This window comes from Megalops cyprinoides, chromosome 7 (assembly GCF_013368585.1).
Source record: "Megalops cyprinoides isolate fMegCyp1 chromosome 7, fMegCyp1.pri, whole genome shotgun sequence".
Lineage (NCBI taxonomy): Eukaryota > Metazoa > Chordata > Actinopteri > Elopiformes > Megalopidae > Megalops > Megalops cyprinoides.
Window position 1 is genome coordinate 33,506,690 of NC_050589.1, and position 144,179 is coordinate 33,650,868.

The window sequence follows — 144,179 nt, forward strand, 5'->3', positions numbered from 1 at the left end:
TGGCTGTTCAGGAGATTCTGGAAAATGCAAACAAATGTTCAGAAGTCTTTTGAATTGTCATGTCCTAAAAATCATACAGAAATTTTGAAGAACACTTACACTGCAGTCAAAATTAAAGTTGGACTCACCTGACATAATTAACAGGTCTAACTTGTTTATCCTGTCTGAGTTAGGTTGTAACTGCCTTGGTTAGCTGTCAGGTTGTGTGCTATATTGCTTAAAAACACACACACAAATGTTGTTCTAAACCACATGGCTTGTGTATGACATAGGCTACTGTGTCTGTTTAGGCATTTGTGAGAAAAGGTCAGAATGTTCACTCAAGGATAAATTCCTGCTCTGATGAACAACTGAAAAAAAACATCTGAATCTGAAGCTCTGTACCTTGACATACTGTGACTCCTCTGTTCACAATGCATACAAAGTTTGTGAATCACTCTTGGAAAAAAGAATTTTCAAAATATAAAGCAAAAAGTTTGTATCAAAAAGAATGTGTGGCCAAAGATCTGAAAAGGCAATATGGAGCTGCATAAAAAATATACACAGATATGCAAAATGAATATTCATGCATGTATAAGTAGCCTTTCACTGACAATATTTTTTGTGGATGCGTTTATTTTTCATCTTAATGTTTATCATCCAAATAAGCCAGGTTGATAATGATTCTAGTTTATTACCCAGACACATTCTGGCGTTAAAAAAGAGGTACCATTTTATGTTTCCATTATTCATCTTTAATATTCCCTTTTTTCCAAACCAGCTGCGGCTTTTATTGTAGCAATAAAAAGGAAAGTGTTTTTGTTCTGCTAATTGCCAAAGAGGTTCCGTAATTAAAGGCTAATAAAGCTTTAGCAGTAATTAGTTTCTGTTGTGTGGTGGTAGTCCATCAATTGTTCTTTGATAATACAGATCATTAGCATTCAGTGGGCCTTGTTTTTCAGCACTCGGGGATGCTGGGACGGGAGCACTACACAAGCACTACAACATTCCATTCCCATGAAGCCATGGAGCCCGGCCACCAGTTAACCCTACGCTGCTTCACTGCACCATCGCCGCCATCCTAGCCCATCTCCGCAGGCCTGGGGAGAGGCCCATCTGTGGCTTTTATTTAACAAGTTGACACTCCGGCACGATGCCTCCATGCTGGATAATAAGCACCTCGATAGAAGCCAGGTCCTGGGGGGGGGGGGACACACGCCGCACACTGTGATGACAATTCACTCCTGTGCACGTCCCCAGGATTTTATTTTTCCCTCCCAGCAAGTGAGATAAACAGCACACTGCTTAGTGGCAGAACAGCTCTCTCTCTCTCTCTCTCTCTCTCTCTCTGCACTGCTACACTGCCTATTCCAAGGACAAGGCTAGGATACTCTTTTTTTCTTCTCCTCCTGTTTTGTTCTGTTCACCAGCAGGGTCTGTTAGGGCAAGAAAATAAGAGAAAAGCAGTGCCGGGAAGAACAATGTCAGTGCATCACTGTTACGCAAGAGGTCACGAGCCACAACTCAAAAAACTCAAAAAATGAAGGAAGGAATATTCTCCTCATCCCTATGGAATGAAAGGATCTACATGTGTTTAAAAGTCTTGTAAATTAGTGGGGGTTTTTTATTAGAGTGTGGGAAGATGGGGGGACTATACAAGACTCCACAGTACATTTTTATTTTAATGTTCCTTGCTTTGTTTTATACAAGCATGCAAGATAAAACATGTTTTGTGCTGGGTCCTGGCTTAAAGACTTCGGGCTTTAGGATAAATCCTTTAACCCTCAGATGTAATGATAAGTTATGGTACTGCTGCTCAAATGAATTTGTTGCACAAATGTGCACCTTTTGAAGATGATGGAGAAGGGGAGGGCAGCCTTTTATCCAATTGTGTGTGACAGAATGCTTACAGTACTTTACTGGAACTCTCTTAAAGTCTTAAAGCCTTCATAACACTGTGGCAGCATACCATAACCATCCATGACAATTTGGGGCAAATGACTTAATGGGTGTTGTGACACAAGTCGATATAAAAGCTTATATCACGTAACATATGTGACGTGAGGCCAACACAACACCTACGCACGTGTGGCCCGCTTTGTCGTCATGTATATTAACACACGTCATGCTTTTGCTGTTGTACGGGATTCATGATGGAGGGTTCAGCCAAAGTATTACCAAATATATATCACAGTGGAAGTGTGTGTTTGGGGCCAGACTAGGCTGATCACAGATAATGGATGGTGATTTTGTTCTCTGAAAGATCTTGCAGGTTAATCTCTAGTGGATCCCTAGAGGGGCCACAGCTGGTAGAGGGAGAGCTTCTAGTGCTGTTCCATTCTTCTCCCCAGCAATACGTGGCAAATCCACCACACAGTTACTGCTGCTGTGCTTGCTCTGTGGATGTAGCTTCAGCATGGTAGGAACTCCTAACTGGAAGGTTACAGGATGGAGTCCCAGCTGGGACTCTGCTGCTGTGCCTTTGGGTAGGGTGGTTGACCTGAACTGCTTCCGTAAATATCCAGCTGTGTAACATAATTCACAGATATTGATTATAGTTAAGGCAGATACTTGACCCTGGCCAAGGGAACCTGCTAACCAAGTTATGCATGTGATATAAAAATTGTAAAGTTTCTCACAGTTTCTCCTGTCACCTGTTTTAAGGTTTGCCAAATGCCATGACTCATAAATTCTACTTTGGCATGTTCGGTCCCGTCACAGAATGGATTAAAAAAGCTTTGCTGGATGTTTTATATGTTCCTATTCCACCGAGGCATCAGGCAAATGAGAGAGAGATATGCCTCCAGACTACATTATTTGCCATGATGTGGTTTGGCTTGGGGAGGGTGGGGGTGGGGTGAGGGGGTAAAACATCTGATGAGGGGACTATTGGATTATCACTCAAAGATGGCTACATAGGAGCCAAATGCTCCCCTCCCTTAGTCTGTTAATGCACCCGTTTAATTCATTGCACCTGCATTCAGGTTTTTTTACACATGCATGTGCAAACATATGCAGTGCGTTCACCTTCAATTACAGTAAACATCCATTTTGTCTGCCTGAATAGGAGATGATTAAGTGCTGTAATGAGTTGATTTGGTATAAAGTTTGGCATTATGTTTCACCTCCATTTTATGCAAAAAAAAAAAAAAAACCTAGATAAATAAAATAAAAATCACACAAATCACAGGTATTTCTTTGTGTGACATTGTATACTATGGTCACATGATACATCACATAATGCTGTGACATAGGCACACTATTCATCCTGCAAAATACACAATCAGTGAAGCATAGTGAATGCTTGGACAGGACATCAGTTCAGAGCATGCAAATGAAGATATGCTAAATTATTTTGCTTTTGAAACAAACTAGGAGTCCAACAAAGCAAACATCAGCAGACGTTTAATTTTGCATTCAGAGCACCAGTATTGAAGCCATCACTGAGGTACGTGCAATTTAGTAGAAGTACCTATTCAACACACAGACACCTTTGAGGCATATCTCTATTTTTTATCCTATTCAAATCTTACAGGCCCATGTTGGCAGAGCTATCATATAAACACCCTCCCCTACATAACAGCCAAGCTATTTCTGCCAGGCTCTTGGATGTGTAGGCCGCTGTTTTAGATTATGCATTTAGGGATTGCTGATGTAAATTATGACTCTCCCTGATTTGAAAACTCACTTGCCTCAATTAATTTCCGCTGTCTGCACTTGGTTTTCCAAACTGGAAAATATGCATGCTGAATGCCCCCAGCATTCATTTCTTCTACTGTGCTGCAGAAATGAGAGCTACCTGACTTAAGTCTCCAGAGGGAAAATGTTGGAGTGGTATTTGCAGAATTTCTATGTTATGGAAATATAACCATGAAATAAAAACTGACTAAATGTTTTGGTACAAAGCAAATATCTTGTTTTTCATTGTCTAAATCACATTCCCTTTAAAAATAAAATTAAGAATGGAGTTTTTTTTTTTTTTTTTTTTTTTACATCTCAATAAATCAGCCCTTCTCGTCATAAATTAGCCTACTTTTTTGCTTTACGAAAAAGCACCTTTGATTCCATAATAAATCTCGAAATGCATATGCTACTTTCTTATGTACTCACATTCGGGCCGAGCCTATAATGCACTTGCATATAGATGTGCATCTGTACTGCGCTGTATGCATGGATTTGAAATTCCCATATGAATAAATAATACCGTTTATTGACGGAAAAATTTGGCAAACAACGACAGCTTCCCGTTTTTTTCCTATCCTAATAGCCCCAATAAATCCCACTGACTGAGGCTTGCACAGAACACAGCTGTATATACTACTACTGTGCCTGGGCTAATCTGAACCGCACAATAACAGAAACTGGAACAGTTGCCAAGGCAGCTACCTAGCTCCCCTCCCCCCTCGTTTCTCTGTTCCCTCTATTATCAGCAGAGGTCGCATGGCATTTAGCATGAATAGGAACAGTCGAACTATACTCTCCCCTCAACTGAATTCATGGATAAACACTCCTACATGAAAAAGCGAAGGGGGAGAGTGAACACAGCGGAGGAAAATCAGGAACGAAAGGACTAGTTTTCCGAGAGCCAAGAAAATTTATTCTTGTTAAGGAAAAGCGTAAAGTTAGTGTTTCGTTGTTGCAAGAAGGAAGTCGATACTTTGACCAATTTGCAAGCTGCGGTCATTTTCATCGTTTTAACGATTAATATATTTTTTTCCTATTTAAATGCACATCTTGTTGCATTTGAAGACAAATCACAAGGCTGACGAGCATCACTCAAGCTAGTTGGTGCTGAAGTTAGACCGCGAACGGATGTGAGGAAAGGGTGCACTGAGACTCAACCCCCTTTTTCTTTCTCTCCCTGTTTCTTTTTTGTTCGGTTAAACAATAGGGAGAGCGAGTCAGAGACAGTGAACCTGCTTTCATGCCGTCAGTCTTGCAGACTCTGAGATGGACGTGAGATTTTATCCAGCACCGCCTTCAAGCGTGGGTTCATGTTCTTTACCAACTGATCCAAGTTGCCTGAGCTCGTTGGACTATTACCACTGCAATAAGGTAATTAGCTAGGACACACCGTTTTCGTGTTGTAAATGTGCAGTCTCCATATAGTTCACTTGTTTCTCTCGTCACGTTCAGTCGCATGCCATGTTTTTCTGCGCTCGTGTAATGAAAAAAGCGGTTTCAACAAAGTGAAGTAATACTGCTAGCTATGTGCATTATGTAGCATATTATTTGTTCCACGATAGAGCAAAAGAGCATTTTCCTAGTTTGCGCCTGAACCCCGTTTAGATCGCGCGTGTTGAGCGTGCGGCAGGGCAAGCCCCGAATGTGACGGACTAAAATTCCGAAACTTTGTGGGATCCTATCGAACGAATCTAAACCTGATTGGGCACAACCAATTGATTCATAGTCATCTTGATTAAGTTTTTCCCACCTCCAAATTAAGGTGATTTTAAGGGTGCAATATCGCAACAGAAAAAATAGGCTACTTTGCAATGAAAAGTAAGCGTCCCTGAAACACGAAGATGGGACCTAGGACGATTTAGAATTTACAGCATTCAAGTACTGACGTGATTGAATATCACGAGAGTTTTTAATAAGTCCCAAATTTTAATAGCAGGTCACACACGTTGTGCATTATATCGTAATGATATATTGATATTCACATCTTTCTTTATGATACACGTGAATCGTTTAACTTCTGTATTTTCCATTATAAAACAAAGTGCAAAACTCTGAGAATCCAGTGCAGTAATTTAAAGAATTTGCCAAGTCAGGGAAACATCCATTTCGATTGACTTTCGTGGCAAAATCTAATCTCAAAATAGAAATCCAGTTTGGCGCACCGCGGTTTCAATTCGGCCACCTTTTAACTAGCAGCGTTTGCATGTTATTCTTCACGAATTTTAAGTTTGTGGAAGCGGTACACTATTGCTCTGTAGAGGAATGATCCCTGTACCACCAGAGACTGTTTTCCATATATAGTATCTATTGTTTAGCTTACGTTGATTGTTTTGATAGTTAAATAATTCACAAAGGATGGGATAGTCGATTTTTTATAATTACATTTTTTGTAGGTATGTATATAGTACTATATTTATGACCACAGGGAGTATGCTACGTGCTGTCAAATGCGTACAGGAGACAAAAAGACAGATTATGCTACTCACAAATTTTATGAGTTTTTTTTTTTTTCTAGTATCAAATCAGCAGTCACGGGTTACATTATTCAGTAGGATAAGATACGCGTTATTTCCTTGCCTGCTCCTGATAAACGGACTGGCTTTGAGATGCTGTGTCTTAACTCTTGTGAAATTCATATACTCATCTATTTATTCGTGTTGTTCAGTGACGGTCAACAAATTCTCGGGATAAAGCAATAATTTACATTTAAACACAACGCGGGGCATGGCAACTTTTTCAGCGAAACTCTTAATATTTTAACAGTGGAAAATGTTTTACTCGAGTGGTTTTTTTGCGATACTTACAGATTGATCGAGTGTTAGTTCTGAAAGTAGTGGGCATCAACTTAATGTACTTTTCCTCCAACTTAATTCTTGGGGAAATTTGCTAAGTGCATCAGACACAGTGGAATCCAGCTCGCCTGTTTGGTTTTACGGCAGTGATAGCGCACTGCTGTGAACATATGTAATGTCAAGCTAGTTCCCCTTTTCGTTCCAGTATTGAACGAAAGCTTCATTGAATAATGACATTTTTCTGTGATTGCTTTTCGAGATGAGTACGCTCGTATTTTCTCAGAGAATATTACTGTTACAGGACTCTTTGGTGACTGTACAGTCTGGCATTGTTGAGAAAACATTTAGAATACATTTTCAAATACATATGCAAATCACATATAGCTACGTGATTAAGCATAGACGGCGCTCTATCTACAAAGAGCTGATAGCGCCTGTGCTATCTGTTCAAAATATTTATATAAAGGGATCCCAAGCTATTTTGAGTAGTCTCTCTTTTACTCCCAGTGAATGACAATCATGGTAACATGGGATTTCAAGAGCTAAATAAAAAGAGGGAACATTTATATGTTTTGACTCATGTGTTCCTGAAATATCATTGGCTAAGTGCTGTCAATGTCCATAATGTTTACCATGTCCACAGTTATCAATACTGTGCTCCATTTAGAGTCCACTGGAACAGCTGGTGTGTTGGAACCTGGAGGTGCCACAGGCCTATGAGTTAACATGGTTTTGGGGTGTGCATGTGACGTGCCATTATGTCCACATTCTTCAAATGTTTCACAGGAGACATATCTCGATAAATCACGTGAGTGCTGTGTGCTGTAAAAAAACGTTGGGTATCTCAAACCAAAATTTGTGGAACAGGGCCAGAATACTTGCTTGTCAATGCTTTTGTTGTTATATGTCCAACCTTATGTTTGAAAAAAGATCCCAAAATAGACTGAATGTCAAGCTGTTGCCTGGCAAGTCTGAAACATCGGTGTGGTCTTAATTTGGAATATGCATATTTCCCTCATGCATAATTAGGGTGACATGACAATACAAGTTTTGCACAAGGGCATCTTCACAGGTAATTACAAACTAGTTATCATTTAAAAGAGGATACTTGCCAACAACTGTCCTTTTTACATGAAATTTAAAAAGATGTTTCTGTAAATGCTTTGCTTATATTCTCCTTTTCTTGCCTGCAAGGTTATGTATGCTTATCCATATGCAGAAAAATACAGCTTTATTTGAAATTTTGCTTGTTATGTGCCTAGTTAGATGGCTGTATTTGCAAACGTGACAAATGACATACTTTACAACAACAACAAAAAAAAACCCACAAGCATAAGTGATACATGTTTTGCGGAACACCCTTGCTTTCATTTCACTAGCATATACACTTATACTAGCAGCAACATTCTAATGTTGTTGATGAAACAAATGTGCAGAATAATAAGTTCTATTGAGTAAATATGAAATGGCATTGTCCATTATGGCTTTTTGCCGCTGTGAAACCTGTACACCGCAAATTAAATTAATCGCATTGCAGATGTAGAACAAGATGTTTACAATATGTGAGAAGGCTTGCAGGCCATTGTTTTGAATACCACTTGGTCATTCCAGTATTTGTCACAGTTCATTTATCAGATTTATATTAATGAATTCTAAATGATAGTAAGTCAAAGAAAGGTGATCTCTTGTACCATATTTGTAATTAAGTATTTTCATAGCTGCTATTCACTAAAAGTCTGCTTTTGCCTGAAAATCCTCCTTATACAACGCTGGTGTATAGGTGAGAGGGGACTAAAATGGGGGTTGATGTATCTGCAGTGCTGGTTGCCTGTATTGTATGAAAGAGAATGGATGGTGTTTTCAGGTGCACTTTCCATTAGTCAGAGTGGATATGCAGTGACAGGCTTTTGATTTAATCTGCGGTGCTTCCCAAAGTCTTGGGTGAAAAAATGTGACAAGATTCAGCCCCAGTCCTTTGGAGGGGGGGTGGGGGGGCATTTGATTACGCACTTTAATGGTGTTAAGAGCACTGCGTTTCACTCAAGCGCACGGCCGATCCCTCACGATAAGGCCGTGGACATCCATTGGGTGCCACCGGCTTTTCGGGGAGGCACCTCCCGGTTAAGGTGACACTCGCGCCACAATTGTGGCAGGTCAGTGGCCACAGGCGCGAGGATGCGAAGCATGAACGGAACAGCAAACTGACTGTGAAGACGAGATTAGTCAAACCCCAACTACCATTTACAGGAAATTAATCAGACTGTGAAATTGCAACGTTATCGTCCGGGAGCCTCCTTCATGATCCCCGCACGCGGGCGTTTACAGTTAATTAGGATGACTTCAGGGGCCTAAGCGAATGGACTTGCCCGACCCGTCAAACGGAACGTTTTCCAGGAAAAGACCTGACGGCACGTGCTTCGAGAAGTCGGGGGCGCATTTTAATGAGACCTTCCCCGCTAAGCCCTGGGAATCCTTCTTGTTTATTAAAATATTAAGACATTAGAGAATAATTCATCAGATGATGGTGGAGCTTTCAGCACAGGACTCGAGAATAGTCATTAAATCCAATCGAAAGCCTTCACAGATGCAAATGAGAGAAAAAGGGTATCAGGATCATTAGGGTTCATGTTAACAAGGTGTGCTAAGATCACTTTTTTTTATCTTCAAACATCTTCGAATCGCTGTCGCATTAGGAATGCAACTGAAGTTTAATTAAATGTAATCATTCAGCTGGGAATCAGCTGCTAAGTTCCTAAGAATTAAGGCTGGTGGTTCACACTCTCTTTTCAAAGCGAGGGTGGATGTGGTCTGGGTTAAAATAAACCCACCATGGTAGCTGTTGCTTTCATTTCATTTCACATGCGGTAATTGCTCTCAAAGTCAATGCCAGACCAGCACATGGCATCACACATTATCATTACATTAGTGAACACAATAGTCGAGAGTTCTCTGCACATGGGTTGCATTGCCTGTGGAGTCTATGCACAGCATGTTGCTGCACTGAGATCTGAGTCATTTTCACGCACAAGTTGAATTCGCCTAATCTCTGTGAAGCCGTCCCCTCTCTCCCGTTGATGAACGAGTGCAGTGTTTGCTAAGCACAGAGTACTCGTGCAACTGTGCCGAAGGCCGTTTCTCCATGAATGTGCATTTTTTGGCAAGAGAGTGTTTGCTGAATGCATTATGGCTGGTGTGCATCCCTGCGCTGAATCGGTAAGGATAAACAATGTGAGAGAGGCTTCCCGCAATCTTCAGTTACATTTAAAAACATGAAGTCACAGCCTGGGAAAATCAATTGCATTTCACTCAATTAGTGAGAATGTAAGGTGTCTGACACCTTTCATCTCATTTTAATTTCAGAGCCCAGGAGAAAAGTAAATGTGTATCTTTTCATTTCATTTAATCACAAAGCTATTCTAATTTGGACTGTACTTTCTACTGACTTAAAATAACACAGGTAGTACCAAAGTCCCATAAGGTGTAGTGATGGCAGGTAAGAAAGGGTGGCATGACTGTTTTAGACGCATGTTGAATATAGACACGTCTGATTCCACACTGCTTTGGGTCCCATCAACACTGCTTGTTTTCTCTCTGTTTGCACGTTTTCCATCGTTGCCACGTGGTCTGTTTGACTGGAGTTGATGACAGACACCTGCGTTACAAATGCTCTCTCCCTCTACCGCATGTCCTGCAAATATTGTGGCTGCTGGCAGCTTGCAGTGGATTTCTACCCCAGCCGCCCCCTCCCCCCACTCGGATGCATTATTTGTGCACTCACATTTATGCCATTCAGGGGCCTAGGCAGACAGAGTGACCATAGCCAATCTGCGATGGTGTTGGAACCCCTGCACGAGAGGCCCAGGCATTTTTAGCCCTATTTTGACAGGTTATAGCAATCCACGGGTGGAACGTGGCGGGACAGAGGGCACTTGGGCCCGTTTTAGACTGCTGCTGTGTCCCCTCCCTTGGGAACGAATCAGATCGCCTAAGTTAAAGGCAGCGTAACGACGCAATTCTCAGCATCACCAAGTGCTTTGGTTTTTTGGTCAGTGCTGACAGACTTCCCCCTCCCTCGGCCCACCGTACAGATGTGGTTAGCTGTCTGCTCAAGGCCTGCCCTCTCAGAGCATCTTAACCAAATTCCGTGGTAGTTTCAGCAAGTTGTTTGCCATTGCTGCTTACACATGTGACGTCAGCAGGACCTGAATGTGTGCTAGTGGAGCAAGGGTGCCATGCAAGATTCCCATTGGGGACCAGAGTAGAGGGGTAGGCTTGTCACTGTAAGGCTGCAGGTTCAAATCTTGCTGTCATACCCTTGAGCAAGTCAGCTGACTGACCTGATTACTTCAGTATGCTTCAGTAAAATAGACAAGCAAGTCAGCAGGATCAGGACTTCTGCTAAGCAAGCAAACGTGTAAAAGTCTTTTCTAATGATCTTGTGAAACTACAGGCCTGAATCAGGGATTACCTTGTTCTAACAAGCCACACGAGAGGAGAGTGAAAGTGGCCAGCATCAGTAAGAATGAGAGCAGGTTCTTTTTGTGGAAGGGTGGCCTACGTGCTCATATGGTGAAAATGATTCAGCTTTATATGGCGAGAGGAGGGCTCTCCATATGATTCATACAGTTTGTGAAGAACTCAGGATGTGTTATTTTCAGTTTACACAGCGATGGGTAAACCAGATAAAAAAAAAAAAACAGCCACAACAGTAATTACTGTAAAAGCTGTTCTTTTCAGAATACCTGAAAGCACAATGCCACATTATTTAGGAGGCTCTGTGGTTGTTCATCTCAACTCAAAATGAATGACATCTCCCAGCTTTACAGTGGTTTAGCTGTACAAAATAGCTGGATGTAACTGATATATTTTTCTATAGAATGAGTCATAGAAAGACAATGGCAGAAACACAGGCAGAAACACAGCCTGACTGCAGTGTGACCTTACCTTTGAGTAACAAATTGGTGTTGGTTTGTTTTCATTTCTCAAATTAATTAAATTGAAACTGGCTATGATGTGATTGCCAGTTTTAGTGTCTTTCATCAAAGCCCATTTGGGTAGGTTTCATACATAAATTATGCCGAGATATGAGTAAAAGTGGTACACGTTTGAAGAAAACAGCTAATTTTGTAAGTGAAGAAAAATGGTATTTATTGCAGTGAAGTACCATGCTGTAATTAACTAATTTGCCCAGATAACCATTAAAAATGCAGTGATAAAGGCTGAAGGTTACTGGAGTGAACAAAGCCCCTCTTACTGGAAGGAACATGGCAGATTTTCTTATTAAGATAAGACTTGTAGAATTACTGATGGCAAGATGAGCAAGTAAGTGAGAGATTTTTAATACTACATAAGTGAAAGGGTGGCCATGGCTTCTGGCAGTAGAGGACAAAATTAAAATAGGAATACACATATTTTCATTTTAATGGATTTTTTCTAATTTCACTGTGGTATTTTAAATGAGGTAACTTAATGACAAAATGCCAACTGGGTTCATGTGCTGAGCCTCTGACAGGAGTCTGCGTGGTTGATGATTACCAATCCTCTGTGAACACAGGATAATCATCTGCTCCTTCATTTGCATGAAGTTTTCCCTTTCATTTCCATGGCTGGGTTACTAACCCCCACACAACAATAATCCAGCAATGTTCTGCAGAGCAGGAAGTGATGGTGATGTATGCAGAAGTGACATTGCGCATGACTGCAATTTGTGCACTCACTGCAATTTGCGCATCAGAATGCCAAAAGAAAATAACCGGGCTGGTTTGAGATGCATTTGCAGTTTGAAAATGAGTACTCCACAAGCATCAAGCTAAGCACAAAAACATAGTAAACTTGTGTTATTGCTGTTTAGTTGTCATTACCTGAACTTCTCCCTCAGAGCATGTGGCAAAAAAGCGAAGTAACTTGATCACACTGAAATTAAGTGGCATCAGAGTTGTGAAGTAAAGTGCTGCTGAAACTGAAGTCCAGAAATAACTTTGCTGAAAGCTGTAACCGCATTTTTTTTTTTTTTGAGGTGGAGCTTGACACACGCATACAGTACAGCTGATAACACTCAGAGTGATCTATGTCTGGTGCCCCAGTAATTTAGCTGTATTGCTTGAGGCCAGATCTGTAAAACATGGTTGAATGTGATGGAGAGTCAGGTGTACAATTTCCATCATCGATTTCGCGGAATCGGTCTGTGTAGCAGAGGGACACTCGGCAGGCCGATATCTCCTCCCGTATCGTAACCTTGATATATCGTAACCTAAATATTTCCCTGGGTGAATGCTGCACTGAAAACAAGAGATCATGTTTACTTACTCTTTTAGCAACTGTTCTGAAGTGATGCAGCTTATGCAGTGTTTTATCCAGACAGAAGTGGGTTATGATACAGGAGAAACTGAAAGCTACATTGCAGCATTGTTGTACTGTACATACCTCACATGTAGTTGATTTTTCACTTTTAGAGAAAATGAAACACGTGAAATTTACCTTAAAGTTTATAATGGTTATAGCTCTATTCATGGCCCTCAGTTCTCAGGCCTCCTTGTTTTGCTGCAAGTGGTTAAAGAAAAAAATGAATGGTGCTGATTTTGGTTAATTAAGAAGAATGCAGTGCAATGGTGAGGTCGCGGGGCTAATGCTGGCTGCAAATTTGACAGGTGAATGAATCCTCTCGGCTGTTCTGCTGCTTATTGTTTTGTTTAGCACACGTGATCAACTGCTCTCAATCAGGAAAAAACTGCCCTCGACTGGCGGGGGGGAGAGGGGAACGGCATTGACTGCCCGCACGGTAGTTTTGTCGTCGTGTGACCCCAGGCCTTTAGAATACAGATTGCCTCTCCAACACGGCTGTGGTGTGTGTGTGTGCATAAAACGCTAATTAAGTGGAAATAATCGGCCCAGCAAGCGTGCCACCGCCATGGCCGCGGCCCCTCGTTCTGCTGACTGTAGCAGCTGAGCGTGGTCACCTCACTCGCTGGAAAAGGGTGAGCACATGCGTGCGCTCCAGGAAGGATTTCTGTGTTTGGGAAAAGGGGAAGAAGCAGGCCCACGCGGTTAATCTCTTTTTTTGCTCTTCGAGTTTTAATGGGACACACTGCGTTTGATGCCATTTCAAAAGCCGGGGTGCATCGCTCAAATGTTTATTTTAAAAACAGGAATGTGCTTAAGTCAGATTTACTTCTCTGTAGAGATCAGACTCCATGGACTTAGTGAAATAGTTCTTTTATGCAGGTGTGCCAGTTTTTAGTCAAGCTACACTATATAAGCAACACTCCATTATTTTTCTCTGAATGAGTTAGCAACACCGAGAGGTCAGAGGGTTGAACTTTTAGTTTTGTGCAAAGGTTTTGATCCTTAATTAAATGAATCAAATTTTCTCTTCTTCGGGTTGATTTAGATGAAACTGCACACTGCATATTGACAATTACCGTCAACAAAGAATGCTTTTATGAGGACATAACAGCAACCTGACCAAAATGGGAAGTCCTCAAATAACTCATTAGATTTATATTCGAAATCTTATGGTCGGTTGTTTTAAAACTGAAATGTGGAACTGAGATGCACAACTGAGCCGAGACCTCAAGATCATTTCAGAGGAAAACCAATGCCACATAAAGGACTGAAATCCAGGGTGTGGTTGCATTAGTGAAGTGTGAGTTCAGTCCTTTTCTTGTTACTGCAAAATGCCCTTTGCACACAACATGATTTTTGGATACTGTAACTAGGCTGCGATGGAATATGCACATACCATAGCTGCAGCAACAGCACAAAGAGTAACAGTTGTCCCTTAACCTTTCAGACTGCAGATTTCACGTTACTGTGCAAAGTGCAGACATGACGTGTAGAAAATTATCACACCCCCGAGCAGTTTATCGGAAATAAATGTCTGGGTGTCATCGTATTGGAAAATGGAAAGTATAGCCTATTCCATGGTTATAACCCAAATCCAACTACCATATTTGATTTTTGCAATTTTTGACAAAATGGTCCCCTTCCAAAAAGTTTATTACATATGCAGGTGGGCATATCATTTGGTCATATAGTATTTTAAAGTAATGTATTCGTTCATAGTACAAGCCTGTAACATGTCATGCTCAGGTGAATTTTGATGTGGCACATTAGTTGATTATATGGGCTGGCAGCCACATTTGATTTTAATATCAAAAAGCTATTTTTTTCCACTCACCTCAGCTTTGAAATGCTTAAAGGATTCCCTGGTCTCTACCAGTTGCATCAAAATGTTAAAACAAAGTGGACACTGTTGTCCAGTCAATTAACAGCCTTCTCCAAAAAGCGCATGTTAGCAGAGTTTTCCTGTTCTGTCTGGTTTCTGCCAGGTTTACTCTGATTTGCCCCCCCATTAGTTGCCACTTTTAACTTAATAACAACAACATGGTTGCATTAAATGGCTGCTGATCAGTTCATTTAAAGCCAAACTTCCAATGTGCACATAGATGACCTAGAATGTCTAGTAGTAGTCCTTAATAAATTAATTACTAATTAATATCAAAATGAGTAAAATAGGCTATAAAAACAAATCAGAATAAATGGGATTTGCACGATCAGCATTGTGGTCAGTGAAGAGAAAGCCCTTCAGAGACATACTCACATTGAGCGTATATTGTGGTGATTGGGGATTATAAATGGATGGGATGTGGCATTTCTCTGTGGGAAATTTGCCACCAGTCTGGCTCCTCTGACAGGGCTGTAGCTACAGCTCCACATTTACAGGGAAATACCAGCTGGCTTACTAATGTGTCTGCGCTTCTCTGATTGCTGACTTCTCAGATTCTGTCGTGTGATGGAATGCATACCAAGACCAGAGCACAAATCCATTGTTTTTAACATACAAACTAGCGCTGTGCAGATGGTTTATGTCTGGGATAGGTCTGTTTAAATTTAGTACTTCTCCTCCATATGCCACATATCCTTTGTGTGGACATTTTGTTAGTTTTACCCAGCATGCTTTTGGAGCTGCATTGTGTCACACTCCACTCCTTGCTGCAGGCTATCAGTTGGCATGATACTACATGGCTGCAAGTGTTTCGACTATGCCAGCAACATATTCTGGTGTGGTGAGGTTAGGAACTCGAACTCATCGGCACTCGAAACAAAAACCCACATTCTGTATTTTCTTGACCTGTCACCGTCAGGTGCATTTCTGTCACATTTTGGCTTTTGGAACCTTGGCCTTTTTGCTCATCAACACTCCCAGCATTGCGCTGTATTCCAGAACCTAGCGTACGACATCACTTCTAATGTGGTGTGTTGGGGCAGGCAGTCAGGGGGTGGCGTGGTTGGGGAGAATGGAATCGTGCCTGTGAACCAGCTTCATCCACTCAGTCAAAGTGCAGGAATTGCTATTGTGCAGAGGGAAAAAAAATATAATTGGCTCTTTTCGGAGCTGTGCGTTAGTCAGTCATAAGAGAGAGAGCGAGAAAGAGAGAGGAAAACTACTAGAAATGGACAATCGCGTAACGTGAGGAACTGCATCTACTTTTCCAGTCCGACATCAATGGCAGGGAGAGAGATGGCCATGTGCTAATTAGTGTGACTGGCAAGACGGGGACCGGCGCAAGCCTGTTGCTGCGAGTGGGATGGTGCTTTGAATGGGTGCCGGCATAATTAGGAACAGGAGGCTGTTCCAGGAAGGCTTGCGGTAAATAGAAATGGGATTCCTCGGGGGTATTGCTTGGACTCTGATATAACCCACAGCAAAAAAAAAAGAGGAAATAAAAATGAAAACGCATCAGAGATTCAGCCAACACCTGCTGTGGAAGTCGCCCATGGGTATTGCGCTAAGTGTTGATTGTATTTGTTAATAGTTTCAAGCACTGAGAAGTTAAAAACTTCAATTGCCGAAATTAGCATATTATTAACCATCTGCCTCTGTTGAGATGAAAATGCTTTACCTTCCCGACACCATGCATACCAACGAGAGGAAAAAAACAATCTTGCTCCCAGAATTTTTGCTGTGATGTCTGAAATCCTTTATAAGTATTTTTTAAATACATTCACTAAACATTTGTCTCAGACATTACATTTAACAGTAAATATACCAACATACTTCATCTGTATTTAAATCATTTTGTCGCCTTGTTACTGCAGTGCCACTATATATTACAGTCAACTATATAACTAGTGTAATTGTGTCATTACATAAAATATGAAGGTTAGGTATGGGTTTGAGTCCAATTTAGTGGTTAGAATAAGGTTGTAAAAGGACTGAGGCTGTAGCTAAGGGAATATTGATACATAAAAGTGTAGATAGTGTATGTAATTAAATAACATGCTGTCTCATGTTCCACATTTATGGCAGTGTATATGGTTTATTGACATAGTAATTAAACATTCTTTATTATAACAGTAAATATAATACAGTTATCCATATCCTGTCAAGTAATAGTGTATTTCCAAATACTTCTGTTTGGTTGTTGTTTTTAGTTTAGGATTGGGCTGTAAAAAGCACTGATACCACACATGGACACTTTGATGACAGTAGTTTCAAAAGGATTGCTCCAAGGTCTGCTTACAAGTGATCGCAGTCGCCTGAAGCATTTTGGACGTCGGAGTTATCAAGTCAAGGACCTGTTAAATGCACGCTGATGGACTGTTTTTCCGTGATGTTTCGCCAATTCCATGTCAAATGGCTTCGGCCACGAGTCAAAAGCGGTGTGTAAACATGTCCTGAAGTTGCTGTGTTTACAGCTCTCGGAAGCCATTGCCATGTCAGCTGAGATAACTGCTCCCCTGACTCTGCAATTCTAGTCTGCTTTCCTTATTTAAGGAGAAGAGCAAATGTTTTTATTGAATTGGTAAAGGTTGTTGAGCTAGTCCCACAGACTTATTAAAGGGTTACCATTCCAGAAATACAATGAAGTGCCACCAAGTCTGTGTGGGGTTATGTATTAGGTCTATGTTATATTGGGCTAAAGCATCTGCATTTGCTCAGGCTTCCGCCTCTGTTTTAACTTGAGTTTATGCACACTGGGCGTGGTGAAACTGCAGCTCGAACTCAGGAACTGTGTAACTTGTACTGGAACCTATAAGTATCGTAGGTAGAGCTGGTTAGTTAATACGAGTGAATATCAGATGTCGGCATCAGCCCAGGAAATCTCAATGTGTGAATCCTCAACGTATGTGATTGGCACAAATTTAACGTCTTATCCAGGGACGATTGCGGAAATTTTTTTTGTGCCCTCCCCTAGCGGAACATCTTTCCAGGGAGACCCCAAAGTGCGATAACCTCTGCTCCCCTTAGGCATCCCAGCAGAGACGCTGGCATAACAAAGGTGTGTCGTCTCGGCTGTTTCGTTTTGGTGTGCTTTGTGAGGTTCAAAAGCAACATGCGCATGTCAGAGGATTTATTTTCTGCTCAGTCACTCGGTGCTGTTTTAACTGTTCACCTACTCCTCTGCACCTAGGAACTGGGGAATGGCACACCACCGCACAACGGGACCATTGTTTGATAAGCTGCTCGTGCTCGCGAAACCGGATCCCTCCAACTCTGACGAGGCAGTGGGGCTGGGTCGCTTTGCATCGACGGCAAATCAATCCATATACTCGCGTGAGGTCGAGCTGTCCTTTCAACTACGCGAGTCTGTTTGAGAGTGCTGCGTTGCTTCAAAAATGACTCTGTTGCAGCCTAGCAAGTTGTAGTACCAGAGCTGGCTACACAAAAGTCTCAGTAGAAACAAGATGGCTCAATAAAAATAGCCTTACCATCAGTCTGTCTTTATTTTTTTTCACTTTAGTTAGAAGTGGTTACCCGCTCAGCTTAAAATAGAATAGTCAATGATTTGGCCATGCAAGTTAAACTCTGTGGCTACAAAATGAGGTTACAGCTCTTGTCTGCAGTGCTGTGGAGCAGACTTTCATAACAGCCAGACTCACTTGTCTGAAAGTCTTTGGATATTCCACTTCCAATGTCTAACAAAAATATCATTTCTTAAACAAAGCACACTTTGCTAAGTGGTCTCTGATTGCTCACTGCTAACAGGATATGAAACAGGGAAGAGAAGCTTACAGAAAAATGATTTTGGTCATAGATGTATTTTTGTTCATCCACTGTATAGCCAGAAAGTGGAAATTTGGACTTGTTCTTTATGTCTCTGTTACTCATTATTGTCAGTTTTGCAAGCAGAGACTGCCGGATCACTTTGTTTTCAGTCTGACAGTAGTGCATAAGACACTGCCTGTGTAAGTGCAGGAGGACAAGAAATACTTTGGGTTGCAAGTTTTATAATGTGGGGTTGGCTGCAGTTGAGAAAGTCAATTTGTAGTCCCAGATTCAATCCCACTTAACCTCGTCCTTAATAAAGAATTCAATTCCTTGTTCCTTCTCTGCTGCTCGCACAACAACACCTCTACCTTCTGTTTATTTCAGATTATTTCAGCGATCAGTAACGCTCCTGAAGTGTTGTGCTAGATTTGAAAAAGGTAGGCATAACAATTGCTAAAATGTGTTGCTCAACAAGCACATCACTGTTCAGGCTGAATCTGGGCCAGAGTTGAATCAGTTTAGTGAGTTAAATCTACATGCATCAAGGCCCGTCTTCTCTTGATCTCTGACAGATTAATAGGAAACGGCAGAAACACCTTTTTTTCACCAGTTTTAATTTTGATGCAGCGCTTAGTCCCTGGCGAGCGGGGGTGGGGGTGGGGTCAAACTGAACGCGAGGGCTCTGGCCTACTCTGGATTCCACTGGATCTTTTTTTCGAAAGGTGATAAGCAAACAGTGGAGAAAGAAAGAGCACGAGAATGAATGGGGGATTGCAGCTGGTGGGAGTATTGGGAGAGGCGGCGAGCTAGGGCAAACAGTTGTCTTAGCTTCCTGAGGTATGCACTGTCCAAACAAATGGGGCAGCAGCCTCGCGGTCCGACTTTGGACCCGACCCTCCAGCGCAGCGCGAGCTTTCAGAACTCCAGGCACCGGTGAGCACCACCGGCTCTGCGTGTACGAGGCGATGAGGGGCGTAAAACATGTGTGAGATTAATGATATCTGCCCACAGAGCGCAATAAAGGCCCCAAATGACTGGAACCACGTTGTAGGCCAAACTCCTCTACTCTCTGCTGGCACTGTTGTTACACAAAGAGAAGCAAGTGCTCTGGTACATAGAATACACAGCTCGCCTTCCCCGAACACCCTTCAAAGTTCTGCCCACGTTCGGGTTCTGGGAATCCTGCCAGCAATCAACGGGAACGATCTTTAGTAATGAGAATAAAAACATGAAAGAAAGAAAAATCCCCATATCAGGTGTGAAAGGAAGAGTATTCCACAGCACTGTATCACATTTCTGTGTAAAATGTCGGCAGTGCGTTTTTGTCTTTTTTTTTTTTTTTTTTTGCATGTGCACGCATGCCTGCGTTTGTGCGCATGCATGTGCGTGTGTCTGTGGGGATGTGTAATTTTGTTTCTGAAATTGTTTTTAATCTTACAGAGGTAGTCAGATGAGCCCCGGTGTCGCGGGTCTGCGGTATGTCTAATCTCTCTGTGAGCTTTATCTCATGCCTTGTCAGTCAGGAATGCATATTTATTGCGTGTGACATAACATACCCAAAGATAATCGCCTCAATGAGGTGACGATAACCCATAGCCAACGGAGTCTCTGTAGATTGGAGCCTGCAGCTCAACAGATGGAATGCCTGCTTAGCCCTCGGTTTGTGCAGAGCTTATTATAAGACACATAGTAAGGGGGAAGAAATGTGGAGATATCAGTGTTCCACAGTGTGTGTGTGTGTGTGTGTGTGTGTGTGTGTGTGTGTGAGAGAGAGAGAAAGAGAGAGAGAGAGAGCGTTTCTTTTATAGAAGCCTGGGTGAATGATAGCAGGCCTGAATTTTTGCATGTGTCTGTCTGCTTCATTAGTATTGTTTGGCCAGCAGCCATTCTATATTGACACTAAAAAGGAGCTGCACACCTGACATTTCACCTAATTAGGCTCGCTAAAAATGTCCACACTTCACAGACAGTTATTCTTTGAATACTGTCTCTGGTAGCTAAGAGAATTCCAGCTAATCTTTTCATAGAATTGTGAATATCAAAACAGGCAACAGTGGAAAAACACTTGCTCTGCCTCAGGCTGCACTTGCTGGCATAAGCCATGTGACCAGAGCTGGTTGAGAGAGAGAGAGAAAGAGAGAGAGAGTGAGAGCGAATGAGAGAGGGAGGGAGGGAGGAGAGAGTTAGTGTGTGCAGGGGTTAAAAGCTTGAAAAAGACAAGAGCACTAGGTGTGAAAGTGAGTGAGGAAAACAGCAAGAAAAGACTGACCAAGAAAAAAAATCAAAAGAGCGAGAGAAAGACAGAGTGACAGACAGAAAGAGATCCTTTTTTGTTTAACATCACATTATCATGCATGTAGTTCTATCTGCAGTTTCAGCTTTATGAGCTTTGGCAAAATATACAGAATTGTAATTAACTCAAGAGAGAGATACTGAGACAGAGAAAAGCAGAGGGTGAGAGAGAAACTGAGTGGGAGAGATTGAGGGAGAGAGTGTGATGGAGAGAGTGGGGGGAGGGCAAAGGAAAATGTTGGACAATGGTTTCTTTCAGCCTCACTCTGAGCTACTTTCAGGAGCTCTCAGTGTTAGACCATAGATGCTCTAGATTGGGTCATCTTGTCAGTGACATTTCATATTGTCAGGAACCATAGGTGAGATTTAAACAGTATAATGCCACTAGTGGCTGTTTGCTGCCATTGCATCCAGTGTGTTTGGCAAGGTTGCGAGTTTGTGACTTGTACATCAGCTCACCCTGGCTTCAGTCACAGTGTTTTAACTGTGATTTCTTTGGCCTTCTTCTCTATGAGCATGAAAGTAGCTGTGCTCAGAATGCAAGCATCTGATGCAAACAGTGATGTCACACTCTGGAGTCACAGAGCTTGACCAATCCCCCTGTGGGTCACACCCTGGGACCTGGGTGTGTTTAATGTCAGGAGTTGTGCCAAATGGTTACGGTGGCCACAGGTTCAAACCCTGCTCGGAACTTGACCCCTGCACAGTGGGACTTCTACAGCTTCGTACATGAGTGATGGTCAAGAGAAAATACACACACTGTCTTAACCACTGTGAATCTTTCTAATGTGAATTCAAAATACATTGGTTTTAGTGGTGAAAAGTGTTCTCTGTCTGCGGGGCTGTAACAATAGCTTTGGGTTCTGCTCTGTAACAAGGGGTTGTTTGACAGACAGAAGAATAATGGACAGGAGTTCACGTATGGGTCGTGGAAGGGCCTGAAGGAATCTCTAACCTGTCTTACACTTGAATGGTGACAATAACCACAGTATCAGCACCGGGATTTTTTACTGGAGGCCAGAAAATGAAGTGGTGCTTCTCATGAAGAAATTGCAAATTCGATGCGTTTCGGATACGGCTTTATTGCCTGTTATTTTTTGCCCCCTATTTTCAAGCATTTTATGTGTCTAAGAGTCCCTCACCGCTTTCATTTGTGTTTTTCATTTTGAATAAAAGAGCCTCTTTGATGCTTTTCTCAGGTTCCTTGGTGAGTGATAGGAAATGCATGAGTGAGCAAGCCAGATAAATGCAGACTACTTTGTCAGGCATCTTCTGATGTAAAAAAAAAAAAATCTCAATACTGCATGTTGGCTTACACCCGACGACCCTGGAGAAATCCAGAAAAAAAAAATAAATAAGGGAAAACATTGAGGGAATATGCAAGAAATCCACAAAAAAGCTAAAAAGGAGATTTGGATTGAAAGCCTGGGGTATCTGTTTTTTTCTCCCTCAAATAACTTGATAGTTTTTCATTTCAAGGAACAACAACATCACTCTATTTCAACTGCAAAAATGTAAAAAAGCACTTGAGGGACACAGGCTTTTCAAGACACTGAAATCGCCCCACCCTGTTTCTGTGTTGTAAAGTGCATAGTCCTCCACTCAGTAGATAATAGGAGAGTGCAGTGCCAACTTTGCAGTGTCTCTTTGTAGGGGGAAAGCTTGAGTGGTGGAGAAGGTTGGGAGTCATTTATATTTGGAATCTCAGTTAAAAATAGTTTTAGAGAGTATTATCACTGCCCTGTGTTACAGTTTGGAGATAAAATTGATGACCCACCCACCCCAGTGGAGCACAGATCAGTTGAGAGAACTTGTCAGAGCATTGGACAGCGGTGCTTCATCAGAGTAATGCAACACAGCAGTAACTATTAGATTTTCTGTTAAAGTAGCCCCAACGCTATTGCTGGGCCAAAGTGCATGTCATATTCGACTCCATAGTTACAGCCGTGTAATGGAAAGTGCTACTCCCAGTGACCTTGGAAAAGATCAGCTGTAAACAAGGCAAATGTTTGCTCTAATACAGGTCATGTAAAATTGAGTGAAACTCAACATCGACATTAGAACGAGATTGTAATGTTTTATTAAGGGAGAGACCGTAATCTCTTTCTAGGGTTACCCAGAGCTTTGCAGGTAATTAGAGATACTGTCATATGGCCGGCTTGTTACAGAATAACATTTTATTCATCCCTTTCATCTGAGGCTAGCATTGTGCAGCTTGCCTTACATCAGCTGGAAATACTGACCTCAGTGAAAAGATGAGGAAATGATTTCAGAGCTTTTAGGAGATGCTGTCTTGCAACATTTTTTTTCCTAAATTAAATTAGCCGTACAGTAACTGCAGACTGCGACCGACTTTTGCTGATGAAAGTCTTAATTAAAGACTCATTGGCAAGCGGTTGTGCAACAAAGTTGCACTTAAATGCTTTTTTAATTTGATTTTGAGAAAAACTAATTGACAAACGCATTTTAATTTTTTTTGCCTAAACATCTGCTTTTTTGTTTAGCTGTTTTGTCCTCTTTTGGTTTTGTTAATGGTATGCTGACAGACTTTGTGTCTAGTTATGTGCCAGGCAGAATAATTCATAATAATTTTCAGGAGCCTGGCACTTTGGAAAGACTCTTCAAGCCTCTGGAATGCCTGTACTGTCATCAGAGGTGCTATAAAAAATCGAGATGGCTGACACCATGTCTGATATAGAAGGTTCTGGCTCTGCCGAACGTCCATCACTGAAAGAACACAGTTTCAGCTGGGACAGAATCACCTTTATCATACCAAACAAGGAATGCATATTGTTTGGTCTCCCTGGTTATGAAAGTCTCTGTTGTTGTTTTCCAGAATGTGTACAACTGATACATTGCACCAGTGTTGGAATTCTTGGTTCTTTTCTGTGTTGAAAACCCACGGAAATGTGTGTAACATTAAATTAGACCCACTAGTCAAAGGTTTTTTTTTTTTCTTCTTGGGGAGCTGAAAGGTGGTGTCACCACTTGGGACATGTTAGGAGTGAAAGGCGCTCTTCCCAGCAGAGATCAAAGTCTGTCGTGATGGGTTAGTTACAGCACTCTGGAAATATCTGACATACTTTACCTTTGAACCTTTGAGGACAGTTGCCCCGAAGCAGCTTGAGTAGTGATAATGCATGCGCCATGTTGATGCTGTGCGGGTTGGTCTCTTCCTGCTCTCCATTCTGAACAGGACCGAACAGAGGGAAGGTGGAACAGTAAAACAGTCAACCAGATATGGTCAGTGATACAGGCTTCTGGGCCCTTTGGTAATGAGTTTTAAGTGCTAAAAATGTGCAGTTTGGTGATTTGTAAAATGTTTAATCATTCCATGCATGCCAGGAAGAATGTTTGATGACGCCACTATATAGCAGCACTCTGCACAATGCTCCAGCTAAATCACTCTTTCTCTTCTGTCTGAAATCTGAATGACTCCTCCATTTCCTGTGCAAAGGCTTCTGATCCCATTTGTAAGAATATGCTGTATAAATGCAGCTTTTCATGAGGGGCATTGTGCAATAGAGGTTAGGTTACTGGACTTGCAGTCAAGGTGGCACAGTATGGTCGAACCCTTGAGCAAGCTTCTTGATACTAAGTGCCTCAGTAAATAAGGCTATCTAAATGGTAGCTAACCAACAAATGAATACTTAAATTTGACTGAGTAGGAGTATACTAAATTTCACTGCATTAAGTCATCATGCTAAAATGTTTTTTTTACAAATCTGCAAAACTGCAATAATTTTCCTTTTGTTTCTGTCACATAATAAAATGCAATTAGAACAGCTTCCCTGGTGACTGAGCAAAGTTATAAATGGACTCATGATGATGTGGCTTTGTCTCGCTTGTTTGAAAGACAAGTCAGGCACTCTGTTTGAAAGACAACTCTGGCGCAGAACCGTTTTGTAAACCTCCCAACAGAACTGAACAGTAAAGAGTAATTAAGAAATTTCAAACCCTTGAGTGTTTGAGTCAACAGAGCTGAGACCAATCAAACACTAATTGCCTCGCATTTTTATTTCTCTCGGAGGGCCAAAGGGAATATCCGTCTAATGATGCTCGGTCACCGCGGTGTCTCAGGAATGTGCGAAACAGCGCTGCTTCTCCGCAGATATGATAACTCAAACTGCACGGCTTAACAGTAACCCTGTGTCACCCTCTAATCCTTCTGTCAAATTGCTCCTAAACAGATCAGAAGATTGAGATGGTGTGGTCGCCCTTAATTATGATATCGGTAGAGTCACAATTCACCCTGCTGCGTATAACTGTAGTTTATTGTCCCAAATGTCCTTTGAAAATAAAAGCTGCAGCTAAATTGTACCCAACGTGATTCATAGATATTTTCGGGAGGCACCTGTGAACTGATGTCATTGGTTGGCACTGCTGCCGAGATGGGAGGCTTCTTTGAAGATCTCAATCAATAAAAAGAACGCAGAAGTTGGAATTGGCACATAGTGTCCACACAGAGGGCATGTTGCTCGTGTAAATAGTGTTTATCTGCAAAATTACCAAACTTGACACTGCCGGATAGCATTGCAAAGGCGGGACACTGTCTGGTGTTTTCTCTCTGTTCTGTTTCTTTGTGGACAGGGTGTCAAACCACTGATGCACTTTGCTTGCATAAAGGAACTTCTGTGCTGTCAACACAACCCCCATCCCTTTGCGATCGCGTGTGGCATAGCCTCGAGGAGCTTTAGAAATCACACCATAAGCCTGATAAACAGTGAAAGGACACTGGCAATGCCTTCCACGCAGGCTGTTGCACACAAGTTCAGTCAAAGGGCCCTCATTTGTCTTGGCAATTTGGAGCTGGCGCAGTTATTAATTGCCTGCTACAGCAGTTATGAAAACACATTGATAAGACATTAAATCGCTGTTGCAAAACAAAGAGTCAGCCCCAGCAGCAATCGCAATCAGCGCACTGCGTGTCGCTGCCAACGCAGCGCCGCAAAAGGCAACAACTGCCAAACTCCTGTGCCCAGTCCTCTTTTCATGCAAAGGGCTTCTGACAAGGAGCTATCACAGTAAGTGCTCAGAAGAAGGAAACTCGGACTTATAACCTTTATACCGACGGCGGGACAATGGTGTTTACCTGGCCACAAAGTGTCTGATGATGATTTAAATCCAAAGTGCTCATGCGTCGGGCCTAGTTAGTTTTAAAGCGCAGAGTGGAAAAACCCACAATGAGACAGGTGCACAGAACAAACAAGACAACCTTTCATACTAACTACAAAGCCCATCAAGTAATGTAGTTCTGTTGCAGAGAAAAAAAGTATTATACAAAGTGTATGAGCTGCCTGCCTGTGTGGCCAATTATGTTGCCACACCTATTGTTTAGAGAGACTTGTGAACATGTTTTCATCTGAAAGGATACATTGTTTAAGCATCAGTCATGACATACATGTAAAAATAGTAAGAACACATAGTATGATCATACATAGTAGAACACAATGTATGCTTTGGGATTTGGTTTAACATAATCCAAGCTTAAATACATGATTGTAGAGACTTTGACTTTCTCTCAGCGTCTTGCCGAATCTCCATCCCTTTCTTATTATTTCGATTTGTCAGAGCAGTGTTTGAATAAGGGTAGTCAATGAGGGCAGTCATTACTGTGAGGGAGCACTATATGTGCTAGCCTATATAACTGAAATCTCTAACAACCATAGCTTGCTTGCTCGTTACATCTTGCATAATCTACTGTACGGTTTCAGAATGAGTTATTGTGATTTTCCCCTTGGGTCTCTAGAGGGAGTGTCCCTTTTTGACCAAAGATGAACTGTAATTTGTCATTTGTGTTTGTTGTGCATGTTTGAAACAAGCTCAACGGCACCTTGGTGTGCCATACTACAACATACATGCTTTGCAGAATTCTTTCACTGACATTTCCTGAAACCATTCCGGTCACTTTCCTTGCTCAAGGGTACAACAGCAGTGCCCCTCCAGGGAATCGACATGGAACCTTTTGGTTACAGCTCGGTGCCTTAACCACCCCGCACCAGCGCCACCACAGATACCATCAAATTGGTTTTGACTCACTGGAAAATGTGGCATTTAAAACTCTGGAGCAGGGGAGGACTGTGCGACGGCGAGGGGAGATATGTGCGTGTTTGCTCAGGGCTTGGTATCGGACACCAAAACAAACAGGGCCGCCCTTAATGACGCTGTTTGCCTGCGCAAAGCAAAGACAGCTGCCACATTGCTGTGATGAAGGCAGATTGTGGACACGGGCACTGGGACTGTAACACTCTGCTTCCCCTCAACGGTAGCAGGTAGCCCGTCGGGGCAGCGGGTGGAATTCCACCATGTTCTAAGAGACCAGCGAATCAAAGAGTTATTTTAAAGCACCGTCAACAGCCAGGTGAACGCTGTGTATTTTCCTCCATTGTTTTCCTCCCCAGATATTTGTTCCTGTGTAGATGATGGCTTCCCAACCTGGAACTGACGGAGTGCCACCGGGGACTTTTCCTGGTGCCATTAGGCAGGAAGGGAGAAAGTCATGTGCGTTCACAGAAGTGATGAAAGTACAGTTCACAATTATAGTAACAAAAATGAATGCCTTCAAAAGGCTTTCTTAAAGCTGTAAGAATAGAATTGAAGTGGGGAATATTTAAACCTTACAAGCCATTTCCACTTTCTCTAAAGCCAGTCTTAAGCATTGTTCTGTAATGATACACTTTCTCTGTATCTGTCAGCCTTGACATCTGCTCTCAGGGCCTATGTTAAGTGGCATTAGTAGTTTTCTTGGCACACTTAACTCCACACTAAAGATGAAACTGAGAATGAGGGCACATTTTGAAGGGTGTGCAGCAAGGGCACTAAGACATGCCATTGCCCCTCAGACTCCATTCGGATTAAATTATGTTGTATATACGAAAACTGACCAAGACAGACTTATGAGACAGTCAGAATATAGAGAGAGAAAGAGGGAGGGAGGAGGAGAGAGAAAGCCTATAATTTCCTTACTTGAACATGTTAAACATATCATCTTTGCAGTTGTGCTTCTTGTTGTTGGGATGGTAACCAAAATGGGTTTGATGTGAATTGCCAAGTTCTTGTGATTGCCCAAACCAAAGATTTTGTTATTGTTTGCTATTATAATTAGAATAAGATGGAATTAGGGGGCAACCTTTACCGTAAAGCCTCTTTAAAGTGTTTAGGCTGTATTCAAAGACCATAATCCAGCATCTGCCTGCCAAACCATGACAGAGAGGGCATTTTTTCTAACTTAAACACTTTATTATAGTAGTTCCTCATCACTGCTGTAACCATACACATCTGCCAAGCCTTCTTTTCCAGTAAGCAGGGCACATTTGTATCACGTGTTTGACATATTTAAAACAGCATACAGTGTACACACAATTTGCCAAATATCAACTTCCCTACCATTAGCATGCACACATGTACGTGTACAGAATTTTCAGTGCAGTGCAGTGTGTGGCAGAGTTTGCATCTCCATGATAGGAGCCTTGTGAGTAAATGCATGCATGTAAATGCAAATTTTCACATTGTGTGTTAATGATCTCATTCCTAATCTCAAATTCATTAGCTAGGTCCAGAAACAAGAGTCCAGAAGAAGTATGATCCTGTGCTGTGGGCTTTAAGTGAAATGTTTCACTGGAACTTAATGTTACTGGGCCTCTCACTTGATTTGGCGGCTGGTGTTCATTGCACATTTCCCAAAAGCAGAAGTTAAAAATTGAAATAATTATTTTGAACAGGGGGTGTAATATGAAACACTTTTACTGCTGCTACATTAACAGAAAAATTAACTGACAGGGAAGTTTGTTTGCTGTTTGCTAGTTATTTGTTCCTTTTTTCTTTTTTGGAATATTACACATTTTCAGGGCCAAATTAAAAGTATTAGATGATTGGTCCGTACTCTTTGGAGGAATTTCAAGAACACTGAAAATATCTAAACTGTGAAAAATTGGGTCTTTATCAGTTTGGCAGTATCTGTTACACTTTATTTCAGTATTTTGATGATTGAACTAAATGACAAGCACCCGTCACGCATTAAGGTTTGCGCGTTTTACAGTACACACAGTGGGATTACATACAGAGCACTGGTATATCTGTTTGTCTTTGTGTCCTAGTTGTTCATGTTACCCATAACGGTGACACACATACCAAGTGGAGTTTCACATAAGAATAGGTTTCTGTTTTTATATCTGTTGATGCAGCAAAATTTGCATGCAGTCCGTTTTTTGTAGTTTGCCTTGATTTATTGAATTTGGCCAACGGAATCTAGCCTGAGCCAAAGGAATAGGTGCTGTATTTCAGTGGCAATAAAGAATGTTGACACAGATAATGAAGACATTTTAAATGGGCAATTAAATTCCAGGCCATGCTTAATTAATTGAAGTGAACTGCGAACCGCGCCAGTGAGGTGTGCATCGATTATCCTCGATTGGCAGGAAATCATAATTCACACCGGCGAATGTTCTCAGAAATAAATAAATGGGGTGATGTCACAGTTTCAGGTCTGGACTTTGCTGTGTGCCATATGCAGGAAACTTGTTTATGTTGGTACGTGCAGAACCACACTGTTCACTCATTATCCAATACACCATCCTCTTACAGTATGTCCGAGATACCAGTGTTCCCAAATCAAGAGGCGAAGATTTATGCCGTTTTTTCAAAACCTGTAGGTAATATTCCCAATGTTGTAGATGCCTCATTTTTGTCCAAACCATTTATTTTGTTTTGCAAGTTAGAAATATGGACATTTTTTTTCTTTTTTCCTGGAATTAATTTACACAATGGCATTCTTTTGGAAGACGTTGTAATGAGTCTGCAGGGACCAGATTGTGGAAGCAGCTTCTGCTACCAGTGCATATCTTCAAATCGCTTTTGATTGTTTGCTGTGATTGACTTGTCAGTTCAGACCTGTCATGGTTTAAACACTGTTTTGTTCAGTTTTGAAATCTAGTTTATGGATTGTTTCCTTCTTTCTTTCTGCAAAACTCTGTAGTATACTGTACAGGCCCTTAGGTGTAGACATTAACCTAACATGAGTCCAGATTCAGTCTAACCGCCATTTACTTTGCCCTTAAAATTGAGTTACAACTTAGCAAGTATAATGTTATACTAAGCCAGTATAATGTATTTTTTAATCTTTACACATTTTTCATCAATTTAATTATTCAGATTACATGATACTGTGAAGTAAAAAGAATATATTTGCTGCTCAGAGTTAAGTAGAAAGGGCATTGCAGTTACTTTGAATTCAGGCCATAATACTTCGACTGTACTTCTGCTTCTACTGATTTCTACTGTATGTTGACTGCTTTGTAGATTTCAGATGAATTTTTGCCTTAGTTTGAAGGAACTAGGTTTACTTTCACAAATGTCATACAGTGTTTGGGAACTTGTAACCACAGGGTTGCGGGTATATGTCCTGGGTGGAGCAGTCCAGGGTGGAGCACTTATCTTCTCAGGATATAGCAGAGTATATAAAAGTATAAGTTCTGTAATATATAATCTATATAAATCACCCTGGGTATCAGCTAAGCGACTCACCAGTTTAAAACAAAGTGCATTTCTCTTTGTTGAATGAGTGGAAAGTGGCACCTGGAACAGATGTGGGGGTGATGACCTGGGAGAACACTGCATGTGTTTGATCAGAGGCAGTTTGTCTTGCTGGAGTGGTGTGCTTATGTTGGTTGAGGTTTTTCCACTAGGGCAAGCTTTGGGCAGAGATTCTAGCTGCCTCTGTTGGGAGAGACTTTCAGTAGATAGTATCTCTGCCTGATATAAAGGCAAGAGTGGAGGCCTCCCAGATACTCTATGGCTGCCATTAACTGCACTGATGTTTGTGGGTAAACGAGACAAAAATCGCAAACACGCCAGAGGCGTTTTAAGGTGAATGGTGTGCTAATTGGGGATTATCAGTTAATAGCCTTGGCTGGTGGTTGATTGAGGAATAAACCCCTATATGTGTCTATCCCGAGCTGATTTGCATAATAGGATATGGGCTGAAATGGCAGAACTAAGCGGCCGTGACAACGTGCGGCAGGCCCCTCTCTCTCTGACTGTCACAGATTGATTGAGTTATTAAACTAATCTGCTGTGATTAAAAATGCAAATGTCTCCAAATCACCGGTGAGTTTACATGTTTTTTCATTTGAACTGATTTAATTACACGGAAAAAGAAACAAGAACGTGTGATTGAATTTTTCTGCCGATTGCCACACTTTAATGAATATTAATTCGTTCTAGCCGGCGAGTGAATGTAATTAGATTACTCTATTCAAAAAAAAATCCCAGAGCGGAATTTACAGAGGTTAAAAAAAAAGATGATGGAAATTTTGAAAAGTTGCTTTGAATTCACAGAAATTCCCCTCAGATTTTTTAAAATAATAGAGCATGCTTTCAGCCACAGAAATATTTTAACACTAACAATTAATTAATTACTCCTGTAACAGGCAGACTGCTGGCTCCATTATGACTCTCTCTATGTCTTCATCAATCTTCCTCCATGTTTTTTTCCTGCCATTCAAAGCTTTATTTATAAAGGAACAATCACAGGGTCCCCCAGAAAAACAGGAAGTAAAATGTATTGTCATAATTGCTGCTTTGGATTTTCCGTGTCCCAAGGGAGCGATATTATTGCAAGTTCAAATGGACACATTAAATCTGTAACATTGTTCACATTAAAATGAATCACCAGGTTTATAACCATGGTTCTGGCCCAGATTCAAAGTAAACACAAGGGACTCTGTCATAGCTTTAAACAAGTGCTGAGTTCTTGGTTTCTGACAAACCGTTTGTAAAACTATTGAAAGCAATGGAGAAACAGAAGAATTGCTTTGAATTGTTTCTAAAATTTATTGACAAAGCACATTTCAGTAAGATTGACTCTTGATATCTGTCAGATACTTCAGGCATTTGCTTCCCATACAAAAATATATTTTGATAAATTAGGATTAAATAGGATTAAATATATGATTAAATAAGGAAATATATAGTTTAATCACAATCAGTATATTCACAAAACGTAAATTTGCCATTTTGTTATATTGCAGTATGTTTCTGCTTTGCATTACTATTTTAAATTTATTTACAATGTATTCCTGGGGCAAACAGCATATTTCTCAATATATTTCATTTTCATCTGGGCTTCTACAGAATACATTGTTCTCATTGTGAAATGTAAATTTGTCTCAAGGGCATTTAAATCTTTATATTCATTTTCTGTAAGTTTTAGTGTGTGTCTCATGATGTGTAATTTGGTCAATCCCCCCAATCAATACATAGTGTGGTACACTAGTAAAAGTGAAAGCTTAAAGGAAATATCTGTGTATGATTTATTGTATGTTTGTTCAAGGTTTTTTTTATTTGTAGCACTTTAGCACTCCCTTTTCGGTGTTTTCAGCTTTGCAGGCCTGGAAACAACTGGTTAAGCACAGCTGCACCTAGCCGCTAACCTAACACTCAGATCTTCCTTTTGACACAGTGGCATTGCAGAGCTGATGTCTCGGCGTGGCAGATAAAAAGTGGCCCACTATGATTTTATGCAAAATCCAGCAGGCTTTGCATTGAGGTGGACTGAAACCCCCCTCCCTCTTTCTCCCACAATTCCACAGGAATCAGCTCTTTCCCACCAACTGCCCACCACTCCAGCTGAAAGTCTGTCAGTCAGCTAAATATATTTTTCTTTGTATCAAATGGAGGCAGCGCCACTTTGGGGCCTTGGGCCTTCCCAGCCATCCCAGACATAACAGACCCTTGTCAGCTCTGTGCGCCTGTCTTAAATGGGTCACTGACAGTATCTCACAGTGCAGACAATGACCCCACTGTTCACAAGATATTAAATCACGCCAGGTGGTTCCTTCCTAAAATAAATGAAAGCCATCCATGAGGACCAATTTTAAAGTGAGGTTCTTAGATATTTTCTTAGTGTTTGACTCACCCCAGAATGGTTGAGGAATGTTGAAACGTGGCCAAAGTTGCACGTGTAGAGTGTAGTTGCCAAAGTTGCACGTGTAAAGTGTAGCCTGTAAAAATTCAAAAGCACCATGCAAAGTTGTGCATGTGTGGTGTTGCACATGTAACATGTTCTGTTCTGGGTGTAGCATGCACTGTTGCATTTGTTCTGTACAGATTTGCACAAGTGCAGTGTTGTTTATGTAGCGTGTAAGGTTGGACACATGCAGCACATAGGCAGTAGTATTGCTGCTTAGGCCCTGCTGCTGCACCTTTGGGCATTTTCCTCAGGAAATATCCATCTGTATAAATGGACAACATGTAAAAATTGCAAGTGATATAAGTCACTCTGGATAAGATTGTCTGCAATGCAAAGGTAATGTAATGTAGTGCTGTGTTGCTCATATAGGATGCACATGGTTCTGCTCCAGGGTTGCAGGGTCAAGCCAAGGAGAACTCACTCTGCCTGCCTCTTTGTCCTGGGCGGCTGCATTCGCCACTTCATTAACATGGAAAACAGGTGCAATCAGAGATAGCAGACCCTCGCCCCTTTCATTTAACCCCCTGACCTCTAGTGGTAAAACGTTGTTACTGCATCGCCTTTGATGTGGATAGACAGACAGACAAACTTGTAGCTGACTGCAGTACCCTCAGGGCAAGAGGAAAAAGCACTGATGGAGATGTAAGATAGCAGCTTTTCAGAGTAAACCAGGCACAGCTACTGCAGTAGTGTGGGTGGGGGTGGACAAAGTTGCCGGCTAACAGATACGAGAGAGCTAATATGAGGACAGAGTTATAAGGAGATAAGATGAGGGGGAAAAAGGCATATTGTGATGGAGGTCTCTGTTGATACAGGTTTTCTAATTCGGCACAATTACTCATTTGGAACACGCTAACAGCGGCTAACGAGGCTCCGATGTATTTTGCATTAAGCAGCGCCTACCACGTATCTCTGTCATTAGCAGTAATCATGCGGTAACTGTCAAATGGCTGAGTAATTAATGTAATTTAATTAACATTCATTGAAAATGCCAAACGCTGTGAGGGAAAAACAAAATGATTGCCTTTTCCCAACATCTTGTGTTATGAGTTGATGTTTTTGGATATGCTGAAAGGAGAAGCATTGTCACTCGGGCTGCTTTAGTTCTATCAGAAAGAACAGTGATTCGCTTTTTTCTGTCCTACTGATAACACTCAGTAAATGTCTATATAATATAATCATTTGTAAAAGGTACCACAAGTCCCTTCCGAGTTTGTTTTTTTAGATAAAGTGGCCTTACTGATCCTATGTTTATTTATTCAGATAATTTTCAGTACGGTCAACTAGGCTGAGGCAGCATTAGCTGTTTTCCATTATGTTTCAGTTGTGTAAGTCCATTATGCTATTTGAATGATTTTGTTTTTTATCATGAACTGTTTCCTGTCTTACGCAATGGCGGGTGTTTTGATTGTAGCATTTGAACATGTCTCATTGTTTGGAGACCGACAGGTGGCTTTTGAAAGAGCTGCTCTCACGTCACATTTTCCTTAATACTTTGACTCTTTGTGCACCACGCTTATTGCGCCAGGCATGGAAAGATGAACCAACTCTGACGAATGAACACTGCCTCGCTGCTGATGTCAGCTGGCTTTGAATCAGTAGATTCTGACAGTTAATTCTTTGAGTATTCATCATCCGCTGAGAGCCAGCACAATTGGTCTTATAGCATCGGTGGTCAGCGTTACAGCATAAGATACAGTCAAGTTCATTTCATTCAATCCATTTCTATGCAGTTGGTATTGCTAATGGTGGAGGTGGAATCAACTCTGAGTGTATTTCAGTTATATCTGAGATTATTGCATCATTATTTTATATCATTGTGGTATACTGTGCATTTCCCTTTTTTCCTCTCTCATATCTGCAAGAATCACTGAGCCTATTTTTAATGAACACAGTAGCTAACATCATATGTGATTTTTTGGGGGTGTGTTTTGTGTTTTTGTGTCACCAAGATCTCACTTTTTGAACATTATGATCCTTTTTTGCTTTTCAAATCAAATTCTATGAACTTATCAAACAAAATATTCATGCAGGCAACTAGGGGCAGCTCAGTGACATTGTTTTTCCTGCATTGTGATAACCTTGACATTCTGTGTGGAACAGTCAGAGGGAAACAGTTTGATGCAAATCACATTTCTGTCACCTCTTAGCCTTCTGAGTGTGGTTTGATGATTTGGGTTTAGAGTGATGTAATCTGGCCCTTGTCAGTGAATGCTCCCACATGGACAACTTCCATTCAAATTGCCTTGGCAAAGCGTTAAATTTTTATCATGAGTCCCTGAAAAAGATACAGTAAATGGAGCAGTTTCCAAAGAAGTTGTATAGCCTGTCACTCAGAGCTGTTTTTCTCCAGTTTTACCTGTAGGGGTAAAAAAAAACTGAAGAATTACTCTCCTCTGCTCTGTATCACTTTACAAATGATATAGAAACTGAAAAGAGCATTGATGTTTGTGACGTGCCAGAAGGTGAAATACAGTGTCTAGGAAATTCATTGGGAGGCAAAGGAACACGCGATATCAGTAACAGATGGGGCACAATAAAGAAGGGAAGCCATAATGCAATGATTTATTGAACTCGTGCTATAAAACAAAGAGTTAATTCCAGTGCCTCCCAGGCTTATGTGGCCAAAGGGGGTTGGTACAGAAATAAGAAAAATTTAAATAATTAAATATCTTTCCTTTTCAGGAGATGAAAAAGCATAAGTGTTTTGCAGCGATGTGCAAACGTAAAACGCGAGTCTCCCCTCTGAGGTGTCAAGTGCTTTTCTCTGCCGCCATATACCATTATAGGAGCCTCTGTGCTTTTCCGTTCTTCAAGCCACTGTGTTGCTGTGTATTAAACTGACATGAAAGCTGTGTTGGTTCTGAGAGCCCCTCAGTGTTCTGGGAAGCACGTGACCTCGTGTTAGCCTGCCTCAAACTGGGAAAATAGAGCCCATTGATGATGGCGCGATGCGTCGCCGGATGCGGAGTCGCGCGCCGCGGCCGCCGCTGAGGTCAGAAACATCGTCAAGCGCCGGCTTTGTCCGTCCTCCTCCTCCTCCTTCTTGTCCTCCTCCTTCTCCGCCTCCTCGCTGTGAATAGCGCTCAGTCGAGCTGCACGGTTGATCGAGGCTGAACTCTGTACCCATAGTGGCCTTGCCGCTGTTGCCTTTAAGCCTCGGCGCCTGACCTTCAGTCGTGTGCATATACAGTGCTTTGCCCTCTGCACAGAAAAGGGCACCCACAGACGGGGCACAGCTCAGTCTGCCTTATTGCCAAGACCCTATTAAAGAGATCGCATTCGCTGATTGGTTTATTTAGGGTGATGGTATTACGTCCATGGAGCAGCTGGCGAAAAGGCATTTTGGCACACTGAAATGTCTCCCTTGAAACTCGAAATGAAGAAGCGGCAAGGGGAAATGTCTCTGTGTTTTTTGAGCTAGGCCGCAAGCCTACCACATCGAGCTCCTATAGGCACCCCTGTTTAGCATGTGTCATTTTTGTGTGGTATTGTCCATTGTAGTTCTTAAAATTATTCAAGACTGTCAATTTTATGTCTTGTGGTTACAGGCAGGGATATTTTATATAATGAACAGATGTTCAGATCCTGTATTCCTTCCATCCTCCCTTCTCTCATGTCTAGGAGGTTGCTGTTGGTAAAAGATTACAGTTCTGTCCACATGGCTGTATAAAATATGGATAGTCTGTTTTTAATTGAGCCCCTTCATGAATATTAGTTACAAACCCCCAAATGACAACACTGTAATCTTCACCTTCACCTTCAGTAATGACAGACAAATGAATATCCGGTCAGTGTGTAGAATATCTGTGGTGCAGGTGAGGGCCACAGGGAAGGAGATTGTTGTTACACAATGTTTCACAAAGAATATCTAAAGAGCACGTCTCTGCTACATTGGTTCCCCCCATTTGTGCTTATCAATACGCTCAATTGGTGCTGCCTGTACAAGTTTTCAGATTCCATATACAAAAATGTGACAATATTTTGAGCAGGATTTTTTTTGGTTGAAAACAACCTCTCGGAACACCAAGCCGAAATGAGCCGCATGGGACAATTGGAGAATTTGGAGAGGGTGGGACTGGACTGGGGGAGGGATACAGTAAAAGAGAAACATATTTTAATCTGATGAGTTCAGCAAAGGTTGTCGTAGAGACAAGGGGCTGTGTGGAAGGCTGCCAGACAAACTCAGAAACCAAAATGTCAAAGCCAGAATGGCAGGAAATGTGTCAGTGACAAGGAAAGAGCTGTCAGTGGTATTCTAGAGCAGAGAGTATAAATAGGGCATTGGGCAAGAAAGCAGGAAATCAGTGGACTGTGGCTTCTAGTAGGAATTTCTCCTGGAGACCCGAGATAAGAGACTTAACCCTTTCCTGTCTGAAATTTCAACTGGTCCTTTTCTTCTTGGTGTCCGTCCACCAAGAGCAGAGGCTGCCAGTACTGTTGAGAAAACAGGGGTGGTTATCTTGTAGACTAAAGGTATCTGTCAGTCAGTTAGCTCCCCCTTCCCCTCCCCCCTTTCCCACTTCTGTCCTGGACTGAGAGTTGCACTCAAGAACATCTAATGAAGAGTTTGATTTATTTTGCTTTCTCTCGATTCTGGTTGGATGAGGCTAGGCGATCATGTCCGTCCATGAAGAGACAGAGGTTTGCGGTTTGGCATCGGACAGTAAACACCCCTTTATCATTTGAGTTTCCAAGTAGCAGATGTGATCACAGCCGGGTGGTAGCAAAGTCCTTAGAAAACGTTCAACAGTCAGCCAACCTCAAGCGACTGGTGTGGTCATATTGGTTTTTAAAGCAAAGCGTGACACGATGTAAGGACTTACATTTTTGCTTGTAGGAGGTATGCAATCATGTGACCACCTTTTCAGATACGCTGGCACCAGTGAAATCCCTATAAGACTGCCTAACTATATGATGTGTTTTTTTATGAGTACACGCGCACTGAAAATAAACCTGAGGTCTTCCTTACAAAACCGGGTCCAGTGGCTTTTGGATTAATGCAGTACACCAGTGCTTGTAATATGAAGGCAGCTTAATAGCAACCAATGAATGAAATTATCAGCTCTGATTGGAACTAAGGTATGTTTTGTTTTGTTCATTTGGGGTGAAATAATCACATCATTTTAATGAAGATGCCAGGAGCTTCTGGGTGAAATCGTGCAGATGTTTAGCAATGGCCGTGAAGAGCGAATCTTGTTGTGACACATTGAGTAACAGGCGTAGGAGGCAAGAGCGTGCCGCATCCACACAGGAAACACAAGGGTAAACTGTGGAGAAAAAAACTATGCTCCTCTCACAGCTTTGCTGTAGCCAAATAAGATTCCCAGCCCTGATGGGTGAGGGAGGCTTCCTGAACTCTGTGATGCGTGGAGCCCCCAGGAGCTGCCAGTCAGTGGCTTGTCTGAACAAATCAAAAGACTTGGCTCTCCGCTGCATAACGCTATGATTTGTTCGAATGAATGAGTTATTGCTAACATATGATAGCCACTCACGTTTGCGGCTCTTGAAGCCTAGCTTTCCTGTCGCTAGTTTGGAGTAATTATTCACTGTGAAAGTAGTTCTCTTAGGAAAAAAATATCATACTACCATGGCTACTTTCTACTGTGTTTCACCTTTTATGGCAAAAGACAGCCTTTCCAAAACAAGTGTGCTGCTACAACCATGTGATCACAGAATTGTGGACAGTGTAAAGCCATAAAACCACACCCGTGTCTTTTTGACTGGCGTGTGTACAGTTGAGGAGCTGAGACGTTATCTCAGGAGATAAGGAGCGTTATTGTCTCTGGATTGTTTCTCGGCTCGGCACCCGGCACTCGTTTGGCAGGTAGCCCTCCCTCGGAGAGGGAGGGATGGACCCCTGGATCTAAACCGTACCCCCCGTGTTAATTTCATTTACCTCGTCCGCCCCCGATGTTATCGCCGGCACCAGCTCCGAGGGAAGCGCCCTTTATTACATCAAAGCCGATAAATGAAAAGATGACAGGAGATTTTTTTTCCAGCCACGCGGGCTTAATCTGCCCCTGTGGCATGCCATTACCAGGCTAATAAGAGCTGTCCGCAGGCCACTGTCAGGGAACGTGGGGCCTGCCTCTAACGGGGCCTGACAGATTCATTAGGGAGCCAGCGCAGAGCCGCGAGACCCTGACACTCGCACTCCTTGACGGCCGCCGAACAAGGCGACCGCTGACCCCGACCCGGGGTCACCCTCGGGAACGCGGCTCAGGAAAAAAAAAAAAGAAAAAAAAAACGGGGAGCAGAGAAAAAAAGGCAGATACGCTCAATCACAGAATTCCTGAAATACGAAAGCAGCTTCCTGTAAGCATGCAGCGTTCTGTATGTCACACGTAAACACGCCCTTTTTTTAAATGCTGGACTCTTCCTGTTGAAATTACCGGCAGCAGAAGATTACTCAATTGGAGACATTTACATTCCAGTCACATCTTAGCTGTATGTTTGATCACATGTTTGTTTAAGGGTACATTAGGAATGTACATTGTGTTCAGGGTTACGTAATGTGTGGAGCCACGTACAAGGTTATGATCTATTCATGAATGTTAATGTTTGCTGAATGTCTTGAGCCATGTACTGTCCTCTCTGCATACGGTGGCACACATTGACAATTGCAGCTATTTCGTGCACCTTTCAGTCCAGAAAATGTGTGGTTTCTGGCCACTGGAATTTGCATTATGTTTGTGAAGATGATATCAGCAGAAGGTCAGGAGACCAGTGGATGCTGTGCTGGTGGTCTCTTTCTCCCACCCCCTGGGCAGATCTCTGTGTTCTGTCCTCAAGAACAGAGGACAGAAAATCATATTGGAGGCTCCAGGATGCAAAGTGAAAAGAAAAAGTGGTGGAGGGTGGGCAGATGGAGGGGGCGTGGCTATGTAATAAAAGGCTTCATTGCCATTTTCTTGTGATTGGCTAGAATATGTCCGTGGTAGAAGTGGATTTAAGGTCAGCCAACACAAAGCATCCGTTACCTTAATTTCTCTTTTAAAAACCCTGCATGCTCTTCCCAGTGAGTTCTTTTCATATCAGCGCATTTACATATTCGATCTTAGAGCTGCTGGCACGTCTCATCATAGATAATGTAATGAAAGCTCCTCTGCTTGGCTCCCTGGATATTATGTCGCCTGTGTTGTGAGCCATTAGGGCGCCAGGATTTATAAGGCATTTCTTGAGGCCCTACATTAACCACACATATCTGGACTTCTAACACGTGTTTGTATCTGCACAGCATGTTGAGCTGAACAGAAAGAGCAGTTGAGTATTTGGATTGGACTGAAAGATTCCATAAACGTGAAACTATAACGGGGCCCTCAACAGAGAGTGATGTTTATTTGGTTATCGGACGATTTGGGCGACCAGAATCCCTGTACATATGACTACTTTTAGCAGGTGAATGTATACGGAAACTGTTACAATGAAGTACCATGTACAGGGGCACAGCAGCGGCGCCGTGCATAGGATTTGAACTTGCAGCCCCACATTTCCACCCATTTATTGAACAGCGTTCCTCTTTTCCTCCTTCAGGCTCTTAAAGCTGCGAGGGGTGATGTTTCTGCGCCTCGCTGGGTCCCTAGGAGAAAAATGGCGACCCAGAGCCGCCGCACACTGCACCCTTGCAGTGCACGTTGCCAGCGGGGCCGGTTGCCAACAACTGTGAAACACATGAATCACTCCACAGCGGTTTAACAAGTGCGCCGGCGAGCACTCTCGCTGCTTCCTGTTGATTTGGTTAACGGGAGGCTGTCTGCTGGGGCCGTGCAGTCTCCCAGCCCGGGTCTGCGGGTTACGCAGCGCTCCTGAAGGCTGGACCGGCTGGATGGTCCTTCGGGCGACAGACCCGGGCCGTGGGGCCTACGTGTAGAGGTGATGAAAGCCTTGCTTTAAGGAGATGCCTCCCAGGAAAAGAGCCACGTGTCTCATTCAGGCTGCTCGCATGCTGTAAATTGCTGAAAACAAAGAGCGTCCAAAGGGAACCCGGCGGCGTTCTGAGCTGCAGGGTGCGTTCTCGACCAGGTTTGCCAACGGTCAACACCCGCGCACAATGGCCTACTGCCCCTGTTCCAACCCTGCTTCACAATGTGGTTTTCAGAGTGCGCGCTGAGCAAACTCTGAGCCGGCTTTAACCCCTGTAACAAGCATCTAAATATAACACCTTTTTCATAATACCAAATGCGGTGTGACACCACTCAGAAGGGGAGGACTGAAAACTCACAGTCCTGATGGATTTATACGTTCCATTTCCAACATACCATCCCACGCTGCATTTTATTTAGATGTGAAGGATAAAGAGGGCAAGCGTGTCAGTTAGTATGGGAGTAATCCCTTGGTATCATTTTCTCTCTCAGTTTCACCGTTATCCCAGCTCGTTTAACGAGGCGCCGTCTCACTAATGAACAAAAGTAAGCGAAGGCCGTACCATTCGGTTGAAAAGTTGTATTAATTTAACCAATGCAGAGGGGGGTTTCCTTTTGATCTCTCTTGCCTTTCTCCAAACTTCAGGAAAGTTAAAACAAATGATTATGGTACTTTGGCTCCTTTAACAAGGAATACTCTCTCATCTGTTTTGTTCTTTGAGCTGCTGGCTGTAGGTTGATATGAAGTGACACAGCACCCCTGTTGATCTTCACTCGGTTGTCCCAGACTCGTTTTTTATTGGGTGGAAACTGAGGCTTTGTCCAGTGTCCACTCCCATCATGTTTCTTATCACCCCATAACCCAGATGACAGTTACATGTCAGTGGCAGTCAAGGACGTGTGTGAAGGCCTGTCTGGTCGTTGGCCAAATACACCACAAGGAGGGGGGGGGGGTTTCTCCTCAGCTATAAGTTTATCAGATATACTTTGCACAAGCACACAATATTATTTCAATCTTGAAAATCTAAATTTTTACAGGACAACCTCAACCAGATCACTTTTCTTTCCTTTTTCTTCATTTATGACCCTGACTTCGCAAATGACACAGTTAGACTCAAACATAGGTTTGGGCAGTAGGTCCCAGAACAAGTGCATTTACCAACTGAGCCACTTGGGAACTAAACCGAATCTCATTCCATATATTGTACACTTAAGAGAAGCCAGCATGAATGAACAGAAGTCCAGCTACAATAGATAGCTAGCCCTGCTCATCAGGCCAATGCTGTCATCTAAAACAGTGTACCGATATAGATGCTTAAAAAGGGCCTTCTGCGAATATTGTACTGCCTGTTATCACCAGGGCCCTGTGCAGTCTTGATACAGGGCAGAAAGCTCATTGAAGACACTCAGTTTTTCCTCTCCGGGCCGGCCTTTGAATAGCTCTTCCTGTTTCAGACGGGAATCTTTAAGAACCCTGTCCGCCACCTTTCCTAAAAGCTGTTTGGCAGCCTCACCAACAGTGGCATTTTCAGGAGGTTGCATGGCGGCTTCCTCGCGCTATCGCTGCGCAACCAAAGAAGCAGAGCCCATCCCCTTGGGCTCCTCCCACACTCTCTGTGTTTCGCTTCAAACAATCTGATCTGCTCTTCCGCTGGCATGTCGGTCCGCAGCGAGAACAGATTGCGGTGTTGTGTGACACGAGCCACCTGCGGTGGAAATCCCGCAACGGGCACGAGCAGTCAGACCTGCAGCGGGAGCACAGAATGTGCCACCCCGCAGACGCCACGGCCCGTGGGCTAGGATCTCAGTTTCAGCTTCATATGCCCGTCACACCAGTGGGTGATTTTTTGCTGGGTTTATGAAAAACATAGTTACGTTTCACTGTAGCTTGCGGTGTATTCTACACTGCCTGGCTTTTTCTTCTGCGTAATTGCCCAGATTGATGCAATTTTTTGTTTGTTGCTTGATGGTTTCTCCCAGACCACAGTGTGATCATGTGCACTATGCAGTTCTGCTACTGAAAAGCTGTGCGACAATTGCGGCTATCATGAGCAGGTCATCCTAGCCCAACTTTGCCATTGGATATGTGATAGGATGTGTTCTTTAAAAAAAGATGTATAAGATAAGATAGCACACTTCTTACGTCAGAAGCACCTTTTAGTTTTTGCCCTCAAAATCTTTAGCATTGCACTCTCCTCAGAGCTAATGGCTAGTCATCGCTCCATAAAGAATACTGAAAAACACAGTGAAGCGCTGTGAGCTGTTTGATGTGTCTGGGAAATCTGTGGTTATTTTTGGAGAGATTTAGATTTTAGATTTAGATGTTAGTTTAACGGGTGGACACCCATCTGATGCTACCGGTGACAAACTTGAGAGATTTCCACAGAGAGGAAGCCGTCTCCTTCAGCACAGGGAGTTGGAAACTTTTGCAGATGAGCTTTTTCTATAGTCATAATCATGCAAAGAACACAGAAGTGGAGATAGGATTCATCTCTCCATTTCTGCACATGCAAAGACTTAAATCATTTGTATGTGCTTGCACTGTACAGGAAGTGTAATATAGATGTTCCACATCCCATGTCTGTGTGCCAGCTCATAGACTCAGGCATATGCAAATACTCACACAGGCACCATCACTGACACACAGGCTCACACACACACACAGAGTCCCTCTCATGGCCCGTTTACCTGCTGTCATTGCATTGACTAAATGGAGGAACTACCTCAGCATGACCTTGCATTGTTTGCCCCTCTCGCCAAATAATGTGAAACATTTTCCGTTAGCCACAGTCAAACCGAAACGGAATGCATATCTTTTCAGCTACAGTTAAACAATAACTGTAACAGTAGCTGCTCACAACAAGGCCATGCTGTGTACTGAGGTCCCTGGGACCAGGCACTGACATTGAGGAACTGTGATGGGTTCTCAATTGTGCATTCTGCTAGGATTCACAGGAAGAACAGATGGCAGTAAGTAGATTGAGGGAAGGGGGTTGTCCGTTTTCAAAGATAAACCATGCAAATGGTGGATTATTTTAATGCAGTTTTATTGCAGTAGCTGGAGAAGTAATCCCTAAATCAGTTTGAAAATGAAAATGGCTTTTTTTTTTTTTTTGCTTCAAACGATAAAACCTCACTAGATCAGAATTTCCAGCAACCAGCTGTCTAGGAATGAAATCCGATGCACTCTACTGGAACTTTCCTGCATTTTAACCTGAAAATGAAAAGCGAAAGATCTTCTGTAATGTTCTAGCTGAGAAGTAGCATCCTGAGATGCTGAGCTGAGCCAGTGTTTGCGAACAGTCCTGCTGTTCTACGCAGATTCAAAATCTGGTAAAAACAAAGATTCTAAAGAATACTGTTTCATATATCGCAATATGCACTGAAGAGAATGAACATCCTGCAGCTGTAATTATACTTGGTTACTCTGTGTCCATCTCAGCTAGGCCAGTGTGTGATTAATGATATGTCCATTTTAAATGGTTATCTCAATGGCGATTAATGTACATTGGCATAGTCAGGTAAAAATAAAAGCAAGAGTGCTGCTGAATGGTGTATGAACAGTAGGATCAGGTTTGTTCAGCTGATATATGTTGTTCTTTTGGCGGAAAGCTGGACCTTTGAAAAAGACTTTTTTTGCTTCATTGACAGTGTTTCAAACAGACCTCTCCAGCGTCAGTCGCTGATGTCAGCTGTATTCTCTGTGTTGTATGATTCCAGCTGACAGCCAGCACCACGGGCTGCGCATAGCCAGGGCCCCAGCACACCGCAGCAGCACTCCACTACTGCAAAAGGCAATGCAAAGCACATGCAAATGTATCCAGGGACACATCTCTGAAACGCAGAAGTGTTTAAGTTTGCTTCATGTGTATACGCGTGCACACACAGATGCACACAGATGCACACACATGCGTGCACACACACACACACGCGCGCGCACAGTCATGCACGCAGACGCACATGCATGTACACACATTCATACACACTTTGATACGTACAGACGCACACGCATTCACACGCGCAAGCACACAAATACTGACACACTCTCACACACAAAGCTGATGTCTGCAAATGAATTCAAACTGCCATGACAGTGTTCTCTCCATGAGATATCCTTACAGTGCCGTGCACGGGTCAGCTAATCCCTCCCAAAAAAAAAAAAAACAAAAAAAAAACAGCTTTGACATCATTTGCGACATCACTGGACAGGAAACGCTGGGATACGACCGGCTGAGAATTGCCAGAGCACACTGACAAGTTTCATTGTGCCATAAAAGGCGAGTGTATCAGATTCCTGCACTTTATAAGCCTGCGCCTTGTCAAGAAGTTATCCTCCGTAGAAGAAACAGATGGTATGAAGCTGTCACGGTCACGCTTTCATTCCTAATCAGTGATGACTTCATACGGATTCCGCTTTTCAGAAAGAGTCATATTTGGGACCGTGAGCTGCCACAATAGCAGCTTCCTTCATTTGTACATAATCCCTGCTTTTTGATCTGAATTCTACATTCACGGATGACGCTGCCTGTACGTTAGACGTTGCATTGTATGCAGTAGACGTATTCATACCATCATACCACTTTTATCGTATATATGTGAGTGTGTATGTATACATACGTATACATACTTGCATGTATATCTTTGTGTGCATTTTTCTCCTTTAATGAACTCATATTCAGATGAAAACATGGTGTCTGGATCAACACTAAGTTTCTCTTTGATAAATTCCTGGGAGTGTCTCAATTGGTGTTGACTGGAGAGTGTGTGCTGTCGCGCTGGTGACAACAGGCAGGGACCCGTGCCCTCAAACCAGTTACAAATTCAGTTACGAATTCCTCTCCGACTGGCCCAAATTGAATTCCTGTAATTAGTGCAGTCATACCTTGGAGGGCCCTGGTGGGGGCAGCGTGGAAACAAAACGGCCTGATCGTTTGGGCTGAGAAGGAGGATTCTCTTCCCGTCGTGGTGGTACCACCCCATTGGGGGGAGTTACAAAGGTGTCAGAACACAAATGGAGATTTTTTTCCCCCGTAAAAGGAGACTTCATTGTTTTTCGAACCCTTGTATGCCTGCATGCATTAAGGGTAATATCGGGTATTTCAGCTGTCTATCAAGGTATTTACAGGCAAAAAATTCTGAGTAGGAGGATTTTAGGAAATGAATGTTGACAGTGTCAGTTTTTTTAACTTGATTTAAGAGAGAAAAGCTAATAGTACAAATGTAACCAAGCCTTTTTCATGGATAATTTGTGTAGTTCCTGTGATCTCTGAAATGAAAAAATGTTGCTTGAGGCAGTTCGTTAGTGGTAAATAATTAAGTTGTTATTAGAATTAAAGAGTTGGCATTAGGGTGACAGTGCTATTATTATTGTATAAGGTTTGTGTCCTTAAGGGCTTCCCACTTAGGAAAATGAGGAAATGTACAGTGCTTCATGAGTTACTAACTGGTCACAGCGATAAGGATTTTTCACTTAAAACCGCATTCATTCTTCTCTGAGCATGAAAATGTCTCAATTTTAATTACCTATGGACTTTGTGCATTTGCTTGCTCTTTGTGATATGTACTTTGAGACATTTGAAGCCCTAATGGAGCATAACATATGTGCAATATAACGTAATGGTATTATATTACTGTTTAAATGTTAAAAATGCAAAATTATAAAGATTTCAAATTGAGTTGCTTTTTAATTGTTTTGTTTTAATTCTTTTATATCTTCACAATCTGTAAGCCTTTAGTCTGTTCATAGCCTTGTCATGTTTCAAATCGATCTTTTAAAAACCAAAACAGGATATATTGAAAGGTAGTCTTGGCTTGCTAGGTTCCACAATTTCAAGACTGAAATTTCATAATAAGGCTTTACACATCCATGCATAATCCCTCATTATCAGTTGCAGCTACCAATAAATCTATTCCCCAGAATTCCCAAGGAGTGCACTGTTTCCGTGTTAGCATTAGGTAGAAACCGGGAAGTTTAATAAATTCGGTAATCCTCCTTTTAGGAGATAATGGGGTCGTTTCACTGCAGCCAAGAAAGGAACGATATGCCAGTGACAAGACTGGTGGTAAATAACTAGCCAGCTCCTAGGCTGCCAGTATCCCAGGGGAGTCTCGCTGGCAAACACATCTGCTCCATGCCAGCGTTAAGTGCATGGGCCCATTAAATACAGTACCGGGGAGAGCTTGTTTACACTCCCTAGTGCTAGGCTAATTCATCACGGGCCTCATACGCTATTTGCATTGCTGGGCGCAGTCTGGAGATTGAGCCAGTGACAGCCGCCCTCTCACCAGATTATTAATCTGAAATTAAGTTTATGTGGAACCTGGCCAAATCCAGCTGATTGTAATCTGAATGTGAGAGCAGCAGAGAATCACGTAAGCCTGAGCAGTACCTGGGCAGAAAACGAATGCTGTGGTGACACGTCAACCGACCAGACGTTTATGCATGCATGCATCTTTGCAGTTTGCAGTTAATGTGAAGTGTTCTATCGTAAATTATTCTGTGGTGTCTTATATAATACCCCTTTCCCAGTGCAAGCTTACCTAACCTCTTACTGAAAAAGCTCATTGTAAGGTTTGGAATGCAGTGTAGCAAATGTACTGCAGTATCTGCAGTTGGAGCATCACCCTATCTGTGCCTGCGTTGCCTTGGTGGGCGTGTATGCTGCACATAGGGGCTTTCATTGTACAGTCGCTTTGCATTTAAGACGCATGGCTTCTACCTGCTCAGGAGACAGCAGCAGTGGGCGGCTTTGCAAATGTGTTTCCGGTAGGATCTAAACATATCACAGGGGCTTAATTTAACACCAATTTACCGGCACGCATGTGACTGACAAGAACAGAGTGAGTGGTGAGAGAAGGAATTGGCCTGGGCTGCTTTTCTCACCCTGTTGTTAAGCTCGTCTCAGTCTGAGACTCTCTGGTGTGAGTGGGCACGCGGCTGCAGTGTGCAGGCTTATGGCTCTGCACCAGCACGTTCCCCATGACGCAGCGTATCGTTGTAGATATCGTGATATCCGGAATATCGTGATGCACATACTCAGTACTCTATATTTATCATGCAGTCAATCTAGGTTCCTCCATTGGTTTGTTCTTATTATAGGACATTAAAAATGGAAAGTGGAGAAACTAGAGATGAGCTCCCTATACTGAATATTTGACATGGATATAATAAAAGAATATTACTTTAATACAGTGAGGTCAGGCAAAAGCTGCTATGGCAGCCCAAAGGATGCTGGGATTGTGTGTTCTGTGCAGCTGCTCAGAAATCAGAACAGCCATTGTACACGTTCCTCAGTTTGTCTGCCCATGTGTCACTATCCTACATTTCCTGAACAAATGCGCAAATGACAGGTATGTTTGTGCGCAATATGGGCGTGGCAAAGTACCTGTACACCATTCATACCGCTCTCAGGGAATCCACAGGAATTCTCTATCCCTTTTGCGTAAGTTCAGACCTTTCCAGATTCCTCAGCTGCCATCAGGGCAGGTTTTGTTTCCGTGCCCGTGAAGTTCAGAATTCCGCATATGCCATCGAGAGTTTCGCTCTACGCTCCATGAGTTTTTTTTTTTTTTTTGTACCCCGTGCCGGGTTGACCCTCTGAGCGGGCCGGGAGAAATATGTCGCATGAAATTCCCTGTGCCATAGACATCGAAGCCCCGCGCACCCCCCCACCCCTGTTTTATCTTCTCTCTCTCTCCACAGAGCAGATACAGCGCAGGCGAGCGCGGTGTTAGGCTCCTGCAGGGCGCGCTGCCGATGGGCCCCAACCCTGACGGGAAACGACTGCTTTCTGCTGGGGTGAGACACACAGTAGCCGAGTTCCCCTCTGCTCCAAGGCCCCAGGGCTCCGGGGCCCTGCCACACCAGCTGCATTTTCCCAGTTTGGGGACTCTTGTGGTTGTGGGCTCACACCCGCATTCAATCAAAAGCCAGGCCTCAGGGGGAAAACGCTATTCAATCAAAACGAAAAGTAAAACCACCCAGATTCATTTTGCGCTGTCATACCGAGAAAAGTGACCCTTGGAGTCAATCAAAACCACCAAGCAATTTTGTTGTGTAATATGGCACCAGGTTGATCGCAAAAGGATTGTGGGGCTTTTAATTAAAAAAAAATTGAATAGCCTTTCATGCTTTGGATGAATTGGTGGTTTAGATTGAATCCAAGGTTAGGACTTGGTGCATAAACGACAGACTGTTCCATAGGTGATATACACCCCCACCCCCAAATTCTGGCCCTGCAGATCACCTCTCCAAAGTAGCCTGAATTTGACTTTTAGACAGGAAGCCTAGCACTACGGTGCTAGATTGATCTGCTGCTCTTACCCACATTAACCACTGACCGAACATTATAATTATAACTATAATTATAACTCATTATAATTTTCATTTGCATTATGTTTTTATCTTGTACTGTATGTGTAGACACACAACCATTTTAACAATCAGTGTGGCTCTTTTAGCACCAATTTTAAACAAATATTACTCTTTTTTATCAGCACTTGCAAATTTGTGCCTGGTCCTTTCCCATCAGCATTATGCACTCATTTAATGTGACAACCTTCCTTACCTAAATTTGTTTTTCATAAAAATGCGATGGTGGTTATAGTCAGTGAACCCTCCCCCCTTCTCCTCATGTTTATTTTAACTGAACTTCCATCACATAGAGCAGAGGAGTAGCAGGTTTCACTGACACTGTCTGACGCATTGTCTAACCACAAATGCACATCCTGGTTCTGCGTGTCTTGTACAGTGAGCAGGTGGAGTGGAGGAGCTTCCTGTTCTGCTGTCAGATTGGCTCGTTTTGTATTTATGTACAGGTACAAATGCAAGGACAACAACAACAAAAAAAAACTGTTAGCAGGATTTTATATTGCAAAGGCTTGTTATCCTCATTATTTTTATTTGCTCCTGGTCACATGTGAGCGGGTTCTTGAAACTTGTTAACCACTGACTCTAGTCTAAATTGTGCAGTATCGTTGGTAGGTTCCTTTTTTTAAATTACAATAGAGATTGTATTGATGTTTTGAGACCACACGCCCCAAGTCGTTTATCAAGCGGTGGCTTGCAAACAAAGCACTTCCATGGGGCCCATCTTGTTTCCGGAGCCAAGATTCATCCGTTATCTGAAGTGAATATTGTAAAGCTTTTCCGTGCAGAGGGTCCATACAAATCATCAAAATGAGCTGGGCTGGAGCCAGGAATTCTGGGTAGGAAATAAATTCTCCTTCACATTCACTTGGTCTTCTGCTCCATACATGGGACAGGGATGCTGCTAATTTGAGTCTGTTCTCTGTATTCTTGGTTTTGTGTTTGTAATGGTACTGGCACGCGAGCGAAGAGATTAAACATGTGGTTTAATATAAAAAGAATGTAAATCTATCAAACCCTCAGCTCAACCCTCTAAATCTCTAAAATGTTTCCCTAATATAGTCAATGTGCAGGAAATTTTTCATTTGAACTGTTTTTCTGCTTTCAAATTCTCTCAGTGCCATTTAAGAAGGGGGCGGTGTCTTGACAATCTGCATACAAAAAAAAAAACAAGGAATCCATAAAAACTAATAAGAGGAAAGAGGAGATGAAACTAAACAGACCAGTTCTGTTGCCATAGTGATTTATGTGTGACAGTCTTGGACTAACTGAACTTTGCTGCACGCGCCCTTTTTTAAACTCTGTAAAGAAAGTCAACAGAACTGTAGGGTGCATTACGCTAAACCAATTATATGCTAGAGGAAACCAGAACTTTTTCCATTGCTGTTATCAGATGCTGCGGTGAGCAGAGGCAAGACTTAGTAAGTTGCAGGTCTGTGACAGTCAACCTTTCCTTTATCGGCCCATCTCTGCTCGCCATATTCAGTTAAAAGTGGGTTCCTCTCAGCATCCGGTCCCTCTGCCAAACTAACCTCACTGTCGTTGTGCAGTCTCTTTTGTTGTCTTGTGCAGCACTTGCAAAGGTGCTTGCAGTCACACTTTGAATTTGAGGAGGCTTTTGAATTTGCACACACTTTTGTTACACTTTGGGAGCTTTTCAGCACCATTTCCCCAAAAAGACGAGACCACGGAGAGATACGTTGTTGTGGAGAAAGGTATTCTGGGTGCCCAGGATAGAGTGCAGAGAGAAATCAACTGCTGACTTTGGTTAGAAGAACGTTCTCAAGCGTTTGCAAGCAGAGTGAGCAATCATCGGCACCGACCTGGTGTAACACATTTTCCAAGTTAGAAAAGAGAGAAACATTTCACAATTGGCTGTTTCATGACCCTGCTATTTATAGTCACATAGTTAACTACCATTCCAGAGTTTGTACTTTACAGTGCTTATGAAAGAGTTAAAAGCCCTTCTTTATATTATTTATTTTCTGGGCAGAAAACCTTATGCAGGATGAAAATCATGGATTACATTTTACATTTATACAGCTGAATATTTGCTAATACGGTTTGGTTTTACCCGGGATCTGAAACCAACCACCCTCTGGTTAGAAGCCCAGGTTTTAAACCACCAGACCACACTGTTGCCCTCTGCACTTCCACATTGAGTCAATGGACTGTGGGAATTTAGACAAACTGATTGAAATGAATAATTCATCTTCCAGAAAATAGATTCTTTCTGAGTTTAAACTAATCTTTCTCTTGTGGGTTGGATCATTATCTGTCAGCTTTTAACCTTTTGCTCCCTAAAGCGTACATTTACTTTGTGCAGTGTTTTGCTGTACAGTGTATGTTGTAGGTGTGCTTGCCATGTTTTTTCTTGATATCAAAGAAGAGATGATTTAAGGATGGGGGTCGACTGCATTATCTGAACAAACACAAACCCCCAGTCCAAATGGACACCGAGTTTTCCACCAGCAGTATCCATTAGACTTTAACTTGATGGCGCAATGGGTTTCATCCTGACATCTCAATCTCCGTGGAAACAAAGCTTAAATTTTCCTCGCACCGCCCCTTCCCCCTTTCTGCTTTTCAATCTCAGTGTGAACCTGCCTCTTCAGTTGCTCTTTTTTAGTTGCCGACGCCAAAAATGTTGGCACGTGAAAATACCAATCTCGTATATTACACAGACTTATTTTTACTCTCTCTGACTTTCACACCTTGTTAGAAGACTCCAGGTGGCGGAGGCTTCTCTCCGAAGTTTTGGGGAACTTTCCGTAAGCTCCTCGCCGGAGCTCGCGTCAATTAAATCCTCGCCCTCTTGGGGATCGCCTGATAAGTTTCGCTGCTCCACTTTGTGGGGTTGCCGAGACGACTTAGCGCGGCAAGAACGAGGGAGGCAACGCGGCTGGTGTCGGCTTTGTGGGTTTGCATAAGTAACGCCGCCATTGCTCAATCTCGTATGCAACAACGGGGTGAAGGGGAGGGATTTCGGTTTGGGGGGAAAAAGCACCCATTAACCCTACTGGAAAATTTCGGGGAGATTTTCCCCTCTTGCAGGAATCTGGGAGTGTTTGCAGGAACGTGCCCAGTTTCTGGGCATCACGTTACATTGGGTGCCTCACTGGGTGGGTGAATTGCTGGGAGGGAGGACAGTATTGACAGTAGTTACTGCAATGTATCATGCCAAAAATTTCACAAACTAAGTTCAGTGGCAGGGGAGAAACCAGTGTGTCTCAGTTGCTCTCAGTTCTAGCTAAATGTACGTTTGGCATGACCTGACCAGCCATGTCCTGGATGTGGCTAGTATTCCTTATCTAATGACAGTGGATCCTCAGCTGTTGTGAGGATTTTTGGTGGGGGCTGTGTGGTGCAAACATGGATGCAGTAAAACACTGGAAACCATCATGAAATGTCACTACAGTTTGCTTTGAAATTGATGCACACTCTGTGTGCAAAACTGTAGACCACATCGTTTACTGATATCTCACAAGTGTGGGCAAAGGCAGAGCATTCAGATCCAAAATCTGGCCGATGCAAGTTGGCATACCATGCTCTGCAGCATACCATGCGTCATGTGATGACATCACCACACGTCATTGGCGTGAAATTCACAAGCACAAATCGGGGTTTGAGCATGGTAACGTGACAACTGTCAGGCTTCTGGTTCCTATTTCTTTCTCAGGAAGGAGATCCTGAAAGGTTTGGTAGCTTCTCAGGATTGAGCAGAGGTTTTTATTGTTTCAGGTCAAAGTTGGAACCCAGCACAGTTAATTATATAAAAACTGAGAAAAGGTTGGTTGAGGAGTGGGGGGGGAGGACTCAAACAGGCATGAATATTGCATGAATCCGATTCTGCACAGAATAACGGGAGTGCCTATTAATTCCGCTCTGTGAGAATATTATTTTTAGAGGGTTAGTGTACCAGCAGAGGCTTTTAAAGTTGCAAGGAATTCATATTCTCCAGATATATTCCCTTATACTGACTGACAAAAATCTCAGCCTCTCATGAAAGGGATTGTTTTTTGCTCTAACTTGACACTGCTCTTACATTTGATTCTGCCAGCACCAGAAATGCTAATGGCCCAGAATCCTTTTCCGTGAAGCCCCTGTTTGCATGCCCCTAATGTGATCCAAGCTTAAAGCAGGAAGGTCAATGCATAGCACAAAAAAGGACCAGTTGGATTTTACTGAAGAGTATTAGATGGCATGCAGACACTCCCAAACACAATAGCAGAGCCAGCGGCACATGCCCAGGCCATGGCATTTTGGCATTGGTAACTCAAAATATATTTGATCCGAACGCATTTTAGTCTTTGCGACGTTGGTTTAGTAATTCATGAGCTGAGCATTTTGAAGTGAGGGGATTAACGGTCACCTGTCGGGTGGCATAAAGAAGGGCTGGGATCTCATTTACGCTGGATGTAATTTGCCTTGAAGTGGCAGAAAGGATCCGTTTCTGTACGTCAGAAAGGGACGTGCCAGAAAGGAGCTGATCTGTGCCCCGCGGGACCTGGCACGGCTAGACGCCCTGTGCCTCCTCGAGAATATTTACCTTTGGAAGAACAGGATCGCCCACCTCATTTTAATGAGTCATAAAAGGTTAGCTATTAATGGCAGCAAAAGACTGTAAGTGCGAATGACTAGACCTCTGCGATCAGAAGTGAGGATATTTCAAAGTGTTAGTGGGAAAAATTGTGCTCACGAGCTTTATCGCTGCTTAGTTTTAATTTGGAAGTCAGCGTCAACCAGCATGATTCCATGTCCAACTGATCGGACCCAGAAACGTTACTGGCATTGAATAATTTTTTGAATATGAATATTGGTTTGTGCTGTTCAGTTGAGTAGACTGCCAATGTAACATCTGCCAATATAAATGACTAAAACAGTAATAACACCAGTAATGATAATCTTCCTCTTTTTGTTCTTATTATTAGGGAGAGACTTTAGATGAACCAATGAAACGCAACTGGAAGAACATAGGGAGTGTATTCCCAGCAGTATTTTTAGTCGAACCCTCAGTGATGGTTTCATTAAAAGGCAATCCAGACTGCTGTCTTCCACCCTGACCCCTGCAGCACTTGAATTTAAAGAGCCCTGTAGGTGAAATGAAACAATAATATCACGCCTCCTCACATTTGAATATAATGGGTATTAAGGTATTAGCATTTCCTTGCAGCTAGACCTGAATTTTTTATTGTAAGTAAACAAACTGTCAGAAAGCCGCTGAAATGGCTTTCACAAAGCATTTCATAAGGGTAATTCCTTTCTAATGAGACAAGATTGTGTCAATGGATGAATACGGCATTAAGAGGGTTTTAATTAATCTGTTTCCAAATTATTCAAATCCAGCCAATGAAGGCCTCATTAATATTAGCAGGGATTTGTTCCAGTGAAAAAGGCTGCAACTGAGTCGTTCTCTTTGACTGACCCCTTTCAAGGGATCTCACAGTTGTTTTCTGAAAAATAAAAGAACCCTAAGGCAAGTGTTTTGTTGGATATGCCAGTCAGTCAATCACATAAAGGTCATATACTTTTCATTTGCTTGGTATATCCAATCAGCCACTTTCCCTGCTTTTAATTTTCAAGTAGACCTACCTTTTCCTCCTCAGTCTTTATAACAAATTGTGTGTTTTAACCACTATTGTTACTGGAAACTGCCGGCTGTTTCTTTCAATTTTGTTGCCGGCTATTTGGGAAGTATCTTACCATCGTTCCCAAATGTTGTGAAGACCCTGCGGTGTGGTCGTGTTTTAAACAGCTTTTAACTAAGCCTTGGGAACAGACAATGCATGACTGCTGGCCTCAGAGAGGCTGTCAGTGTTAAAAGCATATCAGAGTCTCAGGAAACAATCAAGCTGAAACCAGCTAGCTAGTGCATATAGCTAGCGATTCTATCACAGTATCACTGTCTGATTAGGCCACCTTCTGGAATTGAAGGGGCCTACATTTACGCAGACTTCTTGTTTTTGTCACTCTTTAACTATATTTTATTTACCGTAACAAATAGTGGGTGTGTGGATATATATACATATATAAAATATAGTCAGTATTTCACAATGTTCAATTTTACAATTATTCATATTTCCAGCATTTCTAAAAATGTCACAGTAGTAGTTATTTTAGGACACCAATCCTGATTTACAACATATATTACACCAGAACTCCAAACAAATTTGCAGTAATTAGTGGTAGTTACAGCTTGTACTTGCCATCTTGTAGGCTTATTGGCTATATAGGGTTATTTAGGGTAGGCTATTTTTCATCAAGCAAACCCAGTAAGATGACAAATAAAAGTAGCAATACATCATTTTTTTGTGTTGTCTTTTGTATTTTAGCTGTCCCCATGGGACAACAACAAATTTAATTTAGCATGCTGATAGCAAACGCATTTGGACAACATGGGAATACTTAAACGACAACAACTGCAAGAGGATGTTGTGAGGGGAACTGTAGAAAATTTTTTTGTGTGTGTGCCATCTTGTGCCTACGGTGAATAAATTCTGTTGTGAATATTTGCTGTATTTTGTGTCCCATCATTCCTAAACCACAATGGAGCACATGTCACAATACACCATATTCATATGCACTGCATGTGTATACTAGGTATAATAAAGGACATGAAGTATACAGGTATTTGTACAGTATCAGTATATAATGAATATTTTACCATATTTATTTGTCCCTTCTCTGAAATATTCAGTTTACAGTCTGTATTCAGGAATGTAATCTCCGATCATAATTTTCCATCTATGAGAACAGTGGATTCAGTTCAGATCAGTGATTTATGAAGAGGTTCCCTTGCAGTGTATCATAAAAATGGTGACCACTTTTCTCTGTATGTTAATATATCAATGTATGCCTACCTATCCATTAGTCAATGGATGGATAGATAAATGGTTAAACAATGCCTGATGTTAGTGTAAAATACAACAAAAACTGTAAGACAAAAGGGTTTGTGTCTCTTTAAATTTCTCAGTGCAGTATTTTTCTACTCTGAAATCTACAAATGAAAACCCTGTAAGGAAGTAGCTCAGAGAGGAAAAAAACATGGCATCTATCTATTAGTGCGCTGTAAATATTACATGAGCTCCAGCTTCACTTAGTAGTTAGCATTACTTCCACTGTATGGGTATATTATTTTTGAACCGTGTCTTGTTTATAGCAAGGCATGACCTAGTTCCAGTAGGTTTCTTCCATCACTGGCAATCTGGGAAATCTCGGAACTGCGGTCCCCGCTGAACAATTACAATGCAAAGCAATCCAAATGGAGATGTTTGTAGAAAACAACATGTGTGTAATTAAGGCTTAATGAGCCCTTGTCTGTGGTGGAATGCGCAATTAGATTTGTAATAGAAAACGCTGCCTGAATGCCAGGCCTGCTTAAAAAGCAGTGAGGATGAAAGATCATTTTTGCAGTGAGAATGGAATAATGGTGGGGCTGATAGCATGCAGCCAGGGATAAGCTGGCATTTAAATGGGGGTGCCTGCATGGCCAGCAAATGAAAATGGTGCGGAGGGTTTAGGTGGAGAATGTAGGCCTCTGCAAAAGCACAAAAATGGCTAATGAGTGCTGTGGGTTTTAGACTCTTGGTGTGCCGAGGGAGAAGGGGAACTTGATTTTAATGCACAGTGTCTATTCGCCTGCCCCTGTTCCTGCTGGGTAACGTGCGAAGCTGCAACTCCCATACAAGCCAGCTTTGTTTGACGCCGAACTGCGAGTGTGTGACGTGATTGTGGCCGAACAACAAGTTGTTCGAGCTGCGTTCTCTCCCCCCCGATGGCTTGAGCTGCAACCAGTTTGAATAAACGGACACGGATGCAACGCAGCCGTTGCGTTGGTGTTGAGAGTTAGCCGAAGCCACATGAATAAACAAGGCTGGTATCTTGGTCGTGCTTCCCCTTCCGCAGAACACTGCCTTCGCACCTCTCAAACCTCAAGTGACAGATACGCTACCTGTGGAAGCAAGTGGCTTTGAAGGCTGCCGGTGCACCATGACGCCCTTCCTGTCACAGGGACACTGTGTGTGTTTCTTCTAAACCTGAAGCAAACAAAGAAAAGTGCTGACGTGAAGGCGAAGGAGAGGCAAAAATACACAGAGGACAGTGAGAGAGAAAGAAGGAGGGACAGATAGGGGGAGCGAAGAGAGAGAAAAAGAGGGGGGTAGCAAGTGAGGGAGAGAGAGAGACAGTGAGAGAGAAAGAGAATGAAGTGAGGACAAAGAGAAAGAGAGACAGGGACAGAAACAGAGGGAAAATGAAAAGGGGGGGGGGGTTGAAAAAGATAAGAGAGGGGAATGAGAGAGTGCGAGAGCACAAATTCTTTCACTATTTGTGAATTGCAAGACAGGTCACTGAAAAGTGGGAGCTTGGTGAGCTCATTCCAGAGAGATTGCCCTTGGAATCCAGCCATTGTGTGACACCTCATATAATGTAAGAGGTTTTAATAGATCTAATGGAACACTGGACAAGGTTTAGAGGCCTTTATATCAGGAGCCCACTTTATGACAGGCAAACTGTGAGGGACAGTGCTTGAATAAATGAAAAACCTCGTGTGTTCTGAAGGCAGAGGTCACGCTGGGCAGCACAAAAGGCAGAACGCTTTGGAAAAGAGGTGCCCTGTCGCTACGGGAACCGTGTCCTTCTATTTCGCAGCCTCAATGGACTGAGAGATTTGTTTATCTTTGACATCGTGTCTCAACAAAAGGGAGCATGTTCGATCTAGATTGGCCCCATTGTTTGTGGGGAATGCGAGAGAAAGGCAGCTTGGATGATTTGCTGTGTTCGTAAATGTATGTTAATGAAATGGCTTCAAATGGAACGTATTAAGCTCCCTTGAAAATCAAGGTTTACCTTGTAGCAATTTTCTGCATATTTCCTCTATCCATGTATATTGCCAACCTGTAATAGCTTGCCAAGTGCAGGGATTTCCAATGTGCATGTTAGTTTTTTTTTTATTCAAAGAGAAAAAAGGTATTCATTCACCTGAATTCATTTATTATCAATACATTCATATTTATTATCAGTGTTGATTAATTATCATCAAAAGCTTATCATCAGTGTATTTATTTTGTACTTTTTAAAGCAGGATGTATTTTATTCTGTGTTTGAGAAAGGTGGCTATTGAGATATCATATTTCATGTTGGTTATAATGCTTCTCTGTGGTAATTCTATGGGTGCAATTATGATACCATTAGAATAAGCAAGTGGGTTCTCCCTTCTCACTGCTGCATCATTAACCACAGCCTCTGGTAGCTGCTGATCTCTTCCTATTCATTACAGTAATAATCTTGTGGAATTTGTGAATGTTTTTCTCCCTCTTGGTTGAATATATTTGCATTTTAAGTGTCGTAGAGCCTCGGCCATACTGATCCATTCCTTCCTCATCCTCTTTCGACAAAGAAATTATTCCGTGCAACCATCCTTGAATTTCAGCCTTGGATTATCGATGGTAGATTGAGTCCAAATGGCACGAGGAGAGATGTGATTATACGGTTTTCAGGAACCATCCACAGCTCGCGTGTGTGCGCGTGCTCGCTCCTCGAAGCCCTCCACGTTTCCTCACACGGAATCACGACCCTGCTTCTTTCATTTGGAGGAGGCCGGCACGCGTGAACGTCCGACCTGTAAAAAATTAGCGGAAGTCTGAAAGCGCGATCCCTAGCTTCAAGTGCTCTGACGGCCGCCTTTTATAGAGAGAGGCGATGAGGAGGCTCGGGGGGGCGGCACAGAGATTCGGTGTACGTCACGCTGTTTGCGTGTGACGGGAGAAATTCGGTTTCCTCTGCGACTGTTCGTACCAGAGCGGCCGTGTTTACGCTCGCGCGAATTCCGGAACACGATGGAGTGCGGTCGGCGTCCCCTCAGCGCTGTTGTCCCGTCATGGTGCCCCTTCTGCGCGCATTCGGAAGGTGGCATTTAAGGACCGTGGGACTGGGCTGAGGTGTTGCGTGAGAATCTCGTCAAACTTTGCCCCTGACACTGCCACACTCACAGAACGCTCTACAAAGTCCCATGCTATTTATAACCAGTGCGGTGTGCTTTTATGCTGTGCAAAATGAAGTGGTGGGTGTCAAATGTGCACTAGGTGTTGCAACCGGTAGGCTTTTATAAAGCCCTCGCTTTGAAGTTGTTTTTTTTCCCTTCTGTTTCACCTCTGTTTCATTGTGCAATGTGCATATGGATGAAACGCTGGGCATATGCTTGCACTTTTGGTGTAGACTCCAGAGCAGAAACACCAGAGCAGGAAAGGCTTAGTTAAAAACATTTTTTATGTTGCCCATGTCCTCAATTTAGAGTGAGAGAGTGAGAGTTCACAAAGGGATGCTGTTGTGTTGAGCTTGTAACATGTGGCCTTGCTGCGGCTCCACCCCTAGCATGGTGCCGTTCTGAAACCATTTCAGGTCGGCAGGCGAGAAAAAAAAAGTCATGAATCATTTCGTGAGTTTTACCCAGTGTTTTTCCACACAGTATCACAACTCTTACAACTGCAAGGTCTGTTTTGTTTACTGTCTTTTGTGATAGAAAGATGAGGAGCTGGTTATGCAAAAACTGAGAATCAAAAGAGCTGTTCCACTGATGAGCCAGTGTGCACGGGCCAGCTATGGGATTTGGACCCAGTCTTAGATTCCACTTGTGAGGCTGTCATTTTGGACGCCTATGGCTTGAGCAAGACACCACAGGAAAGAGATCCTGCTTAATGACTTGGACGGGTGACAGTTGGACCTTGTGATCAGAGTGGGGGGGGGGAGCCAATCAGAGTAGCAGGCTGAAATATGTTTACATAAATAGTCATGATTTAATTTAGCGTTACACATTATACTAATCACTCTCTGAGTGTTTATGTCAAACAGACTCCAGAGTGCTGATCTCTGCTGCTGTAATTCTTGATCATCCTTTTTTTTTAAACCTCATTTATTTCTAGATTGTTTTACAATGCAGGAGCATCTGGGTATTATTGCAAGTGCACTGTCTGACTTTGGAGTGTGACTGAAATAATGGATTTCTGTCTCTTTGGTGCGCGCAACAAATGATTTCGTAGACACACTAATGGCTCCTTATGAAAAATACATTAAAAAGATGAAACAATAAAGTCGATCTGTGAAAGTTTGAAAAAGGAAAGATTAGAAAAAAGATGAGAAGGATGGGAATGCTATGCAGGGTGGTAGGATTTGACAATGCTGGTAATAGCCTCCCCCCCCATCATGGCAATGACAACTGACAACTTAAAGAGAAGGGAAGCTGTGTTATGAAGAAGCCGGATGAGGGAATTGATTAGTTAGTGTTCAAACAGGATGTGATTGTCAGGGCAGGCTCTGACTTTCAAAGCGCTAGGAAGAGAAAGTTCAGATCTTGTGCGGCGGCAGGGGGTTCGTCAGTGGGGGTTGTCTTTGAGACGTACTGACGGGAGTATGAAAGTATGAAGCCTCATGTGCGCTGCTGTTTCCGCGGTATCAGTCGCCACAGTGTCGGCTTTCCCCTGGTGTGAATCTCTCCAAGCTTTCTGGCACAGCTTCGCAGTGGATGTGCCACTATCCCCCTCCACGGCTGTGGCAGTGTGACAGCCTGGACACCCTAACGACACGCGCCCCCTCGTGCCGGGGGGATGCCCATTGCCACCGGTTGCCCCCGCGTGGCGGCGGCTCGGCCAGAAGGCGTACCATTCTGCCCTCTTGTCTTGTCGCCTCTTTAAAGGAGTGCAGCCGCTGCTGCAGCCGTGATTAATGCTGCCATTTAGCCGTCTTTAACGCTGCCCGCGTGAGAGACATGCCACCCGAGGCCCCACACAAGCCCTCCTGTAGGGAAAAGGGACGTTCATTACCCAGCCTGACTAGCTTAATTACCTCCCCTCTAATGAACTGGAATTACTGACATCCAAGGAGCAACCGAGGTCGAGAGAATGGGAAGAAGTCATTAGACTGATGTTTAGACGCCGTATTTATTTTTTTTGAACCTCACATTCACTCAGTGTTTTTTGTTTTTTTTTTTTTTGTTTTGTTTTATTATTTTTTTTGTTTTATTTCTGTTTGCAGTTTGATGGTGACAACATGTACATGAATGAAAATAACCAGGACTTTCTTTCACCAAATCAGGTGAGTGGGTCAGTTTTCTGGTGTTTCAGCAACCCGCTGTTGTCCCTGCTCTTCCCTGGCTGAAAATGCCCTCATTGACGAATGGACAGGTTGACCGACGGGTGAGAGCTGCATAGCAAGATGCCGCTGCAGAGTTAGCGTAGCCTAGCAATCCGTACTTTGGAGAGATTCGAGAAGGCAGGAGTGGGCGTTCCGATTGGGAGATGGGAGATCGTTCACAGCTGGGACGGAACACATGGTCTGACATATGGTTGCGTTTGGGCGCCAGGATTTGTTGACATTGTTGCGAGTCTCCATGTTATACAAAGGGAGGGAAGGCGCCAACTCTTCCTTGTCAATTTCGCTTTTCGTTAGAGCATGACAACATGTGGCCCGAGTCCGTTTCTGTTCCAGCTCATCAGACTCTTTCTTAGAGCAGGATCTTAGGTCAGTGCTTCACCTACGCGGCCTGCACTGAGTGCTGGGACTGATGAGTGCAGTCAGCTGATGGAGCAGCACTGGAGTAATAGCTCAGAGCTGGAATAGTTACTCGTCATGCTTCATGGGCCACAGGGCCTGTTCTGTTTGAGCTGTGTACTCTAAAGTGCTTACTCCACCACATTACGTTCATAATTGGACTATATACCATTGGACCTGCTTGGAGGGGTTTTCTTTGTGTTATTAAAGTTTGTAGACGCTGGATGTTTGGGTTTTTTTATAGAATAACTGCTAGTGTTATCATTTTTTGCCATTCCCTTCATCCCATTCTGAACAGGCAGAGAAGTACCAAGCAGAATATTGCTTTCATGCCATAAGATGTGGCTTCAGAGGAGTAGAGCTCCAGCTTGTTCCCGAACACACACTTAGGCCTCAGTTTAATCTAATACAATTGCGCAAGTGCCATGCTTTTCTGTTCTGTCATTAAAGTCATTCAGTTCAGCCACCAGAGAGTTCGTGAGGTGCAAGTATCGATTAAGTGAAAATTACTTCAAATTAACTTAAGGCTAAGAACACAGCATGCTGTTGTTAGGTCGAATTCGGGCCTTACAGTAAGTAGCAGTCAGAGTGTTAAGACCAGATTTGATCTACCTGCAGTGTGCTTTGACCTTAGCTTGCACTTTTCCCTTAACTCTTTTCTCGTACTTCTTTCTTACAAAACAGCATGGGTGTGGTGGTTGCTAACATCAATGATAAATAATATGTGAGAACTCAAAAATTAGTTAAATGTATCACTCACAGCTAAGGACAAACAACATATGTATTGATTGAATAGAGACCTTATGAGCCCATCATCACTGTTGTTTTCCCCACTGCGACAGCATCATGGAACTGGAATTTGCTTATTACACTTCCTCCTCTGCATATTGATTTTGGAGCAGTTCTCTCTGACAGTTGCATCCCCATAAAGATCTGTGTGTATGACAGATGGACTTTCATATGTTTAGCATTATGAGCTTTTAGCAATTCGTATTTAAGGAAAATTCTTTTCAAGAATTAAAGAAACATAATTATTTGATTATTTTCCCAAGTTTAAAACAATGCTGAATAGAGGCCCTTTTGTCCTTTCTTTCAGCATTTTCAACAATTTGGGCAAAGAAAGAAAACTACAGACTGCTACTACTAAAGCAAATTGTCTGGTAAAAAAATTATACGACCCAATGGTTTAAGCAAGATCATCTATTAAATGTATATCACTGGCACTGCCCTAATATTAAGGAAACATTAATGACACCCAGACAGCATGCCTGGGATCCTGTCCAAGGCTGGCAGAGCAGGGAAGGAATAATGCTTTCAGGCATGGCTCAGACCTTAAACAGCTTAAGTCTTTTAAAGGGTGTATCTGTGTTTATTCCTCTTGTCAGATTGATTTCATTACTTATGTGCTAATTTATTTTCAATAGACGAGGCAATTATGGTGTGATTACTGCTTAATTGCTTTGGGGTACATTTCACGTTCACATTGCCTTTGACTTAAGTTAAATGAAATGCGGATCCCAGAACAACCGTGCAGCTTGTGGTTGTTCTAGGATCTGCTCAAAGCAATTTCTTTGCTTATGATAAAATCAAGAGAAATGATTGAAATGTTAATGGATTTCACCAATGCTCACCAACGGAAGTACAACCACCTCTTGCATGACAAGACTTGAAGTGGCGGAATCAACACCACAGCAACCACCAGCAACTCATAGAATTTGGATGTGTGGTTCCAAAATAACTAGCCTTTTTTCACAGTGTTGCAAAAGGTTCACATCACCTTTGCTCAAGCAGATCCCATCTTGACTGTTCATAAGAAGCCTCTGATGGTCCCAACATGAAGTGGGATCAGCAAGTAAACCAAACTTATGGGCTTTGACAGAATTACCTAACGACATCTCTTTCTGAACTTTGTCGCAAAAAGGTCTGAGGTGTCCTGACCTGGAAGTGGGTTTCTTGCCATCTTTTACACAAGTGCCCCATGTCGGGTTTACTCGCAACCATAAATACTTGGAGTCATTGTTACTGCACTTTTAAGTGCTTTGTTGTCCTGGGCAGTAGGGCGCTGTAGGCTGTGGGTGGCTGCTAGCACGCCAGGCCTCGTGATGCCCATTATCAGCTTTCACAGCTGTGCTTCTCTCAGTCCTCACACAGAAGGCTCACTAGAACCGCTGGTAGAGAAGTGGGCAGTGATCAATATGTGGACATATTCAAACAAATGTCAAACAGCACCAGCATCCTCAGTACATGTATGGACATCGACAATATTGATCATGGGATTTCTGTGCGGTGTTTACAGTGCTCTGCCTGTACTGCATTAGATGGTGGTGTGAGAGAGGGGTGGAGTTGTCATGGCTGGGCCACACACATCAGTGTTTGGCTCAGACTCACTCCCCCGGACCCCCGGGGGGGGAGGGGTGAAACTACGTTTTTCTTTTGGTCCCAAAGCATTTGACAGCCGCTGCCCCCCATTTCCTCTGTGTGGCAGCCAAGTTCAACCTCCGCTGCCAGAGCAATGAGATTCAGCTCCTTTTCGTGCCTGCAAGTGGACCAGACAGAAAAACCTGAGCGGTATGCCGAGACCAAACCCGCTAAAAATCGTTGCACGTCATTTTAACTATCTCTAATTATCTTCTCTGTCTGACTTCCCTTTCTTGGTAATGTTTTGCCAATTTTTTTTCTGTATGATTTCATATTTTTTCAACATGTGAGGAGGAAATATGTAGAGTTCAGGCCACCATTTGACAGGTTTAACAGATTCACATCCACACACTCATCTTGTTGTGGTAGGTGTTCCTTATCAAGTGCGCTCTGGCTCACGTTACAGCAGTCTGCCATGTCCTGCAGCAGTCCCCTGGGTCTTGCCCTAACCTCACTTGGCTCGTCTCCTCCGAGACGTTTGACCGCGATTATAAGGAGAGGTCGACTGTAGCCGGACTGGGGCAGGACCCGCATCTGTCAGGGTTGTCACCACACGTGCTGTGGGACGCCAACACAAGCCTGTCCAAGCTGAGTCATCGCCCAGCTTTCATCAGCTCGAGGGACCAACATATAAAGCCATTTAACCCAGTTAACCTGAGGACACTGAAGATTTCTGGCCTCTGAAGTGCACTGGGACTCAATCGTGTTCAGCAGATAGTAAATTAGAGGTAACATCACAGTAGTAATTGTGATTGACTTAGCACGAAGCAGGGGCCAATTCGATCTGCGACAAAACATTCAGCCGTAACAGTACCCTAAACAAAATCAATAACACTCTGAGAACAGTTATCTCTCTTTATTATACCTCATGTTATTGGTTCAGTTTGGGGAAAAAAGAAAACAATGGTGTATAAGTTGCAAAAAAACCTGATGGTGCTTTTAACTAATTGATGCATTTTTTTAGGTTTCACTCTTGCGTAACACTTAGCTGTAGCCTAAATCTGCTGAGAAATGAAATCAATCTTATGTGATCAACCTCCTGATGTAAATTTTCCTCCTAGTTTATTACATTTTTTTTATTTTTTAGCACAAAGCAGTTGGCTGTGCTCCCATGTGAGTAATTAATGTTACCCCCTCACCGAGTAAGTGATTTAATATTCTACAGATGTGGGACGGGACACTCTAATATTGCAGTTACTGTAACAAGGCTGTATTGATTGTTGCAGCCATTGCCTTTTAACTGCTCAAGTAACTCCTAATAGAACTTGTCAAGGCTGGGGTGGTGTTGCCGCTGTTGGAGGTTGTGAAGCCTTTATTTTGGGGAAGTGCTGGACCCACAGAGCATGGTATTACATTACAGATGTGAGGACTTCTTAAAACACAATACTAACCTGAAGCAGATTTCAGCTTCTGAGCCCTGTCAAAAGCATTAGGTTTCTACTGATGGCTTACCGGCCCAAAAGCATTCATCTGCCCGCTCTCTCGATTGGTTTAAACAACTGTCTCCTAAGTTTGAAATCTGGCCCGTGATAGGCTACAACAAGTTGTAAGCTCATGCTGACTGTTCTGCAAAAAAAAAAAAAATTCTTTGAGCCAGAGTGGCTGATTGTTTTGTTTTTGGTTGTAATTTAACTATGACAAAAGATGGTGGACTCCAGTCTTGAGCAGCTGCAGGTCTGTTGGTATTTATGCTGGCCAGATCCCTAAATTAGTTAAATTGACATTATTGGTTATATGTGAAATCACCTCACCTGGTGTTGCCAGTTATTGATTAATTCCTGATTAATCCTAAGTGTCCTAAAGAACACTTAAATTATGAAGGACTCTGGCCTTTCTAAGCTGGACTTTCTTATCCCCACTTCATTGAAAGTGAACACAACAAGCAATGTATAGAAATGTTTAAGATATTCAGCCACTAGCTTTTCTAATACCCAGCCAATGTATGCAAATGGTTGTGAAGTGTGAAGTGGAAACATGCCCAGAGTACAGCCATGAGACATTTGCCCAGGGGAAATAAGTGCCTCAGAGTTCAATGGCGACTAAAAGCAAAGGGGAATTCCTTACTCCCTGACCCAGTGCTTTCACTGAAAACCCTGATTCACTTACCATGATTGGCAGACTGACTTCTTACCCATAATGCTCCAAATTAAACAGCTGCAGCCATCTGTTTCCCATCAGAGGGGGACTTAGGCCTCTGGTCAAACCATCGTATGATTTGCCCTTGAGTTTGAGTGATACATCTGAACGTTACATTTTTGCTAGAGTGCTTTTTTTCGCACATCATAATGAACTAGGCCATCTCTGGAATAAATAACAAAACATGCAAGAAAGAAGAAATCTTTTAACAGAATTGAGTAATTCTCTCATTTGAATCACTCATCAGTGTTATAAAGGCAAAGTATGGATAGAAGGCAAGCTGTTTAAAAGACATACAAATGTTTTATACTTAAGTACATAGATGAGTGTGTGTGAGTGTATATGTATGTAATGGTGTCATCTTTTTGGCTGTCATCGCTTTCCTCCTCTCTGCAGTGGAAGCTGATGGGGCTATGAATCAGGCTCAAGGTATCTGATTGTGCACCAAGTCTACTGTGACTGACAGGAAATGCTCTGATTGGGGCTGAAATCATTGGATCCTTTCTCTGATTAAAGACCAGAAGCGGTGTGTGTGTGTAAATTCCTGTCGTTCGGGGTCTCCTGCTCTGTCCTTTTTCCCGCTGTTTCTCATTACAGTGGAATGATTTACCACTTCCTCCCGCTGTTTAGATTAGGCTTCATCTGGAGAAGTAGACAGAGCCCATGCTATTGCCCTCATACTTTATCTCTGTCTCTCGCCCTCTCTTTCTTTAACTCTGTCTCTCTCTCTCTCTCTCTCTCTCTCTCTCTCTCATTGTCTCTCCCTATCTCTGTCTCTCCCTCTCTTTCTTAAACACTCTCCCTCCCTTCTTTTTTCTTTTTTTCCCTTTTTTTTCCTTTCCCTTTCACTGGCTCTCTCCCTATCTTTCCATCTCCTCCACTCTTTCTTCAACTCTGTCTCTCTCCCTCCATCTCACTGTCTCTTTCCCTCTCCTTCTCTTTCGCTCTCTCCCTCTCTTTGTCTCATCAATTTTTGAAAGAGGCCATCTGCAGTATTCTGTGATATTTGCCACGTTTTCATTAAGATGTTGCGGCTATATTTGTACTTAGTAAGTTTGCAAATAATCCAAAGGCAGGTCTCTTCTCTCAGTGTGCTTGGCACACAGTTAACACAGCATCAGTGTTTCTGTCTATTAACACATAGCGTATATGCGACATGTGAAACACGTAGCAGCAGTTGAAGGTGTAGTGAACTGAGGTGTGTAATTGCCAGATTCCAGCAACGCAAGCTGCATGTCGCCTCAGCTACCTACCTGAAACCAGCAGTTCTAATCCCAGGTGTTTGGACTCCCACCAGCTGTGTGAATCGCCAATTCACAGACACACACACACACACACACACTCGCTGCTGTGAAGGAATGGAGATTCCCTTAAGAACACAGTGACACTGCCTGGTAAACGGAGGCCATTGTCCTCCTCTCTCCAGATAAAGCACAGTGATTCACCAGTGGAGGGTGGACAGGGAGAGCGTCAATACAGCGCCCCGCTGCGGTGAATCAACCAGCATGTCCAAACCGTGTACGTTTTAGTGGTCATTTACCATGCAGCTCAGTGTGCTGCAAAAGGACCTCTCTGTGTTTCGGGATGTCCCAACACACCCCTGAATAAGACAGAACGAGCAACTCTGTCTCATGCACCTCTCACCGAGAAATAAATCTGAGAAAATCTCTGAGAAAGACCCCAGCAGAGCCGATGCGATGCATAACACTCCAACAGCCTCATGTCGGAAGAAATAGGGGGCCCAGAAGAGGAGTGGAACGATGCCTATGTTAGCGGCTGCAGAACTCTGTGGTCTGCTGCTCCTGTATAGATCACTTTATGTCAGGCAATAAGTCCGATTGTAATTCTGGGCTGAAATGACAAAACTACCCCCCCTCCCCCATCACAGTTATGAGGCATCCGTCATTATGCAACGGAACATTTGCAGCTATGTTCTCCTGCACATTATCTGTCCGGCTCCAGGCTGCATGACGGAAGACGTGCTAGACGGATTCTGTGAGGATTTTATTTTATTTTTTTTTGCAGACTGATTGACAATGGGGCTCAGCGTAATTAGATAAGGAACGTTACGGGGCGAGGAGGTACGGGGAAGCGCGTCTCTAACACCATTTCTGCAGCGAGGCCCTGACCAACGCGGTGGCCCGCGAGGGGAGCAGGGAAACATTAACACACCATTAAGTAATATCTCTAAGTGCAGCTTGCGGAGTAAATGTTTGTTTAATCCGGATTGATTTATGCCCTATTTACGTCCCACTCGGTGCAAGTCCAGCCTCCGATGGATTCCAACTTTGCCTTAGTGGTTCTTTATGAATTTTCGCTCCCCCATGTTTTCATGCGCAGCCCCACTCGAACGGCGTCCAGACCGGATTTCGGATTTCGTTCCACTCCGGGGTACGGCAATAATGACCCGTCAGCTGCTCCGCAGCGAACATCCTAAGTCATATCGCAGTGTCATTAGGCTCAGGAGGAGAGACTGGAGGTCTTATTTATTATTTGATAAACCCTCATGTGACCCCCTCGATGATGTGTGGGAGCTGGCCTGTGCAGTGCAGTGGTGTGCCATTTCAAATTAGTCTCTCAGGGCAGCTGTATCTTTGCAAAATGCATTAGTGCGGCACTCAGAACTTGTATTGCCCAGGGTTAAACACAAATTATATCATTCCTGTCATCCAATCAAATCAGCGTGACCCCATGACCCCAGAAATGAGTCAAACCCCTAATGAAATATGACATCGCACAAAGGCCCTGATTTTTATCTGAGCTGACATCTGATCAAATGAAGGTAACCCCCTGACCTTGTTGAGGAGTGACATGTGTATAGTGGCTGTGAGGCAGAGAGGGAGAGAGAGGAAGAGAGAGAAGGAAGGACATAGTGAGACAGAGAGAGCATTGGATGGGAAACTGACAGGATGGATGTATGTGTGTGAAAGAGAAAGAAAGGCCATAGAGTGAAGGAAGGAGAAAGAAAGAGGGGGGAGAATGAGATAGGAGACGGAAATGGAGATACAGGGTGTGTGTGTGTGTGTGTGTGTGTGTGTGTGTGTGTGTGTGTGAGAGAGAGAGAGATGGTGAGAGAGATAGAGGACACTATAGGATGCTGTTCTCTAGAGTTATAGAGTGAAAGGCTCCTGGAGGAAGGGCCTGGATAATATTAGCAACATTCTGACTGCTTTCTTGAAATGCAGTTTGAAATTTATGCAAATGCATAGCGGCTTTAGAATAGAACCCTTACTGGAATAGTGCAACTGTACATTTGCATGCTTGCCTTTACTTCTCTTTCTGAATGTCTGGGACATACTGAGAATTTAAACGCGTCGTGCTCTGCCTTTACAAAAAGAGTCCTTTGTGTGCTTGGATCAAGGTTCTGCTCAGCAAATTCTGATCTTGGGCCGATGGACAGGGAAGCGCCCGGAAAATGTTTCCAGATTTTGAGTTTAAAGTACATGCAGGTCCTTTTCTTCCTGTGAATTTAAATGAAGAAATGCATCTCCCCTGGCTTTAGTACTGTGGTTCACTTTCAAACCTGAGAAGTACCATTCTACCTCATTGATCTTCTTTTTGTTAAGAGCTAGAAGGAAAAATGGCAGCATCATAGAGAATGTCAGTAGTACCAGATAATGCACTCCAGTTGTCTCTCAGTTCACTGAAGTTACTGTGATTAGGCCAGAGCTCTAGGCGTGGTTACTAAGCAGTCAGCACACACACATTGAATCATCAACAGGGGGCTAATAAGAAACATCATTATTAATATGCTTAGCAGATGCCCTTATCCAGGGTATCTTACATTTTACACATTACCCAATTATACAGTTGGACAATTACTGAAGCAAATTGGGTTAAGTGCATTACTTGAGGGCACAACACAGCAGTGTCACAATAAGCCATCCCAAAGCCCAGAGCCAGGCTCTGACAGTAACGTATCCAAGCGCGGCTGGAAAAATTCCTTTTTGTGTTAAAGGTATGGAAAAATATAGTTATCTAACCAATGAAGTATTGCATCAAAATTAGACTGCATTGGCTACTCAGTGACTTCAGTCAGTGTAGCAGGCCCAGTGTTCCTCCGCCACATTAGTAAATGGAAGTGGAGTGAGTGGAGTTGGAGGTTCGGGTTCCCCAAATTTGCAAACGGTACGAAACCCTGGCGGCGAATCAATAATGCAGCCGGCCTGCTGGAGGGATGAAATCGTGGCGTGAGGTGTAGAATAGCAGTAATAGGAGACCCCCCCCCCACATCAGCGTCATTCCAGAGAGCTCTTTGTGATGGGCCAATATCTCAAACATGATATGCTATCAGACGAAGGAGCTTCAGCTTCATGTCAGGGACTTCTGGGTATTGAGAATGAGGAGATCACTCCATCAAGACTGTGTTTGAAACAGTGCTGAAACAGAATGAGAAGTAGTGGAAAAGGTGTTATGTTAACCAGTATCTCTGGTCAAACCTGGGAAGAGAAACAGTATTATTCCTATGGCATTAGAGTGTGGTGCAGATGAAGTTTAGCCAGTAATGTACAGTAGGTGCCTCGCAGCTTGGTGAAATCAGAATATCAAGGAAAAGTATTGAAAAAGGTTATTCAAAAATACCTGTGTAATATTTAATGACAGCAATGGAAGTAATAGTGTATTATTAACAAGAACACATTAGTGGTAGATCCTCTGTAGATTGTGTTCATATTTTAGTTTAAATATATTATAGACCCAGTTCAGATTTTAATGTGTTTTTTCATTTCTTTTGAAAATAAACTGGCATGGTGAGAGATTACAGCAGTGATAGCACTAAGTGGCTGCATGCACAAATGAAAAAATAAAAAGAAAAACAAAAAGGTTGCTGGGGCCACTTATCAGGTGCTGTTCCCACCTTGTGGAAGGGCAAAATCAGAGATTTCTTTCTTTTTTTGTTGCAAGATTGCCTCCTCTCAAAGGACTGAAGTCACAACCCCTGCTGTCCTTCACCAGAAAGATTGAATCTTCCTGGTGCCTGTCTCCCATCCCTCCACCCCTTCCTCCCTCCAAAGTCAACACTGGATACTGGATATGGTGTTTTCTCTGTCTGTTCCTTAGGATAATTTATGAGAGGTTATGTGCTCGGTTGGGAATGTCAGGCAGGGGAACAGGGAGGAAGCACCCAATGTCTTGCTAGATAAACTCCGAAGGACGTGCACTGTGGAAATCAAAGATAACTGACTCATCAAAGATAACTGACTCAGACTTTCTTTCCGGCCTGAGGTATAAGAATAAATCACGCTCAGACCAAGAGCCCTTGGATAGGCAGATAAGTGTGTACTAGCCGCAAAGAAAATTTGTCACCATCTTAAAACGCTGTGCTCCACTACGTGGTAGCACTTCTGGCAATAGTGCTGATGTCAGGATCGGGTGCCGATTTACTAATGTCTCTGGGTTTCCTGTTCTCCACCTGTCTGCCAAGGGCATGACTTTGAGCTCAGTGCTGTTTTCTTGGGTCACAGGGTCCCTGTCGACTTGATCTCGGTGAACGTAAGGATCGTGTGGAATGTAGTATTGCTTTTAATACCACGTTGCTGTATTTTCCATCAACAACACTGTGCGAAATACAAAAGTCATAAGCTGCAAGCGATGAAAGAAGTTTGAGCGTTTCATACGCCCTTTAAAAGAAGACTTAAAAGCAGAATAATCAGCGTGCACTTATTTTCGGCTGCATGCACCATGGCAGCAGGGATTTAAAGGCCTGAGTAGTTTTGATATTTATATTAGTCTTCTGAAGCATTATTGTATATGAGAGTGTTGTATTTCCCCGTGTGGAAGCCAAGGTCATAGCTGATTGAAATATAATAGAAGTGTAGACATGTGGTCTAATGCTCAGGGAAGTTCAATCTATTTTAATGCAACTGTGCTGTATATTCTCTGATGAATCCTGCCGAAGCACCCTTGTGGTTCAATTACAGTAAATCACAAAGTGCACTCTTATTACCATCCGTTTAATGAGGACAGAGGGAGAGAGAACAATGGGATTCAGATCATTTGTTTTCCAGTTTGCAACTCAATGAAGTCAAAGCTTAAAGCGAATGACATCATGAAAATAAAAATAAAATGGATTATGTTTTTTTTTTTTATATGCCATATGTGATTACATGGGCTCCTGCATTCCCTCGGGGGGAAGGATGACAAGGGCCCGGCCTATTTTATTATTTTAAGTGATGTCAGCGTCTCCTTGCTTATATTTGCATGGTGAACCCCAGAAAGCTGAATTGCAGATGGCAGGTCCTACTAGATAAGGATCCTGTCACTCAGTTTCAATCTCTGGTGATGCTAATCGGAGAATATACATATAAGTTACATATAAGTTACATATACATATAAATTTTCAGAAAGATGCAGTTGCTTCCTGCTGAGTGGTTGGACATGACAAAAAAGGGTATGGGAATATGTATATTCTTTCATGTTGTGGATTAATGGTTAAGAGGTTTCAGACTGCGGGCACCTATTTGATTGTGGCATATGTTTTTCTGTAGTCAGATGCTTTGTTTTTCCATCAGCGTACATTTTTAAGCATTTATGTTATGAAATGAGCATGAAAAGGGGGATATGTAGGTAAAGTCATTTAGACGTAAAACTGTAAAAGTGAAATTGTAAGCCGGCTAAATGTGTGGGGCTTGATGGTAGAGTAAGAACCAGTAAAGATGGAGAGCCAGAAGACATGGTTTGTGTAGATCATTTGGTCAATCCCGTTTTAGATTACACTTATTACTTTTATGCCATCGTCTGTAAATGTTTGACTGAAAGCCTTGGTTAACACAATGCAAGATGTAAAGAAACTATGTATGTAGTTCCAGTGCAGGTGGTGATGTCACAACAACAGCTTGAGTAGACTCTGTGAGGAACCCACCTCTTTTCCACTGTCAGCTCAAGTCAGCCCAGACTCTCTTGTTGCCATTTTCACCTTGTGTGTTTGAAGGTCATAGTCTGATCCCAGCTTGGACAAGTCCCAATATGCCCAGTCCTCACCTTGATGAATTCAATACATCAGGCCTCCTGGCCCAGCATATACAGTTGGGTGCATTTTGATGCAGTCCTGACGGCTGCGATTTTTAAATCCTCACTATCATTCCATTTCAGAGGTTGTTATCTAGAGAAAACATGATTTGTATTTCAACATTAGCGGCTCGCTCGACAAATCATGGAAGATGATCATCAAGTGAAGCAGCTGAGCCCAGAAATAGCCACCCAGTCATCTTTATCTTTTTCTCCGTTTGGAGAGCACTTTCAACTTACATCTGCACTTGGCTTTGGCTGATCTCTGAAACAAGTCAAGGTTGTCATTTTCTGAAATCCACATGCTTTTATTTATTTCTTTACTTTTCGACTGAATGGCTTTGACGGACATTTATGGTGTCAGCTGGGTACTCTGCATTTATATCTTTGGGCCCGGGTGCTTTAAATCTTAACCAGGCCTAAACGATTGAGTGATTTTTGAAAACATTTTAATGGTACTCTTCTCCAGAGACACATCATTTCTAAAACCGTACGCCCTCAAAAGCAATTCTCAGAATCCTGTTGAGATGATACTGTGGTTTTTAGACGCTAATTGTGTACTCCGTAATCACATTAATTGAAATGGCAAAATTGTCCTGCAGACAGAGTATATTAGGTCAGTGTGTTTTTTTTGTTTTTTTTTTCATGATTTTTCATCCTTTTTTTAAAGCCAGTGAACAAATTAATTAATAATTTACTACCCCCACAGGAAAATTTGTACAACTGTGTTTCTGTGTATGTCATTTTTAATTAAGAAGCTTCTCTACCATTAATGCAGAGAGACACTTTTTAGCATCCAAACAGTCAGCTTATAGTTAGGTACCCTCCCCATCTCAAAAGCAAGCTGTCTGGAAGATTGTTTACTCTCCCTGTAGACCCTTCTTTCAATGAAAACAGCTCCACGCAGATGTACGTACATGTCAGGCAAACCGCAGATACTGCAGAATGGAAATCTGCAGGAAGATGTATCTTACAGTGCTAACAAGAATAGCAAAAATGCAACATTTTATGAGTTTTACCATTTGTAGCTTCTCTGTATTTATTGTAACAGTAATCACGCTAGTGGGTTTTTAGAAAGAGTGCAGCTAATTGGTAAAAGCTCTGTGCAGTCACCCCACATGACCACGTCTTTCAATAACGGGAGCCAGAGGAGAACAGGGGCTAAGCCGATGCTTTGCTTCCACGGTGCTCTGTGAGGACGTCCTTTTGTGTGTCTGAGGCAGGGCGCTTTAGATGTCTTATTATAAGAAATGGACTGATTTTAGACTTTCTGCTTGTAAAAGGGAGGGGAAGGGATCACGATTTGACGTTCGACCATTTTTTTTCCCTAGCATACATTGCTTGCTGAAATGAAGCATATGAATTATTTATTTATTTTGAAAATGTTAAACTTGCCGTGTCCTTGTCCCTCATCTTATCGTCAAGGGCATCTGACTTAGCATCTTTGCAGTGTGTGATTCGTTCCCAAAGCCCTCAGAATGCACAGGAGTCCTCTAACGTGCAAACGGTATCGACTGTCTGAAGGCCTTTTCTAACCTCTCTTTGAAGATTATGCTGGAAACTTTTACTCATAGGTGACACATCCGTTTTGGAGGTGGATCTGTGTTATGTCAGTGTAATGCACAAAAACGACAAAGGAGGGAAGATGTGCGTAAGCAGTATGACTGGAAAAACAACCGCAAAAAGCGTATGGTCAACTGAATATGTTAGAATGGCACGATATGCAATAGAAGCATCCATATTTGCAACATCCACTCATTATTGTGAATTTAATCAGGAGCTGGAGACAGGGGTCATGAACACAAGTTGCCACTGTTGGGATGACATAGGACAATGACGACAGACATGACTGCCCCTTGTCCTCCGTAAACATGCGCAAATTCAGAAAGCTTTTACAAATGCATCCTCAATTCAATTCATGACTAAGCAACCCTCTCCACTATGCCAGTTTCAGGCAAGCCCAAACAAGCATGCCAGGGAAGTACTGTATCTGATAAAACAATCACATTGTTTAAAAAAAAAAAAAAAGCTTGGAGACTTGAAATTCCCTAAGGATGCCTCCAGGGACTCACTTCACACAATGCTCCCAGTGTTTACAACAGACAATTTAGTTTCCTTCCAACAATTATGAGGGAAATTGAATCTCAGGAAATGTTCGTTTTCTTGTCTATTAGACCAAACAATAACAAACCCTTGAAAGTTTTTAAAAAGCGTCGGTCTTCAAAGGACAATCTAGAAAATTAATCGCCACTATTTCAGACAATGCATGGGAAAAACAAATCAAATAGGACCAATTGAGTTTTCCATTTATGTTAACATGCAGGGCTGTTATTAAGAGATATGTAAGCACTTTGTGCGTTCTGCTTGTTAATGTAATTGCATTTTTCATTTCATTTTTTTTCTTTTGCTGATAGGGTCAGCTTGCTTCAGTTATGTAGAGGTGTAAGGTGGTGGTTTTGTATCAAAACTATGCACTAATAGCAAACAAAAATTATATACATATATCCCATGCTCCACAGACCTTCATCATAATAACTTGTTTCAGTGGTTTACCACCTGTTTACATTTTTAATCCCATACTTGAGTGTTACCTGTGAAATTATTTTTACAGTACACAGCAATATAGTTGTGTTTCAGATTGCTGCATTCTAACTGGCAGGAGTACCATCGTCCTGGTTTTAATTCTGGTTACATCATTTGAAAACCTCTTACCTGACTCTAACACCTGTATATTTTATTTCTGGAAAACAACATCATCCTTCATGTGAAACAGCTCTGTGTAATTATTTGGATTTTCCCGTACTGGTTGATTAATGGTTAATGGTGATAGTCGTTAAAATTCCAAGTAAAAAGCAAAAGAGCAAAAACACTGCTGAAAATAATTTGCGTAACACCTACATGGAAATGTGCCTCTCTTTTGATCATTTAGAAGTAGAAATGTATTATCAGAGCTATGAAACAAAGGGGGGATTTTTTTCCCTTATTTTTTTCTAGCCGTTTATTTGCTAAAAGTATTTGTTTGCAAGATAAATGGTTGTTCTGGTGTGGAGGATGACAGCCTACACGAAGATGATATTGAATTGATTTCTGAAATGTTGCAGAACGAGCTGCTTGATATATACCGCAAGACATGAATCATAAAAATTCTATTAAAAAGCTCTTGAATGGCTGACACTGGAATATTATTTGTGATGATTAATTTGGCTCAGTCATTATGAACGGAGTGAAGTCAGATTGCCTCTGACAAAATTGCTTTTCGCTCTCCCCATTGAATACCCCCAGTACGCATTTTGAAAGTATAAAATCATATTTCTCTGCACAACTCTATGCTGTGATGGTTCTAGATGATAGCTAATAGAAACCATTTCAAGTGTACTCTCCCATTAATAAGTTCTTTCAATGGGGGAAGTGGCTATTTTCAGAGTGGGGGTGGGGGTTGTATTAATAGTTTTGAGCTGCATGCTTTTGTTTTGCGTGTGCGTGTGCGTTTACCGTGAATATTGTGCCATATCTCCAGAAAGCATCTTTGAACGGTCCCCTTGAAGTCCTGTGTTTGTGCTGTACTGTAAGTGAATGAGAAATTACACCCAGGGTACAGCAGCTCAGTAATGCGCAGAGGGAAGGGCTTAGATTATTTTTTGGTTAATTGCCAACTTTCAGTACAGTAGTTTTCTAAACATTGTGGTACCTCTGGGGAAAAAAATGGCATGTGCAGTGTTACAAAGAAGTGGCTTCTCCTAACAAGGGATCAAAAGCAAACATCAAAGTCGATGCTGAGAGCAAGAACCTCTCAGTTAATTCAGGGTTATTACTGTAGTAGTAATAGTAGTGGTAGCAGTAGGCACAGCAATAGGACCAGTGGCACTATATTGCTAACTCTTTTCTCCTCACTGATATTATTGTCATTGTTCATCACTTTCTGGAGGAGTTTCTTCGTTCTCTTTGAACGGGTCCATTTTAGATCACCCAAGAGGAGGTACTTTTTTAAATCTCACCATATATGATGCATAGTCACATGTCCCTTGGATCTCCTTCCAGAACTACGCCGGCCAGGGTGCAGGCAACGGAAACGCCGGAGGCGACGAAGACTACGAGATCCCCCCCATCACCCCGCCCAACCACCCGGACCCCTCCTTGCTCCACCTGATGGACCCCGAGTCGGGCTACCTCTGCCACTCTCTGCCACACAACGGCTTGATCAACCCGTATTCTTACCCGGAGCTGCCGGCCATCATGATGTCCAACATGCTGGGCCAGGAGGGCCACCTGCTCTCCGGGCAGATGCACTCGGTGAGTCCTGCCGGGGTTCTCTTCCCTCTCGTCCCATCAGTGCCTGCGGGGCAGATCGCAACACCACCCGGTCATCGCTTACGTCCTCCTGGAGAGGACTGGCTGGAACGCTTTTTGTTTTAAAGGGAAGGGACAGTGGAAAAACACGATGTACTGTCCGTCCAAGTACAGTGTAACGTTTCTTAAAATAATGTAAACGGAATGTTGGAATGTATGGGACACCATGTACAAGTGAAGTATAGGGTCAGAGGGAGTCATAAAAAACAAAATGTCATCCAAGATGCAGCTGGAATGTTAGGGTATACAATATATTAGATTATTGACCTTGACTGATTACCATTGACATTGCTTCAAGTATATTTTCAAGAATACTGTGGGGGAAAAATAGCCGGACTGGAAAAAAGACACTACAAAATAAACAGAGAAGCAATTTATTATTTTTTTTGGTAGACTATTTCCCTAAAATGGATTGCGGACTTTTTTCAGTATTTCTTTTTAGACAACCAGAATTTCTCAATAACACTCGGCTAAAAATTGTTCTACCAACCTCTGCAGAGCAGAGCGCATATTCAATCTGGTCTGTGTGTTTGTTCCACACAGATAGAGAAGAGTAGAGTGCAAGAAATGTTCAAATGGGGAAAAAAAAATCCATTAGACGTCATCTGCCCTTGCATCAGCCATTCTGCTCCTGACAGTCTTGGAAATTAGATATTATGCCAGTGCAGGGCTGCAGTGAGATCTGTTCCCATCAGTGAGATTCATCACATGAGCTCGCTGACTGCTGAAAGGGGAAACTGCATTGCTGAAAGGGGAGAAATACTGCATTGGCTCCTCGCGGTGAGAATGGTTTTAGGAATTGGCGGCTGCAGCACGTGTCGTTTAGGGAACGGGGGTCTCGGAACCAGGGGGTTGCACGTTCAGGTCCCGGGTGGGGCACTGCCCTTGTACCCCAGATTGAGCTGGCTGTGCCGAATTGCTGAAGCGTTGTCGTCCTGCATGAAAAGATGACATGTGAAGCTAAAATGTAAGTTGCTCACGTCACCCTGGATAAAGGCATATCATAAGCAAATAATTGCATTTAAGGGTTTAGTTTGCATATGCATGTTGCCATGGTGATCTTGCCAGTATGAAAAACCCCCAGAGAATACGTTGAGCCAAGAGCCAAAACCTTCTAGACGGGGGTTTCATTGATTTGACAGTTCCATGCTCACAAGTTCGAATCCAGGCTTTAACGATCATAATGAGCAAGCTTAGGCCATTGATCTATTGACACCAAGCTGACCATTACAGATTTTACTATTGTCCAACAGTTTGCAAATGCTTTAAGTTGCTAGGTCATTTGGGCATTAAATTGAACTACTTAAAAGGGCCATACATAAATGTCACACAGGCCAGGGGCATCTTGCACATGTAATTCTAGTTTTGAATCACGAAAGGCTTGTAAATGGAAGGTTGTAGGTTTGCTTTTCACACTTGAGCAAGACTGCTTTCTTAAGTAAATATCCAGTTGCATCAGACAATACATAAAAAGTCACTCTAGATAATGACATCATAATAATTAGAAAAAGACACAAAATATTAAGAGTTGTGAAGACAGTACCCTATCTGTGGTTCATTGCATTGATCAAATGTCCTTAAGTATAATGCAGAAAGCTGTCTAATTATAAAATCACCTTCAGCATTTAAAAACAGGCCAACATTTATTTTTTTTTAAGATAGGAATGTTATGGACCATGGCACTGTCGTTGAAAACCAGGTCAGAGGGTGTACAGCAGGCTCTCAGAAGCCGGATACTAAATTGCCTCAGTCTTCAGCCTCTAAACTGTAAGGAAATGCCTCATTACTCTGAGCAAAGCTCATGACCCAATTACCCCATTCACACTCACAAATTTCATGTGGAACAATGCTTTAGGAACCAGCAGACAAGCTTAGGTGTGAAAGCAAAAGTAATTAGCATGTGAGTCACATCGGGCTCTGGCGGCTTCTTTTGGAACAGCAGGAACAGGGTTGCGTCTTCTGTCTCCTGCTGAACTCTGGAAAGGCATGATGGGACCCACAAGTGATAGCTCCCTTAGCTGGCTACATCAGCATGTGTTTTCTTTATCACTATGGAGCAAAGCGTTAAGTAATGGCAAACATTACATTGCTATGACTGCATGTTCCCATGAAGCCCCTGATTGAGCAGACAATTTTGCAAGTTATGTAGTGTACTTGCCACCTATCACCTTTGCAGGAGCAAATGGGCAAATGCAGAAATGAGATCGTAGAGACCTTTAATTAGCGAGATACACTTTCTTTTTTCTTGATGGATTCAGTTTTAAGGTTTCAGTATTCAGGCTATGCTTCCTGGCGTAGCTCGAAGTGAAGGGTAGGTTTTTTTTCAGCATGTGTCCTCTAAAGTTGAAACAGGTAATTGTATGCCTTTTTCGAACAGAAGTCCATTTCCAGTCCATTAGGAGTTGTGCTGGCTCATTGTTTTGCGGTTTTTAACTTTTTTGGAGATGAACTTGATGCTGCACAGCTGACGGTGTCCACCGCACGTGGCTTTCAGTAATGGTTTACAAGGCTCTCGTTCCCTCTGCTAAAAGCATAAATGTCAGGACGGCTCCCAAAGGTTTTAGATGGATTAGGTGTTTAACATCCACATTAAGACTGAACAGATCAGATACACACAGATGGTAGCTGGGTTGGTGCACATTTTAGTGGCGGGTTTTTTTTTTTTCACCTTCTGTCCGACAGGCCAAGACTACCAAGAAGCACCTGGGATATAAGTGAGTGAAGAGTGAGCCTTCATGGCCCTCAAAATGGATAGACCAATCACACATCATCAGTGTTAAACATGTTCTTTCTATGGAAAATGAGGTGTTTTGATTGGTTCATTTTAGTCAGTGGTTCAAAGAATACTGTAGCTCTGCCCACTGTAGGGTTAATGAAACCTCCCTCTCACATCATTGCTATACAAAAACAAATCTGTGGTAAAAATAGGTTTTGAATGAATGCTTTCAACTACTGCCTTGTTCAATCCTTAGAAGGATGCAACCAAAGCGATTAAAGCTCATAACTTTATAATGTAAGCAGTTTTTTTTCTAATTAATGTCAAAAACCAGACTTCTGCATCCTGAAAGTGATTATTTCATATGATGTGAAAATGTTAACTAGAGAGCGCTCAGACCCCCATTGCATCCACATACTAATCCTTTAATCATAGAATTGACCAAAATAAATAATGGATTGCTCTGTGAATAATTCAGCATTGCATACTTTCATCTAATTTAAATGTAACTTTGTATTATAAATATTCATGCTAAGAAAGGCTCACCCATTTCAGAGAGTGTATCCCTGTTTAATTGGGTCTAATGCGTTTTCCAGATTGCATCTACTGCATCTGCACTTCAAGTTGGGCGGTAATTATTCAGCAAAGTCTGGCTGTTGGACAATAACAACATACTGTGATAAATAACAGCTTGACAACAGGGTGTATATGTGTATATGTATGCATATACCCAGAGAGAGGGAGAGAGAGGATGAGGGAGAGAGAGAATTGGAGAGAGTTTGTGTATTATTTGCATGTCAGAATACATGCCCCCGCAATTGCAATGCACTGGAGAGAGAAATTGGAATATCGATCTTGAAGCCACTGCTATGTAAAGAGGTGTTCATTCAAAGTAGCACAATTTCTTTGCAATCAGTCACTCAAGGAAGCCGCTTTCAAAGAGGCTCTTAGTTTATGAAAGGATCCAGTTGGAGGAATAGTCAGGTGTGCAATTAAGAAAGATTTTAAAACGCATTGCATTGTCCTATGGCTGTGCAAACCATGGAAGATTTTTTTTTTTTCTTTCGAACCTTATTTACGTATACCAGCAGTGGCTATGCACGACAACAAGACTGAAATAGATTTTCAGCCAACACCTGACTCCAATTCACCGACTGTGAACTGTTTCAAAGCAGGGCACCTCTCTGAAGACATGAAATGATCTCAGTGATGTCCAAAACACTCAGGATTAGTGGGTCTTTAGGTAAGAGTGTAATTTTCATGTCTGGCAATTGAAATTCTGAGTGCCATAAATTTCTTCTCTTTGATGCAAAAGAAAGAGAAGAAAGGGACAGTATTTTGAGTAAATATGGAGTTTCTAAAGTGTCCACATTAGTTTGGATTACATTGTATTTACATGATGTTTAAGAAAGCTTATTAATAGAAGTACATTGATATGGCATATGGATACTATATGCTACATCTTAAGCTTCTGATATGAAGTAACAACTCAACATTATTAATTACAGAATGTGTATTGTGTTGTAAATACAACATTGCTATGTGATACATATAACTGCTGTCTCAACATTTAGCCCTTTTCCACATTCATTATGTAGGAAATCTTGTTGAGTATTATGGCCGTTGGCTAAAAAGGTGCTTTCGTTCCTATTTGTGTTTCTGATGGAAAAGCATGCCGCAAAACATTTTATTGGGAATACTTCATAGTAAATTGATGAATTTATATTGCTTCCAGAGAGAGGGGAAGAGAGAAAATGCAACTCTCTCTCTCTCTTTTTTTTTGGCCTGTGCGTAATAGGCCAATAAAATCTCGGCAAGAAAGAACCCTGGTTTTTAAACAGCTTTCTTTTCACCTTTGCAATTATTTATTTTCAAATAGTCCTTCAGGGTAATGTTCCATTTTCCTATTTCACACCCTCTTTTCTCATAAATGAACCATCGTCGCAATAAATCACCGCACAAACAGAGACTTGTGCGCACCCTGAAAGGTCTAAAGATTTATGTAACACATTCATGTTTTCCCTCTTCCTCATTTTAGTACTCCTCTGGTGAAGCCGGGCTAATAAAAGCTGCTATTAATATTTCTTGTTGCCTAGCAACCGGAGGCAGCAAGTAATAGCTTACTCTGGGAAAAAAATAGATGACCGATAAGGAAAAATTCAATTCTTTTATTATCTCTGGGGGGAAAGGGGGCCTTTTTTCTGCTGCAGTGGGAGATGAGAGTGCACGGCTGTATATTGAGAAATATTTTAAAGAAAATGGAAGTTATTTTCACTTTTATTATGCTAAAAAAAGACTTCATTTCTCATTAGCCTTTGGATTAAGCTAATAAAAGGAGAAGGTACACAGAGAATGTATTATTTTTTTGTAATCATATAGACATGGACTGTAAATAAATAGAACCAGTATTCTAATAGAATATCATTTTATGATTTGCTCCATAATATAAAATTTATATTTGTATCTGGGCCATAGTTTCATTTATATGGCAAAAACATAGTCAATATGCCCCTAAATTTTTTTTTTTCAGGTTGGTTGGTTTTTTTTCTTTCAGGAGGTTGCCTCATACACACGCCAAAGATAATTTAGAATATAGTATGTTGATAGGGGAGAATACCAGGCATTGAATGGCTATGTGCGTGTGGCTCCAGTACAAAAAAACATAAAACAGTTTGCCCAGGAATTTTCACCAGTCCTAAATACAGCTGCAGTCTTTGCGTTTTCATTAGATGCTGTGCTCATTGCTGCGGCGTCCTGCATTGTTGCTTGTGGTTGTCTCATTTGGCAATACTTTGCAAAATAGGGAGGGAAAAAAGGCAAACAGAACATGACCGATTACCAGCAGTAGCCTTCTAGGCAGCGTTCTCAGTAACCTCTGCTGTGTATATGTTGTTTGTTATAAGCTACACTGTGTAAGGTCCTTATATAAAGAGAATCAGCCACAGTGGATAAGACGCAGGCTTCCCCAAAACAATGTTATGATGGAGGATTGTGCACTGTGTTTACCCTGAGGCTTCTTTGGCTTATCGCTCAGTAAACTCCTGTCCGTGCGGGGCTGTGCTGATCCACTCGTTTACTCGGTGTGTAACAACACACCCTGCCTACTGAGAGGCCACATAGATATCTAAACGGGGTTCCCTTGGTCCTGTCCATTTGCCGTCACATTGCGGTCCTGATGGTAAGGAGTCAGTTGGACATGGCAGAGTACAGAAACAGACCAGCCCACTGCATTCATTTTGTCTCAGCTATGGATGTTCTGTCCTATGGCCACTCCCCTTCTGGAGCATTCATAATGAGACAGCCATTCACAACACATTTAGCTTCAACAATGCCAGAGCGGTATTGTCAGATGTGTTAAGCACACAGGGCTGAACATCTATTCAGTAATTAGGCCATCTGCAGAGATAGCAACAGTCATTCACTGTGGTTTACTGTAGACGCCATCATCCAGTGGCTACCTCAGAACTGCATCTGCTTGCCATAACCGCAGCTATCAGTATGAATTTTCCTCAGAACAAGTGATGTAGCTGATGTTCATTACTGTCATCACCACCACTGGCCTACAAAATCCTTCCCAGGATCCTTGGCCAAAGCAAAGGATCAGGGGAAGGTTTGTTTTACAGTAAATGTGTCAAAAGCAGGGCGGACCCAGCTACAAAGAGTGGGGGGTGAGTCCACTGTTGTCAAAACTGTTCCATGGGGGGAAGAGAAAGAGAGATTGAAGAGGAGGGGACATGGTATTAGAAGAGAGGACCTCCCTTTCACTTCTCACTTTTGGGATGATCATCAACTTGCTGTGTCATATCGGGCAAGGCTCCGCCCGCTCAACTCTCGTGTCGACCCGTTCTTTGAAAGCATGGATCCTTTGACAGCACCAGCGATAAGGAGTGCAGTCTACGCCGGGTGGGGGGGGGGGGGGGGGGGGGGCGATAAGATGTTTAAATATTGAAACGGAATGGTGTCTGTTTTGCATAATGAGCAGAATGAGCGTGGTTTGGGGAAACGGACTGCCAACATGACTGTGGCCAAATTCTCTGGTTCATATAACAGTCAGTGCCATTATACGTGCTGGGGGATTTGTCCAATCTTGTTAAATGCACACCAGTGCGTTTCTATTTTTGGCACTCGCCAAACCACAAGTTGTACGGCTGCACTGACTAAGGTTGCAGTTTTGTGCAAGCCATCAAATTCACCAGTAGCCTATCTGCGATGCATATGTCTGGCTGTGCGGTCAACAGAAAAGCAGTCCTTTTCAAGTCATTATTGAACATTGTGGCCCCATTTTGAGGCCTGAGTTTATTTCCACTTTCAGACTGTTGTGCACGATGCCAAAAATAGCATGATTGATGCTGGCTAGTTCAGCACCGCTGTTAGTGATCGCGTGTGGCTGGTACAAAGTCAACATTATTATACCAAATACAAAAAAAAAAAAAAAACTGCATTACTTTAATCAACTCCAGTTTCCGCAGCAGGTAACCTGTGTCACTCTGTGGTAAGGAAGAGAAAAAGAGACACTTAGTGCTTAGATGAACGGGAGAGATGGTTTGGCAGAAATCTGCCGAATTGCCTTGACCATTGGAAGATCCTCACAGCAGGGAGTGGAGCCGCCAGCTGTTTCTAACTACAGTGTGGAACACGTTTCTTTTTACCATCGAGCCCCTGAGCTTACGAGCTGCCCCATCTGGTTCTGAGAAAAGGCAATTGTATATTTTCCCTGTCTTGGAAATGGAAAGAGGGTTTTATGTGGTGGTCTGAATTCTCACTTTCCGTGTAATCTAGTGAAGTATCTGTCGATTCTGGGAAAAAAGAGAGTGCTCAGAAGCCATTTGCATGGGGTGGAAATGGATGTAATAACAGACATGCTGAGCACACACTAATGTCACAGTAAAGACTTTCTTTTTTCACTTTGCACAGTGAACATCAGGTGCTTTGAAGTTTTTTTTTTTTGCAAGAATGCATGCAATTTTTCTCTGTTAAAAAGATTTTTCAAACTCTTCATAGGAGTGAGTGCTGAAAATGAGGAATCCTAATGTTGAAAGTGAAATGGCAGATCCATCAAAACTTGCCTAAAGCACAGCCATATTTTAATTGCACCGTTGCCCTTGAACAAAATAGGTATTAGAGAGAGCGGGGCTATTTCTATATAAATCAGCTGTATGGCACAGGTGGAATGCTTTTTTAAATGGGTTTTCGTATTGCAAAAAGATGTATGCTCAGCAATGCCGTTTTCAACATCAGAGGAAGAAATATGCTGTATTTTATTGGAGGGAAAAAGACTCCGAAGGGAAGTGTAGCCCGGTTCAACGAAGAAATCTATAAATAAATAAACACAATTTTTATTAGAAAACAACTTAATTTTGTGAGGGTTAACAGGTTAGTATAAATAGACAGCAGTGAACTGAAGTATTGAAGGACTGAACATTAAAAACAAATCAGTATTCATTACATTTAATGAATATTCATGGGCACTAATTTAAATTACCTTTGGCAACTGTTGTTAAGGCTAATGAATAATTTAAAGCGGCGCGGCCAAAGAGATTTGAACGTCGCATTAGCCGTCTTCCCGGAATTAGCAGCAACAGTAAACAATTAAATCTGGATAGCAGATTTTTAACTTGAAGGGAAGAGCCGGGCCTTTCACATGCAGCATTCACTCAACTGCATTAAACGAGTGCATTAAGAGCTTAAGAACTGAATAGTTCACTGATACAGGACTAGATGAAATTGCTTGTGGGTTTTGGTTCTCAGCTCCAGCGTCTCTAGGCTACCAGAGTCCCCCGTGTTCTTAAATGGAAGCCACTATTGTTGATAAGGTGATTTTTCAATCAGATATATATTAATTCCAGTGTGCACCTTTATGTTTATTTTCAGTTTTAATATGCTTTGTTGGAGGAACAAAATTGCCTCTCCTGTACTGTGCCCACCTATAAATTATTCTGTCAAAATAAGTGGGTTTGTTTTGCTTAGATTCATAACTCCTGCTGCACTGATGCTCTGTCCAGGTTACAGATGGGTCTCATGGGACCTGCCTTATCAGGACAGGTGGACGGTTCTGGGGACAGAGTGAGAGAGACTGTTCACTACCCTGCTGGAGTGAGAGAAGAAGCTGCTGCAAGAGAAGGAAAGCGAAACAGGAGAGAAGGAGGGAGCATCAGAGCAATAAAAGAGGGAGGCAGAGAAAAGGGAGGGAAAGAAAACAGAGAGAGAGAAAGAAAAATGAGGGAGAGAAATAGAGAAAGGAGAAAAGGGAGGGAGGGAAAGAAAGACAGACAGCAAGATAGGGAAAGAGAGAGAGAGACAGAGTCCCACTTCCTCTACTTAAAACGTGTTTGCTGTTCCTTTGAAGGATCAATGTGGCGAGTCTTCAACACAGCAATAATTAAAGCTGCCATGACTGTGAGCCTGCAGGGATAATGTTCTATTATTATAGTCATTTGTTTCAATTAAACGCTCTGTGATTTTACAATAGCAACTGTGAACCTGTGCGAGTAAGCTATTGCTTCCCAACAAGATATCTACAGCGTGAGGGGGCGCGGAGCCTCTGGTCTGCTCAGGAATTCTCTTCTCGCCGCCAGCAAGGTTTGGCAGACGCAAAGTTCAGTGCACTTAGCCTCTGCCCAAGATAAACTGGTGAGGAGAAGTAGCCCGCAGCGCATTAGTAAAGAGAAGGGAACATTCTTTTTGTGCCCGTGAGACCCCTGTCAGTATATACAGTGATTAATTAAAATGCTACTGGAATTCCGGAAACGTGCAACCACTACACAGCCGTGATGTCACACCCCTCACCAACCTGGCGCGGCACTGTGTGCCAACTCGCCACCTCCAGGCATACACAAACAGATCGGGGAAATACTCGACATGCGTTAATGAAAGTGTGACGTGCTGTCACTCCCCGACTCGTGCCAGATCGTGGTTTCTCTGTACAGGGTGGTTCTCTCAAGGAACATACCCTGGACTGCTGTGGAGTACGGCCCGCAGCCAAAAGCAAAGCTGTGAAATCACACCTCCCTCTGAGACATTAGCTGTCACTGGCTTTGAGCTGGGAAGTGTCCGTGGCAAACAGGTGCTGGTCACAGGGAGGACCTTGATGATTTCGGTCTGCTCTCTCTATTGCATTCAGCTGTTCAGTGTTCTCTATGGGGGTTCGGTGGAGGGGAGAGGGACACCCAGGGCTGTTTCCCAGGGAAAGTGTGTGGGTAGACATACAAATACGCTGCACGAAACATCTTCCTGAAGGGTAACCTTGCCATAATCGTTGCCTATGTGTACAGTGACTTTTTCCCCCTTCATGTCATTTATGAACTAAGCATTTAAAAATCTCAGTTTTAAGGACCTTTTGTCTGCTGTGTATTCAGTGTGGCCAACTAAACTTTTTTCATATTCCCTGTGGAACATTTGTCTATTATTAATCCCCATCCTGCATTGCAAGCTTTCATGTGGGTTACACAGGACAGTAATGCAGTAATGAACGCTTAATAATTAATCACTGTAGAATAATAATTGAAATAACTGAAAAATAATTGAAAACAAACACTGAGGGATGTACAGATTGGATCCCATCACTCACAGCAGTAAATCGAGACTGATCCAGAATATTGATTGTACAAACATAGCATTCAGCTCTCTGTTGTTCTTCCGGATTCTAACAGCGAGGCCCTGGGTGAGAATCTCCTTTGGTAAATGAAATGCTGCTGGCGATCCGAGCCAAGATTGAAACCGTTTCAAAGTTAAGGTCAGGAGATTCAAAAGAACAAGGGCTTTCTGAATTCTCATCTCCAGCTCACAGAACTGCATATAATTGGAAGACCTTTGTCCACCTGCCCAAGATGCACGGCTACCATAACAACAACACGGTCAACTTGCATAGTGCTGTGTGTGTGCTTGTGTGTGTGTGTGCGTGTACGTGTGTGTGTTCATAGATATGAACTCATGTTCCAGTTAAGAGATTATGAGAGTTCAATGCATTATCTCAATACAAAAACAGATTTATATGATGATATACTGTATATGATTTCACAAATTATATTTTCCATTAAAATCTACAGATTTCTGCAAGGCGGAGAGGAGAAAATGTTTAGGTTTTTTATTTTGGAATATGTTTGTAAATATGTACTCACTTGTCCTATTAGTTATATTATAGTTATATGGTAATGTGAAACAGGATATGTTTCAAAATAATCAAAGGATGGTCTGTTGTACTATGGTTTCATGTGTCTTGATGCATAATGGAATATTTTTAGGTATCTGGGTTTATTGGAATTTATGCAAAATATCTAGTGCACTTCCTTAATAAAAATTTTCATAACAATTAACATGTAAAAGGGAGAGTAAATACACTACTAAAACCAGTAGAGTATTCTACTTATTATTTTATATATATTTTATTTTCTTTGTTTGGAACCATTTTAAAAAGGTTTCACCTGGTGTGTCAGGGAGTAAATTGAACATTCCTGTTGGAGGTGCTAAGAAACAGACTGAAACAACATTTCTGAGGATTTGAGAACAGAAACCATACCTTTGTCACCTTTCGACCTGGGAGAGTGATGTGCTGGACAAAGGCACACAAAGCGGGTTGCCTAGACATCAGCTTCCCCCTTTCTGTGGATGACAACATCAAACAATTAGCATACTGTGCCTATGGCAACCACCAACCATTCTAATATCCTTTCATAATGTTTGAACAGCGGTCATGTGATGTGCTTTGGCTGTTAGCCATGGTCTGACTGCAGCCAGGGAGTGAAGGCTGAGAACAGCCCAAAAGACAAGACAAACAAACCCATTGGCTCATTAGGAGTTAAAACCTAACTTTATGCTTAAAGGTAATAAGTGTAGTACTGTGTTTGCTATTATATTAATTCAAAAGGAGGTTTAGCATTGATGGAAATATACTGTCGGATTATACTAATGTCCTGTAAGCAGAGGTCCGTCTTTTTTCAGTACTTCAGATACTTTTCCCTTTCACAGTTTAATTTAAAAATAGATGCAATTCATTTTTAAAAGTAGTAGAAAATTTTTAAAGCATTCACTCAGTCTTTTTGGCACTGAATACTGCCAAAATACTTTTTTCATTATAATGATGGCTTAAAACCTCCACCTTCACCCTTCATGAGCAAATTGTTTCACCGAAACATTTTCAAGTGTATGTTATTAAAAATGAATATAAATGTCTGTATGATACTGTGCAAGATTGAATGCTTAGAGAGGTAAAGGCAAAATCAAACAGCATAAAGTTCCTGGCTCACATTGTCAAGGAAAGAATTAATTAAGAGAGCATGAGAATAAAAACCAATAACACACTAGGTGTTTGTTAATTTCCTAATATCCTAAAACTGCATCAACTGGTATTTGACTCAAGGCAAAAGTGTCCAGTATAGATTCTTCAGACTACCTGGCCGATAGTTTTCTGTTCCATCTTCTGTCTGTTTGTGTTGTTTATGGAGAGACATTGTGGGCCTAGATTAAAGGGTGAGGATTCTACCCTCAGGCTGTTGCTATGGAAATAGCCTGGGCTCTAGCAATGATAGCCCATTCATGTTTGATTAATTGGTTTTTCAATGCTTTTTGGTTTGTGAAGCCTCCACAAAAAGGGCATCTCCACACAAAATGGAAAATTAATGGAATTTTTTTTTTTTTTTTGCTTTAGCCACTTCAACGTGTTTGGAAATCGGAGCATTGGCATTTTGAATTATTATTTAAATGTTGTGTGTGTCGGGGGGGAGAAGGTGGGGGGCTGTTTGGATGGGTTTGGGGAGGGGGGGGTTGTGCTGTGTAATTTGAAATGAGGGAGGAGGAATGCCTTTGTTCGGTCGGCCTTTTGTTGCCCTCTGCGGAAGCACGAGAGAATCTGATGCTGGGTAAAACGGAGTCGGTGTAGTGGCAATGTTCATTTTCCTCACCCGCCGTTGCATTTTATTTCCAGCAGCCCACGGGGGCCAATTAAAACGGCTACAGACGCAGGCCTGAACCACAGATGCTTTAGCGCTGTTTATTAAGATCTGATCTGCAGGGGCCTTCCAACTTTATCTTGTTAGCAGGGTGTTAATCTAATTAGTTTTTACTTATGAATGTTTCACCAGATTAACAAATACCAGGGCACAACTTTGCAATTTGTGCTGATTAGTTAGCTACTCCGCTTGACTTCTCGAAATGTTACAGTCACTCTGAATATGAAATACGATTTTTTTTCCCCAGGCATTAATATGAATGCTGCTTGGAACTGAATTCAAAGTCTAAAGTATAATTCAGTTGATGTATGTTGACACAAGCACCTCTGCAACAGCATAAAGGCCTCTAATGCCTGGTTATGGACACATGTCATGACGTGGCGTTGATAGTGAGTCTGAATAACTCTGCAGTGTCTGTAGCCTGGAGTGAAGCCCTCTGATTTTGTTCTTTGGTTAAAACCCCTCTACTAAATCTGTTAGAAATCCGTAAAAAATGGTGCTGGGTGAATGATGTGATTAAGAAGTTTTCCATGAGGGGACTTCCCCACTTGTGATTATAATTAATTTCCCTCGGGGAGCAGGATAGGTTCAGTTAGAGGTTTCGGAAAGATGTTTCGAGGCAGACACTAGGATAAAAAGTGGTTTGGTAAGGCACAATGTTCCTGAATCGTTTAGGTCAGGAAATAACGGCAGTTGTGCAGTATAATCTCTGGTGGGCACTGGGAATTGCTATAATGTGTCCTGGAGTGAATTACTTATTGTGAACCATCATATTCACACTGTCTACTTTCTTCAAGTGTGTGGGCAATGTATAAACAGGCACAGTGTCCCAGCTATCAGAAAAGATGTGCAAAGCTGAGAAACGTTTCACACACCATCACTACTGTTTTCGAGCCCTTTGTGGATTCAGCCATTTCTGACCCCCGCTGACCCCAATGACTGATCCTGGAACAGCTGCACTGAGTGCGCCACCGACCGCCTCCATACAAAGCAAGCGATTGTTTCTCAGCTGTTCATGGTGGAGGCACCAAAAGGAGGAGCTTTGCCGACGGCACTCTATTTTAGGCCCTTGGAGACAAAGGGCCAGAAAAAAAATCTGTTAATCCATTTGAAATAATGAACACGGTAACATGCGAGAGGCCACACTCTGACTCATCTTTCAGCGGTCTATATTAGTCGTGCGGTGGGGGGGCAGTGGCGTCCGAGAGGTTCAGGCAGTCATAAACCTGTCGTTTGCGTGTCACAGCAGACTTCTGGTGGGCGTGGTGGAATGCACAGTGTTGCTGTTGGAAGCAAGATAGGAGGGTTGGCTGAGCAGGAGTTAACCCAGAGGACAGAGGGGATGCTGGGTAGTGTTTGTGTCGAGTCAGGAGAAGCGTTGTAGCATTGCTGGCTAAGTGGTGTAGCATCCCTGGCTGGCCTGTTTCCCGTCCAAAATGCTCAACAATCTCAGAGAGGGGAGGAGTAAGTGGTTGGACAAAAAAGAGACAACCCACCCCCCCTTCCCCCCAGCAGAAACCCCTAGACGGGAACGGGAAACTTAGTAAAGTTCCTCTTCTTCTCTCACCCAGATCCAGGAGATGGCTCACCCAGACGGCCCACATTATGACTCCGCCCATCAGGGCCCCCCGATAAACCGATCACCTAGGATACTGTCCCATCACATGAGCGCTCTGTCCCAGCTGCACTCTCAGGTGGGCCTGCGAAGTGCCCTTACCCACGGTTCCCCCTCACCTCCGGGAAGTAAATCAGCCACGCCCTCCCCCTCCGGCTCCGCCCAGGAAGAGGAAACTGATTCCCATTCCAAGGTACCGGTGTGGAAACATTTTTCTTTGCTAAAAATGGGGGAGGGGTGCGCGGGGTCCGTGAGGGCACATTGTGACACACCACGGGCAGTGTTGTTGCATTCTGGTTGTATTGACCGTAGGCAGGGTGTAGTCGTAAGGAGCAGGGCTCATAAACCAGAAGTTGCCAGTTTGATTCCCAGCTGTTGGTTCAAAGCACTCAAGCCAATATTGCCTCAGTAAGTATCTGGCTGTATAAATGGATAATGTAAAAACTGTAAGCTGCATAAATTTCTCAAGATAAGAACATCTGCTGAAAGGCCCTTTAAATGAATTTTATAGAGGAGGTGATGGACAGTTTTGAAAGTTCCGCCAAAAACAGAATATGAAAAAAGATGGTTTGTGAAATGTGAGTCCGTTTGCAGCTAGTTGTGGATTAGCTAGCGGATAACAACCTTGTGTGTTAGCCTGCTGTGAAATCCATGGAATTAACTGTGTTACTGTTGCGTTTCATCATCTTTCCCGTATTCATCCCAAATAATATCATTCTGATAATTGTCTGGGCTGTAATGCCATTGCTTTATCCCATGTGTATTTACTGTTTCTCTAAGTGTAATTATGTACATTAGAAAATTGCAAAATCACCAAAATTGTCATGTGACCAGAAGTCCATACATCAGATGTGATTACGTCTAGGACGAGTTCCTTTGAATTCAAATCCAAATGAGACCTAAGGAGATATGAAAAGAGTGATACTTCCCAACTACTCTTATACCTGCTGGTGTTTGTTAGCTTCTGACTGTCTATGTGCGCATATTGAATCAACAGACCCAAAGCTTCCAATAAAGCAGATACCAGTTTTAAACATACATTTAGGCTGGTTACCACACATGGAAACGTATCGCCATTATTGGTATTCCTAGCATCTTACCGTCATCTTACCATTGGTGTTCTTCTTAAGAACTGTCTATAAACAGTAACTTAAGAACACCAACTGCCAGTCTTCTTAAAAACCTATAGCTGCATCCTCCATGCTCGTTCTGTACCCCTTGGGAAACAAACGAGGCAAATTTGGATGCTGTGTCGGACTGAGACATGTCTTCCATTTCAGCAGGGGAGAAAAAAGAATAGAGAACTGAATAGAGAACTGAATGACCGAATGACAGCAGTCTCCTCTCGTTTTTCGTACCAGTGGGAACACTCCCAATCAGTCAGTCAAGCCCCTTCGGTCAGTATTTCATACGCAGGGAGGCATGATGTTGATTACTTTGTGGCAACTGCGGAGATTGTGCGGCATGCGGATGCGATTTCTGGTGGCATCTGCACATCCTGCGAGCATGTTGCATAATATTGCTGGTGTGCAAATTATTCCGCCCCCAAACTCTGGCCTTGGAGGGTGTTCAGGATTGCATTTAAGTACCTGCAATGCAGTGAGATAAATTGTTTGTGCTTTTGCCGCCTCACTGGAGAGAGGCCGAATAGTGACACCTAGCGGCTTCCTTTGGAAAATACGCGGGTTACTGAAAGGCTTGATTGGTTGTTTGCTTGTTTTTGCCTCATTAGCATTACACATTGAAAGATAAATAGATTTTGCACATCAAATTCTCTGTATCTCGGCACTCTTTTAATTAATTTGATGGATTTTTTTTTGTTTGTTTCACTGAATTAGTTTTTTTTTCCAGAAGTCTCTCTCTCAGTGGTTACATCAAATGAGCACTTTTCTTGTGTATTCTACTGGCTTGTTTCTTCCAAGCAAGTTTGAAGTCAAATTACTGGGAAGCTCTTTGACTGGGGAGAGCAGCATTTCCCCCTGTTTAGGAGCAACCCAATGGACTGACTGTCACAATGAACAGGAGTCCAGGAGCAAGGTGCAGCCCATTCAGAACCATTACAACTCTACTCACACAGCATCCCCTGAAGACCAACTAGCCCCTCACAGCAAAAAATCATCAGAAATCCAACACATCCAATCACATACATATTTTATTGTGAGGGGGGTGGCATAATGCAAGGCCAGGTAATAACAGTCTGATTGGTTTGTGTATCATATTTTTGGGGTGTGAGGTGTATATTATTACTGTTTGGAAATGAGTACATTTTTACTCTAAGTCAGGCACTCTAGCTGATTTAGATTGATTGAAGACAATCACTCAGCACAAAGACTGCCTTCATCAAGGTAAGATTATATAAGAATTCAATAGTATCGTGTCACAGATTACATGATCTTTGATTAATTGCACAATAGTGTCAGTAAATTAAAGGAAACAACATGAATTCAGACTCTGGCCGGGCATCACCCTGGCAACCTTAATAGTGGCTATTGTCCTTTATTGCTAGTACTGGTAATAACCATACGGGTTAGTATGCTTATATATGTCAGCCTTGACATAGTGTCCACTGCAGAAATGGTTTCTCTCTGCCATTTTAGTCTGATGGATGAGTCATTCTGTCCTCACATTATCGATTGCAGAACAGAATTTGCTGCAACACCAGTGCACAACACAAGAATGAAAGACCTGAACCCATAAGTTGAAAAGATTTCCATTTCAATTTTGTGCAAGAAATCCACAGTGCTTCAATGAGTAGGCCGGTACACTCTGCATTTCATGTGAACATGTCCGGTGTTTGGGTGTATCTGGTTGCGGTGGTACCATTTGTTCTTTGTCTTTAACCAGTAATGTAACAGGTAAAAAAAAAAAAAAACTATACACCTCAGACGGCTAAACAAATAAATCAAGTGATGTACTGCCTGATTTGAATGTGGACCTAAGAAAAGGCAAGCTATGAGACAAAGGGCCGTAAAAACGGGCATATAGTCTCATTCAGTTGATCCATATAATAAATTTACATTTCTTGGTCATGTTCATTAAAATGCAATGCCAGGAAAATGACACATTGTTTTGTTTTAATGATGGGAGGGGTGCACCGGGAACACTGCATAAAACCAGAGGCCTCCTCCCTGCATTTCTGCGGGTCCATCAACATCCGTATGCTAGCAGACACTGCTACACTGAGAATAGCACATTCTCTGAAAATGGGGTTTTCTTCTCCTGACAGACATCATGTTGTGATATGCGTCGCGGAGTATAAATATAAATGATTATTCCTCGAGATTATTCTGCCTTTCTGTACTGCATGTCACTCCATTAGCCCCCTTCCAATTTATTCAGCTTTCACATCAAAGCAAGAATGAACAGATGTCATTTCAAACACTTTTTGCCTCATTGCATAAAAAGAGGGAGATGATTATTTTTTAATGAAACCGCACACTCCAAAAAAAAAAAAAGCTATATTGTAACCATGGAGTGAAATGTGAGACAGGGAAATAGCAAGGCTTCTCCATCACTAGGAAAGAGTATTTCATTATTTTTATTTTTATATATGTATTTTGTATTGCATCCGAAATGATGTACAAGTGAATTTCTGCTGGTATTCTTTTTCTATACTGAAAGCAAACATGATATCAGCCCTGGGTTTTGATGAAGCATTCCCAACTTTCTTGCTATTCTCTGTGCGCTTCACGCTGTGCAGGAATTGTTGGTTTATTCAAAATGTCATTGTCTTCTTAGTTTCCTTGCATTACTCTTTGTAATAAGTGGAAGGACATAAACGATAAACTACAGTTTATACGTAAAATGAATAAAGCTGGAACACTTTTTTGCATTTCATATCCTCAGAGAATGTTAGAACTGAAGACCGTCATAAAACAATTCAGTATAACCATCTTATTTTTCTGTGTTGTTTTAAGGTTTAAAGGCTGACAAGCAGTAAAGCTGTCAGATTATGGAAGTATTCAGTCAGGGTGTTGGCCAGGGCCGGTGTTATGGGGATGCTTAGGGGTACCCCCAGAGGAACCTCAGTGCACCCCATGGATTGCAAGTGCACCCGTCTGTATTTTCTCCAGGCGCCGAGCCTGGTGTCGGCTTGTGCTGCTTTACTCATGACAAAGGATTTGATGAGACATCTTAGCAGGTATATGCTAGAGGAAGTGATTTTCCATTGAATGGTAAAAAGATCCAACCATGAAAAGATTTGTTCCTATCCACATTAAGTTGTTTAATTCCACAAACACATGAAAGAAGCAAAGAAGTGATTGTAATGCAAACGAAAAAATATGTATGCCCTGTATCATAGTTTTGGATAAATACCAATACAATGCATGGAGCCGGATCTGTCCTTTACAAAATCCCTTTTTTCGTGAGTATGCTTTAGAATGCAGTGCTATGGAAGGTACTACCAAAAGTGAAACAAACTGGTACTACTGCAGTGTGTCTCAAAATTAACCTGGGAACTAAAATATTTTATATCTGATTGGTTTTAACTCTCGTCCATCAGCATTGGTGCATCCCTCTAATTTTCGTACTCATTCATGTAGACATTCAAAATCCTGACACTGAATGCAGCGGGATTTGCACAGACATATTTTAAGAGCGCTCTCATTGCTGTTGCCCTGATTCATTACGATGGGATGCATGTACTCTTTTAAATCCTACTTCTAAGAAATGCAATTTTCTAGAGATGTCAACCCTAAATTGCGTATCGAAAGTCTGGCACGTGGATACTGAATAAGCAATAGAATGTGCTTATCTGGAAGCCAGTCCTTGGTTTTTCCCCTGCTTCTGACACTGAGCTGGAAAGATTTCTTCTGTATATAACTTGAAGAGTGATATATGCTATTTATCAGCAGGGAGGTATGTATTGGGAAACACTAACAGGAGGTCTTGATTATATGCTCTGACCAAACCCTGTAAAGAATATATTATTCTTTTTATATTACTTTAAATGGCTTGGCTGAGGAGTTCAGTGCTTTGCATTATTTTCATGTATGGGAACTTGAAATCAGGCAATTTAGGTTGCTGGCAGGAGTATTAGTGATTTCTGTGCCATTCCTTATGGGTGACTTAACTCTTCCAGATGTTGGAAATCTCAGACAGTGTTTAGACTTAGGTGGATGTGGCCAAAATGTGGTGTTGTACATTCTCCACCGAGTAATCTTGCTGATATTTCCTCTAGGTATATCGCAGGTGAACATTGCAAAGATTTTATTTACAACAACTGCCAACTAATTAGGCTAGGTCTCTACCCACTTCAGCTTTCGAACAACCAAGAATGGAAAATTCCACCTGCACACAGACCCAATCAAATTACAGCATTCTCAGAATTCCGCCTGTTCACATACTCAAAAAAAAATTCTATATTCTCTTCCTCTTAAGTAATGTACCAGGTGTGTTTTGATGTTTCAGTGTTTAAAGGGGAAACAGGTTTTTTTAGTTGACCACAAATAAGATTAACTCATGCAGTGCTGATTCGAACATAATGAACTGTATTGAATTGCCTCCTCCTCAGATTGGTTGTGTTTTTATACCTACCTGTTAAGAAAGTATGCAGTTTCCATAAAAAGTGCAATCAGGAATTGCAGACCCTCACCCCTTTAATTCAACCACATGCATTATCTATAGGGCAGTGTTACTGCCGTTTGATTACATTAAACAATACTAAAATCCAAGACTCAAAACTCATCATTGCAGTACAGCTTTACTGATTATATTTCATGCTGAGTCATTCAAAACAATATCATATGTATAAAAAATGATTTATTGATGGATGGTAAGTATGGGAACCTCATCTTGATGAAAATGTATGTGCATATAGAATGTAAATAAAGGACTGAAAATGTTGACTCTCTCTCAGTGCCTATATTATATGGTGAAAAGGTCATGCGGCAAACATATTAATATTCACGTGAGCTGAGATATTGAGAGGAGCAGTTGACCATTTCCACAGAAATGAAAATGTCACTTTGCTACTGCATATCGATCAGTGTGCATCATGGATAATTCAGATATAGTTATTATTGTATATATTTACATCCAGTATGAGAAAGCTCCCAGAATTCTGACCCTCGAATGGGGTGTAGCTGTTGTAGGTGAAAAACATTGGGCACAGGATTGAACCATTTACATTAAAAAAAAAAATCCAATTGCTGACAGATCAAAGGTACTATCATGGGAGATGTAACTAAGAGAGTCAATAAACTTCAGATTGCAAGGGACTTCTGTAATGATGCAAATGTCTGATTATTTCATGTTAACATTCTGTTGAACCACCAACCACTAAAGTAATGAGAACAGAAGTATACTCTAAGGCATGTACAGGACATGCACATTGCAGTGTTTATGTTTGTCAGCTGTTTGTGTACCCCTCTCTTGATGACATCACTTCCAGTTCAGCTAAAAAGGCCTGTTATCCCCGCAATCCCCGAGTACCCCCTGTGATGTTTCAAAGAGCGCTTTGCCAGTCCGGTCCCCCCCCTTCTATTTCTTGCTAGAGTAGCGATGTCCCCTGAGGTAGCTGTCTGTCAGTTTTTATTCGCTCCCGTCCTCATGCCTGCAAACTGATTTTTGTCTCTCAGGTTGTGCCTGTTGATTCAGGGTGAGCTTCTATCTGTTCGGCACGATGTGTTTTGATTTGGTGTAGGCGGCGCTTACGGTTTAACCTTTCATTTTGATCACAAGCTCAACACACTAGAGAAGTGTAGCAGATGAGAGGCCTCTCTGTAATACTCTTAGTTCTTAACTTTGCGCAGTGAAACAAGTTGTATTTAATTTTACAGTGCATGAGGTCAGCCTTTTCCGCCTGAAGCCCTGTGGGTTTCCACAGGTCAGACTTGTGAGAGGTCGCTGGTGTTCACATCTGTTTGTCTGTCTGTCTGTGTGCTCCCCAGATTGCAGGGGAGAAGCGGCCCTCATCGGAGATGATGAAGAAGCCCAAGCCCCAGAAGAAGAAGAAGAAAAAGGACCCCAACGAGCCCCAGAAGCCTGTCTCTGCCTATGCGCTCTTCTTCAGGGACACCCAGGCTGCCATCAAGGGCCAGAACCCCAACGCCACCTTCGGGGACGTCTCCAAGATCGTGGCTTCCATGTGGGACAGCCTTGGGGAGGAACAGAAGCAGGTGAGCATCTGCTTCGTGTTACTTCAGACATCCTAACCGGCATTGTCACTCAGGACAAGGCCGTTTGTCCTGCGGGATCATGGGAGTTTGTGTCAGCTGTCTTTTCCTTGTTTTTATTAAGTACCATTAACACACTGCTTTGTGAGAGCTACTTTCAGCTCGTCAGAGGAGCTTCGGAGAAAGACAAGGTGAACAGTCTTGGTTAATTACATGACTTGGTAATGTATTTAATTTGATTTAACAGGGATGTTGCTAACCCACAGGTCCCAAATAGTTCATCCTTACATGCAAAGTTGGTGAGGGTCATTCACTGAAAAATTGTCTGCAGTTAACAGTTTAGTAATCATTTATGACATAAATCTAGTCTAAATTTGTAAATAATAATTTCTAATTAATTTGTTGTGATTAAACTAATCTGGGGAAGGTCAGTGAGCAATTGAAAGTGACCCCTGGTTGAAATGCATGATTGGACAAAGCCCACACTACTATGGCTTTCACAAAACTGATTTATTGAAGCTTGGAGCATCCGACCAAACTCTTGTTACTGGGTTTAGTTTTATTCACAGAACCTGTGTTGGAGCCTCTTAAGATAGATACAGTTTGCTGAAAACATTGTAATTGTGCACATTTTGTAGAGAATGCTTGAAACTGGTTTCATACTGTACAGCTGAATTTTGGAGTATATACTGTGCTAGTCAGGTTTTTGATGAGTTTGAGTTTAATTGCTGTCAATGTGTTCTTAAAAATCATTGTGTTCCATGAGCCTAATTTCTTAGGTATATTTATAAAAGTAATTCAAAAGGTTAAACAATACGCAGTATGAGTTTTGCACAAACAGCAGTTATTTAATGAAATGGGGATTGCAACTGAACACAACAGGCACAGAGAATGGTTTGCATTTTTTCATAGGTAGTGTAACTGTCTTCCATAATATGCATTCATTTTCTTTATGTTATCCATCCATTTTGTTCTACCTTCAGGAAAGGGTTAAAATATATAGTATTTCCCTCTGAGACTGGTCTTTCAGGGCACTATGCTGAAGCCAAATCAAGTCTGCCTTAATGAAGAAGCACATTTTTTCAAGATCCATCGATTGGATTATTTTGAAAGAAACAGAAGTCCCTGGGCTCTCATTAAACTGAGTTTGATTGTACGTTTCTTAATCCAAGCCAAAAAAAAGCTTCAACAGCTAATGGTAATATAGACTATTAGTTGAATTAAACAAGTTTCATAGAAGACAGACAGATACCACAGTGTGTTAAATATACATTTGTCCTTTGGGTTTTTGTTATTTTGAGTAACTTGGTTTCCTGCAAAATAACAGAACCTTTAAGATACAAACTCTTAAGTTTGTATATCATACTGCAAAGCTATGAACATGACAAAATGCATTGCAGGTAGATTGAACATGGGCTTTTGACTCCTTGACAAGGTGTGGCCAAGTTTATCTTCCTCTAGCGAGCTTTCCCGAACTCTCTTTACAGCGAATATTTGGAGGGGCGTGGGGTGGGGGGAGCTGTGTGTTCCTGCCTGAGTGTTCTTGCCCACCCCGGTCGTCTATTCACAATGAATCTTCATTGTGCTCCTGACACCCTTGAATGTGAATACCTCATTTCCTGACGTTTTATTTATATCTGTTGCCTGGTGATTTGATCATGCAGAGAATACGAGATTAGCAATCGCCTCGTCCTTCAGTTGGCCTCAAGGACACCTGTTCAAAGAATACTCCTGGCTGTTTTTTTTTTTCTTTCACCCGTCCTAACTCCTTTTCTGCTGATGATCCCTGCAAAGATCTAAAAAAAGATACAAAACAGTGTGTCTTTCAGGGTGCATTTGTTCCCAAGAGACAAAAAATCTTCCCCTTCATAATGCACATTCTGGTAAAGATGATGTAATTATCACAATGAACTTAATTTGCTATACCTTTTTACAAGAATAAATCTTTAAGCACTGCACCTTATCACCACACTTCGATATCCCATAATACACTCAGCATAGCGCCTTGAGTTAAGTGGTATTGACATTTGCAAATGCCAGTTATTAAGTCAAGGAGAGATTAAAGAATATGAGGTTGCTGCTCCTATTTGACAGGAAGGGGAATAACAATATCTGTCTGTTTTTTTCTTTTCTTTTTTTTTATCCTGGTTGACGTGATGTTGACTGTCGGGTGGCTAGCAGGACCACGAGGTGATTCACACAGCAGTTGCAATCCCATATGCTGTGAACACGTCAGAGAGGGAGGAAGCTATTATTAGACTGGGTGGTCCACCTCCTAGGGTCGGACTGTATGTGTAATGCCTCCGCCAACCTGGGCCCCCTTTATAAGATGAACTGTAGATTATAAGGCCTTGCCCCAATTAGTCGTATTTATCTGTCGGCTCTAAGGTCATCCTGTAGGTGATGCAGCCGTGGGCAGACCATGTACCTATCAGTGCACTAATTGGTGCTTGCTTCTTTATATTGTGAATACATTACCATACATTACGCACGTTCAGTAGATGCAAATTGTCTCAAGGTGAGAGTTCATAGCATTTGTGCTGTGCTCTTACTTACACATTGTATTAACTTAAAGGGGAACTCGGCCGAAAATCTCTCCTTTTGTGTTTTCCGAACGGCATGTATATTCAACATCAGTGTTCTTGTTTGCCTGGTGAGCAAGCGCAGTAGACTCCAGGCTGCGACAATTGGTTTTTCAAGGACTTTCAGGCCTGACAAAAGCTGACAGGTTAAAAAAAATGCCCGTAAACAATGCAGGGTTAGGGCCAGCAGATCTGAGCTAGGTAAATGAGCAGCTTTTGAGCAAATTTTCAGGTGCCAGCATCCACGCCAGGAACAATTTTGGCACATAGTCACAAAAGATGGTGTCACAGTGCTGCCTGCCTTGGGGCCAGTGTCAGGTGGTTGACTGATGTCGTCGGTTTTCAACATTTCATTTGGTTATGTAGGGAAATATGGCAAGAATGTTCATTTTAGCAATGTGATTTAATGCTCTAGTGAAGGTCAGCCCTTCATTTCCCTACAGCATTGGTGTCTGTATCCAGTATTTCTGATTTAAAGCACAGTATATCACAAGTATGCATTTGGTTTAGACAGTGGTTCAGAAACAACACACATGATTTTGGTGAACTTCCTTTTTAAACAGTCTTTAACTTGAGACACAGCTTACCTTCACCTGTGATGGCACCTATATTTGTAGATCAGGTCTTCCAGTCAGTCTTATGACCCTGCACTTTCTGGTTAATTTGACTTACATATTTAAGAATAACTTTTATTTGTTGTTTTTTTTTCAATAGCATTATGAGATTAACAAAATAAACAAATGTAATTTAAATCATTTAACTAGTAAGTCAAAGTAAAAGAGAAAATGCATTGGGAGCTGTATTCACTGCAAGCTTAAATCCTTATGGGGAAATCACCATGGGTGTTTATCTGTTCTGTTTCAAACAGAAGAATAAACTGCTAAATATTGTGAGAACTGTGTGCAATAATAGATAAGCAATAACAATCTCAATCTGCCGTACTCTTGCTCAGTCTTGAAACATCATATGAAATGAAATACAAGTCTGAGTATGATAGATGAAATGGCCACTGCAAATATCTAAATACTTGATGAAAATTACTTTTCCATCTGATGGCGTTTAGCTGATGACATTTAAAAATTGAAATGAAAATGCTGAAATGCCGCGATGGATGGTCTGCCATTGCCCAGCAGCCAAGCAGTGTTAGGAATGGATGGGCTGCCAGCTTCCCTCTAACTGCTCTTGTTCTGTAGAGCTCCTGTCTTTATTTTGCCGTTTGCACCAATGATAAAATCATTTACCGCTGCAATTTAATAACCGAATGCCTTCCCTGTGTTGAGCTTTGAGGCTTAAACAGGTCTCAGTCTCCCCATTACTCTTCTAATTATCAATTACACCGTGTTATTAGGAGTATGCCTTTTTCTTTATGGTGTCTAACCACAATTCATTTATGGGTATTACCTAGAAGCTTAATACTCATGTTTCCCCCTTTTAATTCTGTTATCTGTCTAGCGTACACTGACACTAAAATAAAGGTGAGCATGGACCACAAAAGAAAAAACGATCTGCCAACTCAGATGCTGCTGGGAATTACCACGCATATAAAGACTGTGGGCTTCCTATTCATGAAGCATAAAGGACACTCATTGCAAATTTCCTCGCTGTCATTATTTTTCCCTTTTCTGTGTGTTTGTTTGTATTAAAGGTGTTTATTTGCAGAAAAACAAATGTGGTTCTTAAGTATGGCATTTATTTTAATCGCGTTGCAATTAATGTTTCGCTTATTAAAATTGTTTTGCCGAGGGGCAAAGTCTACAATTATCATACTTGTCTGCCGGGCAATGATGCTGTTAGCTGCAGGGCCTAAGAAGGCACAGCTATTTTTTTCCTCTTTCTCAGAGAGAGGCTGGAGCTCTTTCCTTCAAATGGATGGGAATGGGATTGATTTGCAGGTGCAGTGGAGGATAGGCAATTGAGATGAGGGAGCGTCTGCTAGGTAATGACGAGGGAATCGTGCTGAGACGGGTTGTAAGCGAATCCACTGTTAACTCCTTCCTGTCCAAGGGCTTCCAACACTGGCTGGCTCCTCTCAGGGACGGGATTCACAGTGTCATGAGTCCGCCACGCCAGCTAAAATCTAGCAAGTGCTTGCATGTAATGTCTTTGTTATGTGACTGAACTGAAGGGGACAAGGCAACTGTCAGCCCCTGATTAAGTGCAGCGTGCTGTATCTTCAACTTTGAGCAGTGAGCTGAGGCCATGTTTAATACCCTCAGCAATATCTGGCATCATAAGTTCAGGGTTGATTGACATTAACAAAAAATGGAATGCAATCATGGACAAAGAATGTCATCATGGATAGAATGAATCTGTGCTTCAGTGTAATTTCAACCCCCTCCCCCCATGGCAATACTTCAACCATTACATTCTCCTTTCCATATTGTCAACTGCAATTACAAACAAGAACTGCAAAAAGTGTGCACAAAATTACTGACACGCGAGGACTGATGAAATGTGTTTGAAAAGGTCAGAACTAATATCTTTGGAGCGCTCATCATTTGTTTGATGTATTATTTTATGGCTATACTATAAAGTATAAAAAAAAGTTTATGACATTCCAATTTTACTGGAATCTAATTGCAACAATCTTTATTTTCTCTGATAACAAGAATCACACTGGGCATTCCTTATTAGTCATAAGACATTTCAGTGTTTATAAGGATCTCCTGAGGATCACACAGTATTAGAAGCCTGCAGAGTTGTTTTAACGTGCAGCTTTATACCACATACATTCCAGGAGCCATCTGTTGACATTTATTTCACATTAGATTCAGTTAGATTAGGTCGATTAGCTAGAGCTTCATATGCCACTCACTTACTGGTACCTGTTACACAGTGCCAGAGTCCACCTTCTGAACATCACTTTGGAGCCACAGACACTGGCAGAGAGACAATGTATTTTCCCCCTCTATCCTAAGAGATGACCCTGCTACTCTCTGCTCCGGTATCTTTTCCGTACACGTCCCTTTTAAATGAACTATAAATACCTGAGAGCAAGAGAGACAGCAAAATTCTGCCATAGAAGATTTTTTCCAAAGCGCATTTAACCCCAAGATGAATGTGCTGGTCGTGAGAAAATATCTTTCCCACGCCTTGCAGGGGAAGCCAGCTCAAAATGAGCTGCTAGGACACTTACATTGAGACGCTTTTGATCCGCAATATGTGACTTCATCGATCACATTAGTTAATCTTGGCTTGCGAGTTTTTAAACATTCTTTATTTCGGTTTCCCATAGATGACAGAGGTTAAGAAGCAGACTTTGTATTTTTATTGGCGAATTAACGCTTTCCAGAATGCACAAACTGTGCTACGAAATATAAAATATTCTCTTGTCTTTTTCCATCGCCTCAGGGCAGAAATCGTTTATCAAAATGGATGCATTTCCTCTTTTGTCTGAATAATCTGTTTTCACTCATTAGTGCTTGATATTTACTTGACAGTCAAAGCTTTTTATAACCCCAGCATTTACAGATGTGTCTCACTAGATGTATTTTCCATCTGAGCTATTTTGAAGAGCATTGTTCATTTTTGCTTCTTCCTTTTTCGTGTGTTGCATGTTTCAATTATCATGTTGTTCACTATAGCCTATTGTGCACTCTTCAGGTTTATATGTGAACATGTGAAACTGTAATGACATGTCAATTAAGCTGGCAAGTGAACAGGTGGTGGAGTTTAATATACCTTTGCTACAGCTCAAGTCGTCAGCTTTAAATAGACAGTTGTAGCGTTTTCAGTTTACTGTTTTAGACAGTGAATGATTAAGATGAATTCCATTTTTTTCACATCTCCTCTTAGCATCTGAGAGGTCTTAGTGCAGTCCTGTATTTTTTTCCGATGCATCAAATTCCCCAGGGATCTGGGGAATTCCATCCTTTTGTTCCACACGGCAACAGTGTCTTGCTGCTGCTTAAGGCACACCCGCCAGGGCGTATTTTTTGTGGGCTTAATTAATTGCCAAGTCGAAATGCACGGCTCTGCTCTTTAAATGGTACATATGCAGCCACACACTCTCTCTCTCTCTCTCTCTCTCTCTCGCTCTCTCTCTCTCACGCACACACACACACACACACACACACACACACACACAAATACACACACACACACACACACACACACCTCTGCTGTTTCTAGCACTTGAGAGAGGTCAGCGGTTGAAATCGGGGCCTCTTTTTTCCCCGGCGTGATCGTACCTCGAGACGCAGGTCTCTCCGGCTGGGCGAGGCACTGTGGCCTCAACCAAAGACACCTACTGCATCCGGGCGCCGCTCCATCATTGTCCCCAGGCCCCAGTAATTGCTCAGCCTCCGTCGGGGGGGTTCGGAGTTATTGTCTCCTTTAATTAACTGGTTATCAAACAAGAATGTTCCATTAAGGTACAATTACCATCTAATTCTGCCGGGACGCCCCGATGTCAGGATTACGACCACAACATATGCTCCGTGCAGCTTAGTTATTTTTAATACGCCCCGACCCACAGCCTCCGACGGCTCAGATCGCTAATGAATCCACTCACTTTTGAATAATTACAAATCCTAAAGCATGGTAATTTATTTTATTTTTTTTAAATGTCTGTCATTGCACGAATCGTTGGCTGAGTTAAATGAATTTGAAATTAAAACTGCTGGGAGTACTTTTGGAGTTCATTATTTAAAAAAAGCACTGCGGCTTCTATCAATATTTAAGTGGAAATGGCTGAGGTCTGGAATTTTTATTTAAGAATGTGACTTGTGTTTCTTAATGTCAGAACCAGAGCAATAAAATGAATAAGAAAGCCATGGTAGAGATCAGAACAGCCGCACTAAGAAACCCCCTCCCCCAACATACACACACTTTACCTGAGGCGAGTCTTTTTCACAGTGGGGGTTACTTTATCCAAATCCCATCAGTTTTGCTAACAAAGGCTCAGTCGTACAGATGTGGCCTGCCTTCAACTCTGCAGAAAAGCAGTGATATAAAAAAAGTTTAAATTAATTTGGGGGCTCATTTTTTTGTAGTGCTTAATAAGTCCCCAGGAGAGCGAAGAGAAACAGAGCATATTTTTTTCTTTCATTTTAATGACAAGTTGGGTAGTTGGACTCCCTTTGAAAGTGAAAGGAATTGTTTGAGCCAAGAAAAAGAGTGGTAAATAACACTGACAGATACTGCTGCGTTCATTTATACTGAGATTATGTTTCACTGTAGGTGTCAATCCAGCCGAGGTAACCAAGTTACAGCCGCTTGTTTTGTGGCAGAGCCAATCGGATATGCTGTATATCAGCCACAATGTGTTTAGGCACAGGATGGAAAGCACTGAGCATGTGGCAAAAGAATGGGGGCCTGTGAGTGTTTCATTTTTGCATCTCAGAAGACCGTGCCAGTGCATTCTGGGAAACGAAACACGTGATAAAATGTAGAGTTTACATTTTATATTTTAACTGCCCTCCAACCCCTTCCCCCACCTCCTACGAGAGTACAGTGTTCACTCTCTGGGGACAGAGCGCGTACTGGCGTCCAGGTTAATGGGGAGTGGTCTCAGATCCAACTGTGTGTGCCTTGGGTCCTCCCACTCTCTCTGACTGCTGCCTCCTTTGCATTTCCGCAGGCCTACAAGAGGAAGACGGAGGCTGCCAAGAAGGAGTACCTGAAAGCCCTGGCCGCGTACCGAGCGAGTCTGGTTTCCAAGGTAACGGGGGCCGTGCCTTCGACGCGCAGGGGTCAGCGCAGATATGGCAGTGATAAATTGGATTGAGAATTCCTGGTAATCTCAGGGGAGGGGCGGCCCGACGAGAGCTGTGCTGCGACAAGGCCGCACTGAATTAGGCCCAACGCCGCCCACCCCCCGCCTCCGTCAAACTGCACCCCACCCCACCTCCCACTCCCTCCATACCGTACACATGTAGTCTGAGAGCGATGAGGACAGAGTACCCTCACAAAAACATAAATTAACCTGCATAGGGGTGCTTTCTCTCATTAGCGCTTTCATAGAGTAGAGCCTTGAAGCAGGGGAGAAGGGCATCCACTCACCTAGGGTGCCACCAGGCTGTGGGGCTTTGGTGCGGGTGGAGTTCTGCTGTAGCCTCTATAGCCTGTAACTACTATTTAAACTATATTTTCTAACATATTGGCTTTAAGGCAGATAGAGTAGGGTTATAGCCTTTGTAGGTAGTGTATTTAAGATGGGGTTTTTCTGACTTATTGACTTTAAGACAGGTAGAGTATAATTATAGCCTTTGTAGCTGGTGTATTTAAATGGGTATTTCCCTGACATAGGGATTTTAAGACAGGGAGAGCAGCATTATAGCCTTTGTAGCTAGTGTGCTGAAACTGGGATTTCTCTGACATAGGGGCTTTAAGACAGGCAGAGTAGCGTTATGGCCTTTGAGGTAGTGCGTTTAAACTCGGATTTCTCTGACATAGGGATTTTAAGACAGGTAGAGTAGCTTTCTAGGCTTTGTAGCTTGGTGTATCTAAATGGGGATTACACCACTGTTTGTGCTTTGCATACACATGAAGCTGGATCTCTCTCTATGCACAAGCTCTTGGGGGCAGGGTCAGCAGTTCAACACAAGATCCTCATTCTCTCAGTAGGATCACGAAGGGCATTTCACTGGTTGATTGGTGCACTGTACATCAGAATAAGCACTCTGTGTTTCCTTGAAAGCTCCACAGAGGTATAGTGCGAGAAGCCACTTGAAAGGAGGTACTTATTTCAGACGTTAAAGTATTAACGAGTAATTAACACAGCAGGCCTGTGTTTTAAATATCTCCCTTTAAAGTCATATGATGTCTCAATTTATGTAGGGAGATACAAGCAAAGCTTTGCTACATTTTATCAGAGCCAACAGCATAACAGATTCAACCCTTTGCAAAATCAATGGAAGGTGCAATATGGTGCCATGTCCCTTATGGTGATTTATTGAAAGTGCACGTTAATGCAGTCCACAAACACTGAAGTGCTGCATGAAACGCTGATGTCAGTTTTTTAACATGTTTACAAAACCTGGCTCTCACGAAAGTGTAGCGAATAGATAAATATGGAGCCTGAATCTCCTGTTTGTCATCACTTAAATCAAGAATGTTTTTGAATTTTAAAAAATGTACATTTTAAAAAGAGCAAGCTAAAGGGACGGGATTAATGAAATGAATTATGCACAATGTTCTGTAGCTTCAGAATTTTAGAGGCTGTATCCATAATCTCCTTTTGCTCTGCAATATGTTTGCAATTTTCCCCTTTCCAAATGCAAATTGCATTACCATATAGTACTCTCTCTTTTTCTCTCTTTCACTCTCTCTCTCCCTCTCTTAACCCCCGCCACCCCCCTTTCTGTCTCTTTCTCTCTTCACCCTCCCTCTCCTGCCCCCCCCTCCTTTCACCCCCACTCTCCCTCTCCCCTCTCCCCATCTCTTCTTCCATCTCATTTTCCCTTGGAAATTTACAACGCCCCAAAAACAAGAGGCGTGATTACACCCTGAATGGTTTATTCATCAGCTGGTTCCAATGGCAGTGTTTATTAACAATCGATCTCATCTGTCATTTTACCTAATTAAATATTCTGTCAAATCTATAATTCGGATTCGAGCGATGTCAGGCAAAGTGGCAGGCATTTGAAGTTTTGTGTGGAAATAGACAAAAATAACCACAACCCTGGTACCCTTCAAGGGAACAAGCCCATCAAATCTGCATTTTGGAATTCAGAGTAACCCAACTCACTGGTCTGGTTTGGATAGAGCACCTGCCTAAAAGGGTATATTTGCAACATGGGATTTCAGGCCATTAAAGACCACCCTGGGTTCCTGTGTCCCAGGTTTTCGTAAGCATGGCTCACTCTTGCATTTTACGTGCGCCAAACATGCATGAATGTAGCTTGATTAGCGCACGTGATCTAAATATTGCTTTGAAAGAAATATGCTGGGGCGAAATCAGCTCCAGTTTAGGGAGGGAGAGATACATTTAATCCTACCCAATCAAATTTTGCGCTGGTTTCCGCCTTATGTCACCCTCGCACTGATTTAGATATATGGCACTCCTGGTGTTCATTCCAGCTCCTGAGCCATCTCCAGCGCGGCCCGAAACGGAGGGCGGAAATGCTAAAATCGTATTGTTTATGCTGCCAGGTTACATTAATGCCGGGGAAATGTACTGTCCAGGCGATTTCTTTTGTCACCCAATTTGTCCTCATCCCGTGCAGTCTCATTTTCCCCCCCGAAACGGCAAATATGCCTGGCGATTTCCATCCCTCCATGGCGGTATCTATTGATCATGTGCGGTGGCTCTGCCGCGGCTCGCGCCAATGTGCTCCATTATCGAATAAGCAACACTGACAGATGGTGTTAACCGTCCCGACAGCTCAGGAGAGGCGGCTGGAGGTGTGTGTGTGTGTGTGTGTGTGTGTGTTGGGGGGTGGTGGTGGTGTTGGTTTAGTGGGTTTTTTAAAAAGTAGCTGGGCCTCGATGGAATGGCACTGGTGGGAAGGGGGTAATGGAATGATCAGGGTGTGAGATGGCTCCTAGTCCAAGCGGTCTGGCAATTTCCAGCTGACTCATGCCCAAGTTTTATGCCTCATGTTTGTTTCTAATAACAAAAAAGTGCATTGTTTTTAGTCAAAATTTTAAAAAACTATTTTTGTCTTTTAGTCTTCTGTTTTTACTTTGATCCTCCAAAAAGTAGTGTAATGTGCATGTGGGTTTCAAAAGAAGGTGTAGGATGGCTGTGAGGAAGCTGGCCGACGCTTCTCACCAAACAAGAACAGAACAGAAGGAACAAACTTACAAATCAAATAATTTATTTTAAAATGAAAATCAAAGAAACAGCCTTAGGCACAAGCACCATAAACTGCTCACAAAAGTGAGTCTAATAGCACCCTTACACCTGTATTGAATGTGCCTCTGATTAGCCAGGTGTGGTCCCAATGCCTGGTTTGACATGAACACCGATAGTTACCATGACAGACAGTTAGACAATTAACAACAGAGTTGGATGCAGTTGATGAAATGTGATCTGCTGTTGGTAGGTTTGAATTGGATAGAAGGTCCCTTGAACATTTAACATTTTAACAATCAACATTCAGTTTCCTTGGGGGACAGGTGAAGGCTCTCTTTCACAATGGCACTGGGACAGAGTGAAATATTTATTGTTGTTATCATTTTGTTATCGTTTTTGTTGTTGGATGTGCTTATTCATTGTAATTTACCCTTTTACAAGTTCACAATACCAGGGACATTAATAACAACATAGAGTTCCAAATATAATAATAAGCACAAATAAAAATGCATAAAAAAAACACAAAAATCCCCAAAATCACAAAAAATGCAGTAAATCCAGAATGAATCACAGTTAGTAGCAATTGACTATGTGTAGCAACTATATGCTATGTAGTCTATTAAACCAGCAGTCATGTGTGATTTTCAGGTTCAGTGCTAATCATGCTGTGTTTCCGCCCCCTGTTTGTATAGAACTATAATGACCCAGTGGAGACTAAGAGTGCCCAAACCAGCCAGCCGTCACACATGATGCCGCCGAAGCAGCCCCTGTACAGCGTGCCCCCGCAGGCCTCTTCACCGTACCTGGGCCCGGGGTCCTTCCCCCTGTCCGACCTGCAGAGCTTCGCCGGGCCCCCGCGCCACAGCCTCTCCCGGACCCTCAGCCAATCACAGATGCTGCCCAGCATGAGTGCCTCCCCGCCCTCCTCCTTCCAGATCAGCCCGCCCCTGCACCAGCAGCTCTCCCTGCACCAGAGCTCCCTCCTCAACCAGCCAATCCGCATGCAGCAGGTGCAGTCGCAGCCAATCATTTCCCACCAGATGGGGCTCCAACCTTCTCTTCACTCACCTCCTCCTGGCCAGCAGGTTAGTAGCTCTTAGCTATTGGTGCAATAGTTTGCGTCGGAGTGACTAATCTGTCCGGACCATATTTTTACAATGTACAATGTAATATCCCAAAACAATTCCTAAAACATTCTTGCATAGGATACATACCAACATTTCAGGCACTCAAGTAATAAGTACTTTTTGGTATGGCTGTTTCAGCCAATTTGGTGTGAAACCTTCTACTTACAAAGACCAAAGGAAGCACAAGACTGATCTGAGGTCAGACAGCCTGTGAGTAGTGTAGGCCTTATGGGTTGGGCTTTTTCTGTGCCACAGGGATTCCCTCACATTCAGTCTGAGTACCAGAACAGCGTCAGCTCGCAGTCTCCGGGGGCACCCAACCCAGTAAGCGGACAGAATCCCGACTGGGACGGTGAATACTGCAATCGGGAGTGTGGAGGCAACCTCTGCAGGTAAGCTCAGGAGGAAACGTTATTCTCACATCACTAATTCAGCAAACCAAACGTCTGTCTCACTTTGCACACAAGGAGGAGAGTCATCACAATTGCCTGTGTGGTGTTTTTTTTTTTTCGCTCCTCCCATTTCCCCTGCAAAAAATCGTACTCTAGCTATTTGTTTAGTTACGCTTTTCCCATGACTGAGTTCACTGTGGGAGGTTCAAGTGCCATTTCATCTGACCAGCGCTTTTTTAAAAAACACAAAAACGCACAAAAGTATTCACGCTGGTGTTCGTGAAAACGACTGTTTACTTTAAGTCTTTTCCTCCACAAAGCCAACCTAAGCAAAACAGACTGTCGTTGTTGAAACGTTACCTTCTCGTTTAGATGGCAAAATGATTCCAGATGCTTGCTTAAAACAAAAATACTTGTAGAAAATGTAATGTAAGCTTGCTGCGGTTGGACAGGGAGTCTTAATGGTTTTTGGACAGGATCATTTTATCATCACGTTTAAATCATTCTTATGAACGCCTCAGAAAATGGATGAATCTATTGCTCAATTCTTAGGCCCCCTGTAAATCTTTCCCTCTGATGAGTAACAAATGTAAAGGTTTTTATTTCAGTGGTCACCACAATAACACAGTGTGTTTAAAATGTGTTACTAAAAGGTGAGGAATAGAGTCTGCAGTATTGTCCCTGGTATTTACTTTTGTATACTTTCATGTCATCCTTTAACTTTTCTGTTCTGGAAACAGTTTTACTTGCTCAACTCGTGTATCAAACGACAAGGGAATGGCCTTTCGACGTAATCCCAAGGAATCGTGGGATAGCGTGCCGGTTTCTGTTTGTTTATTTGTTTTGCTCAGCTCATCGGAGCAGGGTGTCATGTTTCAGTCGTTGTATGAAGACAGCATCATGGCTGCTCAGTTTCACGCAGTCAACGTTGTCTCTCATTTCCTTTTGTTTCCTCAGCAGTGTGATAGGACGGGACAAGCCACTCTACCTCACTTGAAGCTGGAGAACCTTGAAAATAAAGGACACCAGGGAGCCCTCAAACACCACCATTTTATCTTCTGTTTTTCGATATTTCTCTTTTTTTCTTCTGTGGAACGATTTCACGCAAGTCCTGAAGACTACTAGGGATCCTTTTTTTGCCAAGCACTTAAAATATACAGGGTTTGCCCAGAGCCTGATACATCTTTAGGTTAAAAAAAAAGAAAATGTGGGTCACCTTTTGGGGGTCGTTCAGCTTTAATATGTGAAGACAAAAAAAAAAATCTCTCCTTGACTGCATTTAATTTGATTTGTTTTATTATTTTATTTATTTCTTGCTTGCCACAAGCTTTGCCATGGACCCTGTAGGGAAGTGCTTTGGTCGACACATGCCTTGATAATGTTCGGTAGAGGATAAAACTGTAATTATGACTTCTCTAGGAGTAGCAGGTCGGAGAGTTTCAGCAGAGAATGGAACCCGAACAGCAAACAAAACAAGATATGAAGCATAAACTTTTTTTGTATCATAGAAGACCTGTTAAGGCCGATCTCTCACAGCGTGATTGTAAATATCACTTTTATGGCATTGAATTGAGCGTCTCAAGCCCAGATGTGTTTTTCCCCCTTCTTTTTCCATTTTCGTACTAGCTGTAATTCCTCGATTTTTATTTTTTAAAAAGAATTTTGTGTTTTGTGAATTTGAACGATTTCGCGCAAGGCAGTTTCAGTGAAGGATTTCACATTCTAAATCTTGCATTAAAACTGTTCACTGGTGTGTGTATGTGTGTGCATGTGTGTGTGTGTGTGTGTGTGTGCGTGTGTGTGTGTGTGCGTGTGTGTGCGTGTGGGTGTTTTTCCCCAGTAAAGAGAAATACAAAGACTATTAAGGCCTAGTGTCCCAACAGTCATAAAGGATCCATGAAAAAAGAATCTCACCTTATTGGTCAGACTGCCTGGCTAGGCAGATCTATGAAGAACCCAGTCGATGCTCCGTTGGTTTATTTCCTGGTATGATTGACTCTTGGTCCCCAATACAACTTGTACAGGTGAATAATAAAAAAATGCTAAATGTGAAATGTTACTAAAGATAAACATAACAGTGGGTTTATAGTTTGAGTAGATTTACTAGGTGTTTTAGAATTGTGTTGAACTCATCTTTATAATTTTTTGTGAAGAAAAAATAATAATAATGCATTTAATTTCTAAAGGCATACATTTTGCTATTCATTGTAGCACACTTGCGTTTTTAGAGAGCAGAGGTTGGGGGGTGGGGGGAATCTTTCAGTTGTGTACAAACCTGCCAAATGTTTCTTCTTTTATTTGTAAAGCCAGTGATGAAAATCAGTTTTCTCTGTTGTATTGCATTATAGGGTTTTTTTCCCAGTATGACCATCTTCTATTTAATTTTATTGACTGGTTTCCTATCTATTTATGAATGATATGAAGTAACTTTTTGGCTTGTTTTTATCAAGATGCATTATTATTTTTTTTATTTTTTTGATTACCATTATTATAATTATAATTATTATTATTATTATTATTATTATTTTACATCTCTTGGTGCAGGCGTTTTCTTTCCACGTCAGCAAGTTCATTTTGTGTCACAATGCTTCTTTTATTTTGTTTGTCTGTAATAAAATGTTTAAAGTGGAATATAAATTGTCTGCCTCCACTTTATTGTGTTTTAAGCAACCAGCAAGGTAGCTGACAGCACGCTTTAAACATTTTTAAATGTCGGTAATGTGCTCTTATCGTTGAAGTTAAGAGATGGTGCAGAACTTTGGAACATCGCGTAAGATAATGGAACCTCACTGTGGCTGTCTGAGGGTACATTGCGATGATTGCGTGATGTGATTACAATGGTTGCCAATGTGGCTCTGGACCGTGAGGATGACCTCTGACCTTGAAAGAGTGTGAGATGGAGAATCGAAATTTAACAGGTCCCTGTTTGCTCTGTTTCAATCCAGACGAGTTCTGCCAGTGTCATGATCCAGAGGTACCCTCCGATTGAAGTGAACCTTGCTTCAGTGAGACTCTGTCCCTCTGCTCTGTGTCTATGTCGTGTTATCACCTTGTCTATCATAGTGGGGGAAACGTGACACAGGGTCCTTGTAGGGCCAGGATTCAGCCTAACCAAAATGCTACCTGACCTTAGGTTTATCCAGCTAATTCAATCATCTTCTCCTTATTTTCACTCCTCATGCAACATTATGAGTTCAGTGGTCATTGACATTGCTGGAAAAATGACCAGTAGCAGTAAAATATAAATGTAAAACTTTGTTAGATAAGCTATTCCAGAACAGCGTTGCACTTACATTTAATTTCTGGATGCTTTTACAGTTTTTGTTTATTTACTTCATGGGCAAAATTATTTTGGTAAATGTTTCTTATGTGTCCACATACGCCAGATGAGAATGTTTTCTTAGACTGCCATGTTAGGAGTGGGAGAGCCTCAGTGTACAATTGCATGTGAAATTGAGTCAGTTTCACATTACACCCAGTTAGAATGTACACTCTGTGGCTAGCTTTGTGGTTCTGTAGCTAGCTTTGATCAATAACGGTCAGAGAGTGTCATGTTTTCCATTGTACTCACGCTACAAATGTGAGGGGGTGGCAAGAAACAGCATAAGTGCTGATCCAGTTTAACTATGGAGTCAAACAGATTTGCTCATTATGCTCAGCAAGATGGAACAACCAAATCCCTATGGGAAGAGAAAATTATACCCATCTTTGTGTGGATAATTCATAACATGATATATGTAAAACATGACACAGAGGTGTGATCATGTTTTAAGGCAATGTAGCAAAGTGCTTAAGGAAATGGCCATCTTGTGTTTGAAAGATGGCAGGTTCCAATCCCAAGCAGACTGCTGGTGTCCCCAGAAGTAAAGTATGAGTCATTGTGTTCAGTGTTTTAAAATAAATAAATAAATTAAATTTGCTCAGAATACGATCATCTGCTAAACAAATGAAAAATGGTACGGTCTGTGATTCTTGTGATAACGCAGCTGCCTTCATCTTTCATGTGAAACAAAAGAAATATTTATTGTTTGAATTATTGAAGTTGTCTACAAATAGAAAGCTTGTGATTTGTCACTGAGGAATATTTTCAGGATCAGTACATTTAGAACGTTTAGAGGTGTGCTACTGTGCAGACAATGAAGCCGGCAGAAAAAATCTGGGTCAGAATGTGAATTTCCAGCTATTTCTTTTTCAGCAGAACTCCTGAGTCTATGGCCAGCCTCTGTATCATCCTATAGGCTTCCCAAGCAGTACAGTCAAAGCTAAGATGGTCCGGGCTTTGTTAGCACCTGGAATGTAGACCTCCAGAGAAGACCAGGGTACTTCTGGAAGCCAGTAGTGTGCCTTTTTCCCTCTGGATTGTGTAAATCCAATGCTCCTGTAGAGTGATGAAGAACACTGTACTGTAGAAGGTGGTATTTTATAGACATTAAACTCAGGTTCTGACCTACTGATCATCTGAGGTTCTGTGGCACTCGTAAAAATGACTTGGGATGCTACCTCTGATGTCTGAAAGAAACTGGAAATCTGGCCAGCTCATCAACCCCCTTAACCCAGATGTGCCAGATCGATGCTGTAAAAAAAAAAAAAAAAACTTCTCAGTTGTCCTCCTTGGCTAAAGCAAGGTTAAGCAAACACAAAAATAAGAATGAATGCTTGGTTTTGCAAGCCCCAGCTGGCGGTGTGGCCTGCACACACGTCACACTAATTGCTTTCCAAACGCAGGGAACCAATCACTGGCGACTGTCAGCAACTTACATACCTGTCTTACCGCCGGACAAATGTCTTCTTATCACTCTCCAGAGGAGAGGACTTTGTATTCAGTTACCCACTGGCACTAATAATTAGCCAGGGCTCCCAGCGTTTGCCTACATAAAAATCCCATCTTGTTCTAATAAATGCCTGCACTAAGTCAACAACAACAGCTTCCGAAAAATATGCACAGTTCATTTTTTTGTTGAGTATGGGCTCCATTCAGGCTGCATATGAGGAAGATAAAACAAATAGATGGGGAGCACTGATATATTTAGAGTATGTAACAACTATGACATCTGTGCAATATTTATACCTCAGTCGCACACAACCTATTCAAATTTGAGTGAGGAGAAGTGCTGTGACTGTTCCACGCCATGTTTTATTCATGTGCAGCTGGTGTCTCTCTCCGCTGTAAATTGGCAAACAGATCATTATTTAAGAATTGGATGCCCAAAGTGGCTCTCCGTGATATGACACACATCACATGAAAATCGTGCTGGCGCCGCCTTGCCGGCTCGGAGAAATGCAGGAAGTGGAAGGCCTCCCGCTTGTGACGGGAGTGTGACAGGCTTTTGTTGACAGCGGTGGTAGATCTTCTCCAAGCAGCTTTCACAATGGATATCTTACTGTATCATTGTGCAGATGCCTCAAAGGCCACCCCTTTGTTTAGACTCGTTGAGTTTTCCGATACGGCACCAACAACGCTCAAGAGCAGCTCCCAATATCTGCATTTTTTTTGTTTTGTTTTGTTTTGTTTTGCTTTTGTATTCATTTTCGACAGAATACAGAGAAGGGATTTGCCTTGGAAAAAAAAAGAAAAAAAAAATCTTCAATCTATTCATGAGCGATAGGCCCGGTGAGCTGAAAAGCAAATGAGATTTTCAATGTCTCAACCTTCTCCGACCTTCAGACCAAAGTCAAATTCAAGAGGGAAGGCAGGGGGGAGGTGGGGGGGCAGTGATGACGCAGTGTGATGGAGGACAGATGGAGGACCTTTGTGTACAATCCCTTCAAACAAATGTGAAAGCCCCGATCCACTTGACGGGGCTGGGAAAAAAAGCAGACTTTGCTGATTGCTAGAAGGTCTCACCTGCCAATCCTTCACAGTGGCGGAGTTTGCATCAGTGTTTGTCGAGGGACGTAAATGAGAGGGATCTGAGAACACAGGGCTGGATAGAGAGACTCTTGAAGCCTTGAATTGGAATGGAATGATGGTTCCATTTTAAGCTTGAGCGCCTGTTTTGTATGAAAATGGTATCTGTGTGCAGCTTCTGTATACATCGTGAAAGATCATAAGCACTGATGGCATTATGATGGATTGTTGCATGGAGATGGTTGGATGGTAATGGTGGAAAACGACCTTTTTTGATGCTCTTTGTGTGGGTTGCTTGTGTGTGTGTGCGTGTGTGCATGCATTTGTATGTATACATGCCTGTTTTCACATTTGGGTGGGTTCATGCATGACTGCATGCGCGACGTGTGTTTGCGTGCATTTATGTGTGAAGGTGTATGTGTATATGTGTGTGTTTATGTAAGTGTGCATGTCTTCCTGTGTAAAGGTGCACAGGCCCAAGGTCTAGAGCTTATAGCAGTTATGTGATAGCAGTTGCTGTGTCAACGCAGGTGAGAGAACAGAAGTTAGCTTATACCACCAAGCTTAAGCTCTGTCCCCATAAAGCCACCACAAGCCTTCCACAGAAAGACTCTGTCAGTTGCAGGTTTGGTTCAGTGTCAGAAACAGAACAGGAAACGTGTGGGTGGCCGTGACAATGAGAAGGTTTCATCTTCTGGTTAAGAATGTGCCGTTTCTTCTCTTCCAGTTCAGTTTAGAAACCTGCAACATGAAATGATTCAGAAATGTCAAGGAAAAATAAGCTTGTGGTGGGTGCTCTTTCAAACCAGTTTCCTTATTGGGGGGGTTGCACACTGTAGACTGAAGGTAAAACATTTTGTGGCCTCACTGTTTATGGACATGGTGATTTGTCACACCCATTTGTCACACACATTGTCACATGTATCATTATATATTCATGCCCCTGTAGAGAATATGGCCCAAAACACATGATGCCATTTTTTATTATAAACTAAACACAAAACAAGCAATGTGTGATGAAGGCTATGACATCATTTATTCAAAAAGTAAGACTCCAGTTATCTATGGAGATTCCTGCTGGGAAGTGTCAGTCTAAGAGTTTGTGACTGACAGGCTGCAGTTTATACTGAAACAGTTTCTACCCTCAACTTGTGAGATTCATAGAAAGTAGGGGAAAAAATCACTTTTGTCAGAAAACAAACCTTTGACTTTTCATTCAAGTAGTAAACTTGTTTTGACTGTGATTTTGTATCAAGCTTCTTTTATCCAAACATTAGATAACACCCACCTAACACCTGCATATACTCCACTCCTGACATTTTACTACAGGTGCCCAGACGGCCTATCAGAAGGTAAGGGACTTGCTCAAAAAAGCCAAAATGGCTCTACAGTCTTTCTAAAGGTGAAAGGAAATCAGTATTAATTAACAATAAATTGTGTAATAAAAAGGGAAAGAACCGAGTAGTAAGGAGTACTGTACAATCCAATATGCCCCTAGGCCTTCAAATCAATGGCTAATGGTCTGATTAAGGCAATGTAGAGGTATTTCCTCTAAGACTCCACTTTTTTATGTCATTTTGCAAAATAGCAGCTTTCAGCGGGCTTTTTGAAATGGTTCTCACCAGTCGAAATGCCACACGCTTAGTAAAAAAGGTCTAATTTCTTCTCTTTCCCAGACCAGCGATATTGTCTTTCGCCAGCCCCACTTACAGTGCTGTGAAAACTGCCTAATCTCTTTGCGGTCTCGAATAACTCATCAGAAAGGGAACGTCTACAAAGGAGCGTCGTTTCCATGTAGTAGCTCGGGCCCGCCTCTGATGTGAAAATGAAATGCGCTGCCGTGACCCGCTAAAGGCGATCTCCCGCTGCTTCCAAAGCTCTCCCGTGGCAGCTGAGACACTCCGCTAATTTTCCTGCTCGTTAGGGCCAGGGGTGTGGGGGGGGGGGGGGGCGTTAGTAGCAGGAGTTTCTGTTTCTTTTTCCGTCTCACCCTGGCATAGCTCTCAGATCTGTGGCACATCACCTCCTGACAATTCACACGTACAGGGCAGCACACTGCCACCCGCCCCACTGCCTAGCATGCGCTGGGCTGTGCAGAGCGGCAGCATAAGCTATGACTCAGTGTTTTTCGCCTCTGCACTTGTGCAAGTCTGCATGCTGCGTAAGCTATGCGGTGAGAGCTCCAGTAAAAAGAAAAAAAACTGCAAGGAGAGAACAACGTGCCGGAGTGGCTGGACTCAGCCTGCAATGGTCACGTTTGGTGAAGTAGCTCTAACGCAGCTTAGTTTGCGTTCGCCACGAAGTTGAGAGTTTTCAAAAAGTGCATTCTGCTTAGCCCTGCAGGACGGGCCGAGGCGACACCCACTCAGAGAGGCTGCTAATCAGAGAGCCTCAATCCTGCTCTCTCACCTGCGGTCGATCTGACCTTTAACTGCAGACCTCAGAGGTCAGTCATTTCTCACTGCATTGCGAAGTGTCTGTGTGAAAGAGAGTTAATGCATGCTGATTTTCCCACCTGCTCTGACTAAAGTTTTTTTTAAGTACTAATATTATTATATTACTCCAGTAATTTCTGCAGCTGTTGGCTGCAGTCTTTAGTCTTTGAAAGTGGAGTTGAGTCCAGTCTTTGAGCACTGCTTGGCAGGAGAGCTGAAAGAGGTAATACCATGGGTCCAGGACTCACCATTAGAATTCCAATATGCATTTTCAAAAATGTGCACTGCACTTTTGGTTGGGTGCAGGAGAGTAGTTTCATCTGACACACTGGATGCTTCAGATACATAACACATTATTATCAATAAGTTATTGTGTTGGCAAAACAAAAGACTCAAAACTAGAAGCTCAAAGCCAAGGTGCAACAATGCTGTTCTACTGCTACGCAAGACACATGACTTTCTTCAGTAAACATCCTACAGTAAATAGCTCAGAAAAGCATATTACAGTTTTTTAGAACTGTTTTCACACTTAGTTCAATACCATACCCACTCTTAACACAGTGTGCTTAACAACCATGTATATGAGCACATCAGTTAATCTTACAATCCACTTAATTCACCCAAAAGTGACTTATGCTGCCATAACTATAGCAAATGCTCTCTCCCAGCAAGACTACTTTGCCACTCAAATACAATCAACTAAAAAACAGAAACAACCTGAAGCATTGCAAAATGCATAATATTATGTGTTGCCATATCCTCTGTTTTTGCATAGATTAGTGCTGCATTGTAAAAAAAGTAAAGTTTACAGTACATATGTTGAAATGTTGGAATATGCCTCATGACAGCTCTATGCTTCAATTTCTGAGGTATACTACAGTACAACAAAGAGTCTGCAGATGCTTTTCATTTCTAGTACAGTAAGTGAAGCAACATGATACTGCCACTAGAAGTCTGCTGTAGCCTTAATGCTGATCCATGGAGTCCTCTGTATTTTGGGTCAAATTTTTATGAATTTCACATTTACTGCAACATTCTCCCTTGCCTTGAACCTTTAGAAAAAAATCTTTAGCATATCTTATCTACCCCTACAATCCCCCACGCCCCATAAATATTTGAAGCCAAGCAGCTATCATGACACCAAGAACAAACTTTTTGATCTGTTGTTTTGCCTGTCACAATACTGTAGATACAACTATTGAGTGTGGTAAATTTGCTATATTTACATTCTTGGGTCACGTTCTCTCACTGATAGCCCATGACTTACATATACAGCAGTAATAGTGGAAAAATCTCTTCAGCGACAACTACATCTATATTTTGCCTATATACATGCACATTTCAATGCAAATATGATCACTTTTGTATAGATGGTAACAAGGCTGGAAACAAAAAAACTGAATAACCTTTCTGCTAAAATCAGAATAATCTGTCTTATTTCAAGCATATAGTTTCATTTGTCTGTCAAAATGCAGCATATTTCCATCTACAGTGATCTAAATTTTGTTAGGTTTTGAACTGAAAGTTAACTGTTTTGAACAGAGTATCTAAAAGTCTGCAAAATTTGCTGTAGTTGTACAGAATTTTGCCGCTGGCGAACATTGACTGAGAGAGGTATTCACGAATTTCGGAAGAAGTGGTGCTTGAATGCATTTTGTATCAAAGCAATTCAAAAGTATACATAGTTTAGTTCACATAGTCTACTGATATGGTGAATGTGTTAAGTGTTTTGAAAAGGTGGACATGGTATTGAGACACGTGTGAAAATAATTGTAAAAAACTGTAACACAAAAAGGTTCTGTCTACTTTTTAAGGGCTCTGATAACTGTGCTGGCTATTGCCATCTGGTCGTAAAATAAGGTACTGCTGTACTTTGGGGGACACAGTGAGTAAGGGATACTGTTGTTTCTAAGCTGTTTCCTTCACTTTTGGCCAAAATTTTAAGCTATGTAAGCAGCCCTGGATAAACACTACCAATCATATCAATCAAACATCTACCAATCATACAAATAATCATTTTACATTACGTCACATTACATCCCATTCATTTAGCAGATGCTCTTATCCAGAGTAACTTCCAGCACAAGAGAAGTGTATCCATTCAAGTTAAGTAAGAAACAGTGTCAGACCAGGCTCACAACACTCCCAGGCCAATGGGTGTGAGTTAACTTGTGCTAACCTGACACTAGACAGCCTGGGAACTAAGAAAAGTCAAGTACATATACTACCATATATCACACAGTCACCAAGTCACAGTATCCACAACACATCGCAATACCACAAGTAAAACAGACAGCAAGTACAAGCAGCAGGGGTTAGGGGGTGGGGATTGAGGTGCAACTGAGACGTCAGCTATACAAAGCAGGAGTCTGTTCTGAAACCAATTGATTATTTGTATTGTTTTTCAACGAACAAGTCATTTCTGTAAACATGGCAAGCCATCGAATGCAAGTTGTTTCACTTCTATAACTGTATACACTGTAATGCCTGATTGGTTGAAAGCTGAGTACAGCCACTGCCACTTTATCTCCCACTCTGTTGTAGGCATTTAAGTCCAGGATTGATTTTTTTCTCCCCCTCACTCAGTACCAACACGCAAGGCCTCTGACAAAGAGCACTTGGTCTCAATATGAAGCTCACTGGCTCATTCAGGGCCCACTAAATAAAACTGCTTCCCCCCGCAACCTGAGTAGACACACCCCGACGGAGGCTAGAGATTCATTCTGACACAACGGAGGGTGGGGTGGGGTAGGCAGGACTGGGTCGGGGGAGGGGTCGAGGAACAGGGGAGGTATGAGAAGACATCAGAACGGATTTGAGCTATGCCTTGACATGCATTTCACAGTGTCTCTCTTGCTTATTAGTAACTGTAAGGCTGTGGTGACTGCAGGTTCACTGGAAATGAATTCAGACATGAGACCAGCAGAGCTTGATGCAAAGCAGCCCTTTGTGGCTTTGTTCCTGTATGATCTCGGAGATAAGCGCACCATTATGGGCCTGCTTTGGGTACAGCTGTGTAGACTGATTCACTGCCTTGTCCACAGGCAGGAATGGTGAAAGACCACTGTGAAACCGGCTGGATGATAACGATATCAGGGCTAGCGAAACAAGCATGCCTCTAACATGAAACAACACACCTGTCAGTTAACCCTTTTGTAGCGGTTACACGTTTGGAATTCCCCTATTCCCGAGGCCTCCTTCAACAGCCTTTAATCATTGTTTTCTCCATTGCTGTTATGGTCCTCTTTTCAGCACCCCACTGTAAGGAAATTTTATTTTTTTTTTGAATTTTTAGAAAGGAGCTGTATAAACAACAGGTAAAATAAGAATAATAATAAAAAATAATAATCACTGCAATATTGTCATTGTTATTATTATTATTATTTAAATTATAGTAATAGTTAAGTGAAAATATAGCATGTTTATTTTTACATTTTACCAAACCACTAAGTGTATAGCCAACTAGCTAGTTACTGTAGGTTTCATGCGGGTCTGTTGTATTATGCTGTCCCTAAAGCATACACCATTGTTTTCATACTATAGATATTCATTTCCGACCTCTGTTTCACCCCTGTGTTCTATACAGGCTGCAGAGTATTGTGGGTAACCCACCCAAGATTATGTGTTAAAAAAAGTCAGCTGCAGTATAAATAAAATACATAACACCCTGCTTATGTGGCTGGACTGGGGGCTGGGTTGAGCGTGTTGACACAAAAACCGACCAGAAGTGTCAAAGCCATTGTAGATGTTAACCACATGCCCGGAAGTCATTTCACTGTCACGTGTTCTGTCACCTCCGGCCCTAATTGCAACTTTATCTACAGGGCAAACGACAATGCAGGGAGCAATCCCCCTTTTTTTTTTATGAAATGGATCTCAGCTCAACAGAATGGGTGTTCGTCGAAAAAAGTCTTTCATTTTTTTTTTCCCCGAGCCTAATTCAATTAGGTTCATTGTTTGTCATTTCTGCGTTTGTTTTGGTGCGGGCCATCTGTTTGCATGGGCTGCGCGGGATTAATAATACCATAATGGATCATAATCACTGGAGTCTTATCATCGGCCAAACAATATGGCTTATTTATTATGTGTGCTTGTGCAAGAGGAAAACAGGCGGAGGAAAAGAGGAAAATCGGTCCATTTTGTTAGCACAGCACAGCTAACGCTTGGTCCCACACATCCCCAGCAGAGGTTCTGCTGATGAAACAAAATGGCATGTCGTAATATTGCATTTATTTAGTTGCCTAGCAAATACCCATATCCAGTGTGGTTTGGATGCCAGAGTTGTGTTTTTTTCCATTTGCAGAGTTGGATATTTACAGAATCTATTCTGTTTAAATACCATGCTCAAGTGTACATCAGCCACAAGGGATCTGAGCATAAAACAGTCTCATTACACAATAACGTCCCTGACTGCTACTTCACACTAATAGCAGTGATTACAGAGGTATAAAGAAATGGTGTGTTTCTATTAAAGAGGGTTATACATATACATATGGTTATGTACCAACAACTGTTTATTAATATACGAGTGATATGCTCCTGGAACTATACTCTGGGCCTGCATCAACTGTCCTTTCGATCTCTGGGCCCAGTATGAACAACACAGGGGTACCTCACCCCTTTTCCCGAAATACTTACAAAGGAAAAAAATTCCTGCTCTGACACTGCTCAAAATTCAGATCACAGCTTCACTCCCCCCTCCCCCTTCTGTAATATGTGTCTACTTTAAAATTCATAACTACATGCTCAAGAATAAAAGGGAACTGATGGAATGTTTCCCAGAAAGCTTACTTGAGTAAAAATACAGTTCGCTCTCTGGCATACTTAATAACCTTAACCTGACTCTTTAATATATACAGTTAGAAAAGCAGAAGAAAAAGCATGCCCTAGCATGAAATAACCGACCATAATTCTCTACCCGAGGGAGCAGGAACGGTGAAAAGTCCCGTTCATGTTGGGAGATTTGGTATGCTGTGTGATTTCTGTCTTTTTTAGGTGAATCGGTGTGTCACTTTTAAAGGGAACAAAATTTTGGCAGATTAGGTTAACTCCAGAATTATGACTTTTTATTTCTAAGTTATTTATTTATTTAATTATACAGCATTTGGGCATGGGAGGCATTACTGCTAAAAACGTCGATGGAACCCATTTTGTTATGACAGAAAGCTTGACAATGCTTTATTTTATTGACTAACTTGCATGGTGTGGAGGTTGTTGAGACAAAAAGAACATCTTTAGTACAAATGAATAGATCCATCATTTGTTTCCCAGTGTTTTGATGTTACGAGTAGAGAGCACATTGGTGTATGACACTATAACCGTATCACAGTATGTTAGGGACATGATGGAGTAGCAGTAGCTGATTGTGATATGAAATCCACAGCTGTAATCAACAGTGATTGAAGAACAGAGCCCCCCTCCCTGTGCCCTCTCTACTTTTCCACATTCTGACTACCTCACTCTCTTCCTAACGCTCATGTTCTCACTCTTGAACCTCCTCTTCCTCTCACTCTCTTCCTCTTCCTCTCACTCTCTCCGTACCATCTGCTATCTCAGTATTGCTGTGGGCAGACGCGCCTTTCGCTGAGAGATGGCTGAATTAGGTTAGCCCAGAACCGCGTTCTCGTCCCCCACTTGCGCTTTCTCATTCTTTCAAGCGGAGAACAGGTCAGTTTCTTTTGTGCTCTGAAACACGTGGAAGTAGAGAGACCCCTGCTGATTGTGAAGAGAATTACAGATACAATTACAGATGCAACTATTTGTACATCATTTGGCTTAAAAGGGTTTATCGGTAAACTATTTGGTTTGTTTCATCAGTAGGTACTTGTGCAAACGCTGATAAGCAAAGTAAAAAAAAGTCCTTCAATGAGTCGTTTAGATGAATCTTCCCAACAGCATAGGTCTGCTTATTTTACCGCCGCACCTCTTGCACTCACATAGGCACACAACTCACCAAGAAATATTAAAGGAATTTCTTTCCAAAACTTCCGTCACGTGCGCACTGTACATCGCTGTTACAATTTGCTTGGACGAAGCAACCTTTTCCCAAAGGCTGATAGACATATGTTTTTCTTCTGCAATAACTTAAACAAATGTCTTTTTTCGCATTTTTTGAAACGTAATTATTCAATGGTGATAAGTGCGTATGTCAATCTAGTCGTTTCCTCCATTCACCACAAGCAAACATAATTTATAGTGCATGTTGTTTTCATTGACGATACTATAGCGCCATCTGGTAGGTTTTTAGTATATTGCAGTATATTTACTGTGTATTAATCCAACTCCATTTCATTAAGGTGCATAGTGTTTTTCAAGTGATAGTGATAAAAAAGTGCTGTAATGTAATTTAACCTCAATAAATATTTCAAGGCACTTTAAAGTTACTACTATATTACCTCCTCCTGATAATTTGTCATTTCAATTTAAAATTAATATAGGGCAAAATAAAAAGTAAAAATCAATGTCAGTTTAGAAGCCATGAACAAGTAGAAACTTTGTATTTATTGCTTCAGCTTACTACAACAAATAGCATGCACAGTAATGTATTTTTTCAAAGACATTTCCACAGTGGCCCCTCAGAATGGGTAGTAAGAGCTGGTGTCCACATGTTCATTTTTTTCTTCTGCACTTGCACTGTGAGTCCTGGTGTGATGTCGCCTGGCTTGTAACCAATGGATCTGTTGCACTCTCAACAAGGTGTTCAATCTGAATTGCCTCAGTAAATGCCCAGCTGTATAGATGACTAATATGTACAAACGCTAGCTAAGTGAGTCGTCTAGGGTAAGAGCGTGCGCTAAGCAGATGTGTAGTAAAATAAGCACTGTGTCACAGTCCTCTATAGCCTGAGGAGAGGGAGCATTTGTGCTATAAATGAGTCGGCCGGTTTAAAAACAGAGGGAGCAGAGTGACAGCAGAATCCTGGAGCCATACCTGAGTCTAACAGGTGGCCCACAGGGGCCCACGGGAGGATCGCAGCAGCCTTAAAAGTCAAAGTGTAAGGGGCACTGATATAGGGCTATGATGCAGGCCGGAAAAGGGGGGGAAAGCGGCAGATGTGCAGGACCAGCTGGTGTTCACTGGGATTAAGGGCAGTTACTGAGTCTGTCTGGCCCCTTTACTGAAGGAGCAAGGGGCCACCGGGGGTGAGGGGCACCTTCAAGTGAAGGGGTGCTCTTGGTCATAGTTACTGTCCCTTTTTGGAATGCCTATCCGCCACACTTCACATCTTGACCCTCATCTCCAGCTACATGTCTTTGAAGGTCTTCCACCCTGAAGGTACAAGGGGCCTATGAATGGTAGGCCAGCTCTAGATCTAGATTTTCTCCACCTTCAGCACTGTACAGACTGATAATGGATCCCTTTGTACACGTGAATGTGTGTGTGTCTGTGTGTGTATGCAAATGTATTTCATTGTATCTTGCTGAAACATAACCGTAATCCTTCTAGGTGAATAGAAAAAAGCTCTCTGTTCATTTAGCCCTTTGTCAGTGGAAAATTAATTTTGCCTTTGGTTACTAAACTTTTTGATAGGATAGGGCTGAAATTCCATCCTAGTAGCTGACAATTACCATCTTATCCTAAGACAAGTGGACTCTTGGGGTTTAAGCTGACAGAAAACAACAAAGCTACTATAGGGATGATAAATATCCAGCTGTATAAATGGATAACATTGTAAAGAACTGTCACCTATGTAAGTCGCTTTGGATAAAAAGCGTCTGCTAAATGAATAAATGTAAATGTAAATGTAGGGATGCCCGAGGTGTGACTTATATAACTCCACACATCTCCACACATAACTCTATGGGCTCAATTTGATCTATCTAAGTAATTAAGTTGAACACACATGGTAACTCTCTGCCTGTGCAGTCTGGCATGCCCTCTTCTCTGATGATTTTAGAGCATAAACTGTCCTGTAATATGACTGATAGGCCATAATCTGACATAAAAAAACACCATCAGGACATCATGGTGACCCATCGACACATTTGGGTTCAATACAGTGAAACAGCTCTTACCGAAAAAAAGTTATTGAAATCCAGTGAGGCCAATCTGAATATAGGTAATCAGCTGTATCAGACTGTGCATTTCCAAGTCCAGGAAATGGACAAAAGTACTAATCACCCTGTCAAGGCAATATCTGAAGAAACATTGTTTGGTTACTCTATTTCGCATCTGTCTCTTTTGTATATTCCACAAACACAATTTTGTGTTTATGTATTAAAAACATGTTTCTGCAGCAGTGTCTGGATTAATTATCTAAGAAATAGTTCAGAAATTCAATGACATATTCTATCTCAAAATCCCCAGGATACAGCTTCTGTAAGCACTGTAATTTCCTCTTTCTTGGTTGCCTTAGCTGGCAACAAAGATGATAGCATCTTATCAAGTTCTGCTCAAAATGAACACCAAACCTAAAAAGGAAAACAAGCAATGATGTCATATTTTTGAAGTGAAGTTGAACTTAAAAGAAAGAGAAAATAACCCTAATAGCCATAGCTTGGAATTTTTACACCTTCATATATTGTAATTTCCTTGGAATTTATATGCTGTAATTGCATGTAGTTTCTAAAATTCAATAATATATGGATGCGATCATACCAAAGTGTCAATTTGTTATTTTTGTTCTGGATTTAAAAACTGATTTTTAAAATGAAATTGAATAATAGGATACACAACAATGCACTTGAAAGTTTCTGTTCTGTTCAGAAAGAAAAATTCCATGATGCACTCTTCATAAAATTGAATGTTTTTCTCAGTCATTTTCCACCCATCAGATCTATTGCATTATCAGATCTTTTTAGCTCACCCCCGCCCAGAACACCTCTTATTAATTTCCATCTATTACCCTTTTAAAATGACAAATTTGTTACCGCAGATGTTTAATGTTCGAACAGGAAACACAAGTATAAGACAGTGCCAACAGACTGAAAGAGAAGAATTGGCTCATGTGCACTTGAGGGTGTGCGTGCTTGCTGTTGATGACAGTCAATTTTAATGTCTGGCTTTGTGATTGAGGTATCGAACGCTGAGGGCTCCTTCAAATGCCACCTATCTGATTTTAAAACCCAAGTTGCCTCCTCCTAAGTGCACTGTCAGTGGCATGCAAGATGATTCCTTCAATTTCACAAGTGAAGTAGAGGAAGCTAATGACCAGGGAACATTGAAAATGTGGGCCTCATTTGAGAGCAGTTACAGGGAGAATCTCTAGAAATAGCCATTTTTCACATCAATTTATACCTCTGTTGAGAGGACCACCTGACACAAAAGGACTTTTAGAACAAAAATACTTTAATCGTACATGGTTTACCTGCCATGGTTACTGACAAATACCTTTATAGTTGACAGAGATACAGTAATTTCATTTAGGTTCATTTACAAAAAGTACAGTACAAACCTTAGACAGTAACATTCGATAATGCAGCTTGTACAATCGAAGGCTTTACTTTATAGTCATAACATGGCGTCAGATAATCTATATTCATACTCTCAACACTGGCTGTACATTACATTTCAGTCACCTGGGACAGGTATAGGATCTCCTCAAAGAATTGTTGTCCCCTAATGCTGACATTCATTAAAATCCTTTACAGAGACAAAAACAAGAAGACAAAAATATAGATACGTCTATTTACATTGCTTTCATAATTCACCCTTTTTAATCATTTGTAGAATGCACTTTCAGTGCTCCCATTATTTTGACTTGTGGTGTTGTTGCTTTTGTCATTTTCTTGATTTTTTTTTCCATTTTTGTGCTCTTTACCAATTTTCTTGCCAACTTTCGAATTGGCAATTGTGCATGTTATGCTCGTTCTGTCCCTTAACACAGGACACATTCTCCTGCAGCCAGTGGCTACTTTTTACACTACAAGTCCCACAGTGCACCACAGGAGGGCAAACGCTGAACAGAGGATGGGCATAACCCCCCACTGACATCACCTGAGGAATTCATAGTCACTCAAGGGTGCTGTTGAGTTGTGTGGTGAGGAGACCCTGGTCGATGGGACTCTCCAAACCTCTGGCAGAATGGAGATGATTGTGTTCCTCCGCTGTGCACTCTTGGTCATTGTTGGTCAATGACAGAGCCCATGGGTCTGGGCTGTGGGGCTAAGCCTGTGCTTGGAACAAGCCCCTTAACTGACTGAACCACTCGGGAGCCCTGCTCCTGACCACATCATGTGAGTGATACAGCCAATCAAGTGTGAAAAAACAGGCAGTGGTCTGTAATACAGGCTACATCTAACAACATTTTGTTGATTCCTTAATGCAAAATGCCTACGAATGCACAACTAACAAAGTGGCTCCAATTACACCTGCTGGCTATGCTGTTGGCACTGTTCACTCTAGACTGGTCTCACGAATCACACACCAACTGACTTTTAACCAAGCAAAAGACAAGGCAACATTGGGCCATTGACTGCCCAATTGCAAAAAAGCTGGAATCAAAAGACCTGAAATGGACTTTACAAACAGCACACTGCACCGTAACACATATAATCACACCTTGAATAAGGTTCTGAAAGGTTCTGTTACAGAACTTTTCAGGGGTGGAGGGGTGATGTCAGTCAGGACATTTCACGAGTTGAGAGAACAATTCCTAGTTTCAAATGGTTTGTCTTTAAATGTTTAAATGTACAAAAAGCACAATGCGTTTCAGCTTGAATATTCATGGGTAACACTTGTTCTTTTCCTCAATGAATCCAATTGAGCACTCCTGTTTTAATCACTGCAAAAATGAGAAGCAACAACTTCCGAGACAGCATGTCCTCATTATAAATAGGGGATATCCTCCAATGGGGCTTACAAGTGACGCATGCACCTAGAGGCAGTGTCTGGGCTGTTTTCTGTAACAGACAACTTGAAAATGATCATCAGGGGAAAAAGTTTAACTGGACCTACCAAACATACAAGTCAATGGCCCACACAAGGTTGATTAACTAAGGCTTGGTACATCGAACCAAATACTTTCCCTGGGTTTAATTTCTTACAGAACTGTCACTGTGACCCATTGTTTTAAGAAATAGTTTGACACACACAAAGTAAACAGGGCAAAGATAGGGAGAGGGGTTGAACGGAAAGTAGATGCCTCTCATGACGTTCCTGAGGCCTAGTTTCCCCACAAGCCCTGCAAAAACGTGATGACACTACTCCAAGCAACAGCACAATAAACTAGAATGTAAACATGTCACTGAAACGAACACACTGAAATATTTCTTTCCGTCTGTCCTTCCTTCCTTTGTCAGAGTCACTCGGCAGCATCGCGATCCTCCGGAACGGACATGAAAATCTTCTGACAGAACATTGTAAAAATTTCTGCGGGGAAAGTGAACAGACTGACATTAGAAGCCCATATGCATGTGTAGCACAGCTGAAAGTAGTAGCTTGTGAGTCCTGCATAAAGCTGATAGGGTAGCAGAGAGGTAGCATCACCCTAAGTGGTGACATCACTTCCTGTGTTAACTAATGTTGGTGCCTATGGAGTTGGGGGCAAATTGCCTTTAGCTCAATTGTTAACACATTGGATTGGTCTTTAGAATGTGTTGTGTGATGAGAACAGAGGCTCATGTCTCGTTCACAGAGACGTCGACCTCTTTCAGGTTCACAACACATGTTCTTGAAAACGCAGTCTCAGGCTTGGAGTTTCTGCCTGATCAGTGTAAAAAATAACATGTACGTTCAACTCTAAAGTTTTACTCTCTACATTTCTCTCATTTCTAAAATGGATGTTGATGTGTTTGAAAGCATTAGGCCTTTGAACATTAGGAGACATGTTCTAAGCTTGCTGGAACAGTGGCTGCTCAGAGATGAAGCTCATTATCACTCGCTTGGCACCTTTACTGGACAGGGTGAAGGATGTGCATGATGACCGCAGCCAGTGAAGCTGGACCCTGATTACTTAGTTCAGTTTAAACAAACAGCACTCCTGATCCGTGCCACAGGGAAGGAGGAGAGCGCAGAGGGGGGTCTCACCCAGGATCTTGCGCACAACGTGCGGCTTCTTCCACTTGTATCCCAGCAAGTAGAAGGGGATGCCGGTGAGGATGATCCCGCTTCCAATCAGACACTCGAAGGGGGCCGCCCAGAAGGACACCACGATCATGAAGACACAGCCCAGGACGAAGGTCAGTGGGATCAGGATACAGATCTGGGAGCAGAGACACGGGAGAGGGAGTTTTCACCACCAAGACACCTCCTCCTTCACCAGGCCGTGATGATGTCACAATTATCGTCATGGACACAGACATACAGCTGCCCATCTGATGATTACAATGATTGTTCATTGTAATGCTTGATGAAATTTTGTAGCACAATTACAATGACAACTTTGCAATCTGCTTGTTTTGGTTTCCCATGGGATCATCCTGATTTTAGTCTCCATTGATAGTTTGTTTTAACTCAATTGGGTTATGAGAAATGCCCCAAAAATGTCTTTACAATTGCACATTTGTGTTAGCATTTTCTAACTATATAATCTATGTAACTTGAGGTCCTTTGGGTACCATTAAGCACGTGGAACTTATGAGACACCAGCATTGCTGGTTGGTAAAGTTAAAGTTTGTTAACTTTAACTAAAGTTGGTAAAGGTATACCGACTTTACTGAAAGTTATATTTGAAAATGTAGTAACAAGCCAGTAATTCAGTTGTACAAGAATCACAAAAAGTAATGTTGACTAATGAAATCACTGAAGCTAGTTAACTAAGTTATCTCATTTTATTTCCACATGTGAGAAAAGACTTCATATTTGAATAACTTGTGTGACTATATTCTAGTTTTCACAGAAACAGCTGCATTTCTTTAAATGATTTCAGATTTCATTCATTCATGTGTGTACACATCATCATCTTATGTTTCAGGTTAAACGAGATGCAATTAAATTCTGCTCCATCCACACATTCCTCTTTAGTCATAACAAACAAAAGATCACATTTGCTGTCAAACAATTAAAGTATTAGCAAAGGTTTAAATAAAGCACAACATGCAAAACTCTCAAAAGACCATTGCAATCATCCCAAATGACATGAGATAATCGTGCACTTGTTCAGATTTAAATAATCCTGTCTTAATCCCTAGCAAATCCTGATGTTAGCACCACGCTAAACTACGTTCATTGCAATTGCCCCAGCAAGTACAGGAAACACCAAAATTGTAATCATGTATACTTCATATTTCTGTTTAATTGAAATTACAAGTATTTGTGAGCGGAATTTACAGACGATCCCTAAGCATTTAACCACATCTAGTCAAACTGGTCCTGTCTATAAAAGTCCCATTTACCACTTCCTTTCCATGTTAAGTGATCACGTCATCTGTCCTCCACCCTGTCTCTCCCCTGTTTTTTCCCTGTTTACGACACGGGGGGTCCACAACCTTAGCCCACAGCCAAGTACAATCACTTTATCAGATTCCAAGCCAATTAAAGTACCACTATAACTACATCAAATGCAAATTTCATGCTTTGACTGTATGGAAATTACTGTCTATTGAATGACCGGTATATTTCCCCATTCTGTTCCCAATTGGGAACCTCCTGATGCATTTTCAGTGAAAACTGACTGTTATTTGTGCAATTTCATTATCAGTTAGTTACTAGTAATCGGTTATTATGTTATCATTACATTATTACATTATTGATTAGTTATTGTGTTACTAGTTCATCATTACATTTTTGGTTGGTTATTACTTTAGTTGTTAAGTTCATCATTTAGTTGTAACATTATTGGTGAGTTACATGTATGTATGAGTACATGTATGAGTATGTTACTTCTTATAAAATTGCTGGTTAATTAAAATGCTGTTGTCAAAAATTAAAATTTTGTCAAAACAATTGATTCTTACTTGACTGTGTGAGCTTGTCTAAGAAATTTGCAGTCACATCACTCATCTACGGAGCACAGATGCATAGTAACCACCATAAATGAGCATCAATCCATAGATGTGAACCTCAATCTGATATAAATTTGGAATACCTTTAAAAACAGCCATGTCATACACTGCCGGTGTACCAAACTCATACACAGCATTACAATCTTTTTGTCAGTTTTTCTAACCTTAGCCTGTTGATCCCATGCAATTCAGATGGCATGATGGCAAGTATCCTGGTTGACTTTAGTTATTTTTGGTTTCAATTGTTAGTTTTTTTATTTTGCGGTAAAAAACACAAACCCCAGTTATTATTTTATTGGAAAACTATTAGGTTATTGGCTGCTTTGCACTGGTTCTCCATGGTAAATCTGGATTCTAGTAAATTATGCAGTAATCAGAACTGTAACAGTTGTGGAGTCAGAGGTCAAGAGGTCAGGGGTCAGGGGTCCTCACCTTGATGGGCCTCCTCAGTTCAGGCTTCTTCCAGCGCAGCCAGAGCATGCCTGCGATGGCCATGCCCACACAGAGCCAGGTGAAGAAGCTGAACAGGTTGATGACGGAGAAGATGTCCTTGGAGCAGGCGTACATCATGGACAGCAAGCACTGTGCATGCAGAACAGGAAATTGCAGACTGCTCAGTCCATACTGGGATGTTTCATTTGCAGCATAGTAGAGAATAACCAAATGCCTAACCATTGGTTATCACCAGCAACATAAAAGACTTTCTCTGATATACCTTGCACGATTTTCAATAAATTCATTTACTAGCATTTTACTAGACTAATGGAGGTTAACCACCTTGACAAAGAACACCACAGCATTGTTATGACGAGGACTTGAACCCACAAGGCACTACCTGGTACTTCCAGTACTCTTACTGTTAATAGTGTATTCAGCTTCATAGCCTCTTACGTTCATCTTGGTAGCATACCTGATTATACACAGACACTGGCAAAGGCGTATACATTTGGGGGGGGGGGGGGGGGGGGGAGAGGGGGTGGTCATGTGACTCACAGTGAAGATGAGGGAGGGCACGGGGGTGAAAAGGTCAGTGTGGACTAGGCCCAACGCCGCAGGGAGCTGTCCCTCCCGAGCACCAGCGTAAAAAAGCCTGGGGGGAAGGAACACAAAACAATCATGCAAAAAAATGCAAACAGGCCTCTGTTATGATCACTCCCATCACCTGAGGTCAGAAAGGGGGCGCGGGTGGGGTGGTGGTTATATCCCTCACCGGGCAGAGGTAAACAGACTCCCGTTGACAGCGCCAAAGCAGGACAACCCCACGAAGACTGGGATAAGCCAGGACATGAAGCCCAGGTGGTACTCCCCAAACACCTGCAAATAGAAGCATCCCAAATACCTACGCTTAGATCCAAACTGTTAGCAGAATGTTTCAGTCTTTCTTACTGTCTCTCTAGCTAAATACATCAAACTGAGGCTCTCTGACTGAAATATAATATAGTAAATAAATGTAATGTTGAGAATTATATACTGTTATTTTCATGAAAATGTATGTACCTGTATGTGTGTGTGCGTGCCACATAAACTGTCATTTATTGCATGACTTGCTGTTCTGTAGCTATGTGAAAGTTCTTGTTCTTGTTGACCCTGTGATACGTTATTTGATGTATCATTCCATGACAGCTTTTTAAATTACTCTGGGCGAAAGTGTGTAACAGATAATAATAATCAGAATAATAAAAAAGCCTTACCACGGCAACCGCCTCCGAGTCCACCATCACTTGTGGCGAAATGGTAGTGAAGTAGGCCATGTTGGTCAGCACATACACCACTGTCACAATGGGCATGGAGATGATGATGGACAGGGGCAGGTTTCTGAAACAGAGGCAAAGATCGCAGGGCATTCCTCCTGACGGGACAACCATCAGCCACAGACTGCTCACAGCACTCCTCACTGCACAAGCCACAAGCTTGGACGAGGCAGCACATTTCACTGCAGCCCTCCCAATGAACACTGAAATGAATAACAATGACTGGACAAAATACATTTGAAGAGCATGTACTAGATTTTTGAGTACATAGTGCACACTCTTCAAGCACTGATGGGACTCTGAGAAATTAACCCCACAAAAAAAACAAATAGAGCGTGGACATGTTAAGGCATGAACACCTTGCTCAGGAAAAATAAAAATGGATAAAAATGAATGATCAGAAAGGTAAAATGTGCTGCTAATTCCACAGAAGAATAACTGAGAACATAAATGAGGCTCACTCATGTACTGTTTAGCTGACAGCAAACATTTATGAATTTCCATACACACCCTATGGAGCTTAAAAATCAAAAGACAATTCGTTATGCATTCGGGGTTTTGGGCTCCAGAGAAAGACTTTGATCTCCATGTGCAGAAATGCCTTGTACAATGCAAATAAAGCAGACTAGTTTAAGGGTGTGATTCTCTTAGGTGTCAATTCTGAGTTAAGTTTTGCCTTGAGAAAACAATTACTTTCATGGCAAAAGGCAGAATTAAATTAAAGAACTTTGTAAAATTATTCGTGAGAAATGTTTTTCAACAAAAAAAGGGAAAGTGATTTACTTCTCTGGATTGATCATTTCCTCTGTAACGTAATTCAAATAATTCCTGAAGGAAAAACACAAAGAAGAATTAAATCTGTGATGAGACGAGTGTTACACTCATTGGCATTAAGGCGTTAATAAAATGTGTATAATATAGAAAATAGCTTTCATCATCATATCCCTCATGTTCCAGGGTTTGTTGACAATTACCAACATACAAAAGCATAAGAACATATTATTTTAAAATGAATAAGTGTTCTTAATCTTAAAATGTTTCAATAATCAAAAATATCTGATGTAAGAACCTGTTCTCACAGTGTTATCTATCCAGTTACACCAACAACTGATATCATTTAGCACCAAAGATAATAGATATAATTTCAATCTGGAATCACCAGTATTGTCTGCAATAACATCATGGAAACAATATCTATGGAGTATCATTTTCAAGGAAGTTGAAGCGAAAAGCTTTGAAGAACTGGGTCTGCTGAGCAACTCTAATATAATCTGAGGTGTTAAGGGGTGAAGTTCGAATGACTGGTGTCTGTAGAATGAATGCAGGTCCCTCACCAGCCTCCGAAAGCAAAGAGCCCACTATAAAGGGCGAGAACGATGTTGTCCACTCCCATTTTACTGTCTTCGAATGCAAGGTCCGGCTGCAGGTAAGGGATGTCACCTGTTTAAACAAAGAGTAGAAATCAGCAACTGTGCACTGCAAGTATACAAAGCGGCATTAAGGGCCCTGTTCAATCTCTCTGCTTTGTCCAGGTCACAGGTGACACATCTGTTATTACATAGCATTGGTTTCAGTTCAGAACAGACTGATTAAACACCTCTTGTCCTGGTATTTTGTCTAAAGTAAAACTACCCCAAATGATAACAAATGGAATTTTAAAAAATTGCAGTATAGTTTTTGCAGAGATTTCACACCACAGACAGGTGATATCAGCTTGTATTACACACCAAAGCTATACTATATTGTTAATCCATGACTAATACACTCATGAGTCACACGGTGTCCCTTTCTCTTGTCTGAAATACATGTGACCGCAACGTTCGTGATATTGTGAAAAGCATAAGGCAATGTATTGCCCAAAATTTGTCTCTTTTCTAATGTAAATGACTGTCAGTTTTAAAATCACAATCGCTGTATGCTGTTTTTCTACACCACCGCGCCAGACGGCTGATCTGAGAGGCCGCATCATTGCGCGGCAGCTGCTGACGATCTTGCCGGTCAGTTTCCATGACAACCGCGCCTGAAGAGCGAGGGCAGCGGATATGGGTTCTGTGCGCCCAGATTGGGTGTCACGATACATGCAGTCGCAATCTCTTTCCCATGTTGATCTTCCGACTCATTTTCTACAGCGCTCTGCTCACTTTAATTAATTGAAATGGCTCCCAAGTTGTAATCCTTATTTTTTATCCCATTGTTTGCAGTCATTTCATGTTTCTCGAAATAATCTCCAACATGGCAGTGTATTGGTTAACGTGCATCCATTTCAACTCGCAACCTATAGACAAGCTAGTCCTGTAACACGAAGTGGTGCCCTGCGGCTCGTTACCAGGGAGATAAGAGTACATGCAGGTAGCAGGGGGACTTCAGTACAATGCCTGATTGTGCACATACACTTCAGAGCAACGTAATAGCTCTAACAAGTAATGTTATATAGTTCAAATTAAATTCAGCGGTCACGATTTTAAAAGGGAAAATAGCAGGAGGAGGATTGCTCATAAACCATTTTTTTTTCTACAGGTATTACAATTCCACGTCCTTTAACCCTCTCGTAACAGCTATTTCCGTCATACCTATCCTCCGTTATTTTAACCCCTTTATCTCTTTCATCATGTCCGTACAACTAAGTGTGATCTCCACCGCAATCCCCACGTCAAAGCTGAAATGTAAGCCTGTACACAGTATGCTGCAATAGAGGGTAAAAGAGAATGCATAATTACGTAATGATATCTGGAGTACGTACTTGGGTACATTATCTAATAATATCCGCGATTTCAAATATGCATTTGAATTATTACATATTATTTTAAAAGTTTTCAACTAAAACCCATAAAAAACCATTTTCTTTGACTGACACAGATTAGAAATCCGATAACTCAAAAAAGAATGAATGAATAAATAAAATGAGACAAAGTTCCTATTACGAATTGTTTTCATTCCGGCAAACACAAGGTTCAGCAAATTTAGCGACCTACTGTGTGTTTTTGTTTTTGGAGAAGCAGAAAAGAAGCATTAGTCAGCCTGTTTTACGACTGCCTGCATAAATACAAAACAGCTCTTCGGTTGCAGCCCGAGCCAAATCAAGTGTAATTAAATGCAAAAAATCCAATCATACGGTCAGTGCATTTCAAACTCTCTGAGGCACACAGTTGTCATCTTACAGTGTTTGTCTCTCCCAAAATGCAAACAAAACGAGGAATGAACTTAAGATTTCACCTTAAACAATGTATCTAACTTAAAGCCCGCTAAGGACTGTTCATTAAAAACAGTTAATGTTACAAATTGCACTAACCATTTCATATTAAAAACGAATTCACTTTTATGGAGGAGGTCAGTAAGCATTTGAAATCCAAAACCAACTAAAGCTGGTATTTCAAGGGAAGAGACAACAGGAAGCAAAAGAACAATGGCCTGCACATAGCTGATTGGTGCATCCAACTGAGCACATTTAATTTCTCACAGAACCAGCCTAGCTGCATTTCAAGTGCCAAGTTAATTTAGGCAGCTGGGAGAGAGTGTGTGTAAATATAACACAATCGCCATCTTATCTGGTTGAAAGACTACACTTCAAGTTTTTCCTGATCAGTGCACTGACAAACAGACCCACTGGCTACCCATTACATTAACCGCACAAGGAGGCAGGTAAGTGCATGCGTATTCAGGTTGTTTAAACAAACTGGGCAGCAGTGTGACGTAGTGGAAAGGAGCAGGGCTCATAACCAAAAGGCTGCAAACTTGATTCCAAGGAAGGCTGCTGTCGTACCCTCGGGCAAGGTACTTGACCTGAGTTGCCTTAGCAAATACACAGTTGTATAAATTGATAGCATGCAAAAATTGTAAGCTATGTAAATTGCTCTGAGTAAGTATACAAATAAAGTACAAATGAAGTAACTTTGCTCTGGGCCTAGAATTTAACAGGTCAATGCCCTGAGAGTTAAATGTGAACACTTGTCTTTGCTGAGCTTGTTGGTTTTGCCTAGTCGATGGAGGCGCTCTAGTAGAAGCCTAGCTGCTGTGTGCATTTCTTGCAGCTGGGAAAGGTGAGCGGAGGTCTCACCTCGACCGATCTGGATGAAGCCGAACGCGATGATGATGGCCAGGGCTATGAGTTTGGAGGCAGTGAAGATGTCCTGGACCTTAGTGGCAGCCCTGACGCTGATGCAGTTCACAAACGTCAGCAGCGCTGTCGGGGGACAGGGGCGGGGGGTGAGACAAGGCGGACATGACAGCGGCACGTGTGCGGCGAGCTCTCAGAAGAGAGGAACCATTCGATGGCATTTGGTGGTGCCAACCCCATATGTATGGTAACGTTGCCACATTCAATGGCATAATGCACAGCATTTATTTAGCTATTTTCATCCCTTTGAAGGTTCTCAAAAGAGGTTTTGGATTTTGGGGGGGAATGACTCATCCACATTGTGTACCAGAGTACTAACCAAAGTGAGGAAGAATGTATTTAATATTTACCTAATTAGTTAGCCAGACTGTAGGGACCAGTTTCACCAGAATAGTGGGAAACACCCAAATGACTTCTGCTGAATGACTAAATATGAATGTAAATGCATATGACTGAATTCTGTGAGAGGTCTTTGCATTTTGTGGCAAATGCGAACATGTTTGCTTCCTTCCTCCAACAGTTGGGCTGTGCATCAGACTTTTGAAAACCTGCCAGCCCTTTTGGTGTGTGAGGCGGGGCCCACTTCTACTCACTGAGGCAGAGACAGGCGATGAGCTTGGCAGCACTCCCGGGCACAGAGCACTCCGGGTAGAGGGGCTTGAGGAGGTAGGTGGCGAACACCAGGGAGACGACGTACTGGGAGGAGGGCCGGATGATCAGCATCTCCACCCAAAGCTTGAGGAAGGCCGCCAGGTTCCCGTACACCTCCAGGATGTAGGTGTAGTCCCCGCCGGATTTGGTGATGGTGGTGCCCAGCTCGGCATAGCACAGGGCACCCATGGTGGAGACCACGCCGCACACAGCCCAGACGATGAGCGACAAGCCCGCCGAGCCCGCCTCCTTCACCACCCCCGTGGGCGTGATGAAGATGCCCGAGCCGATGATGGTGCCGATGATCATGCCCACGCCGTTGAACAGCGTGATGCTCCTCTTCAGCTCCACCTTGTCCTTGGCGGGCTCGGGAGCCGGCACCTCTTTCAGAGCACTGTCCTCTGTCGCGGCTTTCACTGGCATGAGAGAAGGGGGGGGGCGGGTTTACACTCGATGCCCGCCAAAAAAAAATCTCACTATGTTGTCTTTCATTTCTTCAATTAAAATTGTTATTCAAACTAGGGCAACAGAGCTTGCCAGACTGCTCAATTATGAAACAATGCAGGATCTTTTTTTTTTTCCTCTTTAGACTTGCACAAACAAGCTATCCACATCCTCTGCCCATTTAACCTGTGAAACCACATCTCGGGGCTGTCTGTCTTATTTTTGCCTCCGAGTGACTTTTGTGGTTGAATTTTGTAACATACTGCTTGCCTATACATGTGTTTGGTTACAGTTGTTGCCTGAAAAAATGCTCGTTCACCAAGTTGCCCGATGAGAAAAGTTAGGCAAGGCACTGTCTGGCCCTTGAGGCATCGATGTGCTGGGAAACAGACTCTGTACCATACTCTCCAGTGTTTAAGTGAGCACATGTGTGTCAGACGCTGGTGTGGCAAAACTCACAGGGAAAACATTCAGGAAAGCATTACAGACATGTGTACAGCACATTTAATATGATAGGTGCATCCCAAAAGCTTGTGTGCTTTAAGAGTCATGAGGGAATATTCTCATCAAGAAATCTGCATAATGGCCTCTTTCTGCACAATGCCACATATTAATATTACTGTGGTTGATAGTAGTTAGCCATTACAAAATTCAAACCAGATCACATGGAACACTACTATATCCACATTTTGGTTTTGCATACTCCTTTTAGAATAGCTAGAAATGCATCCTTTGCTCATTCATCTCAGCTCCTCTGATTTGCATATACATAGTGCAGGTTTTGTTTCATCACCAAAAAAGGGCAGGCTTTTTCAACCCGTACTTCTTTACTATATTGCTGTGAATGGAATGTAAAGAAAGGCACTCTGACTGCGAGGCACTAATCATAAATCTCCTGATAACAGCTACCTGGGTAAAGCATTACAGACTGATGCAATACATAAGCATGCCACCTCGTGCTGCTTCCTGTCCCCTGTCCCCCCCCCCCACCCTTCCTCTCTGTTTCTGCGTCTTTCCCTTTGCTGCAGAGCTCCGCATGGCAGCCAGCGTGTTGCACCCCATCCCCACGACACCTACCCTCCATCTTCTCCTGCTCCTCCTCCACCTTGTTCACGCTCTCCCTGCTCCGTGATTTCAGCTCAGCCATCTCTCCGTGCCTCTCGTCCGGCGCCTCGTTCCTTTCAAGGTTCTTCTCCTCCACTGAGGGAGGGGAGGGGGGGTTGGGGGGGGGGGGGGGGGGAGGGAGGGACAGAGCAGAGATTCCTCTCTCGCGCGCTCGCGTGTATCTGGCTGAAGAGGGGGTGGGAGAGAGCAGACCTTTGTCTTCAGGCTGCCCGCGCCGGCATTCAGCTGTCCTGTTGAGATGCTGGGATAATGCTGTGCTCACGCCAGCGCGTCGTGCCTGACGTTTGGCAAGCTCCCACGTGACTCGCTCATCGCTGACAGAGGAGGCGGTCCGCGCGTGCGGGTGTGTGTGTGCGCCTGTGCGTGTCTGCGCTTGTTCCTTTTAAGTGGGACACAGTAATCCTCTGCATGTGGAGCGGGGAGTGCCCTCTTGTGGACAACAGGTAGAAGTGCACACCTTTGTCCTGTCCCCTACCCATACTGTGAAAAGGTTGAGGAATTGAGAATGTGTGAGGGTGCATTTCGGAAATTCACGTGAAATCACAGAAGTCACGTCCTGCAATCACGTGAAAAAGGAGTAAACATTGGTTCATGCAAAATATCGGACATGGAGAGCACACTCCTCTCTGTCCCATCCCATTTCGCTGAATAAAACCATTAATAATGTAGGAATTCCTGGAATAGAGCACGGCCTTGATGTGCCAGATGGTCTAGAATTTTCCGTCATTCGTAACCTGGGTATTTAACTTGAATGTGTTTTGAAGTATGTTCTGACTAATTGCCAATTCAAAACATTTAAATTAACTACCTTAGTTCACTGTCAGCAAATAAAGTTAAGTTACTGAAACCTGTGCAGACCAGCTCTGTTGCAGCGAGAGGGTTTGTCATTGTCTAAGTGTCAACAGAGGTTAACAAACAGGAATGGCTACTGTAACCATAAAAACTGCATTACCAGGGTATTACCAGGATGGTACTACATCAGTTTCTACAGTGTCACTCCATGCTTTTCCCATGGGAAGCTTAAAAAAAAGTTAAAAAGTCAATACGCAGTACAATTCTTTTTAACTTCTGTCTAAATTCATTCATTATATAGTCAACTATTTTCGATTATTTGCTTCCTTTGTAACAGATATAGTGTGCTGTTGTACCAAGGGAGACTCATTAATGGATTAATTCAGCATTTGTGCAATGAAACAATAAAGGTTAACAAATCAGAGTTTATTACGCTTTTATGTACAATCAACCTTGCAAGGCACACGTTGTCTTAAATTAGAATGTACAATGACAGCTCTGCTTTTAAATATATATTCATATAGCTCTGTTTTAACACCATTTAGAAAAAAGATCCATGACGTACAAGTGGAGGTTGCCCTGCTGGGCCAAAATGAGGGGGTTCATTTTAGATAGCACGTCCCGTGTTAGGATTTTAATTGGCTCGAGGGTAATGTTTCAAATTCAAGGCATTCCCATGTGTCAATTTCTGTGATTAGGAGGGAGGGAGGGTTTGCCTGCAGCTAAAAAGGCCGGGAAGTGTTTGAATGTAAACAGGAGATAAGTAAGCAGCCCTTTTGACATTTTTAATCTCACAGTTGCTTTAGATCTAAAGACCTTTGTGTTCTTACAACTCAATCTTCAAACGCCAAGCTGTTACATCTCCCATAATCTCTGCTTTTAATATAATAGTGCAAAGCAGACTTCAGGCTTCAGCTACAAATCGTGGTCTGCTTCATGATAGGGTACAATTTGTTCTTGGAGGAAAACTACTGTATATGGAGATCTTGTTTTGGTAGTACATCAAAGTGACCACCAGAGGGTGCACACTATTTACACTACAGCTTTTCCATGCATCCATGTCTGCATAATATACAATGAAGAAAGCATCACCCACCTGAGGGTGCTTCTTCAGTAATACTGCTCAGATTATTCCTATGCTCTCCTTGAAGCATATTCTACAAATTGTTTTTAATAAAAAAATGCATGGTATGTCAAGTATGTGTTAGTGTATCATAAAAAGTTGAAAGTAAAAGATTACCATCAGCTAAATCAATATTTAAATTGGGATTTGAGACATTTCAATGTGTGTAAATTGTCGTAGTTTGACATATTTTGACAATAAATATTATTAATTTAATTACAGAGAATTAATTATAGGGATGATACTAATAAATGTATCATTTATATTAAAGGCAAGTTTTTCATGGTTAAAAAGGCATGCCTTCAAACAGTTTTCATTAAATAAGTACAGATTTAAGCCTGTTGGGTAAGAATGTGGGCTGAACACAGACCAATTGGAATCTGTGGTTTT

General features: G+C 42.1%; 2 protein-coding genes across 6 annotated transcripts; one reads left to right on the top strand and one right to left on the bottom strand.

The window, feature by feature from the left end:
• Positions 1-4,524: 4,524 nt before the first annotated feature.
• Positions 4,525-113,927, top strand: LOC118781403 (TOX high mobility group box family member 2-like). 5 transcript variants are annotated; one of them, XM_036534428.1, is made up of 10 exons: positions 4,526-5,034; positions 48,275-48,370; positions 60,968-61,027; positions 77,081-77,332; positions 91,621-91,857; positions 98,558-98,785; positions 106,946-107,026; positions 110,797-111,189; positions 111,487-111,623; positions 112,581-113,927. In XM_036534428.1, exons 1-10 carry the CDS (start codon positions 4,930-4,932, stop codon positions 112,618-112,620), a joined length of 1,629 nt encoding a protein of 542 aa, XP_036390321.1. In that variant the 5' UTR covers positions 4,526-4,929; the 3' UTR covers positions 112,621-113,927. The 5 variants fall into 5 exon arrangements, with proteins under 5 accessions (XP_036390323.1, XP_036390321.1, XP_036390324.1 ...); XM_036534430.1 differs by lacking the exon at positions 48,275-48,370 and having other exon boundaries at positions 4,525-5,034; XM_036534429.1 differs by lacking the exon at positions 60,968-61,027 and having other exon boundaries at positions 4,530-5,034.
• A 14,869-nt stretch (positions 113,928-128,796) lies between these two features.
• Positions 128,797-141,937, bottom strand: LOC118780457 (large neutral amino acids transporter small subunit 1-like). Its single transcript, XM_036532938.1, has 11 exons — positions 141,827-141,937; positions 140,248-140,721; positions 139,595-139,720; positions 136,875-136,980; positions 136,324-136,368; positions 135,481-135,604; positions 135,000-135,103; positions 134,783-134,879; positions 134,222-134,371; positions 131,874-132,048; positions 128,797-131,216 (listed from the first exon to the last, which is right to left on the bottom strand). Exons 1-11 carry the CDS (start codon positions 141,894-141,896, stop codon positions 131,149-131,151), a joined length of 1,539 nt encoding a protein of 512 aa, XP_036388831.1. The 5' UTR covers positions 141,897-141,937; the 3' UTR covers positions 128,797-131,148.
• Positions 141,938-144,179: the final 2,242 nt, after the last annotated feature.

Coding starts and splice junctions, on each gene's coding strand:
- LOC118780457 (XM_036532938.1), bottom strand. CDS start 141,896: ATGGCTGAGCTGAAATCACGGAGCAGGGAGAGCGTGAACAAGGTGGAG. Junction 135,605..136,323: donor GAAATGATCAATCCAGAGAA/GTAAATCACTTT, acceptor CCTCTGTTTCAG/AAACCTGCCCCTGTCCATCA. Junction 134,372..134,782: donor TGCCCTCCCTCATCTTCACT/GTGAGTCACATG, acceptor CTGCATGCACAG/TGCTTGCTGTCCATGATGTA.
- LOC118781403 (XM_036534428.1), top strand. CDS start 4,930: ATGGACGTGAGATTTTATCCAGCACCGCCTTCAAGCGTGGGTTCATGT. Junction 5,035..48,274: donor ACTATTACCACTGCAATAAG/GTAATTAGCTAG, acceptor CTCTCTCCACAG/AGCAGATACAGCGCAGGCGA. Junction 111,624..112,580: donor TGTGGAGGCAACCTCTGCAG/GTAAGCTCAGGA, acceptor TTGTTTCCTCAG/CAGTGTGATAGGACGGGACA.